At 40.2% G+C, this 121,929-nt stretch overlaps 7 protein-coding genes and 2 long non-coding RNA genes across 16 annotated transcripts; 5 read left to right on the forward strand and 4 right to left on the reverse strand.

Moving 5' to 3' along the window:
- The first annotated feature begins 9,709 nt into the window (after positions 1 to 9,709).
- LOC103713646 (IAA-amino acid hydrolase ILR1-like 3) lies at positions 9,710 to 28,416 on the forward strand. Its single transcript, XM_008800652.5, has 5 exons — positions 9,710 to 10,196; positions 12,360 to 12,485; positions 12,971 to 13,285; positions 27,452 to 27,580; positions 27,807 to 28,416. The coding sequence occupies exons 1-5, from the start codon at positions 9,822 to 9,824 to the stop codon at positions 28,179 to 28,181; spliced, it is 1,320 nt and encodes a 439-aa protein (XP_008798874.3). The 5' UTR covers positions 9,710 to 9,821; the 3' UTR covers positions 28,182 to 28,416.
- Positions 28,417 to 51,379: 22,963 nt separating this feature from the next.
- LOC103718894 (secoisolariciresinol dehydrogenase-like) lies at positions 51,380 to 53,193 on the forward strand. The gene is made up of 2 exons (XM_039115901.3): positions 51,380 to 52,149; positions 52,248 to 53,193. The coding sequence occupies exons 1-2, from the start codon at positions 52,112 to 52,114 to the stop codon at positions 53,035 to 53,037; spliced, it is 828 nt and encodes a 275-aa protein (XP_038971829.1). The 5' UTR covers positions 51,380 to 52,111; the 3' UTR covers positions 53,038 to 53,193.
- Positions 52,210 to 53,540, reverse strand: LOC148700380 (uncharacterized). The gene is made up of 2 exons (XR_015971920.2): positions 53,304 to 53,540; positions 52,210 to 53,171 (listed from the first exon to the last, which is right to left on the reverse strand). It is a non-coding gene; the product is annotated as an uncharacterized LOC148700380 (long non-coding RNA).
- Positions 53,541 to 60,932: 7,392 nt separating this feature from the next.
- On the forward strand, positions 60,933 to 64,788 carry LOC103699399 (uncharacterized). Its single transcript, XR_015971962.2, has 2 exons — positions 60,933 to 63,114; positions 63,219 to 64,788. It is a non-coding gene; the product is annotated as an uncharacterized LOC103699399 (long non-coding RNA).
- An 8,739-nt stretch (positions 64,789 to 73,527) lies between these two features.
- Positions 73,528 to 74,749, forward strand: LOC120104562 (momilactone A synthase-like). Its single transcript, XM_089926607.1, has 2 exons — positions 73,528 to 73,588; positions 73,956 to 74,749. Exons 1-2 carry the CDS (start codon positions 73,528 to 73,530, stop codon positions 74,747 to 74,749), a joined length of 855 nt encoding a protein of 284 aa, XP_089782733.1.
- On the reverse strand, positions 74,705 to 90,584 carry LOC103718889 (mRNA-decapping enzyme-like protein). 5 transcript variants are annotated; one of them, XM_088708227.2, is made up of 8 exons: positions 90,119 to 90,511; positions 89,982 to 90,022; positions 89,653 to 89,702; positions 87,903 to 88,047; positions 86,777 to 86,833; positions 81,142 to 81,271; positions 80,441 to 80,908; positions 74,705 to 74,866 (listed from the first exon to the last, which is right to left on the reverse strand). In XM_088708227.2, the coding sequence occupies exons 1-8, from the start codon at positions 90,275 to 90,277 to the stop codon at positions 74,825 to 74,827; spliced, it is 1,092 nt and encodes a 363-aa protein (XP_088564353.2). In that variant the 5' UTR covers positions 90,278 to 90,511; the 3' UTR covers positions 74,705 to 74,824. The 5 variants fall into 5 exon arrangements, with proteins under 5 accessions (XP_088564353.2, XP_088564350.2, XP_088564351.2 ...); XM_088708224.2 differs by lacking the exon at positions 74,705 to 74,866 and adding an exon at positions 75,410 to 75,650; XM_088708225.2 differs by lacking the exon at positions 74,705 to 74,866 and adding an exon at positions 75,410 to 75,650 and having other exon boundaries at positions 81,142 to 81,268; positions 90,119 to 90,487.
- Positions 90,585 to 93,536: 2,952 nt separating this feature from the next.
- LOC103718888 (casparian strip membrane protein 2) lies at positions 93,537 to 95,637 on the reverse strand. Its single transcript, XM_008807889.5, has 3 exons — positions 94,503 to 95,637; positions 94,148 to 94,271; positions 93,537 to 93,968 (listed from the first exon to the last, which is right to left on the reverse strand). The coding sequence occupies exons 1-3, from the start codon at positions 94,817 to 94,819 to the stop codon at positions 93,753 to 93,755; spliced, it is 657 nt and encodes a 218-aa protein (XP_008806111.3). The 5' UTR covers positions 94,820 to 95,637; the 3' UTR covers positions 93,537 to 93,752.
- Positions 95,638 to 95,774: 137 nt separating this feature from the next.
- On the reverse strand, positions 95,775 to 105,629 carry LOC103718887 (vesicle-associated membrane protein 714). Of its 4 annotated transcripts, XR_015971850.2 has the most exons (7): positions 105,251 to 105,629; positions 100,700 to 100,890; positions 99,211 to 99,374; positions 97,688 to 97,791; positions 97,494 to 97,585; positions 97,292 to 97,390; positions 95,874 to 96,260 (listed from the first exon to the last, which is right to left on the reverse strand). XR_015971850.2 is itself a non-coding variant. In XM_039115902.3 (4 exons), exons 1-4 carry the CDS (start codon positions 105,465 to 105,467, stop codon positions 96,170 to 96,172), a joined length of 663 nt encoding a protein of 220 aa, XP_038971830.1. In that variant the 5' UTR covers positions 105,468 to 105,629; the 3' UTR covers positions 96,027 to 96,169. The 4 variants fall into 4 exon arrangements, 1 of the variants encoding a protein (XP_038971830.1); XR_005506949.3 differs by having other exon boundaries at positions 95,775 to 96,260; positions 97,292 to 97,585; XR_005506948.3 differs by having other exon boundaries at positions 95,775 to 96,260; positions 97,292 to 97,585; positions 97,688 to 97,800.
- Positions 105,630 to 109,768: 4,139 nt separating this feature from the next.
- LOC103718886 (Cyclophilin-like peptidyl-prolyl cis-trans isomerase family protein) lies at positions 109,769 to 118,423 on the forward strand. The gene is made up of 7 exons (XM_008807887.5): positions 109,769 to 109,941; positions 110,035 to 110,130; positions 110,238 to 110,299; positions 110,707 to 110,840; positions 116,540 to 116,624; positions 117,956 to 118,025; positions 118,145 to 118,423. Exons 1-6 carry the CDS (start codon positions 109,870 to 109,872, stop codon positions 117,999 to 118,001), a joined length of 495 nt encoding a protein of 164 aa, XP_008806109.1. The 5' UTR covers positions 109,769 to 109,869; the 3' UTR covers positions 118,002 to 118,025; positions 118,145 to 118,423.
- Positions 118,424 to 121,929: the final 3,506 nt, after the last annotated feature.

Here is a 121,929-nt window from a genome sequence, read left to right on the forward strand (position 1 = left end):
CATGATAGTTACATGCCTTTACGCAAGCTAAGAAAGTGTTCTAGAACATGTAAGTGCACAGTAGTTGGGCAAAATTAACTCGGTACATCTCTTTTCCTGCTAGTCTAGAGGAAAGCACACTTGATGATGACGTTGCCAACATCTTAATTGAATGGACATTGGGTGAGTCTATTCACACGGCTATATGGCATATCAACCATCAAAGAAGGTGCCATCAAGTGACTAAAGTCTGAACATCAGGATGCATGAAATCTCTCACCTTGATTTTAAAAGCCATTGAAAGCAACCCCCATAATTTAGATCTGATCTGCTACCAGATTTATCCTTCATTTACTTTTTGATCCAAAATTTTCATTGTAATGGGTCTTTTTATCCATGTATCTTTTGCTTCCGTTTATCTAAGAACTGAAAAAAAAAAAGATGAGTCTTGTCAAATTAGGCTTATAGCTACTCACATGTCAATCCTTGTCCTTTAGACTATGATGCTTTCACTAGAAAATGTGAAGGGCCTACCTGTTCTTTCTTTGGTAAATCGGATGATTTAAATTAATTAAAAATAAATATATTTATGAGATTTAGATAATAAAATATTAAAGAACTAAACAGGAAAATTAGTTGAGAAAATTTATAATGTAGATCCTGTATGGTTCGTCGTGCAGGGAGTCATCCAATCAGCAGTACTGCAAAACTTCAAAAGATAGCAATCAATGCAGCATTCGTCAACAATCTTGAAAAAATAGATGGAGACTACCATCAGCACAAGGTGGATCAGAAAGCCATCTAATAACCATCACCGAGTCTCTCTCTCAATAAATTTGTGTAGCCCTTACTGTGTATATAGCAATTTCAATCCTTCCTAGCTACATGCAATTCCGTTATTGAAACTGTGGTATCAAAAATCCTAACCCCACTTGCTGCTATCAGTGCACCATTAGCAAAACCAGCTCCACCAAAAGCGCCTCTATCCAGTACACTCCCATCAAAATTGATTTTAAGGAAGCAGAGGAGTAGTGACTCCCAAAAAATAATATGTTATTTGACAGGATGCAGTAACTGCATAAAGAGAGCCAAAAATTTTCCTACTATTAAGAGTCTCTCCGCAATAGAAGAGTCTCTCCGCAATGGTCAGGTGAGGAAACTCAATAGCCTGAGTTGAGGCTTTGACAAAAATTAATCTAGTACTCTATCTCATACCTTAGAAGATGCAATCATTTTTTGCAAATCAGATATTATAAACAATGTAACAAATCAAACTTGCTTCCTCCTTTCTCTCATTGCTAAAAACAATGTAGCTGATACTATGCTATTTCCAGAGAAACAATGCAATCCTGAGATGCTCTCCAATCATTCAGATGCAATTAATATTCTAAACTAGTTGAGGCTTGAATAGAAAAAATCTATCGAGATTAGATACCTTGATAGTCAAGCCAAACGATGGACCCGAACTCAGCCTGTCACCACCTGATATAGGAATCGACAGAACTTTATCCATTAACTTATGTGAGACTAATATCAGAAATTATCAGATCTTTAACCATAATATTTTGTAATGCCAAAATATCAACAAATGTCGGTCATCTTGCTAAAGGTATAGATGATAACTATGGATCCTAGAGTATACTAATAGATACACTATCACCTACACTCAATTTAATGTTAGAATAAATAATTGGAGCATGGGAACAAATCTTCTTTCAAATCGGGAGGCAGTTCGTGGACAATTCAGGTAAGACGACAAGGACCAAGAACCATCTTTTGCCTACATAAAAGAACTCCAAAAATCATCCTATATTGATAGAAACCTCACATTTTCAGAGCTAAAATTCAACAAAACATCGTATTATGCCCATGAAGATATTAACTTTTGCATCCCTATGGTGTATAGTATAGAGACCTCAAAAAACAAAAAAAGTTTATAAGCATTTTTAGAGGCATGGATCAATATTAATGGTTTGTATCTATGATTAGATGGCTTGCCGTTGAATTTGAATTTATTAAATTGTTTTTAAAGTAATATTATACTCAAAACATAAATAGATGCAAGTACAATTCTAATTTGAATGAGATTCTATCAGTAAGAAAGTATGAGATTATGCCTTTGTAATATTAAAGTCAGCATTGCAAGATGTTCTTAAGTTCTCCAGGACTGGAAGGAATGGCGCCTCCTTATGAACTGGTATAACATGACGTCTCTGTCTTCTCTCCATTTCTGACTCCTCTTTGCTGCCACTTTCTATCAGGATGTTCATCAAACTCTCATTGTGGGAGATAGTATTGATACTTAAACCAACATAGCGACTGCCTGATGCTTCTCGATATATTTGAGATTTCCAAGGACAAATTAAGTAGCCCAACCATTTTTCCCCCACTATTCTCAGTGAATTTTTTTCCTCGTCAAGTTTCTTTATCCTTTTCTTAATTTTTTTGTACATGTTCTTAATGAAATTTTATTCTATCACCACTTCCTGACCATCGTTCTATATACTCTCCTCCTCCAAATCCATCCAAGACACTGGATGTGCCAAGTCTACACATTTTGATTCAGAAGACTCGTTACAGCACCATGAACCACACTCGTTATCCAACAATACAAGCTAAACATCATTTTCTTCATTGCCAAGTCCCCTTCAAAGCCTGGAACGGTGCATTGACTATGGAGAACCCACCATCCACCACCAGGTTGGGCCCCCTTACGTATCTCGAGCCATCACTCGCCAGGTAAAGCACAGCATTGGCGATATCCTCCTTCTTGAACGTGTCCCCCTTGAGTTTATTAAACTGCATGTAATTCTTTGGTCGCTAGAATGATGGCCATAAGTTCATTCTTTGGTGGTGGTTTGTAAAAGAAGTGAAATCACTAGGTGTTGAGAAAAAAATTCTGATAATATTTACACTGGATTAATGTATTTGGAGATCATGAACAACAGATTAACAAATCGTAAAACTATCTGTTGTATAATTTTTGTTTGATTCCACGCTTGAGTGTAATATGGGAAGTCATTTGTTCAACAAAGAAACTGTAAATAAATAAATAAATAAATAATCTTTTCAGCAAATTGAAGAATAGGCTCATTTGTAAGTCTTCAAATTGTGCATACTTCTGATTGTCAATACTTCTGATTGTGAATTAGTAGAAGAAAGCATTTACACTAAATGGCCATAAGTTCACTCTTTGGTAATAGTTTGTAAAAGAAGTGAAATCACTAGGTGTTGAGAAAAAATTCTGATAATATTTACACTGGATTAATTTATTTGGAGATCATGAACAACAAATATATTAACCAAAAGTAAAACTATCTGTGGTATAATTTTTGTTGATTCCACACTTGAGTGTAATATAGAAAGTCATTTGTTCAACAAAGAAACTGTAAATAAATAAATAAATAAATAAAATCTTTTCAGCAAATTGAAGAATAGGCTCATTTGTAAGTCTTCAAATTGTGAATACTGAAGAGGTGGATGGAGGAGAAGAATATTGTAGTATTTTTCACTAAAGAATGAAGAGGACTTTTCTCTATATTAGATTTCTTCAATTCTCTTCATTACAAAATGACTCAAATAACAACCCTTTATAAAGAGGATTTTACAACCCTTCAAGTAACCCTATACAAAATACTAAGAGTCATATTTATGAATGACACTTCGGTTTCATTCATGAAGAGGAATTCTAAGTAACTTTCATAGATAAGATAAAAGGTCTTTTTGGAAACACAAATGTCTTAAATAATATCTCTTGAATCAATGCACAATTAAGTTTATCTATTTCCAACACCCCCCTTTAAACTTAATTGTCTTCCATCCTTCATACCAAGCAAATCTTTGAATTTGTTGAAGAGATCAACTCCAAGTGGTTTAGTAAAAATGTCCGCAACTTGATCATGAGTCTTCACATAAATAAGCTCCACATCTTTGTTCTTCACATACTCCCGGATTGAGTGAAAATGAACATCTATATGTTTGCTTCTTTGATGATAAACTGGATTCTTCCCTAAAGCAATTGCCGACTTGCTATCAATGTAAATTTGTGTAGCTTCATTTTGATCAATATTAATCTCTTTTAGCAAGCTCCTTAGCCATATTGCATGACTAACACATGAAGATGCCGCAACATATTCTGCTTCACAAGTTGAGAGAGTAACAATTGCTTGCTTCTTAGACATCCATGAGAATGCCGTATTACCCATAAAAAATACAAATCCGGAAGTACTTTTTCGGTCATCCAAGTCTCCACCCCAATCACTATCAGAATAGCCTTCAAGTTGAAAATTATTAGAATAAAAATAGAATAAGCCAAGGCTTAGAGTACCTTGAACATAACGTAGGATTCTCTTTGCCGCCTTCCAATGAGATGATTTTGGTTCCTCCATGAACCGACTCACCAAACCAACGCCATATAGTATGTCCGGTCTTGTACATGTCAAGTATCTCAAACACCCTACCAAGCTTTTGTAGAGTGTAGGATCAATCACCTTGCCTTCATTATTCTTGGACAATTTTACACCACAATCCACTGGTGTGTTAATAGGATTGCAATCTTCCATCTTGAACCTTTTAATCACTTCCTTTGCATAGTGCTCTTGGGAAAGAAAAATTCCATCTTCTAATTGATTCACTTCCAAACTAAGAAAATAGGACATAAGTCCCATGTCGGTCATTTCGAACTCCTTTGCCATTGCTTGTTTGAATTCTTTGATCGATTGTATAGAATTGCCGGTGAAGATAAGATCATCAACATATAATGACACAAGTAATTTGTTCCCTTCCTTCTCGTTGATATAGAGAGCTTGTTCATAGGGGCATTGAACAAACCCATTTGCCTTGAAATAAGCATCAATTCTTGAATTCCAAGCTCTAGGTGCTTGCTTCAAACCGTAGAGCGCCCTTTTTAATTTCAACACTTTGTCTTCTTGTCCACTTCTGACATAACCTTTGGGTTGCTCAATGTACACTTCTTCATTCAAATAGCCATTAAGAAAGGCTGATTTGACATCAAGTTGAAAAATCTTCCATTTGTTTTGAGCCGTCAAAGAAATCACCAAGCGAATGGTCTCCATTCGAGCAACGGGAGCAAAAACCTCCTCATAGTTAATTCCGGCCTTTTGCTTGTAGCCTTTAGCCACAAGTCGTGCTTTGTATTTCTCCACTTCACCTTGTGGATTTCTTTTGACTTTGTAAACCCACTTTACTCCAATTGGTTCAAGCCCACTTGGTAGAGAAGTAAGCTCCCATGTCTCATTTTTTTCTATGGCTTCTATCTCTTCATTCATGGCTTTCCTCCACTTCTTATCTTTGATAGCATCTTCAAAAGAAATTATTTCTTCATTAGCAAAAAGACAAATAAGATTTAAGGGAGTTGTCACCTCATATAAATCTTGAATGCTTCTTGTCTTTAATGGTATTGAAACATCTTCAACCGATGAAGTAGGAGATGAAGGTGGTGTTGGAACTCTAATTTGCTCCTTGATCTGCTCTTCATCTTGTATCATCACCATGTTAGTGTTCCAATTTCAAACACCGTCTTCTTGAAACTCCACATCTCGGCTTACAATGACTTTCTTCTCCTTTGGTTCATAAAGTTTATAAGCTTTGGATCTTGCATTGTACCCGATGAAGATGCATGGTAAGCTTTTATCATCTAACTTGCTTCTCTTTTGATCCGGAATGTGTGCATAAGCTATGCACCCAAACACCTTCAAATGAGAGATATCAGGCTTGTATCCACTCCATGCTTCTTGTGGTGTTACTTCTTCCAAGTTCTTTGTGGGGCATCTATTAAGCAAATAGACCGCACAATTGACAGCCTCGCCCCAAAACTCCTTCGACAACTCCTTTGTTTTAAGCATGCTTCGGACCATGTCAAGTATAGTCTGATTTTTTCTTTCCGCGACGCCATTTTGTTGAGGTGAGTATGGAGCGGTCAAGGGCCTCCAAATGCCATGAATTTTGCAAAAAGCTTCAAACTCCTTGGATGTGAATTCTCCTCCACGATCTGACCGCAACGCCTTGATAGTATAGCCACTTTGATTCTCCACCAAAGTTTTAAACTCCTTGAAAGCTTGAAATGCTTCTGACTTCTCCTTCAAGAGATACACCCATGTTTTCCTGCTGAAATCATCAATAAAAGTTAGAAAATAGCGACGACCTCCAAATGAGCTTGGAGTGATTGGCCCGCAAATGTCGGTGTGGATAAGTTGAAGTGGTGTTTTTGCTTTGTTGTGAGACTTCTTTGGAAAGCTCCTCCTTGAGTGTTTGCCAAGAACACACCCCTCACATATATTATTAGGGACATCAATATAAGGCAGCCCCTTCACCATTCTTTTACTTGAGAGAAGCTTTAGAGCACCGAAGTTTACATGTCCGAACCGCAAATGCCAAAGCCAAGATACATCCTTCATACATGCACTTAGACATTTGGCAACAATATGATTTATGTTTAATACAAACATGCGGTTATTTGACATAGGAACATGAGCAATCAATTTATTTTGTTTCCTTAGATAGAAGCTTCCTTCCTTTAGTTGCATATCAAATCCTATCTCCAAGAGTTGCCCAATACTAAGAATATTGGTTTTCATATCAGGCACATAATAGACATTGAAAATAAATTGTTGGCTTCCATCTTTGAGTTGAATAAGTATCTTACCAATGCCCTTCACCTTTACCTTGGAAGCATCTCCAAATGAGACATGGCCATTCACCGATTCATCAAGCTCCATGAAAATTTCTTTGTGCCCCGACATGTGGTTACTTGCACCGGAGTCCAAGTACCACATATTTTGATTGATAGCATCTCCTCCTTTTCGTGCTAGTAGAAGCACGTCATCTCCATCATCTTCCTTTTTGACATAATTGGCTTTCTCATGAACTTGACTAGATTGATTAGAGTAGCACTCAAAAGAATAATGCCCAAATTTGTTGCAATTGTAACATTGAACTTGACCCTTGTCATACCTTCGGCCTCTACCTCTTTGTCCTCTTCCTCCACGATTTTGGTTGCCTTCCTCAATATTGTTGTGGTCATCACGGCCTCTACCACGACCATAAGATCCACCTCGACCTCTACCATGAACACGTCCTCGGCCACGACCACGGCCTCTTTGGCTACTTTCGCCTCTTGACTCCTCCTTTTTGTTATTGATGAAGAGCTTGCTTTGTAGAACTTGCTCCAATGGCTCTTGTCTTCTCTTTAGTATTCTTTGCTCATGGGCTTGAAGTGAACCCATAAGCTCATCTACCATCATAGTGTCCAAGTCTTTGGACTCTTCAATGGCCACCACAACATAATCAAATTTGTGGTCCAAGGATCGTAGGATTTTTTCCACAACCCGATTATCATCAAGTGTCTCACCGTTCCTCCTCAATTGGTTCACAACGGTCAACACCCTTGTGAAATAGTCCGACACAACTTCGGACTCCTTCATTTGCAAAGCTTCAAACTCGCCTCTCAAGCTTTGGAGGCGAACCTTCTTCACCTTTTCTACACCTTTGTAAGAATTTTGTAAAATCTCCCATGCTTGCTTGGAATTGGTAGCACTAGCAACCTTCTCAAAAGCGGCCTCATCTAGGCCTTGGTAGATGAAGTAGAGAGCCTTCTTGTCTTTCTTCAAAGTCTCTCGTTGTTGCGCCGTAAGAATATCTCTATCTTCGGCTTCTACATAGCCTCTTTCGACTATGTCCCAAATATCTTGAGATCCAAGCAACGCCTTCATTTGGATACTCCAATTCTCATAGTTGGTATTGGTAAGACGAGGAATGGGAAGCACTCCGGTAGCCATGATCTAGCTCTGATACCACTTTGAAGAGGTGGATGGAGGAGAAGAATATTGTAGTATTTTTCACTAAAGAATGAAGAGGACTTTTCTCTATATTAGATTTCTTCAATTCTCTTCATTACAAAATGACTCAAATAACAACCCTTTATAAAGAGGATTTTACAACCCTTCAAGTAACCCTATACAAAATACTAAGAGTCATATTTATGAATGACACTTCGGTTTCATTCATGAAGAGGAATTCTAAGTAACTTTCATAGATAAGATAAAAGGTCTTTTTGGAAACACAAATGTCTTAAATAATATCTCTTGAATCAATGCACAATTAAGTTTAATATCTCTTGAATCATTTGTAAGTCTTCAAATTGTGAATACTTCTGATTGTGAATTAGCAGAAGAAAGCATTTACATCCAGCATCATTACAATCAGCACTTGGTAAATGTGTAATGCACCGAAGGAAAGGGGAAGATAAAAATAGGAAACTTGCAGATGCTTAACCTGCCTTTCAGATAACATATCTGCTGCCTTAATTAATAGGAAACTTGATGCAGCCAATCCTCTAATTTGAATAACTAACTTTCCTTAATGAGGTAAGATAGGCACTCCAGGAAATTATTTCCAAATCCATATCAACATGTTCCTTGGTAGTTAGATGAGGTAACGAGTCAAATTTGCTATGTGCACATGTTAATGAATCATCAATTAGTAGGTCATGTTTAATGCTCCAAAATATCCTGAAAGTATCCTTTCTTCAACTTGAATTTTGTAGAATTATACATCGGCATCCATGGAAGCTAAGATCAAAGGGAATGCATATGTAACCTAATTTTTAATGGACATTAGCTCCAAATTATTCATTTCACTATTCTTTTGCTTACTCCTTCCCTCTCGTCTCGTCTACTCTGCCTCTACAATGGCGCTAACAGAGTATTATAAAATAATTCAGAATCTATGAAACCTTCAAGAGTTACTTATCACATGGATTATATCTTGCAATTTTGCCAATTATATGTCCTCCTCTCTTTGAAACAAGGGACGCTTCCGATTTTGTGCATGCTTCAAACAATATGGGTGCACATGAGTCAGATCGGATAGTTTTGGAACTAAATCTGAAACTGAACCTATTTAAACCGATTCTCTAAAACCGAAACCGAAGCTAAACTGACCATTCTTAGAGGAGATAGAAATAATAGTTTCTAGCGAGAACCGTTAACATGTTACCCGTTTTACGGGTAAAAAGATAATTTCATAATTTTAATTAATTTTTAATTAAAATAAATATAATTTTGGCTGATCACTATGTTATAGGTATTCAAATAAACCTAGTATTTTATGAGGGCATACATGCAAATATCAATATGGGAGGGTATTTAGGCAAATTTCAATATTTAGGAGAGTATTTATATAAAAATTTAAGACTTTTTTTTTTGTGTGTATACCCTTCTAAGTATATAAAATTGCATTAATATCCTCTCCAAATTTTTATTTACATATATACCTTTACAAACGTTTATTTTTGCATGTTTACTCATTAAGAATATTTCAATCATTTTAAATTTAAACTGCTAACAACTTAATGACGTTAGACGGTATGAGAGTATATGCGACGAGTCTTGAGTCGTGATCTCTGATTACAAAATCTACTCCTCTATCTTCATCCTCAGAAATACTATCATCAAAATTTATCTTAAGAGAATCAAGAGGCGAGGGCTCCATAAATACAAACCGCCGTAGTAGCGCTGGTAACTTTTGCGGCATGAAGTAATACTCCATCTACTATTATTCTTTGGTGCACTTTTGTATTCTCGAATACATGAGCATTTCTGTCAATCCATGTATAATAGGCTTGGTGAGAATATTTGATACCTCATTCCTGTGTTCTGGGCCCCGCATAGCGTACTCCCAAACTTTGAGCCGCCGGCGAAAAAAAAAAAAAGACGGATAATCCCGTCTACGTCAGAGTATCCCTCACATATTGAAGCGCCAGTACGCCCTTAGTCGGCCATGAGCAAATGAACATTCCACTCCACTAATCTATTTTGGTGTCGATGGCCTCTTCTCGCCGTCTCCCGCTAACGCCTCACCTCTGCCTCTTCTTCTCCCTTCTGACCTCCAATCTCCTCTCCTCATGCGCGTCGCAGAACCCCTCAAAGGAGATTGGGATCTCCCCTCGCGAGCTCTTGGAATCGGCTCGAGAGCCCGAGTTCTTCGACTGGATGACGAGCATCCGCCGGAGGATCCACCAGCACCCGGAGCTTGGCTTCGAGGAGTACAAGACCAGCGAGCTTATCCGGTCGGAGCTCGATGCCCTCGGGATTGAATACTCTTGGCCGGTCGCCAAGACCGGAATCGTAGCTTCCGTCGGATCCGGCGCTAGCCCTCTCTTCGCTCTCAGGGCAGACATGGATGCTCTCCCGTTGCAGGTATCTCTTATCTCTTTGATTTCGAAATTCTTTATATTCATGCGGGAATTCGTTATTTGGTTGGGTTTGGAGCTTGAGTGGATGAACAAATGAAGAAAAGTTGAGATTTTGATGCAAAATGAAGTAGTAGACTGAAATTACTGCGGATGAAGAGAACATGAAGTATTTCGATGTATCTATTTGATTTCGGAGCTTTTTATTTTGATGATTATTTGGTTATTTGGTGGAATTTTTTGATCTTATGTGGATGGTGTTTTGATCTTAGAAACACTGAAATTGTGCATATGGTTTCTGTCTTACACCGACAGATGATAAAACTAGGCTCGATGATTTCTGCAAGCAACTAATATGTAAGGCTAGGTTACATCAAGAACATATAATGTTTCACATTCCAAGGCATGGTCGTGTTGTTCTTAATAGGTTGTTTCAGTAAATGCCCTTGCAAATCTTGCCCAAACTAGTTATTGGTCGTTTCTTTTAAAGTTCAAAAATTCCTAATCAGGTATGAGATATTCAAAAAATGGTTGGCTAGAACTTTGAATTTCAACTTTGATTGTGGGTCCTCTCAATTTGTCCCTAAAAGAAACAAAATTGAAGATAATATGCAATTCATAATCTCACATGTGCTTCGAAGAAATGTGAAATTTTCAAATTATTTTTACAACTATCCCTCAACACATGGTTCAGCAGTTAGGTCACCCCATTTATCTTTAACTTGAAGTTTCTCATGAGTTAATTTTTTTTTTCGAATTGAATGTTTTTATCAACTTACTTTCAGAAAAACCAAAATTTGTATAAAGAAGCTCTTAAATTTTTTACAACAATACCTTATCTTGTTCTGACCTGCACTATACTCCACTTCAATTTTTGGTGTATTAATAACATTGTGTTCTTGCTGCTTTAGTACCATATGAACTCAATAAAAATTAATAAGATGTAATTAAAGAAGGTAAGGAATATATTCTAGAATTCACTCAGTTGTACAAAAAATACTGTTTAAAGTTAATCTAGTTTTTCTAGTCAATAATAAATCAACATTAAATCCTAGAATTTGTGATATATATAAATTGGAAACTCTTGAGAGAACTTTTTGATAACTTTCAATCTCAACAAAATTATTTAGAGGCTCATGCTTTAATGGAAGCTTGGAAGACTAGCTACAGCAAAGTACCTACTTTGCTTCTTTAGTGTTTTCTTAAAATAAATTAACAAGATTATTCAAAAAAACTTAGGAACCTCAATGGAATAAATTTAGTTAGTGAAATATATTAGACCTTTGGACTTCATTCTTAATTAATAATCCTTCTCAATTTAGACGTTACAGGAAGTTTGGATGCTTCCATGAATTATCCCTGGAATTAACCAACAATAGACCATTGAGAGAGGGGTGTAAACGGTAGGGGAGAATGAGCAATCCTGAAAAATGGGGATCCTGCAAATTTCCTTTCAAAAGGGATTCATAATTTCCATTTTTCCAGGATACTCTGATCGGAAGTACCATGAGTGGTTTTCTTTTTTCTGATCACTCGTGTATCTCTCAGTTTGGTAAAATTGGTTTTATCCATGGAATAAAATATCTGGGAAGTCAAGCAGGCCCTACAAGTCCAAGTTACACCATGACAGCAATGCTACCAGTTTTTTTATAAACACTTGCATGCAGATGGCTAATGAGGGCATGATGATCTACCAGGAGAAGTCTATTGATGGTGCTGTGAATTTTCCATTTTATGGATCTAAACTGTTTTAACTCTTAAGAGCAGCTGATTGATTAGTCTACTAATTGACAGCTTTTCAAATCCTCTTATAGGTTTCCATGACAAGGGTAGAATATGTTGGTTCAAGCACATATTTCCAAAATATTCCCTATGTACTACTGACATATAAAATATACAAGTTTTTGTCCATTGTAAAAGAATCTCTGATGTCTTGAATACCTTTGATTTCTTAACTAAGTAGACCTTCGTGATGACTTGATTTCAAGCAAGTTTTTTTGCACAGCAACACTAATGACTGAACGGATTGTTTATTTATACTCTTAGTATTAAACTGGGGTTTTATTTTTTTTTATTTTATTTTAAGTTTTGTTCAACCTTTTCCTAGCACCATTCTTCAAGAGTATACTAGTAACAAGTTTCTAATTACTTTATCTTGACCTTTTGGAAGGAGCTGGTAGACTGGGAGTACAGGAGCAAGCAAAGTGGAAAAATGCATGCCTGTGGTCATGATGCTCATGTGACAATGCTCCTAGGTGCTGCTAGGTTGCTTCAACATCGTAAAAACAAATTGAAGGTACAGTTGTAACTGGTAGTCTCTATAAGTTCCAAAAGTTAGTTCAATATAATAATGCTGTAATCCAGCTTAATACCTCTATGTTGTTTAGAGATTATGTTATACGGTTTGGTGAGTTTCACTCTTAAGCTTGAATTTAGTTCTGGAATGTTGTAATTGCTTGATGCTTACATGCTTAGTGGCAGGAAATTTCTACCTAGGGTATGGTACCCACTGTCTTTCCGAAATCTTCCCAAAATCTTGAAACTATGCTTGCTTCCTAAGCGCTTCCTTACTATGTCTTTTTTAAAATATTTGTTTCTCTGCACCTGTGCTGACTCCTGCTTCTGCACCTGCACTGACCCCCGATTCTGCACCCACTTCTGATTCTGGCAACTAAGATTTGATGGCATGCAGGGCTTGCATTTTTTTTTGTTCACATTCTCATCTTGTTGTTGTTTAGCTAGTTATTATTTATGTTGTTTTCTTTTTTCCCCCTTTCTAAGGGAACCGTGAAGCTCGTTTTCCAACCAGCCGAAGAGGGTCAAGCTGGTGCTTATCACATGTTGCAAGAGGGTGCTTTGGAGGATGTGCAGGCCATCTTTTGTATCCATGTTGAGCCTAGTCTTTCAACTGGAGCCATTGCGTCAAGACCTGGACCTCTGCTTGCAGCATCTGGTCGTTTTACAGCAACAATTAAAGGAAAAGGTGGGCATGCAGCTTTCCCGCACAAAACCATAGATCCAGTTCTTCCTGCATCCTTTGCAATCCTTAGCCTTCAACAACTCGTATCTCGAGAGTCAGATCCTCTTGAAAGTAGAGTAAGCCCTCTTTCTTTTGAGCTAATTATATTGGATCTCTTTTCTGTTGAATGAGGAATATCCTTTTTTTTTTCACATGTAACTGTTAATGGCTCATTGTATTTGGTGATTTTATGGTATGCAACGTTTAGAAGTCCGTTAGTGTTGTGGAAATCTTTTTGCAATAGCGCACTGCATTCCTATGATGAGTAGAGAGCTATCATTACCCAGGCATTTACAACCTTTTCTTTGCGCATTCCATTATCATATAAGAGAAAACCACCCAAGTGTTGCTCATACTCCTTTGAGTCTTATCTATTTGTTCAGGTTGAGAAATCACTGGTTCAGAAATGACTACGGTGATAAGAGACTGAATACCAGCATGCTCTGGAGCCCGTTACCGCTACCCCAAAGGTACACTAGAGAAATGTTGCACTAACGGCATAGAGAGGTTGCTAGATCTTGATTCTTCTGCGGGTTGATTCCTATGTCCAGGAGAGAAATTACTGATTGATGCATGGGGTCTAAAAACGATATATTGGTTTGGCTATCCCTCGGAATCTAAGTAACGATCGTCATGGAGAACTGGATAGCTGGCTTGTGAGCAAGTACAGTGCAACTTAGACCTTAATGGACGAGAGGCTCTTTCTTATTCTCGAATCCCCTGCTCTTAGAGGCTCGTACAAAGAAGAAAAGAAGTTCCATGCCATGGCACTTGCCTTCCCTTGCTCTTACTAATACTAACGTGCAATCATTCCCTCCCTCACATGCATTTGCAACAGATTCTAACTAAGACCGGTAATCCCTGGCCATTCTCGCCATCTTCACTAGTTTCCCCTCTTCTAGGTTCATCTATTTTTCACTCCTGAGTTGCTATCGGACATTACCTAAGGCAAGGGGATTAGTTCGTAATGGCCAGGCGGGTTTTATACGGATTCTTGGGCCTCTCCCATAGCCTCCAGATTTTCTGCCTTTGCAGCTTTCAAACTATCCTTATCTTGATTAATGATATCCAGGTTGAAGAATGCTTTTCGTCGGTGATATCACCAAACCATCTGGAATCTCCCTTTGCAGCTTCCAGCTCTGGAACCCGCTGTAGAGGAAGTTGAACAACTCTTGCAGCTGATTCAGCTCCAGTCCTTTCTCACGAATTTGAAGTGGGCTCAAATAGCCAAGATTCATCAAATGCAAAACAAAAGGGACATTCCTGTGATGATGACTCTTCCCCAGACATTACCTTTCTGCTCTCAGGTACTTTGTCCTAGAATGGGGTTTGTCTCCACTCAATATAAATTACTGGGCTAGGTCAGTGGAGAAAGAAATTACAGAATGGCTTTGACTTGTAGCAGAAAGATAGGCTGTTTTTGTTCCGGAGGCACATACCTAAAAAAGGGTGCCAGCCCTATAGCACAAGCTGGGGTATCTTACTCGGAATGGAAAGAAGTAGCCTACGATAGACGACAGTACTAATTATGAAGCAGACTTCAAAGCCTAGGATTGGGAATAGATAGTTTCTACTTGAAAGCCAGTGTACCGAAAGCAAGTGAGGGAACTAACAAAGTAAGTAGGAGCCATAGAATGAAACTCGTTACAACTCATCCGTTGATTCTTCAACATCAGTCGGTTCGGACCTCCACTTAGTTTCACCCAAAGCTTCATCCTGGTCATGGATAGATCACCCAGGTTTGGATCCATAAGCAGCGACAATCGTCGTGATTTTTAGATAGGAGAACTATAATGAGGAGGACGATAGACCCACTCACGATCTACTAAAAGGAAAGTTGCTTTATTGCTTCGAATCCAATTCGTGAGATGGCCTCACTTAGTGAAATTGGATACTAAGTTGTTTCTTCCTTAGCCAAATCTTGGCTCCTTTCCTATCGTATCACCCACTTCAATCAATCCGGCCTTCGTAACTTGGTAAATCTTAAACCAAGCCCGCGTTGTAGTGAACCTGGGGACTAATTCCCGTTTTGTCCGACATTCTATTTACTAAACTCAATAACCCCTTATTCTTTGATCGGAGATTATGTTGTTTTCACTTCTATCACTTCTAAGAATAGAATCATAGGTAATAATAGCGAATATTGTGTGATTGGTGTGAGGACAGATAGTTCGAACAAGAAGGTTTGTACTGGTCTAGTGGCAACAACAAGGTTTAGATGTCGGATTGTTGTTATAAGGAATGAACGTTCCAAGAGAGCGGAACCGGTGGAAAGGAGGATATGCAATTGTTTACACACGTCAAGATGTATATACTCAAAAAATTTTGAGGAATAGCAAGACCAGCCTTGCCATTGCTTATTAGGGCGGCCGTTTGGTCACCTATGATACTAGGAAAAAGGGTGGTCCCTATCAATCCTTTGACAGGAATAGCCTTTATCTTCTCTGCCCTTTTTGTCTTTGCTGCTTGTGAAGGAATCGGTTAGCCCTCGTAAAGCATTTATCCCTCATTACGCTGACAATAGGTGTGATTTGAAGGATATGCATCTCCTCGTTGCAGCCTCTAAAGCTAGTGAAAAAAAAGAGGTAGTGTTAACTAAGCATCAATCCTTAATCCGAAAATCGTAGATCTACGCCTTCTTTAGTCTAGGCCTATCTGTGCCCCCGGATGTAGGTACCCGCTTGGGTGCTGAACCGAGTGACCAAAGTGACGATAAATAAAAAAAGAAGGAAGTTTTGGGTTTATTCCAAAATGCAGGTTCGAATCCTGCTTGTAACTTGTGTATATCAATCCATTCATTTATTTTATATAATAATGAAGTCCACGTTTTTCTTGGGTCAAACTCTCCTCTATCTTAACATTGGGCACGCCCAAGGTGATCTTCAGTCCCTGGCTGCCATCCAACAAGTTTTTCAAGAGTTCGAAGCTCTAACTGGCCTCTTTATCAGCCAAGAAAAAAAAAGTAAGCTTGACTTTCACCGGGCCACCGTTTTTCTTTTTTCTATCTCGTTGTTAAAGTGCTCCTACCGAAGCTGCTGCGTCTACCTGTTTCCCTATTCCCGTCGTTGTTGCTGCTTGCGGGACTATTGTATATATTTATATAGTTATAATACTAAGCCCCTATGAATTAGGGCCGGAGAAATGGTTTTATACGCAATTTCTTAGTCCTAAAACGAATCTACGTATTAACAAGGTGTTTCCTCATCAAACGTGGAGAAAGTGCTTTCTATTTTCTTTAACAGGTCGAACCCTCTCTGAAGACCTTGAGGGAAGAACAAAATATGGGGAACAAGAACTCGGTAAAGGAGATTCTTTAGAAAAACGTTTGAGTATAGTATTTTTCATAGGACAGGACTTTGCTTCGACTTCAGTCAACACGCTTCAAATAGCTCTGGTCACTTTCAAGACCCATCTATTTCCTATCTTCAGATTGATACCCTCCGCTCTGGTACCCGGCTAAGGTCCTGCCCCGAATCTTATCAGCAAAGTCCACTTAGGGCCAGCCAGATGGATATACCCATTCTCATAGGTCTTGGCCAAAAAACAAGTAGCATCGGAGAAAGGTGAAAGAGGGGTTCTCAAACGGCGAAGCCTTACCTCTTATCCGGTATTGAATGCCCTCCCTTAGAGATGGCATCCGATACCTGACCTCCTCTTCTATTTATGGAACGTTCCCCCCCAGCCCCCTCGGGGGGAGTGGTCACAAGTATTAATAAAAAAATATTCATTTCGTTCGGCTTTGAAAGCCTCACTTTTGCCTACCACTCACGCCATCTTCCAAACAATTTGTTCTTCTCGGCCGCCTTTAAGGCCGCACCCCCCGATGGATCCTGGATAGCCCCAGCGCGGAAAGAACATGAACGCATCCATTTTCTTTCTGTTTGGATGGCTAGCGGCGTTTTTATATCTCTCTTGGCTTTACCTTTTTTTAAAGTATGTATGTGCGTAGTTCAAGTTTTCGCCCGATTCACCAAGGAGTATTTTGGTTGCTTTTGGCGGATCGCTTACTATTAGGTTGGATTGGATGTCAACCTGTGGAGGCACCATTTGGGACTATCGGACAAATTCTCTCGGCTTAACTTCACTTGCGTTCGGTTTCCCTTGTGACTATGGGAATGATGGAATAAGCTCTAATAATAATAAGTAATCATTGTAGGGATATGAGAAGAGCTGACCAAATTTCCTTGTGCATCCTCAAGCTCCTTGATAAAGGTGGATGATCGGTCAGCCTGGGTAGACGACACGTGGAAAGAATAAATAACAAAACAATGGGGTAAAGTATCGAGACGTCCAATCAAGGTTCTCATGCTTAAATGGCCAAAGGCGGGAGGCCGTTAAAGGAGATAATAACTCCTGGGCCTCTTTGCCGCAAATCCTGGTCTTTTATAAAGTAGCACGTTCTCGGATATCTTTGTAGAAGGTGCGTAGCATTTAGGCCACGGTAGCAAGTGTTCTGTAAGGAGCTGGGGACTAATTTCCGTTTTGTCGACCCTCATCAGCAACCCCATTGAGTGGTTTAACCTTAACTCTTCCTTACTCAATAGCAGGAGCAAAATAACATAAATAAAAAGAGGTGTCAGAGCTGGTTGACAGTTAACAATTCTGCGCAGACAGACAGCAAGGCATTTATCTCCTGGTTTATAACGTTGACAAAACCTCGCCTTTTTTTTATGCTTGTCTACTTTGCAAATGAGAATGAGTACATGCTGCTCAATGCCCTTGTCCTGGCCTTCCTTATCTATGAGTCCTGTGCCTTTCCTCGTCCCTCAAATCTGAGGTTATGATAGAACTTTTATCACCCGAGATGACGACTCCCTGTGGAACCTGGTCGCCCACAAAAGATAGCCGAGCATGGAAACTCTTCTTCTTTATCGAATACCTAATTGATTGAGAGACGAACGAGATAGATTCTATTAAGCACAAGCGCTTGCCTAGAGTAGGATTGGCTCCAACCGGATTAGAAAAAGCCTATCTCTGCAGCAGTTGCATGGCAAGGGCAAGGGCTGTTGTGATTCAACGGTTTAGAGCATTACCCAGATAGCTAGTAAGCTCCTAGTGCATATTACGGAATATAGCTGCTATGAACTAGTTGTAGGTAGGGATGCGTATATACCCTCACCCTCTATACCAGTAAATGACTATGTCCCCTGGGATCTTACCAAGGTTTGCCGTCTCGGTACCGAATCTCGTACCGGTACAATCCTAGTATAGTATGATACGAGATGGTGAGGCATACCGAATATTGGTACAGTATGAGACTGCATACCGATTCAGTACTAGTATAGTACGGTATGCCCAGTATGGCAAACCTTGTATCAAACCATTGTATAATTGTCAACAATCAAAATTTATTCTGCTCTTGGTCACAAGGATCTTAAAATAGTTTAGGCACAACTTTGAACACATGTTACGGATTTACTTCTATGGTACTCACACTTTAACATGAATCTTCTTGGTTGAATACATAGGGAATAAACATTACTAAGAAAAGCTATGGTAATTGTACATAAATTGGGAAATGCTAGAACCATTGTAATTCTTTACTGACATCAACCTCACCGAGATACCTTACCCTGACATTTGCAGCCTTTTATTTGTGCATTCCATTACCTTTGATCATATAATAGACAGCCACTCAAGTGTTGCTGATACTCCTTTGAGTAGTTTAGCTTATCTTACCATTGCATAATTGTAAACAATCGAAGTTCACTATGCTCTTGGTTGTAAGGATCTTAAATAGTTATGAGGCACTTGTACCCAAAAAAAAAAAAAAAGGTTATGATGCACAACTGTGCACACTTATTATGGATTTATTTCTGTGGTACTCAAAGTTTAACATGAATCTTATAGGTTGACACTCAGGGAAGACACATTACCAAGAAAGGCTAAAGTAGCTGTACATAAATTGGGAAATGCTGGAAACCTTGAAATTCTTTATAGACATCAAGCTCACTGAGATTTCAGCTATCAGTGCGATGCTTTCCTTGCAGCGTCTGCAAATGCAAATAAAAGTATACTTGATCATACCATATTCCTGCCAACTGAGAATTAAAATATTTTGTTACATGACAAGCCAGAGAACAGCTAAGGGATAAGATTTCTAATAATATTCTCTTGATGATGTCAATATGCTGTTCTGTCATACATGTCAAAATTATGATTAATGAAATATCTAGTAACATTTTCTTTATCTTCATGTTGATCTTCTTTTTGCTTGCATAACGGAAGATCAAGTAAAAAAAGCCTGTCTTCTAAGATACTTTATATGAAATTGAATAGTGCGTAGGATGCCTTTGAGGTCTATAGGAAGTGTAACAAATTTTCATTTGAAGCACAATGAATTCCTTATTCTGTAGCATCTACTTTCAGGATTATAATTAGGAAAAACTTTTTCTTTACTAAATTTTATTTTATAACCATGGCCTAACTTACAACATCCTAGTATGCCATAACCATATCTGTTTAGCTTGGTTTGATTATTTTTTGTTATGGCTACCTTTGTGTTATTGCAAGCTTTTTCAATATTGTCCATCCATGCTACTTTAAGTCTACCCCTTCTCTTTCTAAATCCTTCATCATAGCTTCCATTCTCTCTCCTTTCTAAGGCCTCCTATGATTTTAGTTATACATGTCCATTCTATGTAAATCAGTTCCTCCATTACCTAATCCTCAATTGATATAATTTCTCTGTCTCCGTAAATATTTATATGTTCTTCACTCTATTCTTCCCTTCTTTACCATATTCCATTTTAGGATAGCAATTCTAGTACATTCATCTTATGTTCACTATTAGCCAACATTTTTAGCCGTTCAACTTTTTGGGTCTAAGTAACAGCAACAATGAATCCATCGGACTACAAGAAAAGCTATATCATCTTCAAGATGGAGAGAGGTAGCGCGATTGAGAGACGCCGGGTTTGAGAGAGGCAAACATTGCAAATGCCTATCCATGCCTTTTAGTGGTTGGATAGGGTTCTTGAGAGTTGCCTTCGCCTTCTGGTTTCGATTAGCAATCTTCAAGGTCCTCAATGTGAAAGGTCTCTCTGTAAGTGGCAGACAATTTGGCCATAAGCAAAATCATGATTCCCACTAGAGGAAGCGGATGGATGGACCAAAGGTTCTAGAGGTAAGAAAGGCCCACCTAACCAGAGGCTCCCCTATAGTGACGTTTGCACCATCGTACCATAGGGGAGGCTAATTTCTGGCCACACTTCGATGGTAGCGCCCCAATGAGAAGCATGGTCAGGATCAAGATGATACTCCGTGGCTATACTAATACCATTCAAGGGATCTGCTGACACCACCAAGATCTCTTATGGAGATATGGTGCAACATGCCAAGCCACATGCTATAGATTTGTCTAGCCCTTGTGATCAGAACAGGGTAGAGAGCATTCTCACTTATTTAAGCTTCCTTGGAGAAGGTGAACTAGTGCAAAACACGTTGTTTTGGATGTGGTGAGATTTGTGGCAAAAAACTCTAGTCCCAGAACTTTGTTAGGTGCCTTCGTTGTGGTTTCCTTGGCCATAGCTGGTGTAGGTGCAAGTTAACCCTGGAAATGCCTAACTAGGACACTCTTGCCTAATTGGAGTGAAGCATTGCCCGCATTATCCCTGACGAGGGGATAAGGGACTGCTATGATATTCCGGAGAACAAGGCCAACATCTTGGTTATATGATCAAGATTAAAGGAGGTGGAATTCACCGGACTCCTGAACTAGGAGGGAGAGGGAAAATGGAATAGGAGCACCAAGGAGCTGGTATATGGATCCATACTAGTCTAGTTCCCCGATCAAAGGCTTATCTTCAAGATGATGGAGAGGGCCCCCATCAACCTTCCCCCCATCTTCAAGTTTCCCACTTGTGTGGAGGAGATATTCGGGTATCTTATCTGCACTAGCACCGAGCCAAGCTCATTCTTAAGGGAATCTTGCTCAAGTACTGGAATTATGAATCCATCTCAACCTCTGTCAGCAATTTCATTTTTCTAAAAAATACAGACAAAGGATGTGAGAAATGGAAGGAACTAAATAGCTACAGCATTATCGCCTCTCGTTGCTTACTAGCCATTTTCCCTAGGGTCGTGGACCTAGTCATGAGGACTTTAGATACACGGTGATGTTGACCATTTGCAATGCCTTCTAGCTGGGGGATGGATTAGCCGCCTTCACCCCTCATTGGAGGATGATCATGACCTTTGAAATTGGAGTTGGACATTGGCTCCGATCTTTGGACGAAACCTCACCCAATGGAGATGATCGGCTCTAGCAACAACGTAGGAGGTAACAAAGGCAAGCAACCGATATTGAATGGCGGTGTACACCAGTGCAGCTCTCTTTGTCCAATGAAGTAGGAACCCGAAAAGCAACACTCTTCAGCAAGGAACTACAACCAAGGAAGATGTTAGTGGTCTAGAAGCTAGAGTCGAGTTGGGCCCAATTTGGTTCTTGACTTAATAGGGTTAGATCGAACCAAAAATCGCTCTGTGCTTAGAGGTATGATGATCACTGCCCTACCAAGGCCCTCACTTCTATTGTTTGAACCTTGGTCCCAACTCCAATGATAAACGGATAGGACTGTGATGAGCTATTGATAAAAACAGACGAGGCCTCATCAACAATTGATTTGAAAGGGTTCCCGCCCTCAAGGGATCCCGTGGTGCAGCTGAGCCTAGCTTGTCATATTGTAGCCTAAGAAGAGGGGCATGAATGACCATTACCATCATAAGAGATAGAGGACAGTGTGGACTAGTTGACTTAGGCAAGAGTTGGATTGTCCTATCCAAGGTTCTAGAAAGTAAGGAATACCAATCTCTGGCAGGTTACAAATGCATGGCTGCTAGACAAGGTAGGTGCTGAGTGTGTCTCAGCTTTGTAGTTCGCCAAAAATTGTACAAAGACATGGGCCCTCTAGGAAGCATCTAAAGTGCCCATTCTCCAGAGAATGGATCAAGATTCATCTTAGTTTGCATTTGGACTATGGAAGCCCTGACAGAGGAAGATATCATCAACATTTGATGTAAGTGTAAGGTGACCTCACTAATTCAGCAACCCAAGTGAATTTAATGACTGAACCATCAATATCCATGGAGGTCCGTATGGATTGGAGCCTCAGATTGCCTAATGATTGATCAGGCTACCTCCCCATTTTGGAGCCCTACCCTTGAGGTGGGACGTTTTGCCAGGCCTTAGGAGTGGCTAAAAGGGTCTTTATGCTGGTTTTTTGTTTGACTTGTTTGGGAGTTAGTCTTGTTTATTTTGCTATTTTTTGAGAGTTTGATGGCGGGACATTTGCGTTGGCTTCGCCAGTGCCTTGTCTTAGATCTTTATGTTGTGGAGAGGGTCAACCTTGTAATGGGCTTTGTCTTCACTTAGTAGTGGTAATTGCTTTGGCATGTGTTTCTTATGTTTCTCTACCTAGAGAGTTCTAGGGGTATGTTTTTCTTTCCTTTCTCTATAGCATTAAAGATGACTGGCTCTGTTTTCCCTGTGGGGCATCTGAACGTAGCCTCGAAATAGCCTTAAGTCCTGAGTTTTCCCACTCCCATAGATGAGCTATCTATCATGGAACATTAGGGGTCTAGGGAGCACCACCACCAAGTTACCATTCAGGACTCCAGCTGCTCGATCATTGGCCTCCAAGACACTAAAGTGTTGAACCTATCCCCATGGTTCTTTAAAATTCCTTGGCTCAAAGAATGGTGGATGAATGGACCAAATTGCCAGCTTTTGGAGAATCAAGAGGTATCGTACTGGGTTGGGATTTTGCTGTGCTAAAGGCCTCAAGCACCACCATCGGTTGTTTCTCCATCATGGTCACCCTAGCTCACCACCTTGACAACTCCACTTCGGCTTTTATTGTAGTGGTTGGACCGGTTAATAGAGACTTGAAGGAGGCTCTATGGGATGAACTCAGATATGTGAGGAATCCTTTTGCAATCCCCTGGATTATCACTGACATCTTCAATGCCACCCTTTATGGATCTAACCAGAATAACAATCATAACTGTCGAGTAGACTAGGAACAATTTGGTAAGCTAGTGCAGGATCTTGAGCTCATGGACATATCTCTAGTCAGTGCATCTTTCACATGGTCTAGCAAGTAGGAAGGTGTACTACTTACAAGACTGGACAGATTTGTGGTTTCAACAGACTTTGAATCTGAATTCCGGCTCTGTAGCCAAGATGTTTTCTTCAATATAGCCTCCAACTATGCTTATATCAGGCTCACTGGAATATTAGCTCAAGCTTTACTAGGCTACCATCAACAATTCAAATTTGAATCCATATGCCTTCACAACCTAGACTTCCTGAAAGTGATCTTGACCTTATGATGCTGGTGTCTGGATGAGGACCCTATCAGAAGGTTTGCTAATAAATTGTAACGATTTTGATTTCTAAGGATTATCATTGGTAAAAAGGGGGAAATTTGAAAGAGCAAAAGAGGTGTTGGGCCGCAGAGATTCATAAATTGGATGTCCTGGAGGAATCCAGGCCAATCACAGAGGAACAGAGACTGGCTCGGGAAAGAGCTCAGATTGCACTCCATCAATTCACCAAAGCAGAAGTGTCTTATCGATGGCAAAGATCTTAGGTGCGGTGGCTTAAGGAGAGGGAATGCAACATGGCATCCATTAAACATTGTACGAACCTTGTAGCCCTAGATCGTGTGGTGAATTGTCATTTGAGATTCAGAATTACAAAGGACTTTCCACTCCCATTACAAGAATATCTTTGGATTTGGCTACACCCGGAAGCTCAGCCATTTGGGAGGAGCTTTATCCCCAACCACTGTCTTCAAAATCTCGACCAGTCCTTTGAAGCTGCAGAGATTTGGAAGGCTATATTCAAACTAGGAGACAAATTCCCAGGCCTGACGGGTTCCCTTTCTCTTTCTATGGAACTTTTGGTCAGTAATTGAGAAGGACATGATCTGATGCGAGCTATATCAGTAGATCCCTCAGGGTTTAGTGCTTCAATTCAACTTGGATGGTCTTGATACCAAGGAGGGATCAACTAGGGAGGGCGACCGTCGTCCAGTCATTCTACTTACTAGAGTGCATAAATCTTCACCTAAATCCTTACAAATAGGATGGCCTTGGTCATTAACTAGATAGTCGATGCCTTGACTACTATTCTGGCCAGAGCTGAAGAAAGAGAGCTGATTGTAGGTCTGGGACCAAGTGCTTTGTCCTCTTCTATTCGCTACCTTCAGTATGCACGGACACTATTCTGTTCCATCGGATGAGCTCAGACCAGATCATTGCATTGAAGTTGATATTGCTAGCTTTTTATCTCTGCTCTCCTCTTCAAATCAACTTCAACAAATCCAAGGTGGTGCGCACGATATTAGTTGTGAATGTGTGATGCAGCTTGCTGAAATTCTTGGATGCAGGATTGCCAGCTTCACTCTCCAATACCTTTGGCTCCCTTTAGGCTTTTGCAGTCTTACTAAAAGCCACTGGCTTCCCCTGATTCATAAGGTGCAGTAGGGGCTTTCAGGGTAGAAGGTCAAATTGTTGTCAGCTGGTGGCAGGTTAACCCTCAGTGTACTGGATAAGCATCTACTGGCTGCCTTAGTGTGTGGTGGACAAGCTTGAACCACACAAAGCATCATTCTTTTGGAAGTGGCCTGACCTTGGGCGTGGGATACACTGTATCAACTGGCGGGGAGTACGCAAGAGCCAAGCAGGAGGTTTAGGGGTCCTAGATGTGAAAAACTTTAATAAGGCACTATTATGCAAATGGTGGTGGAAAACAGTAAACCCAGGGAGAGGCCTTTATAAAGGCTTAATACTGGTCATATTCACCCTTTCTATTACCTAGGAACTTTCTTACCATGCTTCGAACACATGGATCATAGATGTGAAGCAGTCTTGAATGTGTGAAAGATTTACTTGTTGTGGGCTTGCACTGAGTTCTGGGTAATGGAAAGGATGTCTGCTTTTTGACTGACAGCTGAGTCTCCGAGATCAGCTTGCAGAGTCTTCTCACTCTATTAGCAGCAGCCTCTGTGGATATGAATGAACCTGTTAGCAATTACTCGGATGGACAAAGTTGGCATCTACATCTGCAACAACCGGTCATGGATGACATGGTGGTTAGATCTGATTGTTATACCAGCTACTCTGGGATAGACAGGTCTTAAACTGGGACCATCGTGCAATTTGGAAACACAAAGGCAAAGGTGCCTTCTTGATACACTCCACTTATGGAAACATCAGCATGGGAGGGCCAAGTTTTGCTCCGGCTAAGTGTCTCTGGAATGCTCGAGTATGATTGAAGGTCAGATTGCTCACTTGGGCCCTTACCCATAATCAGGTCCCAATGAAGGACAACCTTGTGGCAAGGACTGCCAATTGGACTTGATATGTGTGCTTTGTGGAGAACAGGAGACAGTGAACCACATGTTCTTCCAATGTCGTATTGTTACATGTAGTTGGAGCCATTTACTTCGAGGGATGCATGTGAGAAATATAGCACTAGACAGAGAAATGTGCTCCATGGAGAACAGGAGACAGTGAACCACATGTTCTTCCAATGCCATATTGCTACAGGCAGTTGGAGTCATTTACTTTGAGGGATGCATGCGAGAAATAAAGCACTAGACTGAAATGTTCTGGGTGAGATGGAGGACGAAAATTTTGCTGCCACACATCAGCTGGTCTGGGGCTTAATTGCTTCAGCGGTGGTCTCGATATTTGCAAACTCAAAATCACTTTATATTCTGAAATGAACCAGTAGTGCAGGCAAGCTATGGATGCTGATATATACCACTGTGTCTGACTAGTTCTCCATGTTGAAGGATGATGAGAAGGTTAGGGCAGTTCACGCGCTATAGCAGACCCACTTCCTCCCCCATGCCGGCTCAACCAATCTCCTCCTCCTCCTTAGGCCAGCTTAACAATTTTGCCCATTTATGGCTTTTTTCTTCTGTATCTCCTATATTTTCTTCCTAGTCTCAGCCCCTGTCATTGGCCATGTCTTGGCCACTGACTGGCTAAGTATTGTACCTCTTTCATTTTTTTATTGAAGGTTTTGATCATAATCTGCTGTATAGATATCGGGCATCGGACCGGTTGTCCGGCGGCACGGGTCGGTACGGGTTTGCGCCGTGTTGGGCCGGGCTGTACCGACACAGTAGAGGAGGCGGGGGAGAGGGCGAACGGGAGAGAAAAAATGAGGGAGAGAAGGGGAAGAGGGAGAGAGGTTGGCAGAGGGTGGCGGAGGCTGGCAGAGGGCCGTCGAAGGCCGGCTCCTAGGCAGTAGGCGGAAGCCGCGGCCTTTTTCCTGTTTTGTTCGAAATAGGGGATCAACTGCTAAAAAAATTCGCTATTTTTAAGTGAGGTCAGAAAATCGCTTGCAGACTTCACTTAAAAATCGCAAAATTAGCCGGCCTCCGCCACCCTTCGCCGACCTCCCTCCCTCTCTCCCTTTCTCCCTCCCCCGCTCGCTCTCTATTTTCCTCTCTTCCATCTCTTTCTCCCCCTCCAACAACAGGTTTCATTTCCGTTGCTGGAACTGCCCCGGTCCGCCGCCATGACGGCTCGATACTACCGAAACTGTCCGGTTCGGGACGGTTCCGCCGACCTTACTTTTGATTGTCTCCTAACGGTTGTCCGATCTTTTTTCCTAAAAAAGAAGAATTTATTGCTATTTATGAAATTTCCCCTTAAGTTGCCAATAAATACCTTGGTTAAATAACAACCTGAAAGATCCTGTTCACTTCATTGATTCATCACTAATTCTATTTACATATACTTTTTTTCCCATTCTTCTGCATAATAAATTGTAAATGATGAAGTCAATCATTCCGTAGCATCTCTTGTTCATCAATTTTTCTGAGTCTTCAACTTCATTGAAATTATATTGCATATAATTGATTTTGATTATCTTGATTTTGGCCCTTATTTTTTATATTGCTTTTCTCCTGATTTTATTTCAGCACATTACCTTGCCCTCTTCTTATTAATCAATGGTATCTGCCTGTGATAGGCATAGACCATGGAGCATTCTCCTAAACATTATCAGCACATCTATGATGTGTAAATGGATCTTTGGTTTAGTCCCATTATGAATAGAAACACACTTGTGACACAATTATTGCGAATGCTGGTTGCTCATACTTGTCACTACTCACCATATCTTAGTATTATGTATTCACTTTGCTAGAGAGCCAGGTTGAATCCACTTAATAAAGTTTTTTTGCAATTTATCATATCACTCTATTTCCTTCACATTGCAGGTTGTTTCAGTTGGGTTCATAAGAGCTGGCGAAGCACCCAACGTTATCCCAGATTCGGTAACTTTTGGCGGCACTTTTCGAAGCATGAAAACAGAAGGCTTCACATACCTCTCAGAAAGGATTAAAGAGGTACGACATGTACCTTATTCCAAGCACAGTTCTTGAGCTTCCCAATCCTACACTAAAATTTAAAACAACTTCTTGAGTTGCAGTACCTGCATTTATTATGAATTATAAGCATGGATTATTTTTGCGCCATCCATCAGATTCTTTTTTTTTCTGACATTGGAGATGAAACCCTTGAATAATTCAGTTAAAAGTTCAGTTGCTGATCTGCTTACACTTTGCTTAACAGGTTATAGAGACACAGGCTGCTGTCCACCGTTGCACTGCTATGGTAGAATTCATGGAGAACACAGGCATACCATATCCTGCAACTGTCAATGATGAAGGGATGTATGCCCATGCAAAGAGGGTGGGGGAGGATCTGGTCAGTGAAGCCAACGTCCGCCATTGCCCACCAACTATGGGAGCGGAGGACTTTAGCTTCTATTCACAAAGGATGCCTAGTGCTTTCTTCTGGCTTGGAATTAAAAACGAAACTCTGGGATCAACCTACCCATTGCACTCTCCTTACTTTTTCTTTGATGAGCAGGCACTACCAATTGGAGCTGCCCTGCATGCTGCTGTTGCCATGGCTTACTTGGATAATCATTCAACAGAAGTTTAAACTGTAATGAAAATTCGGATATACTTTCCATTCAGAATTCAATAGCTTGTAGAAATTAAAATTTGCTAATAGATGTTGTTACTAGTATCATGTGGTCATGGACTTAAATCAGTTGTTAGGTTTGGGCATAATTCCTTTGTGCTCATTATCTCCTGTGCTGCAACTGGAACTTTACAAAAATTGTGATTCTTGCTACTATAATACTCCGTCCATGATCCTTGGTGAGTTCTGATTAGATTGTTTGCTGCTCCCCATTATAATAATAATTCTGTACAGATATCAGATTTTTCCATTCCAATTGTTTAGCTTCTAATTTCCATAAAGAATTACTCTAGTGTTTGTAATCTCTAATTAATTGGAAAATGTCGCAATACAATTTAAGAATCAAGATGTGGTTCTGCATATTCCCTGTTTTATTTTGGAAATTATTAGTTTGGCATGGAAAGAACATGCATATTGGGTTTGTAGGTGGGAGAAGTCGTGTCCAGGAGACAGTTGCTAACCCTCTGAATCAAAATCAACCGCCCTTGTGTCCTCTCTGTTCCCTAATACGAGTTCTTTGTTATTTGACCAAGTCCAGCATGTATTTCTGTCAATTACTGGGGGCATTAGTTAACCTTCAGGCCTTACGTAGGTGAAGAAAGGTGTGGGTCACCATGACCTAAAACACACCCTTGCTGCATATTCTACAAACTGAAGCTATTATGTTTTCTTTGTAGTTTTTCCCCCTTTTTTCACTTCTTTTCTTTTTTTTCGGGGAAAAATGGGAGGGTTGGGATACCCAGCTTGATTTCATTCCCTCGATTTTGTTAAGAAATTAAAATCAAAGAGGATGTGGAAGGAGCAAAGAGAAAGAAGAATGGTAATAAGATTGAAGGGGTCAGAGAAGCTGATTTGCACCAGTTCGGCCCCCTACATTTTCAATATCTTAAAAAGCTTGATGGTCTGTTAAACTGGGTTCACCTCATACTAAACTGGTATCATACCGAACTGGTAGCTGACCGGCATGAGTCCTAGTACTAGTTCAACTAACCTTGGTTGAGATAACTGATAAAATCTTTCTTGGAAACAGAGCTAATCCGAAGCATGTTCCCTGATGCATGAAGTCCAATCCAGGAAGATAGTGATAACTTTGGTGAAGTTCTCTCTGCTGGAGTGACACTTATTATTGAATAGCTGGTTATTCTGCGCTGTCCATCTCTCCTTGATGATTTCATTAAGTAAATAAAATCATGAAAAAAAGTAGAAATGTGGAAATAAAAGAAATAAGAGATCATCAAAAAGAATAATGGAAGAGAAGATTAAGTCTAAGAGTTTGCCCCAGGAAGGCATGATATAGCATCTTCTATAAGTAGAAAAATATATCACGTGGCGAACTAATTCCTACTGTAAATACCGGGCCAAATGGACCGACCTGGATTATGGTCTGTGGTCCATTTAAAAACCCAAACCTGCAACCATGATCGCGTGTGAGGCCCAATAGTCCCACATCGGAGAGACTCGTTCCAAAGCCTGGGCATATGAGGCGGGTGTCTCCAAATCCTGCAGACGCGTTTTGGATGGAAAACAAAACCGGGGAGGGGTGAAGGACGCTTGCGTGAAGCCCCAGAACTGGACAATATCTGGCAGGGGAGCCCCGTGTTCCCCCCTCATGTGGCCCCCACGTGGGCACTAGGTGCCTCACGTGCCTCGCAGAGGCGGGGGCGTGACATTTGGTATCAGAGCCGAGGACGACTCTTGTTCGATGGTGGGAAGGGTGTGAAGCCCAATAGTCCAACATCGGAAAGACTCGTTCCAAAGTCTGGGCATATGAGGCGGGTGTCTCCAAATCCTGCAGACACGTTTTGGATGGAAAACAAAACCGGGGAGGGGTGAAGGACGCTTGCGTGAAGCCCCAGAACCGGACAATATCTGGCAGGGGAGCCCCGTGTTCCCCCCTCATGTGGCCCCCACGTGGGCACTAGGTGCCTCACGTGCCTCGCAAAGGCGGGGGCGTGACACCTACTGTCACGCCTCCGCCTCTGCGCGGAGCACGTGAGGCACCCAGTGCCCACGTGGGGGCCACATGAGGAGGGACCGCGGGGCTCTCCTGCCAGATATTGTCCGGTTCCGGGGCTTCACGCAAGCGTCCTTCACCCCTCCCCGGTTTTGTTTTCCACCCAAAACGCGTCTGCAGGATTTGGAGACACCCGCCTCATATGCCTAGGCTCTGGAACGAGTCTTTCCGATGTGGGACTATTGGGCCTCACACCCTTCCCACCATCGGATAAGAGCCGTCCTCGGCTCTGATACCAAATGTCACGCCTCCGCCTCTGCGCGGAGCACGTGAGGCACCCAGTGCCCACGTGGGGGCCACATGAGGAGGGACCGCGGGGCTCCCCTGCCAGATATTGTCCGGTTCCGGGGCTTCACGCAAGCGTCCTTCACCCCTCCCCGGTTTTGTTTTCCACCCAAAACGCGTCTGCAGGATTTGGAGACACCCGCCTCATATGCCTAGGCTCTGGAACGAGTCTTTCCGATGTGGGACTATTGGGCCTCACACCTACTATCAGTCTGAATATTCAATAACTTCAAGATGATCTGACCATTTGTACATAAACATGTAATATTTTGTGCCCGGTTGGTAAGGTTTGAATTTCTTTACAATTTTCCAATGTTTCATGTCTAATACCGTCCAAGCATTGATATAGCAAAAGTAATGTATGAATGTTTGGTTTCCTTAAGTAGACCAAAATTACTATTGGAAAGAAAAATATCATCCACATATAATCCCAAAATTATGAACTTGCCCCTACTAGCCTTCGAATATATACATTGATCAACAATACTTTGTTCAAACCTAATGGAAGTGATTATCTACATTAAATTTGAGAAGCTTGCTTAAGTCCATAGATAGATTTCTTTAATTTGCAAACCAGGTGCTCTTATCCACTAACGACAAAATTCTCAAGTTATTCCATATAAACCTCTTCCTCTAAATCACCATTGAGGAAGGATGTTCTCACATCCATTTGATGTAGCTCTGAAACAATATAAACCACTAAGGCCATGACGATCCCAAGAGAATTGATGAAACTGAAGAGTAGGTCTCTTAAAGTTAATGCCTTCCTTTTGTGTGAATTCCTTTGCCATAAATCTAGCTTTATAGCTTTCGAACTTACTGTTAGAGTTCTTCTTGATCTTATAGACCCATCTACAATCTACTAGTTGCACTCACTCAAGTAGGTCAACTGAATCTTAGACTTTGGTTATTATCCATAAAATGTAACTCTTCTTTCATAGTATCCAACCATTGCAAAAAGTTCTCACTTTTTTCTAGAAGGGTGTGCCTTTGATAGGCATTCTAGATGGCAGGGATGCTAGCCCTAGGTGCTAGCTCTCGTTTTAGATCCAACCTGAGTATAATTGAGTGTATTTGACCAAACTAAGCTAGGTCTTGCTTAATGTAACCTATCCTAACAACTATATTTGTGCTAATTTCATAGCCTAATTTCTTCTCTAATTTAATCCAGACCTTTCTTGGTCTAATCAATGAGAGAACCCTTGATTAGAATTCAGTCCCAATTAAATTGGAAACAGATTGCACATACTAGATACGTTATTGGGATAAGTCATCTTTGGTTCCCACTTACCAAAAACTTGATCCTTCAGGTCTGCTTAGTCACACATCAACTACATGATCCATATTGGAGATATAGAGCCTATATCGCATTACAGAGCCTTTTAATGAGTAGGATGAGCTAGTTGATCTCTCTATTCCTATACAGTTCTCCATCATTTCAATATCCCTATATGATTATTGAGCATGACACTATGATACTTTTAGTTATAGGGTTTCATAGACCATTAGATCCCTAGATCATGTCAAACATCCTTTCACAAAAAACATTCGTGCAAAAAATTTATTTTGAAAATAATTTAGTAATACATAATAATTTATAGAATAGTTATTTTCAAAAAAAAATCAACTTACTGCCTTCACCCAGGATTTATATGTCTGATCATGTCTTTGTTCTAACATGGACACTACGTCGTTATGTTGGTTTATAAGTTGGACAACCTAAACCTCATTCTATTAGAATCTAGTAAACTAATGTGCTCCCTATTAAGAACAAAGTCTAAGGTGTTACAGTTAACACTAGTTCCACAACAAATTTACTAGCCTCCAAATTACATCATGATATCCTTCCCATTGGGTTAAGTGACCATTTACAAGCTCCTACATTTGGTTCACTCATCTGACCTTAATAATACTTTGGAAGGTGGATTGCCAATATTGACGGTTCATTGTAATAGCACACCTAGGTATTAGACAAGAAACTCCATGCCATCACTATCCATCTTGATAGCCTTATTCTTGCGATCGCCAACTCACCCATAATTGTGAGCAAATTTTGAGTATCTAAGTCCTTCCAATCCTCCCTATAGATTCTATCCAACTAAATAAAACCCCGCAATAATTGTAGATTATTTTGTAGCTTAGTAGCTGATGCATGACACTGACCCTAAACTATATGTAACTATGGAAGAGGAAAAGTTTATGCATTAATCCTATAAGTGTTCATAAGCACATGCAAATGGCTTTTAGGGCATAAACTACTCTTAACATTTGGAGTGTTCTTCCCTTCAGGAGACTATATCTTCTTTTTCTCTCACCATGTGAGAATAGCTCTGCAGACAATTAATGCAGATGAGGTGGCAGTGAACCCCTTTCCTGCTCTTTCTTCATGATTGTCATTGTTTGGAATTGTAGGGGGTGAATATTTGTGTTTTTGTTAGGTCAAGATTATCTATTTTTTTGACAAAGTTCATCACGCATACATAGGCCCTAAGTGGAGCTATAAGAGTATCCTTTCACGAGGGCTATCTAGAGGCATCATAGCTATCTGGAAGAGGGACTTTGGTGAGGTTGACTTCTTCTTGAAATCTTCTCAAGTGCTGTATGGAATAATTACTACTAAGTAATCATCCAGTTAGCTATTGGCTGCTATCTATGCTAGCATTGATGGAGGGAAAGAAAATCACTTTGGATAGAACTTTCTAGTGTTCTTGACAAGGGATTTTCGATCTTTGTGGCAAGGGATTTCAATTGCAATATTTGCCAAGTTGAGAAAGGGGTGGTAGGAGCTCCATTCAAGATTAGGATGTTAAGGGGTTCAAAAGTTTTATTTATCAAAATAATCTCATTGATATGGAATTTAAGGGCCCTCAATTTGCTTGAAATGATGCCTTTAGAATATGGGAGAGGTTCAACTACGCCTTGTGCAATGGGAGCCGGCTAAATACTTTTCTTGATCACAAAAATATCTCTCTCGTGTGGCTTCAAGTCATTGTCTAGTTCTCATCATCACCTCTTATCCAAATGAGGTCTATTCTCCGATCAACTTTTGGATGTGCTATGAGAATTCTTGGAATGTTGCTACCTAGAGGCCCCATGTAAGCAGTGGCACACTAAACAGGCACTCCTACCTAGAACAATGGAATCCCTTGAGAAGGATGTTTATGACTTGTAGTTGAAAGTATCAAGAGGCAAGGTTCGCCATCTCGGTACCAAACTTTGTACCGATATCATCCTAGTACAGTATCAATATGGTACGATATAAACTTTTGTTAGCATACCGAGTGTCGGTACGCCACCTATACCAAGTATCGGCCTCATCAATCAATGATGGAGACAATGGGGTCGGTATCCATTGTCTCCATCATATCTTCCATGATTTGAATTAAAGAATCTTCCACAATCCAAATCCAATAAAATAATAGAAATGCCAGAAAAAATTATTCAAATCGATGGCATAGGGATGACGCTACTGGGACGTATCATAATGCATAGTTTATAAAGTAATCCAACTTTCGTAGTGCATAGTTGCCATGAAATGGAATAATTTATGTGGGAAACAAAACAACCTCATTAAAATAAGCCAAATGCATGTGAATCGCATAATAGAATATTCAGGACATCTTAAAATTGTCATGGTTGTTCTCTACGGTCATTGGACGAAAGTAGACAAACAAAGCATATTCTTGACTAAAGAAAATTCGGAGGAGAAGTAAACCTTTAAGAAATGGCAGTGAAGGAAGTCGGTGAAGAAGGAGAAGCTCAGTGGATCGAGAGGTAGTACGTCGGTGCTAGAGAGGTGGTGGAGCTGGGGGGAACTCGTCGGCGCTAGATGTTAGGTGTATGCCCTACAAGCCAATTTGGCAGACGCATTGTAATTGTTCTGGAGGTAATAAATTTATATTTGATATCTTATTAATAAATAAAATCAGGCATTTTGTTCATTCATGTTATTATGTGTCCATGAATTATCCTAAAAATTAATAAAATGATAACACATATTCTCAAGAGTTGAGAATTTAAGGCATATGTAATTAATAGTTAATTCCTGAATTGCTCCTGATCGATGGATCATCACGAAGGATGGTGATTGATCCGATGAGATTAGTGCACGTATCTCTTTTCTTGATGGACGAGTCTTAAGTCCATAGTATGGGGACACTGGGATGATTGTGCAAGTGCTTGTTAGAGAATAAGGGTACTGAGCGTGACTAAAGCAAGAAGTCACTTGAATGTCTATTCACTTTTCAGTGACTTACTTGATGCTGCAGTTGTATGACTAGTACATAGATCTGCGATGTCTCAGCTAATCACGGTGAGGTTACTGTAGTTTGACGAGCATGTAAACATGGACCCTAAGGATCCTTGTGGTGCAGATTGGCTGCAGTAGGTTCACTGTCGGATCAGGGCTGCATCTAGATGGGATCTATCGATTTTAATAGATTAGGAGTGATCCTATTTGATTTATGAGACTAAGTTCGAAAGACCTTGGCTAGGGCAGTTCTGAAAAAAGAGTTTTCTAATCTCGAACTTGAGTCAAATAAATTTATCATAAGACAGATGATGGAGTTTGACGAGTTATCCATAACCTTCGTCATATCGAAATCCACGATAGAGGTACTGTATCATACGCTAACTGCACCTAGAGGTTCATCCATTTCGTTTTGCTGGGTTGTCACTATATGCTGCTAGGTGTCACTAGTGGATTGTGAGACTCGAAGGCGTTCACTTGGTGATCAGTGAACCCTAAGAGTAGAGTTGAAATTGTTTCAACCCATTGAAATGAGTTTTAATGATATTATAATAGAGATCATAATATATCTCATTACCAATCAGAATAGAACCTACGGGATCACACACATTAGAGATTTTGGTCGTTCCGATGGTTAGATAGCTATTTAAAATCGCAATCGATCTTAATTGTCAATTTGATTGACAGTTGGTTTCACCCACTAAGAGATAGTGAATTAAAGAAGAAGAATTTGCAATTAGATTGCAATTTAATTGATTTAATTGGACTTAATTAAATTAGGCTTAACCTTATTGGATAAGAATGAGAAGGCCTAATTAATTAGAACTCCTTATTAGATTAAAAAATTTAATTTATAAAGTCCAATTTGGATCCTAATTAGATTAGGATTCGCATAAATCAATTTGGAGGGCACATTGGGTTCTAATTGGATTAGAATTCAATTGATTAAGTGGGACCATGTAAATCCTAATTGGATTAGAGGAACCATGCATGGAAGGAAGGGAAAGATCCCGTCCTCCATGTGTGTGAGGCAAAGAAGGAAAGAGGGAGGGGCGTCCGCCCCTCCTCCTTCTCACACGCACAAAGAAAGGAGGGGTGTCCACCCCTCCTTTCCTTTCATGGTCCACATGCCAAGAGGAGGGGCAGATGCCCCTCCTCCTCCTCCTTGTTCACACGGATGGCCACATGGCACAAGCACGTCCCTTGGATTCTCTCCAATCTCTTTTAAGTAAGGGTTGCGATAGAATTAAGTAAGGGGTGTAGCTGATTTTAGAGGGATGAATCAAGGAGTGATTGATTGTTGAAATTATTTTTTGTTTGTATAGGCATGAGATGCCTATTTAAAGAGACCTGGCATGATGCATAGATGTATTGAAGTCCCCTTGTAGCCGGCCACCCTTCCTCCCTTCTCCTTCCTAGCGTGAGCAAAGAAAGAAGAAGAGGCATCTTCTTCATCTTCTTCCTCCTCCTTTTTCCTCTCAAAGTAATCAAGGAGTTGATTAAAGGAAGAGAAATTCAGCCATCAAAAGTAATCTCTGCAAGGGAGCTAGCACTCCGGTGAGATCTTGGAGCGATCTATACCTCGTATGGATACCTGTAGAGGCTGGATGCTTGTGCGGCTACGAGCGAACCAAAGATCCTACAATCATGAGATGGCAGTGAAGTTCTACCCGCTCAAAGGTAAAAATTAAATCATTACAAATTCTATACAATTAGAAATTATAGTAGATCTGAAATTAATCTAGTCTTTTAATTTTAATCTTTCCTTTAGATTTCACAAATCTGAGTTAGAGAACTCTAGAAAATTTTTGAAATCTACGTTTCCTAGAATGTTCATGAGATGAACGAACCCTGGCGTGTCATTCTACTGCAATCGTCGCAACGCATGCGGTAACCCGACACTAGAGAGGCGGTGAAGCAAGGGGGAACTCATCGACACTAGAGAGGCAGCGGAGGCAAACAGAGCCTGCGGTGTGGGCAGCAGTGAGAATAAAGGGGCTGGGTCAGGCTAGGGATTTGGGATATTAATGGATCTCGACTATGCTTATTAGTGTCATGGTATTTTTGGCTTCCGATCATGGTTTAAAGCGTCATAACATAACGATGCTTTGCAAAAAGCTTCGAAAAAAACTCAATTCTGGTGCTACTAAAAAGCATCAGCATATTTTGGCGTGCTTTGTTAATTAACGACGCTTGCATCTAGCATCGACAAATTAGTATCGACGAGTTAGTATTATTTTTCTTTGTTAGCATGATTTTCTTAGAGTAATTTTAGGAATCATATTACAACTTGTATCAGTAAGTAATATTTTTTTAGTATAATTCTATACCAGCCTATATTATTTTTTTATGCAATCTATATACTAATATATGTAACTCTTGAGATGTACCGAATATGATGGAATAGATAAATAAAATCAATTTTCTCTCTCCTATTTTTTTCTTCTTTTATAAATATTTTAATATAGTGTTAGAGCCACCGATCACCTAATTTATTGTCGTCATCTCTTTCACCTTTGCTGTGGGCATCATTGCCATATCTAGAAGCTTTGACAATCTCTATTGTCGTATTATAGATCTCTATTTCTAGTGAATCAATACCCAAAGATTTTCTATTTTCTGATGGATTCGTAGATCCTCTGTTTCTTTGTAAATCCTTTATTTACTAATATCAACATTCTAAGATCCTATATTTTTTAGTAAATTTGCATACTTTTTATTTTTGGTAGATTAACATTTGAAGATCATTAATGTTCTAATGGATCCGCAGCTCCTCTCCGCCACTTTTTTCTCAGTTTCATATCTTCAGTCGTATCTCTTCACCATCGCTCGGCCTCTTTCTTTCTATCTTCAGTTTTATTTGCTTCCTTCGGCTCCTTCACCACCCAGTTCAGGGTCTCTTACTCCTCTTTTATTATACCTCCATCTACGAAGATTATCGACCTTTGATTGCCTTCTCTCTGAGCTCTATCCTTAGTGCAACTGTCATTTTTTATATCTCTTCTCGCTGCCGTATTATTAGATAAGTCAATCAGCTACATCGGCAAACACATTAGTTTGTCACGTCAGTCAGACATACATACCTATTTGTTATGTTGGTCAGCTATGTCAGTGGATACATTAGTCTACTGCATCAGTTAGCTACGTCATCATTGCCAAATATATTAGTTTGCTGCAAGGTCCGCCGTACCGCATCCAGTAGGCATATCGGTCGCCAACCGAACCGGTACGATTTTGGTTCATATTGAAACCAGACGGTACGAACCAACCAGCTCTCTCCCGCCGGAGCTGGAGAAAAAGAAGAGAACGAGAGAGAGCGCGGAGAAGAGAGGGAGGGAGAATACCTGGGGCCGCCATCGGAGTGCCGCAGAGGGGCGGTGGAGCCTAGCGGGGGGCGAGGGAACCCGCAAGGGTGCGGAGAAGGCCGAGGTTGCGGCTGCGTCTTCTGTTTTGAAAGAAGCAGGGGACGCGGCCGCGGGTTTTATTTTGGGGGTTTTAAGTGAAGTCGGCAAATCGATTGCCGACTTCACTTAAAAATCTTCAAATTAAAAAATTTGAGAATTTTTTTCCATAACTATTTTTTTATAGATATGGTCTTTGGTATCATCAATACAGTTCATAACATTCACTACAGGAAAAAAGAAAAAAACCGACGCTTAAATGCCGACGCTAGGGAGAAGCGTCGGTAAGTTTTGCTCCCGCGCCAAATTTGGCCGACGCTTTTAATGAGCGTCGGCAATTTGAAATAGTGGACGATGCTTAAAAGCATTGTTGTAGGCCACCAAGTAAACGACGCTTTGAAGCATCATTTTTGTCACCTAAGACGATGCTTATAAGCGTCGTTAAAGGTTAAGCCTAAAATGACGCTTATAAGCGTCGGCGAAGGTGAAGCCCCCTCCAAACCCAGCGGCCGACCTCGAGCTCGCATATTTGTCCTAGCTACTCCCTGAGCCCCCTCATTCTCCTCTCCGGTGCTGCCCTGGCCCTCGTCTTCCTCCTCTCCGGTGCCACCTTAGCCCCCATCTTCCTCCTCTCCGGCGCGGACCGTCCGACTCCTACATCCTTTCCTCCTCCCTCCTCTCCGGTGTCGACCGACCGACCCGAACCCCCTCTGCCTGAGGTATTTTTCTCCTCCTCCCTCCTCTCCCTCTTTCTCGCTTGTTCTCCTCCTTCTCCTCCTCCTCTTCTTCGTGTGTTCATTGCTTCGATCGAACTTCACAATAGCCCTCCTCTCCGGAGACCGGCATCGACCGACCGGCCCAAAACAATGATTGATCGAGGCCGCCTCTGCCCAAGGTAATGCAGTATCTTTCCTTTATTCTTCTGTGCTTAGTCATATACTCTAGGTTTTAAAGTATCTTTCCTTTATTCTTCTGTGCAGATATATCAATTGTTTGACATCTTTATTTTGTTATGAGACATTCTTATTTTTCTTTCTTTTTTTTTTGGAGAGGATTTGTCTTCCATTCGGAACATCTAGCATAGATTTCAAATTTTTAACAAAATTTCCCAGGTGTTGAACATGCCATTATGCCCTTAATAAGATCTATTTCCTTGATTACCTGTACTTTTAGCTATCTTTGTAAATACTGAATAGATGAGTTTTGCTATTAAGTGAGGTCTGACCCTTGCTTTCTAACAAGCTTAGACCCCCTTACACCTTTATCTGATCAGTTAAATGAATTCTGCATGGGTTTTCCTTTTCTTTTCCTAATAAGTTTTACCTTAAAAGTTACATGCAAGGAATAACTGAAGGGATCAAGAAGTCTCCTAATTTGCAGACTGATATACAAAATATCTTTGTGCCAGGTAACTTAAAGTTTTGATAGATCTAGTTCTTATTATCTAAATATGACCCATACAGCAGCCAGCACATGGATTTAAATGGATGTGTAGGAGACTAGCTGCATATGCAGTTCAATTGGTCAACTGGAAAATTCCATTCATGTCAGATTTATTTGATTATTTCAAGTAAAGAAGAAGCAAGCACGGAACAGTAAAAGATATTCAATAGACTCTTCAAGGTTCAGTAGTGCATTATCTGTGGTCTCACCCAGCCACAATTTACTGAGCAAAAAATTGGATGATCATAAATGTATATGCTTCAGGAAGCCAAGATCATCTAGCTATTGCAGGGAGCCACCACCTAGATCTTTTAATTTCCACTGAAGGGTGTATGCCCATTTGATCCATGTAAGGCACTACGATGGATTTGAATGACAATATAGATCTGCATTTGGTTGAAGTTTTATTTATAAAGCTCATCCATAGTTTTCCCATAACACACACACACACGCACACACAGAGAGAGAGAATTGTAGCTCCAAGAATTGCAGCTCTTATGGTAATGGATGGGGTTCTTAATGCTCCAAGAATTGTAGATATTCTCGGTTTGAAACTTAAGTTCCTGACTATGCTGCCAAAAATGTGCTGGTCAATGCAATGTAATTTTGACTATGCTGCCAAAAATTCCTGAGTCCAAATTATTTCACTCTTGGCTTTGGGGGATACTTTGAAGTCTGAATGAGTTTTGTGATTGGAGGGAGACAAGTGCAACTCCCAGATTTCATCTAGTTCAATCTGTGGGTGGTGATTAAAGATTAAAAAATAACTTAACAGCTCCTTAGCACTTCTTCAGTCTAATAAATTTTGCCACAGATCAAACTAGGGTTGTAAATATTTTGCTTCCGGAAATAGAATTACTTGACCTTGATGCAATGCATGACAAAATTTAAGATTTAATGAAATGAACCTGATATCAAGGGAGACTTGAGAAAACAATTTTTTGGGTGATGATGGCCATTTCTCTTTAGAGTAACTCCTTCAATTTCTTCTTCTTTTTCCATTAGGTAATAGAAGTTGGCTTGGCCCAGAACGTTATGGTCGCGTGAGGGGTTACGGTGTCGGAGTTACCCCCACTCAGCTGTCTGTAGTGAGCCGATATACCCAAGATGCCAGACAATGTACTAGCACTGCAGAGGTTTGTAGTTTGAAGACAGAGATGGCACAGATAAAGCAGTCATATGAGACAAGAATAGGAGATGAGGCAGAGTCATATGAAGATATGACGGAGTTGAAGCAGAGCCAAGAGTTGAAGATACAATCTTTGCAGGATCAGCTTAACCATATTTCATCTTTTTTGCAGAGATTTGCTCCTCCGGTACATAACTAAATCTATATGAATATTTTACGTAATTATAATGTACTCTTCTATGAGCGTGATGACTTTCATATTCTTAGTTTCTAAAGTATTTTTTTTTCTTGTAGGTTGCTGATACTTCATCTACTCGTAGAGATGATGATGTCGTCGACCCTTGATACATCGTGGATTGTTTACTTAGAAATTTGAGATGTATGTTTTTCTTGTGTTTTTGAAGTACAATGTAATCAAATATGATAATATGAATATTTTGAATGAAAAGTTCTTGTTTGTGACATGCATTTTGTTATCTGTGTGATTTAGTGTATTTGTTTTGTTGGAATTTAATGTATACAGAGTATTAAAAATTGCTTTTACGAAAAAAAATTTAAAAAAAATTCCTATTGCCGATGTTTTTAAGCATCGGCAATAGCAAATGGCACGGAATATGGCACGCTTTTAACGACGCTTCATAGCGTCGGGCAAGAACCCATAAGCCGACGCTTTTAAGCGTCGGCCTAGTCCGACAGAAACCTGCCGTTTAGAGCGTCAGTCCAAGTTGGCTGACGCTTTTCAGCGTTGATTACCTCGAAGATGAACGACGCTTAAAAGCGTCGGCATACACGGCCGATGCTTTCTTGAAGCGTCGGCGTAAACTGAGCCCACCCCCACATGCCCAACGTCGGCGTAAACTGAGCCCACCCCCACCTGCCCGACGTCTTACCCACGCTTTGGGGGGCGTTGGCCGGAAATCTACCGACGCTTAAAAGCGTCAGTAAAGACCAAACAAAGCGTCGGGACATATCCTTTCTTTTGTAGTGATTTGATCCACCATCAAGATATTGATTCCAAAAATACCAGGAAACTTCAAGCAAATATTCATCATCTATATATATATATATATATATATAGCTAGTCAAGGTCCATAATATCCAACTTAATATTATGCATAGATAAGAAAATAACGTCCCATCAAACCATAGACAAAATAAAGAAAAATAATACTTTGGGTTGTTGTTACAGAATAACAAATAAGAGTTACAGAATCACATTAGACTAGTTAGAAAAGGAATACATGAGTATGGATCACCATAGAGAGAATGTTGAATTTATTAAACAATAGTTTAAAAATAGTATATATGTTACTCAGACCTCACCTTGAATTGAAAGGGGCGGGTGCAGACAATGCCTGACTAGCCATAGATGCAAGTATGCGATCATACTCATCTTGGCGAGCCATTATAGTGGTCATCTACGTCGAGACAATGTTCAAGTAACGTTAAAGTACATGTTACGGTGAAGGAAAAGGGCGATGCTAGCAGGACCCAAATGGGAAGCTTTAGTAGGTGATAGTTGATGCAACTTACACTTATTCATTAATAAATTACCGACTTGTGCATCAAGCAGATGTCATGTTAAAGAAAATGTCAGTCTCACATTATTATTATTAATTTTTCATCAGCATAATATCAAATGGAATCACAACTTTATATCAAATTGATAAAGAAGTGGAAGGAATGTAGGTTAAACTTTTGCATCAATATCGCTTCAACATCTGCATCAAGTTGATATTATCCTAAAAAAAATGTCGATCAATCACAAGTCCAATATCTTTTGGAAATATGTGGGGACGTAGTTGTTATAATTAACATTTTCCATCATGTTATTACCTCGTCTCGCAATTTTATATTATATTGATGAACAGGTGTTGAGCAACACTAATTCACCTCTAAATCAATCCTAAATGAGCTAGGTTAGAGAATATCTGACCTGTTATGAATTTTAATCATCATGACATTAGATAGGCTCACTGTTAGATATAAGCCCTAGAAGTCAATCTGGCTGACACATTATTAATTCTGGGACATAGTTTTGTACTTGACTTTATTATTATTGTTTATGTATCTATGAATCGTCCAAAAAATTAATAAGATGATGATGCATATTCTCAAGAGTTGAGAATTTGAGCTATGCATCATTGGTGATTAATTTCTAAATGCTCCTGATCAATGGATCATCACGAGGATGGTAATTGATCCGATGAGATCAGTGCATAGATCGCTTTCCTTATGGATGAACGAGTCTCGAGTCCACAGTGTGGGGGCACTGAAGTGAAAGTGCAGGTGCTTGTTAGAGAACAAGGGTACTGAGCGTGACCAAGACAAGAAGTCACTTACACTACTAAAAAAGTGGGTTTTACTGACGCTTTTTTGCCGACGCTTGTGACCTAGCACCACAATTTGTCGATGGTTTAAAAAAGCGTCAGCAATAGACGACGCTTCGTGGGCTAAGACAACTCTAAATAGCGTCGTCGAAAAATAAAAAAAGGCCGATACTTTTGAAAGCATCATCGGAGGCTATTTTTGAAATGACGACGCTTTAAATAGCATCGTCAGAGGCCGCACCCCCCTCCCCTCCTCTCTTCATTGCTTTTTCTCGATCTCAGTTAAATAAAAATCAGTTGAATGATAAAAGACGCGTTGGACCCGTTGCCCTTCCTCCCTTCCTCTCCTCTCGGGATAATAGAACAAGAGCAGGAGAAAAGATCCCATCCTGACCTCCCCAAAAGGACCCAGAGATCAAGAGAAAGGTAGAACTAATTAGGTCCTCGATTTAGCCCCACATCGGCGGATCAACAAGTGGTGGTGGGGAATTAGGAGGGCGAAGGTGGAGATGCGATGATGGGGGACGGGGTGAGGCGGATCTTGGCAAAGCTGATCCAGCTGGCGGACCAGGTGATCAAGCTGGTAGGCGATGCATCCACGTCCCGGTAGGAGTGCCTGGAACTCAAGGCCAAGACCGAGAGGCCGGCCGCCCTCCTCCAGCAGGCCGTGCGGGCAGATCTCTACAAGCGTCCCGCCCACCGCATCATGCTGGACATCGAGCTGGTCTTGGAGAAGGCGCTGGGCTTGGCGTCCAAGTGCCGAGCCCACGGCCTGATGCGCCGCGTCTTCGCCATCATCCCCACCACCGCCTTCGCCAAGATGTCCACCCAGCTCGACAACTCCATCGCCGACATCTCGTGGCTCCTCTGCGTCTCCACAGCTGCGGCCGACGACGACCAGCTCAACGGGCTGCCGCCCATTGCCCAGAACGAGCCCATCCTCTTCCTCATCTGGAGCCACATCGCCACCCTCCACACGGGCTTTAAAGCATTGCTAACTAAAAAATACAGTTACACGCCGACGCTTTAAAGCGCCGCTAACTGCGTGACGTCGACGCTTTTGAAAAGCGTCGGCAAATATTTTTTCCACTCTTACATAGCCGACGCTTTGGCAATGCTTCGGAAAGCGTTAGGAAGAAATGTGCCGACACTTATAAGCATTGGCAAAGACCTTAAAAAGCATCGCCAAAGCTTCTTTTTCTTTTAGTGTTAGATGTCTATCCACTCGTCAGTGACTTATTTGATGTTATAGTAGTGTGACTGCTCCTTTGACCTGCGGTGCTTCGACTATTCACAATGAGATTGCTGTAATTTGACTGCACATATACATGGTCTCTAGCCATATGGATCCTTGTGGTGTAGATTGACTGCAGTAGGTTTACTGTAGGAGTAGCATATGCACCTACATGGAATCTATCGATCTTGATAGATAAGGAGTGTTCCTATGTGATTTATAAAACTGAGTTCGTAAGACCTTGGCCGGGGCAGTATGAACAGTAGAGAAAGAGTTTTCCACTCTCGAACTTAAGTCGAATAAATCTAGACAAATGACAGACGATGGGGTTTGACGAGTTATCCATGACCTTTGTTCTGTAGGGATCCATGATAGAATGATTGTATCATACGTTAACTGCACCTAGAGATTTATCATTCCATTCTGCTGGGTAGCCACTACATGCTGCTAGGTGTCACTGGTGGATGGTGAAACTCACAGGGACTATCTTGATGGTCGATGATCCCTGGTGAGTTGAGTTGGAATTGTTCCATTGAAAGAAGTTTTCAATGATATTATGATAGAGATCACAATATATCTCACTACCAGGCAGAATAGAACCTATGAGGTCACACATATTAGAGGTATTGACCGATCCGATAGTTGTATTGTGATTAGAAATCACAAATAATCAATTTTGATTGATAATTAGTTAACCCGCTAAGAGTTAGTGAGTTGAAGAAGGAATAATTGCAATTAGATTGTAATTTAATTTAATTAATTAGATTTAATCAATTGAACTTGATCATATTAAATACGAGTCCTACTTGGAGTAGGATTTTTAGAGTCCTAATTGGATTAGGACTGAAATTTTAATAAGTCCTAATTAGATTAGGATTTTTAAGTCCTAATTAATTTAATCTAATGACTCCTAATTGGATTAGGATTGAAGAGTTCAACTGAGACATGGTTCAATTAAATTTTAATTAGATTAGGATTTGAATTAAAGATAGATTGAGTTCACATAATCCTTTTTAGAAAAGGATTGGGCTTCCATCCCCCCCCCCCCACTTAATATGATTAAGTGGGGCGTGGGATTGGAGGGAATAAGAGGGAGGGGCGTAGTGTAAATAAGAGGGAGGGGCGTACGTAAATAAGAGGGAGGGGCATACGCCCCTCCCTTGCTTACGTGAAGAGGAAAGGAGGGGCGTACGCCCCTCCTCTCTTTGAAATAAAAGGGATAAGGATGAGCTCCTAAAGGAGGAGGGGTACGACCCTATCCACTAGGGGTTCAAAAGGAGGAGGGCTACGACCCCTCCTCTTATGTGTTCTCCCTTGGCTATCACAACAGCAAAGCCCCCTTTCTTCCTCCTTTCAGCCGCAAAAGAAAGAGGGAAAGAAAAGCTTGTGGCGTGGCCTCCTTCCTCCCTTTTCTTTGGTTCCAGTGCAAAAGAAAAACAAAAGGATGCAAAGGTTTTTTGTTCTTCTTCATTGAACCATCCTTCTTCTTCCTCCTCCCTTAGGCATTCAAGAGTTGATTCAAAGAAAGGTTATCAGCCATCAAAAGTATTCTCTGCAAGGGAGCTAGCACCCCGAGGAGATTCGAAAGCTTTGATCGGTCATTTGCCTCGTGTGGATACCCGTATAGGTCGGACGCGTGTGCGGCTTCAAGCGAACCTTCCAACAAATCCACGATCATCAGATTTACGGTGATCATCTACCTGCACAAGGTGAAGATCTGATCTTCTTAATCTTGTAAAAAGTTTTTAATCCTAATCTATTTACGAATATCGGTTTTAAAATATGTTCATGTGATGAACGGAATCTCGCACATGCCTTTCCGTTGCGTTTTGATTTTTTTACAGCATGCGAGGGATCCCAGTAGTGGTATCAGAGCCAGGTTGTGTAGACTAAGATTAGAATTAATCATTAAAGGCATATTAGATCTAAAAATTTAAAGATTACGCTTGCTGAATTTTTCTGCATGCAGAATTTTTAGGTTGCTGTTTTTCTGCATGCTGATTTTTATGTACTTAGATTAATGATTCTAATCCTTTGCTAATATGATTACAAATGTTTAGAATCATATCTTGCATGATCAGCAACTCATGAGATGACATAATCAGTTATATTACAAATCTGAAAATTATATTTATGTATGAGATGCGTATGGTGATGATCATGGATGAACCCTTTTGAATGTGCTGAAATGTTCTGCGATGTTCTATGATGTTATGTGATGGCACGTAATTCAGATTTTCAGATGCCTACATGCATCTTAAATTCATGTATTAGAGACCTGCATGTCTCATAAATATGGGTTGTAATTATTCTTTTATTTTTAAATTTATCTGAAATGTAATCTGTGATGTGTTTGCGCGTCAATGGTTGATCGATGCATGCCTCTACAAGCATGAATTGCACGGATCAAGATCAAGGGTTGATTGAAGATGGATCAAGAAGTTGATCGCAATTGGACCTAGGGGATCAAGATCGAGTTAAGAGTTGAAGACGATCTAACCAATTGACGTACATGTGCTTGTACTATGACCCCATCCTGGATCCATGATCATCACCAGTTAAATTTATTTTGTCATTATGCCTGGATGTTTATGTTTATGTTTATGCATAGCGGGTAGATATATATTTGCATGAGATGTGGTTAGTCAATCGAAAGAGACCTAAATTAAAACCTCATCAATCAGTTAAGAGTGAACCAACAATGAGCTAGTCATATTAGATTATTGATTTAATTAGCGTCTAAGAAAGCATGAAAGTGGTTACTTAATTAGGACCTTACTCTCTGAGTAAGGGAAGCCTCCCACCCGCTTACTTGGCCAATTGATCAATTATCTCCTATAAAGAGCTCAAGATTGCAAACACTAAGACATGATTACATAATATTAAATCCATAGGTCTTCCACCGTAATAGAGCTGCTAAGGTCTTTCCGATGTTGATTTGTCTCGATTGGACACAGTGGGCAAGTTGCATCGGGGGGGGGGGGAGGGTTGGACCTCTCTATAGACATAAGATGTTGTAGGAGTAAAGGTGGGGTTGGGCACCAATAATTGTTAGGTGAGAACCCAATACGACTTTATTTCTGCGGTTATACGGTGGGTCTCACTTAACTAAGGAATGAGGCCAATAACTGTTAGGTGAGATCTTCATGACTTAGAGACCAAGTAACACTGCAATTTGCTTGAGAAGCATTGTACAAGAGTTGTAAACTCATTCATTTATATGTCACCAATAACTGATAGGTGAGGCGGCATGTAAATCGCCGCAGTACCCACTAGAAATCCTAGTCGCGTAGGTTTTTCGTTTTTCTACCAGAGAAGTGTGAGGGATTCGAGAAAATAGTGGGAGGTGTATTTGTTTTAAAAGTTTCTAGAACAAATTAAGATCAAGTACAAAATCTAACTACAATATTTACTCTCTATAGATTACAATGTCAGCTTCGAACCCTTTGATCTGTATTCTTGAAACCAACCGACTGACCGGAACCAATTACAAAGACTGGCTTAGAAACCTGAAAATCATTCTGAGTTGTGAGAAAATAGGCTATGTACTCGAAAATGATATCCCAAGGTTGCCAGCACGTCCGACTGATGATCAGCGTGAGACGCATCAAAAGTGGACGGATGATGGCATTAGGGTCAAGTGCTACATTATAGCATCCATGACCAATGAACTCCAATGCCAGCATGAGAATATGAAGACTGCTAGGGAGATATTGGCACACCTGCAAGAGTTGTATGGTGAGCAGAGTCGCACAGCTCGTTTTGAAGTGTCCAAGAGGCTCTTCAAGCCAAAGATGCGCGAGGGGCAATCTGTCCATGATCACGGTCTTACTATGATCAAGGACCTAGAGGAGCTTGAGAAGCTCGGTATGACCATGCACAAGGAATTGCAAGTAGATTTGATCCTTCTGGGCAGTTTATAGTAAACTACCACATGAATAAGATTGAATGCACTAAGACTGAACTATTGAATGTATTGGTAACTACTGAGGGAGCCTTGAAAGATTCAAGGGGCACTGTCTTTGCTGCTGAGTTGACTTCTAATTCCAAGAGAAAGTCTAATTAGAAGAAAAAGAAGCCTGCGAAGAAGCCAAAGAAGAAAGTTCAAAAGAAAAAAGCTAATGACAAAGAAAAATATTTCTACTGCAATGTCGACGGCCACTGGAAGAAAAACTGTTCTTCATATCTCGAGAGCTTGAAGAATGAAAAGGCAGACACACCTTCAGAAGGTATGTTAGACTTGCTCGTAATTGAAACTAATCTTACAGTTTCTTCTACTTCTAGTTAGGTTATAGATTCTGGTTCTAGTGCTCACTTGTGCACTACTATGCAAGGTCTAAAGGAAAGTAGAAGGCTAGCGGAAGGTGCAGTAATCCTTTAGATTGGCAACGGGGCAAGAGTTGTTGCTGTGGCTGTAGGCACCTATTCTCTGCGACTACCGTCTGATTTTAGTTTATTGCTTAAAGAATGTTATTATGTACCTGCTGCTAGCAAGAATTTGATTTCTGTTTCGTGTTTAGCATAGGATGGTCATATTTTTACATTTAACAAAGACTGATGTTCTATTTATTTCAGAAATAAATTAGTTGCACGTGGTTTTATTATTGATAGTCTCTATCACTTACATATTGATGTGTTTGTGAATGTATCTGAGCAAGTAGTGAGTGTCATAGGATTCAAAAGATCCAGAGATGAGATAAACCAGAAATATTTGTGGCACCTCAGATTTGGCCATATTGGAGAGGACAGAATGAACAAAATGGAGAAAGATGGGCTTCTTGACTCATTGACTTTCGAGTTATATCCAGTTTGCGAATCCTATCTTCAAAAAAAAATGGCTAGATTACCCTTTGTAGGACATGGGGAGAGGACCACTGATATACTTATCCTGATACACACTGATGTGTGTGGTCCATTCGATGTGCTAGCCAGGGGTCGTTATTTGTACTTCATTATCTTTACCAATGATTTTTCACGATATGGGTATGTGTATCTTATGAGACACAAATATGAGTCTTTTGAAAAGTTAAAAGAATTCAGAAATGAAGTAGAAAAATAAACTGAAAAACCCCTTAAGGCTCTTCGATCATATCGAGGAGGAGAATACTTTAGTGAAAAATTTAGGGACTATCTCAAGGAGAATGGCATAGTCTCACAATGGACGCCTCCAGAAATGCCTCAACTCAACGGGATGTCAGAGAGGAGGAATCGGACTCTATTAGATATGGTTCGATCCATGATTAGCTTCACTAATTTACCTATGTTTCTTTGGGGAGATGCCTTACTTAATTTCCACGATTTACTTATTGAATAGAATTTTCTCTAAATCCGTTCCTACCACACCGTATGAGATATGGCATGGTAAGAAGCCGAGTCTTGGTCATCTCAAGATTTGGGGATGTCCGGCCTACGTCAAACGACTGCAGGAGGACAAGTTAGACATCAATTTCGAGAAATGGCTGCAAAGGAGGAGGGGTATGACCCCTCCTCTAATGTGTTCTCCCTTGGCTATCACGGCAGCAAAGCCCCCTTTCTTCCTTCTTTCAGCCGCAAAAGAAAGAGGGAAAGAAAAGCTTGTGGCATGGCCTCCTTCCTCCCTTTTCTTTGGTTCCAACGCAAAAGAAAAACAAAAGGCTGCAAAGGGTTTTTGTTCTTCTTCATTGAACCATCCTTCTTCTTCCTCCCTCCTTAGGCATTCAAGAGTTGATTCAAAGAGAAGTTATCAGCCATCAAAAGTATTCTCTGCAAGGGAGCTAGCACCTCGAGGAGATTCGAGAGCTTTGATCGGTCCTCTGCCTCGTGTGGATACCTGTAGAGGCCGGATGCGTGTGCGGCTTCAAGCGAACCTTCCAACAAATCCACGATTATCAGATTTGCGGTAATCATCTATCCACACAAGATAAAGATCTAATCTTTTTAATCTTGTAAAAAGTTTTTAATCCTAATCTATCTACGAACATCGGTTTTAAAATACGTTCATCCGATGATTTCCGCTGCGTTCTGATTTTTCTGCGGCTTGCGAGGGATCCCAGCACTCACAACTTGTAATGTTGATGAGAAAAAGCAAATCATATACGCGCACTATTTGGGAAAAAAAATCTCAATAAAATTAAAAAATTAAGTTGGTGGATGATACCTCTTTCTCTCTGTGATCCAATACAGAGATGTTTCTCTTTAGTTAGTACACTTCACCACTAAAATAATTTTATTGTGAGATAGAATAAGATCATAGAATACTATCTTAATTTCATTTGACTTCTTTCTCTGCATTATATCCTTTGTGAATGAGATGCATAAAAACAAAGTGCTTATTAGGGCTGCCAAATAAATATTTTCAGATGCAAGTCGCTCCTTTAGAAAATAATCCCATCATGATCCCAAATAAATATAGACATGCTCCTAGATAAACATCCTATATTATTTTCAATCCCCTTGAACATTTGCAGAGCACCAGTTCGCACTACAAGAAACTTGGACATTAGCAGTGTGGTTGGGTTTGGCTATATAAACAGTTCTTTCTTTTTCAGATCCGCTAATGTGGGACTAAAACGAGGTGGTTTTTGGCTTCCGACGACGCTTTTAACGACGCTTAAAAGCGTCGTTATTTAACAACGCTAAAAAGCGTCGTTAAAAGCATCGTCAATTACGTATTGACGACACTTTTAAGCGTCGTCATTAGCCGACGCTTTTAAAAAGCGTCGGCAAATGTTGACGGGGAAAAATTTTTGCCGATGCTTGGAATAAGCGTCGGCAAATAAGAGTCGGAAATTTTTTTTTTGGGTGTAGTGTCGGTGGAGTTGGCAAGAGGAGAAAAATAGCAAAAAAGAAATAAATTAGTCAAAGCGTAGATAGCAGCCATTCATGCAGTTCAACCCAAATATAATGAGAATCAAGCATAAATACTGAAAAACCAGGGTGTCAACCAAAGGAGGGATCATACATAAAACCAGAAATGGTGACATATCATTCAAGAACTAATTAAAGATTTTCTCTTCTCCCATTCCCGATCGGTTGAATGCAATGATGCTGCGAACCTGATGCAAACCTTTGTTAATAATTTAGAAAATTCAGAAATTATCAGAAGCGGACGCTTATTAGAGACAAGGATATCTTGACCCTCTCCCATACATATGCGAAGTCATCTCTATGCTGGCACCTAACCGGACATATTCATTTATTGCTCATGTGAGATGGCTTTGGATCATCCTTCTGCACATAGTTAATGTCCTCCATCACACAGTTAGTACCTACATGCAATTGGTTTCTTTTTACATTTCATTTCATATGAGCCCAGAAATAGAAATTCAGCTAAGTTTATGACAGTAACTATTTTACAATAACGAGAACATATAAAGAAGTGTCAAGTGCATTAATATATGTCCTTAAATCATAATAAATGATTGTAAACGCAAGCGGCAAACTTTTGCCAGAGGTGGGTAGAGGGAGGTAGGTGGCCGCTTGATGGTTGACTGAACTGGGGATCGAGATGGGCGTTGGGACGTTGGCCAAGGTCTGGTGGTTGGCTGAGATCAAAAGGGCCGTTGATCAAGTGAGGTTAGGGATTTTTTTTTTTTTTCGTAGGGAAGGGCGATTTGAGATTTTGAAGTGAGAAGGAATGAGATGGGAACCAGATGTTAAAGCAGCGTCAAGTAAACAACAATCAAGCAGGGCTTCCTGGTACAACTGGGTCCATAAAAAGACCGGTACTTGAATTACTCAATCAAAAACAGAGCCTGCACCTACGTGGAAGAAGCCTCTACCCTCGTCTCTCTCATCTCTACTCCTTCCACCAGGAGACCCGCGATGGGAAGCGCCGGCGTCCTCTCTTCAGTCGCAAGAAGGTAAAGGCATCGCGCAACTTGACCAATGCTTGTTCTTAAAATCATCATAGAAACCTATCATGCATTAAGCTGAGCTTTTATATATGGAATGCTCGCAGGCTCGAAGGCAAGGTGGCACTCATCACCGGCGGCGCAAGTGGCATCGGCAAAGCCACCGCCAAACTCTTTGCCCGCTACGGTGCCCGGGTGGTGATTGCCGACGTCCAAGATGACAAGGGCCATGAGCTCTGCCGCGACCTCGGCCCCAACGTCGTCTCCTACGTCCACTGCGATGTCACCGACGAATCTCATGTCCGAGAGGCGGTCGACTCCACCATGTCACGCCATGGAAAGCTCGACATCATGTTCAACAACGCCGGCATCATCGGCTCGCCAGGCATGCAGATCCTGGAGACCGACAAGGCCAACTTCGAGAAGGTGGTGGGGGTCAACTTGGTGGGTTGCTACCTGGGGACGAAGCAAGCGGCACGGGTGATGATCCCTGCACGCCAGGGCAGCATCGTGATGACCGCGAGCGTCGCGGGGGTGATAGGGGCCCTAACGCCGCATGCATACACTTGCTCGAAGCACGCCGTGGTGGGCCTGATGAGGGGCGCAGCGGTGGAGCTCGGGCAGTTCGGGATCCGTGTGAACTGCGTGTCGCCTTATCTGGTTGCCACGCCGCTGGCGTCCAAGGCGTTTTCTAGGGACGAGGAGAAGCTGGAGGAGTTCGCGGAAGAGCACGCCGTTCTCAAAGGGAAGACGCTCAAGGCGGAAGACGTGGCGGAGGCGGTGGCGTATCTCGGGAGCGATGAGGCCGGGTACGTGAGCGGGCTCAACCTTCCGGTGGATGGGGCCTTCACAAAGACCAATACGGCACTTGGGTTGCACTTGTACTCGGATCTGTGATGATCCAGGTCTGCTTGCTTTCCTGGGGTTGCTACTTGCCTGGCTACATGGATGGCGATCTTTGGCTCAATAAGGTCATCCGCTAGTCTGCTCTGTTTTGAGTCCAGTATGTTTGCTCCGTAGAGTGCGATCATCTAAATAATGTTGGATTTTAAAGATACCATGCAGAAGATTAAAACACAAAAAAACCATAGATCAACCCATAAAGATTGAAGCACATCTAATTACAAGCATTGAGCAGCTATTGATAATCGCTACAGCAATACCTGTGGAAGAAGAAAAATATAAAGATAGGATAGATTTTCCTCTCCATCTACTCCTTTATGCCTTTCTCCTCAATGGGATAGGTGTCCCTAAGGAAGATAGAGAACTTGATGCCCTAGAGTTTCTCTAGGGCAAATATATATGAGAGTAGGTTGGAGATTTAGCCCAATTAGTAATGTTAATGGGTCTACCCATTACAGAGCTCATTAACCAAATCAAGTTAAAATCAGTCCATAATCAATGGAAGCTCAGCTTTATGAGAAATTCCAGCATTCTCTCAATTGGTGGATATTGATGAAGACTTAAATTTTTTAAAAAATATATATTTATTATATATATATATATATGTAGTTTGAAAATGACTCTCGGGCTAAGTTTCTCCCGTGTAGCCACATATAAAGATGTCTTGAATGAACAACATCTTAAGTCAAAAAATCCGATTCAACAAAACAACAAACATCCAATCATAGTTGTCCTTTTATCATTTATTGATACAACACCCTTCTACGGTTACAAATGTTAGTAATCATATTGATGCAGGACAACTGCGAGAAGGAGAAGGAAGAGGGAAGAAGAGGAGGGGAAAGAAGAAGAGGAGAGGGAGGAAGAAGAACCAGACTTCTCACCTAGCTCCCTCTATTGCTTCACACCAGGGCTTCAGAAAGAAAAAGGCCTAATTTTCATTCATCATTCATCAAATCCTAAACATGAGTATGGACTTAGAGCTGATCACGGGCCTTCTGGCCCGTCCAGCCCGACCCGAAATTTTTCGGGCTTGGGCATTAAAAAAAGGCCCATGAGTCGGGCCTGGGCAAGAAAAGCGGCCCAACCAAAAAAATCGGGTCGGGCCTGGTCGGGCCATTCTGACCCATTTTCAGATTCCAAACAAAGAAAAAATCGAGCCTATCGGGTCGAGCCTGTCGGGTCGAGCCTATCGGGTCGGGCCGGGTTAGACGAGCCTAGAAGCAGATTTATAAAATCGGATCGGGCCTGGATAAAAATTTAAGCCCGACAGTCGGGCCGGGTCGGGCCTGGGCATAGCCATCGGGCCTAATTTCTGCTGTAGAGCCCGGCCCGATATATATGGGGTCACAAAATAACAAATAAACAATCCCAAAAAAGCCCTAAAATGACAATATGCAAATAAACCCAAATGACAATATGCAAATAAACCCAAATGACAATATGCAAATAAACCCAATCAACATAAAATTAACCCAACTAAAATAAATTAATCCAAAATAAAATCAAACTGGCTACTAAGACCCACTGAACTGGCTGGATCGTGTGGCGATCGGTTGACCTGGCACTAGTGTCCGCACCAACTCTTTCGAGGTGGAAAGAAGTCGACCTCGACGAAAGCGGCTCGGAAAAGCCCCGGTAATACTCCAACATGTCCGGGTCAATTGGTGGTATCTCCTCGTGATGGATCCAAGTGTAACCGGACTTTGGTCGTCCACGCCAACGAATCAAAATGTGTTGGATGCCTCCATCACTGTCAAAAACTATTTGTGTGGCTAAAATATAATCAATATACTTTCTTTGTGCTTGATGGAGGAAGATGGCATGGAATCAATAATAGGATAAACATCGGGCGCAGGAGAGTGTGCAGCAAAAGAGTCAACAGGGATTGCAACCAAATCTTTAATATTAAGAGTAAAGCTATGACCAAAATCAAATGGAAAGTCAATGGCATAGGCATCAATGCCATCCTTGTGCAACATCCCGAATGATCCAATACTAAGAGACTGCAATTTCTTAAGACGGATCATTACGTAACCCCAAATTTGAAATTCTTTAGCATGAAAATTAGCTTGCATCTTATATTGAGCAGTACATGCATGAATGCCTTTATGGATTTTCTGATGCAATTTATGAATGTGTTGTGCAAATGCATGCAGCTCAGAAATTCTAACATCAGTTTCGATGGGTTGTGCGAGGGCATATCTAACTACACGCAAGGTGGACTGGTCAGACTTGCTATCTGATTGTGCAAGCGAGCTAAGTGTAGTGTGGGTGCATCCTAATGTTTCAGGGTTGTCATCACACTCTTCCTCAATATTCTGAATTTCATCGAAGTTTGGTTCATAGATTTGCACCTCTAAGTCATCTGTGTCGCCTCCCAACTCTTGCTGAGCAATAACGAAAGATTTGTTAGCACATTAGGAGGCAACATGACTAAAATCTTGGCATTTGTAACACCGAATTTTGAAATGTGGTTTGGAAAGCTCACCAAGAATTCCCTTGTCGTTAGTGTCTCGGCTTGGGACATGGACAGTAGGAGGGGGCCTAGGAGTAGTGGACCCGACAGAAGGTTTGGGCCCTGAGGAATTAGGGCTCGTGGAAGTGCTCCATGTATTAGAGAGCCTTACAAATGTGGACTTAGTGTTCCATCGGTTAAGGAGGTCGTCCTGGTAGTTATGGGGTAGGTATTTTTCTTTAAGTCTCTCTTTCATTTCTACCCAATCAATAATTACATATTGATATCTCCTAGCTAACAGTTGTTCCGTGTTTTGCCAGAAAAGCTTAGCTCGACCAATAAACTTTATTCTGGCAAATCGGACCTTCTTGTTATCAAACAAATTATACCACTCAAAGAAATGGTCCATTTCGTGTAACCAGTCTGAGAAGACTTTCGGGTCAAGACGACCATCAAAAGTGGGGGTCTCAACCCTAATGCCTCTCATTACATCTTCATTAGGATCACGAGGTTCTCTGAGCTCGACATTATATCGGTAACCTCTATCAATATTAGAAAAGGGACCAGGTCCTCTAGGATGAGGGTAGGCATGAAATGATCTGGAACAGACCTATTACCAAAATTGCCATGCCGAACAGAGCCTTGTTATTCTAGGATTTGTTCTAGGGTTTCATCCCCTTCAAGATCCGGTAAATGGAAAGCACTAGCATCCTTGGAGTCAATAACCCTCTGAAGTGAAGCCTCAATTGAATCAAGTCGGGCATTATTAGCTTAGACTTGAATATTAGTGTCTTGGATAGCTTTTAATAGAGCTTCGATTTTGGAATCTATGTCTAATTGGGACTCAGAATAAGATGCGACACGACCACTACATAGATGCATAAAATGAATGAAGATATGTATGATCCTACCGACTATAGAGGTTCCTAAGTAGACCTAATGCATGAAAGTAAGTTGAAATTACAAAGTATATGCTCAATATAATCGGAAGCTAACTCTAGCAATAGAAATTGGCTTTGAATTACGTAATAAATTCAGGTATTAGTTGCAGTCAAATAGTACTAGTTTTCAGTATGTTGCAGAGCTGCACAGAGCCTCAAAGAACTGCCAAAGATTAGGTAGCCCTATGATTAATGACAAAGATAGGCCACTACTAAGGTTTTGGTGTTGTTTGGAGTAGGTGTTGTGAAATTTTCAAGGAGTAATATCAATAAAGCACTTAAGAGTTAATTGATACTAAATTTAGACAAACAAATAGAATTTTCAGTAAAAGAAGAAACTTGACCTAGGTTGGGGTGACGATCAACCTATGGTAAGTCGGCTCGTCAGATGGCACGAATCTGATCGAATCATAGCAACTGGTGTGGTCTGATTGGCCTGTGAACAAAAGAGGAGGAGGAGATGTTCTGGGTCATTGCAAAAGGGCTTGCTAGACCTGATGCCTGATGGAGGGGTCTGTTGGGCCTTTGATGTGAAGAAGGGGTGGAGAGGTGATGGATCGGGCCTGTACAGGGGAGGGTGAGCTTCTGAGAGCTGGATGGAGCGGAGGGAATGAAGAAGACAAGGGGGGAAAAACGACGGAGGGGAAGAAGAACGAGGGCGGCAGAATGGCGGTGGTGCTCGGCCCGGTGGTGGACTTCGGTGGTGACGGCTCGGACGAGGGCTCGGCAGAAAGAAGAAGAGGTTCGGGCGAAGGGAGGTGAGGGCTCGGCGGCGGGGAGGCACTGAGGCGGTGGAACTCAAGCGGTGGAGACGACGACGGCCATGGCTCGAGGAAGACGAAGAGGTAGCGGAGAAGGGAGGTGGCCGCAGTACTGCAGTCGGCCGCGGGGAAGGAGATGCTCGGCGACGGCAAAGGCGATGTGGCGGCAGGGCGGCGTGGAGCAGCGGCACTTGGGTGGCGACGGCGGACTAGAGCGGAGGCGATGATGGTAAAAGCAGCGGCAGCGACGACGTTCATGAAGGGTGGGCGACGCGGCGGAAGAAGAAGCGGCGGCCGATCGGGAAGATGAACAGAGGTAAGGGTTTTCCTTTTTTTTCGCGTGCCAGGCACGTGCTACATTTTTTTTGCGTGCATGGCACGTGCTACTTTTTTTTTGGATCCGGACTACCGGATTCGGGTTAACGAGTTTTGTGACTTATCCGTTAATCTTTTCTTCAACATCCCGATGGGTTCGAGAGGACAGGTTGATCCCTGCGGCGGTGGCTGCGGGCAGGGGTGGAGGTCGCAACGGCGGCTTCGGGGCTTGCGGCAACAGTCGGCGGCCGACCACGAAGTTCCACGGCATCGATCTCCTCTACGAACCCGACGCAGGCGGCCGGTAGTGGATGCAAAAAGTTCGGGGGCACGTGGCGACGCCCTCGGCAGCGGCCCTTGCAGCGGCGTCAAAGTCCTCAGACGAGGGGAATGGAGAGGAGGTGATTCGGGACTATGAGAGAGGAAGGAGAAAAGGAGCATAGAAGAAAAGGTTGTTTTCTCCCTCCTTTTTTTTGTGTTTTCCCGTAAAACCTGATGAGAGGGGTGAGTGGTGTGAGTCGGCTGAGAGGGGGAGGGATCGGGAGTTGCAAGCAAACGAAGGAAGCTGGGTGTGTGGTGAATCGATGAAGGTCCCCCTTTTCTGTTTTTTTTTCCGTGTGAGACCCGAGAGAGAGAGAGGAGAGGAGAACAGAAACTGGATCAACGCTTTAATAGCAGGGGCAAAGTCGGTCTGTTCTGATACCAAAGCTGATGCAGGACAACTGCAGGAAGGAGAGATAGGAGGAAAGAAGAGGAGGGGGAAGAAGAAGAAGAGAAGAAGAGGAGAGGAAGGAAGAAGAACCAAGCTTCTCACCTGGCTCTTACCATAACTTCACACCAGGGCTTCAAAAGAAAGAGGACTAATTTTCATTCATCATTCATCAAATCCTAAACATGAGCATGGACCCATATATATAGGGTCACAAAATAACAATTAAACCCCTACGAATAAAACAATCCCAAAAATACCCTAAAATGATAATATGCAAATAAACCAAAATGACAATATGCAAATAAACCCAATCAACATAAAATAAATCCAACTAAAATAAATCAATCCAAAATAAAATCAGATTGGCTGAATCGGCTGAGATCCATTAAGCTGGTTAGATCCTGTGGCGACCGGCTGACCTGGCACTGGTGTCCACACCACATATCGATATGGATTTCAGTGATGTAATGCATGTAGTGTGAACTTAATTAGATAAACTTATGGCATCTTTGATTGCTATATCCATTACTAAATTCCAATGGCTCTAGAGGAAAAGCTCCCTCAATCAAAATGCATACTGACCCCATTGTCACCATCTTATCTTCCATGATTTGAATTAAAGAATCTTCCACAATCCAAATCTAATAAAATAACAGAAATGCCAGAAAAAAAATATTCAAATCGATTGCGTAGGGATGACACTACCGGGACGTATAATAATGCATAGTTTATAAAGTAATCCAACTTTCGTAGTGCATAGTTGCTTTGAAATGGAATAATTTATGTGGGAAACAAAACAACCTCATTAAAATCAGCCAAATGCATGTGAATCGCATAATAGAATATTCAGGACATCTTAAAATTGTCATGGTTGTTCCCAACGATCATTTGACGAAAGTAGACAAACAAAGCATATTCTTGGCTTAAGAAAATTCACGGGAGGAGAAGTAAACATTTTAGAAATGGCGGCGAAGGAAGTCGATGAAGAAGGGGGAGCTCGGCAGATCGAGAGGTAGTACGTCGGTGCAAGAGAGGCAGTGGAGCAGGGAGAACTCGTCGACAATAGAGAGGCGGCAGAGCAGGGGGGAATTCGTCGACGCTAGAGAGGTAGTGAAAGCAGACAGAGCTTGCGGTGTGGTCATCAATAAGAAGAAGGGGCTCGGTCGGGCTAGGGATTTAAGATATTATCAGATCCCGACGATGTTTATTAGCATCGTGGTATTTTTGGCTTCCGATGATACTTTAAAGCATCATAACATAACAATGCTTTGCAAAAAGCTTCAGAAAAACCCCAATTCCGACACTACTAAAAAACATCAGCATATTTTGGCGTGCTTCGTTAATTAACAACGTTTGCATCTAGCATGGGGCAAATTAGTGTCGACAAATTAATATTATTTTTTTTTTGTTAGCATGATTTTGTTAGAGTACTTTTAGGGATCACATAACAACTTGTGTCTGTGAGTAATATTTTTTTTAGCATAATCCTATACCAACCTATATTATTTTTTTTTTATATGCAGTCTATTTACTAGTATATATAACTCTTAAGATATACCGAATGTGATGGAATAGATAAATAAAATTAATTTTCTCTTGTTTTTCTATTCTTTTACAAATATCTTAATATAATATTAGAGCCACTGATCGCCTAATCTGTTGTCGTTATCTCTTTCATCTTTGTTGTGGTCATCATTGCCATATCTAGAATCTTTGAAAACCTCTATTGTTGTTTTATAGATCTTTATTTTCTGGTGAATTAACGCCCAAAGATTCTCTGTTTTTTGATGGATTTGTAAATCCTCTGTTTTCTTGTAGATCCTCTATTTACTAGTGAATCGACATTCGAAGATCCTATATTTCTTATTAGATCTGCATATTTTATATTTTTTGTAGATTATTATTCGAAGATTATTAATTTTCAAATGGATCCGCAGCTTTTTTCCACCACTTTTTTTTTCAACTTGAAATCTTCAATCATATCTCTTCACCGTCGCTCGAACTATTTCTCTCTATCTCCAGTTTTATTTGCTTCCTTCGGCTCATTTACCATCTAGTTTGGAATCTCTTGCTCCTCTTTTATGATGCCTCTATCTACAAACATCGACTTTTGATTGCATTTTCCCTGAATGCTCTCCTCACTGCAGCTGCCATTTTTTATGTGCCTCCCCGCTGTCACATCATTAGGTTTTCGATAAAAAAAAAAAAAGTAAGAAGGAGGACAAATGGGTCCATGAAAAGACTGGTAGTTAAATTCCTCAAATCAAAAGCAGAGCCTGCACCTACGTGGAAGAAGCCTCTGCCCTTCGTCTCTCACATCTCTACTCCTTCCACCAAGAGACCCGCGATGGGCAGCGCCGCCGTGCTCTCTTCAGTCGCAAGAAGGTAAAGGCATCGCGCAACTTGACCAATGCTTGTTCTTAAAATCATCACAATACATAGAAACCTATCATGCATTAAGCTGAGCTTTGCATATGGAATGCTCGCAGGCTCGAAGGCAAGGTGGCACTCATCACCGGCGGCGTAAGTGGCCTCGGCAAAGCCACCGCCAAAACGCTCAAGGCGGAAGACGTGGCGGAGGCGGTGGCGTATCTCGGGAGCGATGAGGCCAGGTACGTGAGCGGGCTCAACCTTCTGGTGGATTGGGCCTTCACAACGACCATTACGGCACTTGGGTTGCACTTGTACTCGGATCTGTGATGATCCAGGTCTGCTTGCTTTCCTGGGGTTGCTGCTTGCCTGGCTACATGGATGGCGATCTCTGGTTCAATAAGGTCATCCGCCCGCTAGTCTGCTTTAGTATGTTTGCTCCGTAGAGTGCGATCATCTAAATAATGTTGGATTTTAAAGATACCATGCAGAAAATTAAACACAAAAAAACCATAGATCAACCCATAAAGATCGAAGCACATCTTACAAGCACTGAGCAGCTATTGATGATCGCTGCAGCAATACCTGCAGAAGAAGAAAACCATAAAGATAGGATAGATTTTCCTCTCCATCTACTCCTTTATTAATTACTTTCTCCTCAATGGATAGGTGTTCCTTAGGAAGGTAGAAATCTTGATGCCCTAGAGTTTCTCTAAGGCAAATATATGTAGGAGTGGAGTAGCCCAATTAGTAACGTTAATGGGTCTACCTATTACGGAGCCCATTAACCAAATCAAGCATGTATCGTTACACCACATGACTAAGACAATAAAGCCTAAAATAACTATACGGTTACAAATTAATTATGAGCTTCTTAATTATTGTTCAGATAACAACTTAGACCGTATTACGTAATAATCAAATTAAAATCAGTCCATAATCAATAGAAGCTCACCTTTATGAGAAATTCTAGCATTCTCCCCACTATAAAAGACCTAATATTTTTCGGTGCTTTTTAGAGTCCTTTCCGACGCTTTTAAGCGTCGGTAATTTTTCTGCCGATACTTCCAAAAGTGTTGAGAAAGCATCGGGCAGGTGGGGGTAGGAGTTTTTTTTTCCAACGCTTTTTCAAAGTGTCGGTATAAACTGGCTCTATACTGATGCTTTTAAGCATCGTATCGTTTGGGGTTGACGGATGCTTAAAAGTGTCGGCCAAAATAGGCTGACGCTTCCTTAGGTCGGCTTGCTTTGGACTCTGCCGACTCTAATTAGTCGCATCGGCCCAAGCTAGGGCCTTTGCCGACGCTTTAAAGTGTTGGGGTATGTGGCGACCATTGGTGATGAAGAGAATTGAAGGAGAATCAATTCTGCATAATTCTGTCTGACGGACTGTCGGAGTCGACTCGAGCTACAGTCGAGTCGACTCGGGAACAGTCGAGTCGACTCGGAAGGAGATTTTGTTAGCATTGGCAAATTAGTGTCGACAAATTAGTATTATTTTTTTTTTGTTAGCATGATTTTGTTAGAGTACTTTTAGGGATCACATAACAACTTGTATCCATGAGTAATTTTTTTTAGCATAATCCTATACCAACCTATATTATTTTTTTTTTATATGCAGTCTATTTACTAGTATATATAACTCTTAAGATATACCGAATGTGATGGAATAGATAAATAAAATCAATTTTCTCTTGTTTTTCTATTCTTTTACAAATATCTTAATATAATATTAAAGCCACTGATCGCCTAATATGTTGTCGTCATCTCTTTCATCTTTGTTGTGGTCATCATTACCATATCTAGAATCTTTGAAAACCTCTATTGTTGTTTTATAGATCTTTATTTTCTGGTGAATTAACACCCAAAGATTCTCTGTTTTTTGATGGATTTGTAAATCCTCTGTTTTCTTGTAGATCCTCTATTTACTAGTGAATCGACATTCGAAGATCCCATATTTCTTATTAGATCTGCATATTTTATATTTTTGGTAGATTATTATTCGAAGATCATTAATTTTCAAATGGATCCGCAGCTTTTCTCCACCACTTTTTTTTCAACTTGAGATCTTCAATCATATCTCTTCACCGTCGCTCGGACTATTTCTTTCTATCTCCAGTTTTATTTGCTTCCTTCGGCTCATTTACCACCCAGTTTGGAGTCTCTTGCTCCTCTTTTATGGTGCCTCTATCTATGAACATCATCGACTTTTGATTGCATTTTCCTGAACGCTATCCTCACTGCAGCTGCCATTTTTTAAGTGCCTTTTCGCTGTCACATCATTAGATTTTCGGTCAAAAAAAAAAAAAAAAAAAAAAAAGTAAGAAGGAATGAGATAGGGAACCGCTGGACAAATGGGTCCATGAAAAGACTGGTAGTTAAATTCCTCAAATCAAAAACAGAGCCTGCACCTACGTGGAAGAAGCCTCTGCCCTTCGTCTCTCACATCTCTACTCCTTCCACCAAGAGACCCGCGATGGGCAGCGCCGCCGTGCTCTCTTCAGTCGCAAGAAGGTAAAGGCATCGCGCAACTTGACCAATGCTTGTTCTTAAAATCATCACAATACATAGAAACCTATCATGCATTAAGCTGAGCTTTGCATATGGAATGCTCGCAGGCTCGAAGGCAAGGTGGCACTCATCACCGGCGGCGTAAGTGGCCTCGGCAAAGCCACCGCCAAAACGCTCAAGGCGGAAGACGTGGCGGAGGCGGTGGCGTATCTGGAGAGCGATGAGGCCGGGTGCGTGAGCGGGCTCAACCTTCTGGTGGATGGGGCCTTCACAGCGACCAATACGGCACTTGGGTTGCACTTGTACTCGGATCTGTGATGATCCAGGTCTGCTTGCTTTCCTGGGGTTGCTGCTTGCCTGGCTACATGGATGGCGATCTCTGGTTCAATAAGGTCATCCGCCCGCTAGTCTGCTTTCTGCTTTGAGTCCAGTATATTTGCTCCGTAGAGTGCGATCATCTAAATAATATTGGATTTTAAAGATACCATGCAGAAAATTAAACACAAAAAAACCATAGATCAACCCATAAAGATCGAAGCACATCTTACAAGCACTAAGCAGCTATTGATGATCGCTGCAGCAATACCTGCAGAAGAAGAAAAACATAAAGATAGGATAGATTATCCTCTCCATCTACTCCTTTATTAATTACTTTCTCCTCAATGGATAGGTGTTCCTTAGGAAGGTAGGGATCTTGATGCCCTAGAGTTTCTCTAAGGCAAATATATATAGGAGTGGAGTAGCCCAATTAGTAACGTTAATGGGTCTACCTATTACGGAGCCCATTAACCAAATCAAGCATGTATCGTTACACCACATGACTAACACAATAAAGCCTAAAATAACTATATGGTTACAAATTAATTATGAGTTTCTTAATTATGAGTTCAGATAACAACTTAGACCGTATTACGTAATAATCAAATTAAAATCAGTCCATAATCAATAGAAGCTCACCTTTATGAGAAATTCTAGCATTCTCCCCACTATAAAAGACCTAATATTTTTCGGTGCTTTTTAGAGTCCTTTTCGACGCTTTTAAGCGTCGGTAATTTTTCTGCCGATGCTTCCAAAAGTGTTGAGAAAGCATCGGGCAGGTGGGGGTAGGAGTTTTTTTTTTCCAACGCTTTTTCAAAGTGTCGGTATAAACTGGCTCTATACTGATGCTTTTAAGCATCGTATCGTTTGGGGTTGACCGATGCTTAAAAGTGTCGGCCAAAATAGGCTGACGCTTCCTTAGGTCGGCTTGCTTTGGACTCTGCCGACTCTAATTAGTCGCATCGGCCCAAGCTAGGGCCTTTGCCGACGCTTTAAAGCGTCGGCATCAGCAAGCCATGCCGGGCCAGTGTCCTATTGCCGACTCTTTAAAGCGTCGGCAAAGGCCAGCCGTGTTGTGCCAGTTTGCTTATTGTCGGCACTTAAAAACGTCGATAATAGTGATTATTTTTTAAAAAAAATAAAAAAGTAATTTTAAAACCTGGATACATTACTTTCCAATACAACAAATACACAACCTAAATCACCTAGATAACAAAAGTTACGTCACAAACAAGAACTTTTCATTCGAAGTATTAATATTATCATATTTGATTACATTATGCTTTGAAAATATTAAAAACATACATATCAAATTTCTAAATAAACAGTCTACAATGTATCAAGGGTCGATGGCATCATCATCTCTATGAATAAATGAAGTATCAGCAACCTACAAAAAAAAAAAAAATCTTTAGAAAGTAAGAATACGAAAGTCATTACACTCGTACAAAAATAAATTATAATTACGTAAAATATTTCAATATATTTAGTTATTTATCGGAGGGATAAATCTCTGCAATAAAGATGAAATCTAGTCTAGCTGATCCTGCAAAGATTTTATTCAACTTTTGTCCATTTTATTAGAATACCGATTGAACTGTAATTTATTTGAAAAAGTAGACAAGGATAATTTCTATATGAAAAATCAGAGAAAAAAAAAAGGATCATTTCAACTACTCCTTTCTATATGACCATTTCACACTAGTAATAACTTCTTCTAGTTACATGATCAAATAGTATCAGAGTTTTTCTAGGACCACAATCCATGACTTATCCAAGGCCCAAAATTATGGCTTGCATGAATATTCTAAATCGGGTGCATTACCCTAAGTAGAAGGTTCTGGCCACCAAAGTATAAGCACTCCTTACAGCAAACAACATATCTACCCATCAGCACAATGTCCCTAAGTTTCAATATTGCGATTTGGCATCATAGGACAGAAAGTAATAGACCAGTTTATTAATCAAGGAAACTAATTAACAATTTTAATTTTATATTTTTATTTAATTTGTTTCTATTTTCAGTTATTCATGCCTATAATATTATGTTTTCATTTATTTCTTATTTTGTCAATTTGCCATCTGATTTTATCTATTCGTATGTATGTATATCCGAAAATATTTGATAATTTCTGAACAAATTATCAAAAATTTTTTCGTTCCAGACATTATCTAGAGTGGGTGCACTTTAATTTAAACTCAAAAACGAACATATAGCTCTTTCTCTTTTTTTTTTTTTTTTTTTTTTTTTTGGTGGAAACGGCAATTTCATATTACTCTAACGTGAGTACACCTTGCCATATCAGAAGAAAGCAAAAAATATAGTGGGGGCGGGAGCCCTGTCGTGGAAGTCCAACAAAAGTCCCCTGAATGTCGTGCAACATAAGAGGCGACCCAGTCTGCCACACTGTTCGCCTCCCGGAACACATGTGCTGCCTCGAAGTCATCCATCTCCAGGGCCAACCTACGGGTCTCCCGAATGAGAGGATGTCCATCTCCATATCTGTCCGCACCCTGGATCCAGTCGATCACTATAGAGGAGTCCCCCTCGAGGTGCACCCGCCTAGCGCCAAGCACCCGCCTCGCATAGGACACCCCCTCCCAAGCTGCCCGTAGCTCAGCTCCCACTACTGTGAGCCCAGGCGTATATCGGCCACCCGCCACAACCAGCCGTCCAAGGTGATCTCTAATGACAAATCCAACCCCGCCGGACCTGCCCTCTAATGCAACACTACCATCAAAACTCACCTTGAGATAGCCGGGGGGTGGGGGCACCCAAGAAGCAAACACAAACCTGGGCGCTAGAACAGCACAATGAGTACCCCAGATGTCCCTGGCCGTCCCGGAAGGACACAAGTCGAGGCTGGAAGAAACCTCCCCAGCCTGAAGTACAGCTCTGTCCACCACCATCCTCGCCGTGAGCCTCCTGCCCTCAAACAAACGTGCATTCCGATCCAACCAAATATGGTAGGCCAGATATGCTCTAAGTATACCCACCTGGGCGAACCTAAGGCTCCGCATGGAAGCCCGCAGCAACTGTAACAGATCCTGTACCGACTCCACTGAACTAGGAAGAGGAACAGGTGACCTCGTCCATATCTCCCTAGCCCTGGGACACTGCAGGAGGACATGCTCAATAGTCTCCACAACATCAGTGCACAACGCACAAAACTGGGGAATCCGCACTCCCCGCCTGACTAGCACGCTTCTGGTAGGTAGGCAACCCCAGGCCACCTTCCAGATAAAAAGTGCCACCCGCGGATGGATACGCATCCTCCAAATCCACCCCCCCTCAATCTGCCTGACTGGCTCCCCACTGAAAAGTACCATAAGATCCCTAGCCCGCACCTGTGACCGCCCCGATGGTACCCAAATCAACCTATCAGACCCCCCTCTGGAGGGTACCGGAATAGCCAAGATCATCTCTGCCAGCTACTCCCCAAACACCTCTCGGACCAACCCCTCCCTCCACCTACCCTCATCTGGGAACATCAGGTCGCTGACCCTGCGTCCGGCTAAGCGTCCGGAGTCCACCATGGTAGGCAAGCGGCTGATCGGCTGCGCAGTCACCCAACAGTCCTCCAGCACATCAATCGAGCATCCATCGCCAACAGCCCATCTGATCTCCGACAGTACCGCCCCCGCTCTGGCACACATCTCCCTCCACACTGGAGAGTGGTGACGGGCTGCTCTCCCTCCAGGAATCAAAGCTCCATACTTAGCCCTCAACAGCGAGGACCACATGCAATCAGGCTCCATAACAAATCTAGCGACATGTCGCGCCGCTAAAGCCTCCCGCCTCACCAACAAAGACTGTACCCCTAAACCACCCCTCCTTGTCGACTGACACACCACCTCCCATGCCAGCAAATGAATGCCATCTCTACCATCCTGCCTCCCCCAGATAAAACTCCTGAAGAGCTGCTCAATGGTCCTCAGAACCGCCACCGGGATGAATGAAGTAGAAAGTAAATAGGTAGGGATCGAGGAAAGGACTGACCGAACCAGCGTGATCCTCCCCATCATGGATAGTGAGTGCCTCTGCCAACCCTCCACCCTCTGCCGGATGCTAGCCTCCAGAAAAGTACAATCCCTGCCGCGAAGCCGCCGACCAGACAGCGGAACCCCCAGATACCTCAATAAGCCATCCTGCTCTGTCACCCCCAAAATCTCCATGATAGGGTTCTTCTCCTCTATTCTGGTCAACGGGCTGAAGCAGACTGCAGATTTCGATAAATTAACCCGTTGACCTGAAATAGCACAGTAGTCTCGTAGAACCCTACCCAGCACTCGGGCGTCCTGTCGTGTCGACCGGGCCAGTAGCAAAAGATCATCCGCAAACAGCAGGTGAGAGATCGAGGGAGCATCCACTGCCGGTCTGTAAGCATCCAGCTCCTGAGAAGATACAGCCTGATGCAAGAATCTGGATAAGGCATCCGCGCAAATAATAAACAATAGGGGAGAAAGCGGGCATCCCTGTCGCAAACCTCCTGACGACACAAAGAAGCGGGAGGGTGTGCCATTCACCAAGATGGCGAAAGAAGGAGCCCTGACACAGCCCATAACCCACTGAATCCAAATCTCCGGGAAGCCAAACACCTGCAGAGACTGGTGGACAAAGTCCCACCGCATCCTATCATAGGCCCTCTCCATATCGAGCTTGACCCCCATCAAGCTCCTCCTCATCGGGGCCCTCCCCAGATCGAACATGAACTCCTGAGCTATCAATACATTATCGGAGATACTCCGACCACCTATGAAAGCACCCTGCTCCAAACTAATCAATCTCGGGAGTAAGTCCCTCATCCTGACAGCAAGAATCTTCGCCGTAGCCTTATACAAAGTGGAACATAAGCTGATCGGTCGAAAGTGGCCCGGCTCAGTAGCATCCTGCCGCTTCGGAATCAAGGTGACGAAGGTCCTCTGCCAGTCCGGTGACATCACAGCTGTGGTAAAGAACTGCTGTATGGCCGTCGTCACATCCTGTCCCACTACCATCCAGTACCTCCGGAAGAACAACGGTGGAAAACCATCTGGCCCTGGTGCCTTCTCCCCCTCAAGGGACCACACTACCGCCCTAATCTCCTCCTCTGATACCGGTCTAATCAGTGCCTCTGTCTCCTCCTCCGACACCCTCACAGTAGGCATCGGCATCTCCACTCGACACCCCCCATCCAACGGCTCCGTCCACCTCACTCTAAAGAAAGTCTCCATAATCCTTCGGATCGTGTCCGGGTCCTCCGACAGCTGCCCATCCTCACTCCTGATGACTCTGATCCTGTTCTGATTCCTTCTGATCACTGTCGCCTGATGAAAAAATCTAGTGTTCCGATCTCCCTCCAAGATCCACTGGACCCTGGACTTCTGTCTCCATAATGTATCCTGCTGCCTGAGTAAGGAATCATGCAAGGCCAAGTGCGATCTGAGCTCCCCCATCTCCTCCTCCGATAACCCTCCCATCTGAACCTCCTGAGACTGTAATCTGTCGATAGCCGCCTCCTCCTCCTCTGTTCTCCTGAAAATGTTCCCCACCTCCTCACGGTTCCACCTACGCAACCGTCTCCTGGTCAACTCCAACCTCCTGGACACCCGATACATAGCATCACCCCTCACTGGGGTACTCCATGCCTCCCGCACCATATCCCAGGACCGTGGGTAGCATAGCCAAAACTTCTCAAATCTAAAGGGGGATCGAACAGGGATGTGTACCTCCGTGCAAACCAACAGTGGACTATGATCCGAAGCTATCCTCGGCAGATGTCAGACATGATGATCAGGAAAACTCTGGATCCACCCAGCTGTTGCACATGCTCTGTCTAGTCTCTCCCACACACGTGCCCGTCCCTGCTGATTATTGCACCATGTGTACCTAGGGCCCGTGAATCCCAAATCTATCAGACCATTGGATGAAAGAAAGTCCTGAAACTCCTTAATCTTCTTTTCATGGGAGAAAGGTTTACCCCCCATCTTATCCTGAGGATCAACAATGCAATTGAAATCACCTGCCACCATCATAGGATAACCCTGACTAATCATCTATGAAACCTCCTCCCACAGAGTCCTCCTCACCCTATAATCCGTGCTTGCATATACCGCTGACAATACCCAAGGGCTACGATTGTCCTCTGAGATCACCATAATCACCTCCTGATTGCAGACATTGAAACAATCCAATCGACACCGTCCTTGTCCCCAAGTAACAATAATGCCTCCTGACAAACCTTGGGATTCCACAGCATAGAACCTCCAAGATCTCGGAATCGCCCTTCTGGCCTTCTGTAAACTGCCTCCCGAAAGCCGGGTCTCAAATAATACACAAATATCCGGATTGTGCTGCTGCACCATCCTGCGAAAAGCCGGGGCAAAGGATGGTTTCCCCGCACCACGACAATTCCACAAAAGATCTTCATAAATCATCGGATGAGACCGCACAGCCCGCATCCCCCGAGCTGTTGCTGCCACCTGTGTCCACAACCATACCCTCTTCAACACCTTGAGCTTCCCTATTCACTCCCTTCGCCACAGCCATCATTTGGAAGAGTATTTGCTGATGCTGCCCATCACTGTTCCCTTGTGCCATAGAGTCCACAGTGCTCATGGAACCCGTGCCACCAACCCCAGACTCCCCAAACTCCTTCCCACAAGCATCCGGCTTGATCCCTTCCATCAATTCAACCAACTTCCCCTTCCCCTTGTTTTGAACTGCGGAACAGGGACTGTTCAGCCGTGCCAAATGGCACGAAGTGGAAACAGGGGCTGAAGAGCTAACCTGCTTTCCCCGACCAGAGCCGAGACCACCATCCCCATCGGACCGCCGCCCCGTCGCCTCCGCCGAACACAGCCCGAGAGTCGCCGCCGGAACTTGCTCCGACAGTCCCGTCGTCACCGATAGGGCTCGGAACAACCGCCGTCCGTGGGGTTCCTCCACCCCTTGCCGTGAAACGCCTCCACCTGGCACGACCGGAGGTCGCCCGTGCGCCGGCGCGAGGGGCGGTGGCGAGCTCTTGCTCCGCCGACGAAGCACCGGACGTCCGCCCTTCACAAAGGGAGGCATCCTCCCTCCTTTCGGCTTCAGATGGCCATCAATCAAACCCTCCACAGTATGAATTCCGGTCATGCTCCTGGACCGCTTCAGCGGGCTCAGGCCCGGCCCACCACGGCGAAGCCCATCACTAGGACTGGGCCTCACCTCGCTCCGGCCCAGATCAGGAACGGACCGGCTTGAGTCAGACCCAGCCCCTGACTCGGTTTCCACCTCGGATCGCGGACCGAGTTGACTCGTTTCCCCCATCGTCCCGCCCGCGCTTGCCACCGAGACGTCCTTCTCCGGCGTTCTCCGGCGAGCCACCTTAGACGGCTTCTGCCAGCCCTCAAGGTCCATCGGGGAAGCCGCCGTTGCCTGAGTGTCTCCTGTCGTTCCAGGACTCGGAGGGGAGCTAACCGGCTTCTTCCTCACACCGCTGCCCGGTGCCTCCTTCTTCCGAGAAGCCCTCAAGGACGGACCAATGCGATTTGTCACTAGCCATGGTCCATAGAGGCCTTCCACCCCTGGTCGCTTACCATCCTCGGAAGGCTTCCCCCTAGCACCCCCATCAGATCCGGAAGCCTCCATCATCGAGTCCACACCCACCGCCGTCGAGGAAGAGGACTCACAAGCCGCCGCTGGGTGCCCTAGCCGCCCACATTTGGGACATGGAACTGGCAGGTTTTCATAAACGAAACCCTGCCAGAACTTTGTCTCTCTGCCCGCGGATCTTCCTAGCACCATCGTCCCCGGCTTGAGAGGAGCCGACGCATCCACCACCACCTTTACCCTCGCAAAACCAAACCGGCGCCTCTTCTCCGTGCATTCATCCAAAACCAGAGGATTTCCCGCCTGCGCCGCGATTCTGAATATCGTCTCCTTCTTCCAATAGTCGAGCGGCAGCCCCGGTAGCCGGATCCAAACTACCACCCGCCCGACGCCCTCAGTGCCCGGAATAAAATTAGGACGCCACCTCTCCATAGCGTGCAGTTGACCGGCCACCATCCATGGGCCGTTCGCCATTGCAGCCTCCCGGTCAGCTTCGTTGGCAAATCTGATGGCAATGACTCCATCAACCAACGAGAAGCATCCGACGTCGTAGTCCAGCTTTCCCACCCGTCGGACCTCCTTCGCCACCCAGTCCGCCGGAATGAACCTCCCCACGCTCCTTACCAGAACCGTGGAGCTGCGCCACTCCGACCGCATCTCCTCCAGCTCCTCTTCCGGAATCTCGACCGCCTCCGAAAACCTCTCCTGCAACGCCTCCAACTCCCGGGGAGAAATGCGATGATTGGTCCACGCTGTTGATTGCCCCGGAGCTCCTTTCGCCACCTCCGCCCACGACCGGGGCCTGACCGAACTCCTCGAAGCATCATTCCTCGGAACTCCGGCCACCCCCTGCACCGGCGACGACGACGTCCTAGCTCCAGGTTCGGCCATTTCACCTAGCCAGCACCCATTCGACGAAATTCTCCACTGATCTCCCCCCTCAGCCCGAATCTCAAAGCTCCCTCACTAACTCACCGATAGGGCACGAAAGCCGTATCTGCTGAGCTCGCTAGCTCTTTCTCTTTGGGACCAGTTGCACCATCACAATTTTGCCGATGCCTCCCATGCTCACTCCGACAAAAATACAAGAATTTTTTTTTTTTTTTCCATCCCCACCAATCTCCCATATCACAATACTCTCTTTAAAATCGACTCTTCTTCCACACACCTGGCATATGCTTAACAGTGAAGCAGATCCACCATCCCCTTGTCTCCATGGGGCTGAACTCTGTTGAGCAAATCTACCACTTCTCCCTCGCTCTTTTCTTGAGAAATACATAGATTGACCTCTCAAGATTTGTAAGAACACAGCTAGCACTCAAGATGATTTCAGTCCTCCATAACAAGTACTTGAACATTAAATCACTTCTCGAGATGCTTCAGCTATAGATTTTTGAGATCTATATGAAGTCCAATCCAATAATTGCCATTACGAAAGAGAAAAGACGGATCATCGTGGGAGCACCTCTCAAGTTCCCATCACACAACAGTCGATTCATGCCCTAATTGCATACAGAGATGTTTCTCTTTAGTTGGTACACTTTACCACTAAAATAAATTTATTGTGAGATAGAATAAGATCATAGAATACTATCTTAATTTCATTTGATTTCTTTCTCTGCATTATATCCTTTGTGAATGAGATGCATAAAAACAAAGTGCTTATTAGGGCTGCCAAATAAATATTTTCAGATGCAACCGGCTTCTTCAGCAAATAACCCCATCATGATCCCAAATAAATACAGACATGCTCCTACATCAACATCCTATATTATTTTCAAGCCCCTTGAACATTTGCAGAGCACCAGTTCGGTGGAGTTGGCAAGAGGATTAAAATAGCAAAGAAGAAATAAATTAGTGGAAGTGTAGATAGAAGCCATTCACGCAGTTCAACCCAAATATAATGAGAATCAAGCATAAATACTGAAAAACAGGGTGATAACCAAAAGAGGGATCATACATAAAACCAGAAATGGTGACATGTCACTCAAAAACTAATTAAATATTTTCTCTATTTCCATTCCCGAGCGATTGAATGCAACGATGCCTGAACCTGATGCAAACCTTCGTTAATAATTTAGAAGATTCAGAAATCATCAGAAGCGGACGCTCATTAGAGACAAGGATATCTTGACCCTCTCCCATATATATGCGAAGTCATCTCTATGCAGGCACACAGTCACTCTCTACCTGCTCACAGTTAGTATCCATATGCACACAGTCAGGGGCGGCTCAACCCTTAGGCAACTGAGGCGGTCGCCTAAGGCCCCAGCCCAAAGAAGGCCCACCGTAGAAAATGCCTCAAAGATAAAATGAAAAAAAAAAAGCCCCTTGTGAATTCGCCTTAGGCCGGCCCACTGTAGAAAAGGCCTCAAAGACAAAATGGCCTTAGGCCTCCAAATACATTGGGCCACTCCTGCACACAGTTACCATCCTCCATCACACAGTTAGTACCTACATGCAATTTGGTTCCAGGGGGTACTCTGCATTCGGCTCATCCCATGCTAATGATTCTGACCTTGGAAATGAGGAAGCCCCTATCATCCTGCGTACCAAGATCCGTGGACACGGAACGAGAGTTCGAAGGTCTTTTTCTTATCCTTTTTACATAACATTTCGTATGATAGAAATTCAGGTAAGTTTATGACAGTAGCTATTTTACAATAACGAGAACATATGAAGAAGTGTCAAGTGCATCCATATATGTCATTAAATCAAAATAAACAACCGTAAATGCAAGTGGCAAACTTTTGCCAGAGGTGGGTACGTAGAGGGAGGTGAATTCCTCAATCAAAAACAGAGCCAGCACCTACGTGGAAGAAGCCTCTACCCTCGTCTCTCTCATCTACTCCTTCCACCAAGAGACCCGCGATGGGAAGCGCCGGCGTCCTCTCTTCAGTCGCAAGAAGGTAAAGGCATCGCGCAACTTGACCAATGCTTATCATGCATTAAGCTGAGCTTGAAGGCAAGGTGGCAGTCATCACCGGCGGCGCAAGTGGCATCGGCAAAGCCACCGCCAAACTCTTTGCCCGCTGCGGTGCCCGGGTCGTGATTGCCGACGTCCAAGATGACAAGGGCCATGATCTCTGCCGCGACCTCGGCCCCAACGTCGTCTCCTACGTCCACTGCGATGTCATCGACGAATCTCATGTCCGAGAAGCGGTCGACTCCACCATGTCACGCCATGGCAAGCTCGACATCATGTTCAACAACGCCGGCATCTTCGGCTCGCCAGGCATGCAGATCCTGGAGACCGACAAGGCCAACTTCGAGAAGGTGGTGGGGGTCAACTTGGTGGGTTGCTACCTGGGGACGAAGCAAGCGGCACGGGTGATGATCCCTGCACGCCAGGGCAGCATCGTGATGACCGCGAGCGTCGCAGGGGTGATAGGGGCCATAACGCCGCATGCATACACTTGCTCGAAGCACGCCGTGGTGGTTCTGATGAGGGGCGCAGCGGTGGAGCTCGGGCAGTTCGGGATCCGTGTGAACTGCGTGTCGCCTGATTTGGTTGCCACGCCGCTGGCGTCCAAGGCGTTTTCTAGGGACGAGGAGAAGCTGGAGGAGTTCGCGGAAGAGCACGCCGTTCTCAAAGGGAAGACGCTCAAGGCGGAAGACGTGGCGGAGGCGGTGGCGTATCTGGGGAGCGATGAGGCCGGGTACGTGAGCGGGCTCAACCTTCTGGTGGATGGGGCCTTCACAAAGACCAATACGGCACTTGGGTTGCACTTGTACTCGGATCTGTGATGATCCAGGTCTGCTTGCTTTCCTGGGGTTGCTGCTTGCCTGGCTACATGGATGGCAATCTCTGGTTCAATAAGGTCATCCGCTAGTCTGCTTTCTGTTTTGAGTCCAGTATGTTTGCTCCGTAGAGTGCGACCATCTAAATAATGTTGGATTTTAAAGACACCATGCAGAAGATTAAAACACAAAAAATCATAGATCAACCCATAAAGATTGAAGCATACCTTACAAGCCCTGAGCAGCTATTGATGATCGTTGCTACCATGGATATGCCAAAACATAAATAGGACTGTGCCTATGCTAGCATGTCTTTAATCCCATATTAGATCGATCTTGCACATATTTATACAGAGCCAACAAGTCTAAATAACTCCATCTTAGCTAGGTTTTTTTTGGATGAGATCCCGCATCTGGGAGCTTTGGAAGGAGCGTGATGCTTGAATCCTCAACAATGAGTCCAATGATCATGCTAAGATCATTAAGCACATTGCGAACTTCCAACATCAAACCTCACAGCTCCAAGCAAAAAGTTCTCAAGATTTGCTGTTGTTTGAACTATGATAGTTTCCTAAAACATCTTAGCATCTTTGCGTGTTCCATTTGTTACTCTCTTATCTCGTTAAAATCGCCGTCTCCTCCAGCTCTGTGTATTATTCTCTTTCATCATCTCAATAAATCCAGGTGGGCCTGAAGCCATCCTATTTCCGAGGACAGGAAACGGCAGTGTAAATTGCCTGGCGGCAGTTAGGAGCCATCATTGAAGCAAGGTTTAGATGATCCATGCTACCTGTTTTATCACCTAGATATAATCGCATATCCATGGACACCCAGATATAATCGCATATCCATGGATGCAAGCAGCAGCAATTATTTGTTTTAATTTGAAGGTATGACAACGATTCCCCTGCACAACAAAGCAAAGCACTAAACCATTTATCCCAGCTTATGGATTGTCTTCCGCGAATATTCCAAAAACCCTTCGTTTTACAGAATCTATTCATGAATTTGTTGAATGAATGGCTGGTTCACATCTTACCCTCGGTAAAAGAGTGGAAAATAAGGATGATTTCTTAGCTTCATTTTCAGTATTGCAATTCACCAGTAAGTTCTCTAAATGCAAATGCTGGCAGAAACCAAGATCCAAAGCCAAAAGCATCCGAGCAGTCTTTTCTTCCCATGACAGTATAATTTTCTGTTGGCAACTTAGCAACTTATAAAGAATTTTCTGTCGATCATGTAAACTGCAAATCTCCATCAGTGCAAGAGATTGAGATGGACTTGTTATAAAGCATCACGCACTAAAATTATTTTTATTGCTACTAAATCTTTCTATGAACTACAAGAATTATGAAGTTAAAGTACCCCCATGCGAGCACGAGATTGGCTGCTGTTGAGTAAGAAACTATAGATGGCCGGTTCAGGACTCCATGATTTTTGAGGTTCCCATGTAGCAAACAAACTTGCCGTATTTTTACATTCAGAAAATTTCTTAAACTAAATCACACCTTTCAGTCCTACCATTGGCAAATAAGAAAAAGCTCACGTACAAAAGATTTCCATGACTAGCTACGATGATTTACAACCGCCCATTTTAAAAGCACATAACTAAAAGGCTGCATGATCAGAAGAGCACTCAACCACCTATCATGAATAATATGCATTCAGCATCTCCTGGTACACCATATCGATGAATTGGTTATTCTGTAACAAAAAAACATCCAGATTATCTTTACCGCTGCATCATGCAGATTATCTTTACTGCTTCATCATGCAGATTCAAAAAGGTGGTGTGGAAAAAAATAAACCAAAACTACCGCAAAAATAGTATCTAAATCACTGAGCTAGAATACACATGATTCACAAATCACCTAAGGAGGCAACATGAAACTCATTCAGTCAAGTATTACTAAAGGTGGAGGGAGGCCCAAAACACTGCACCCCAAGCCAATTACAAAACAGAAAATGTCAAGCAGGCGAATATCCTTTTTTTTTAATGAAGCCAGGCAGGTGAATCTCATCAGACAAGGCATTATGTAAATTAAAAATGATGAGCTGGGAGCATTATGATAACATACTAAATATCAAAATGAAGACTAGCTTTGATGAGAACAGAGATGCAGAAAGCATTAAGATGCGAGCGGACTGAAAGAAGGATCAGAGGAAATTAGATGATGGAGGAGACTCAAGGATTGAAAAGAGAAAAGTATAGTACCATCAGCAGGAAAAGAAAAAGATGCAGAAAGGAAGAAAAGAAGTATTAAATTTAAGGAGAACGAAGAAAGAAGCATATAAGAAGACAATGGAAAAAAAAAGGGGATTTTTTGCATGTATACCCTCTTCAATATACGAAATTGCATGAATGCCCTCGTAAAATTACTATTTGCACGTATATTCTTCTTTTTTTTCTTTTTTTATATGAACCCGTACCATCTAACACCGTTAAAAAAATAAACGGATTAAAACTAAAATGATTGAAATATGCTTATGAGTAGATATGCAAAAAAAGTTATAAGGGTATACATGCAAATAATAACTTTATGAGGGTATACATGCAATTTCTCATATTTAGAAAAGTATATATTCAAAAAATCTATTAAAAAAAGATCAAAACTCGGTTGGAACTTGCTCAGTCTTGTATGATTCGGTTGGATCGACAAGTCAAAAAAAGATTGAGCAATATTGTCAATTTTCTTTTTTAAAATCATGACTCGGTCAAATTAGAATATTAGGTGATCATTTTGGTAATGTTATTGTCCATTTGATTTTAATATAATTATCATTATTGAATCTATAATATCTATATATTCTTCATTATTTTTAAAAGATTAAAGCATATCAAATTTAATTAATTATAGATGCTTAGATTAGTAAAATATTTTTTTAGTGATTTGTAAATATTTAGTTATTGTTTGTTTTTTAGGTGATAATTTTGTAAAAGCAGCATAATTTATTCTATAAGAATTGATATTAACATGAGATCATGTGACATAATAATATTAATCATTTTTTGCCACCTTTTTTTAATTAAAAATAACTGAATTATCTTTACTAAATTTTGATCATTTTTTATTGAACTTTTTTAGGTGTATACCCTCCTAAATATGCGTAATTGCATGAATACCCTTGCAAAGTTGCTATTTGCATGTGTATCCTTATAAAATTTTCTTTTTGTGTGTCTACCTGTAAGGATATTTCAGTCATTTCAAATTTAAATCGTTTATTTTTTAACGATGTTAGATGGTATGGATATATATATAAAAAAAAAAGGAAAAAAGTGTATAGAAGCAAAATAAGTATTTTATGAGGGTAGATATACAAATAGCAATTTTACGAGGGTATTCATACAATTTTGTATATTTTGGAGGGTATAAATGCAAAAAACTCAAAAAAAACACCTCTGTTACTGAAGAATGAGAAAAAACAGGAGACGTAAAAAAGAAAACGACGAATTGAAGAGAAGGAACAGAGAAGAGGCAATTGGGTTCACAGGTTTAGAGTGTTGACTAGTATGAGCGAATGAAAGAGACAGACAGTAGGTGCCTAGGATTTATACATAAAAAAGGAAGAAAAAGAATGGGTGAAAAAGGAATTAAATAAGGGAAAGACCAATAGGATTGTAGGGTTTATAGGTCATATTAGTGGATGAACAAAGTTTTTGCTGGCAACCTAGGGTTTAGAAAAAACTGAGGGTCAAACAGAAAGTTGGCTGTATTTACTTGCATACGACCAACTAAGTTCCCAAAGCCGAGCCCTCTTAAGTGTTAAATCAGGTTTAAATGGCTAAATGGAGTAATGGACTGTTTAAAGAGTCTAAAAATTTCCGAGCTTGAAAAACTGGAAAGAAGCAATAACTTATTTTCATATATAAACAAAGAAAGCATCATTATCATTAAAATATGCATAAGAGTTATAACAGCAACAGTGCTCATCATTCAGTATATAGGAGAATGTATGAATGCACTCCTTATTTTCTAAATGTGCATTCTCTCCGTACTTCTATGCAATATGTTGTATATGAATGACTCCAAATTTCAGTCGACTGGAGCCTAATTACCTCTATATGAAATAGACTAAAATCTAGTCAACATAGGAGAATTTACAAATGCAATTGTTATTTTCTGTGAGTGCGTTTTCTACTATGTTATCTTATGAATAACTCCAAATCCGGTCAACCGGAGCCCAGTTCACCTCTATGAGGCAGACTAGGTCAACAGGATTAGGTCAGATCTAGTTAGGTGAAATCGAAATATGGGGTTTCAACATCAAGATCTGAGCAATCAAATGTGATCTACTATCTCCAAATTGCTTATACATCAAAAATTGCGTAATCTGGAGATCTCTAGCATGTGCAACTAGTAGTCAAAGTGGACATTATACTGTGTTAAGAAAAATTTTCATTTCTGACCATCTGTTGCCTAGGCTAGGGCTCTCTAAATTATATGATCTTTAGTTTGTAAGCAATTTAGAGATAGTAGATCACACTCAACAACTTGGATCATCGTTGTCGGACCCCTAACTTCTGATTTTACCTGACAAGATCTAACTACAAATCAGGTAAGCCGGAGCCTAGTTCATCTCTATATGAGGTAGAATATGATCTAGTCCACCAAATCTGAAGTCAGATCCAGTCATGTGAAATGGAGGATAAGTCTATGAGAAACATATAGAAGTATTTAAGTTGCAAATTTAAGAAGAAAGCAGTTTTATATAAAGATACAACACTTGTCAGGAACTAAGGACACAGAAGACGTGATGTGGCAAGAGATTCCTTCTTCCTCTCCTATTCTTCCTCCACCTTTTCTGATATTTTTTACCCTTGGAATGGCTGAACTCTAGATCAAGAAGTATCTCATTATCTCCTTCCTTCTCTCCAATTATAAATATAGCACTTTTATACAAGGGGAAGGAGATAACAGATCCAGTGATCTCAATCCCTTAATTATCATTAATAACTAATCCCTTGACTTGCATAAATATGCTATAGGAATCTCATCATAATGGAAATATTAGGTTCATTAATGGAAGAGGGACTAGCAGAATTCAAGGCCCTCTTCAGTTTGGCTAAAGCAGAATAAGAGGAATTAATTAAGTTCATTCTATTACTCTTCCAAACACACTCTTGTGGCCCACCTTTTACCAGGGGCATAATATGCATTTGAAAAGTTGATAGCCCCATATTTGTCCACACAATCTGAATAACCCAGAGTAAAGATATTCCACCAAAAAGGCAGAATGACTTTACTCGCTGTTAAAGCAGGTTACAAGTACATCTATTCCATGCTAACCTGTTTGTTTAGGGCTATATCCTTTCACTAGCAAACGGGGAGCTAGCAAAGAGAGGCTAAGAGAAGACAACATAATACGAATACATAATCAGATTTCTCATGCACATGCATATAAGTACACATCCAAACATTCAGATGCCTATTTTGAACAACCTTAGATGGTGGCCATGCTGTAAGTGCTTTTCCTGACTCCAGGACCTTTCCCGATTTAGGAACTCAAATTTCTAACAAGGTCATGTCCCAGTCATTTCCAGGAATAGGATAGCTCTACTTAAATTATGCTCACCTCCCATCCTCAAAAAATAGATCATTACAAGAAAAGCAATAAGCAGCAATACTAATGTGACTAGACTAACATTATCAGAATTGGATAAATAAATGGAGAAAGCATAGAACCAGGAAATATTACCTGCACAAGCCTCAGTAATGCATCATGGACTTTGTCTCTTGTAATAACTGGGTCATAGTTTGGAGATGGGGTGAGTGATGAAGGGGGAGCAGGGGGTGGAAAGGGTTGAAGTAATGGTGTACCATATGGCCGTTGCATGGTAACAGGAGGATGAAGTGGTGGGGCAGTTGGAATGGAAGATGAAATTGGTGGCATCATCAATGCAGAAGAAGATGGTGCAGGTGAAAAAAATGAAGGTTTAACAAGATTTGTAACATGAGTGCTACTGCCACTGCTAGATTCATGTGCTGCATCAAGAAGGGGCATCACAGGAGTGGATGAAGTTGGCAGAGTAGGGGTGGACTGAATTGTTGGCAATGGGGATGGAGTAACACTTGGTGTGTGAGAAGATACATGGATAGGTGCAGAAGGTTGGTGTGGTTGTGCAGGAATTGCTGCATTTGATACATTTCCAATATTCATAGCTGCCTGCAAAACATAACAATTCCATGTCAAGGATAATAAAAATCAAATTATAACTCAATGTGCACTGGTTCTGAAAATAATAACTACTGCAAGCAATAGAACTTTCTGGAATGAGTAAAATTGCCCTTACATTAAGACAAAAAGGGGATTTAAAAAGAGAAACAAAAAGAAAAAATAAAAATATGCAACGGCAGCACAAAACAAGACAAGGAACTGTTTACAAGAAGGGTACATACACTGAAGAAGTTCACAAACAAATCATCAGGAACATCCGGAACTGGTGTGGCGGCAGACGATGTTGGTGGCTCTAGAGGACCTTCAATGACAGACAAACTAGGAACAGCTTCCAGTTCCTCAAACTCACTACTGCAAATGCAGAGGAATAAAATCAAATCCCAAGAGAACTTATTTGCAGAAGTCAAAATCAGGGATTTACAAGAGATTAGATATAGCAATTATATGTGCTTTTATTTGTATATCTGCATGTGTGCACATGGTGTGGATGTGCCCATGCCTATGTGCATGCATAATTTGTATGGTTATGTGTAAGATAGGTTGCAACCAGTAAAAAATATTCTATACGATGCATGGGAACAAGAAGTGAACTTAGTGAAGGGTTGTTTCCAAGAAAGAAATTAGGCTTCATTACAAACATGAAAACTTAATTAGGTATTAAAAACTAATGAAACTGTCAGTCATCTCGCACCAGCTCTTTGTTTTCAGTAATGTGGCATTCAAAAGGCAACCCTCCCCAAAGTGATGGATCTCCTAAAAGTGAAGCTAGTATTACATGAAGTGTCACAAATATAGCAAAGTGAAATCAAGGGAAAGTCGGACAGACATGCAACACGCAAATCCCATCCTTCTCAAGCTCACCCTAGCAAGGAATTAGCCATTTCATTAGCATTTTTTTCACCAAACAGGAAATTCCACATATGAAAGACCACATTTATCATTATCAACCATCTGATTTTAAATATGGCAAGAAACTAACATTCTTACCAGCAAGAAACTAACATTCTTACCAGCATCTCTAGAAACATAAGGAAATAGATCCTGTATTTGAATTGTTTTTGGAAGCTACATTTCAACTTTCAAGGAATGCCTTTGCACCCCCACTCGTGCAACAACATCACAATCATCGTTCATGCAAGTTATTAAACATGATCACACCTGAAGGTTGGAGTTTGGTGGTCGTAACATTGGTATTAAACTGACAATTACCCATGCAGAACCTTTTTCTACAACTGTGCTTCATAAATATTGCCATCCTAAACCTTCATATTGTTGTACATGTGATTTGAAATTCTTGTAGAGAATTGTAGTTTTAAGTTCAGTGTATGATTTCTCATGCCAATAGAATAAACCAATACCAATGAAGCAACAAGTTGTTAACCTACTAATTTAAGAAACCTGTTTTTATCACATTAATGTTTAAAAAGTTTTTAAGGAGGGATCCATGCTGTCAATTTAAAAACATGAAGTTTCAAGCTTCTAGATGGCTAGAAGTGCATGAATTAGAAATTTGCTCAAAAAGTTGTAGATATCGCCGCAAGTTCTATGCATAAAACATCAGGATAATCCTCACCATCAGCTGCCTCCACAGGTTGCATGGGAGTTTTTCTTGTTTTTTTTTTTCGTTTTGGCGGGCGGGCGGCGCGGGGGGAGGGGGGGAGATAGAGAAGAAGAACCAAATCAATCAAGTTGATATCTTTGAAAAGAACAAGGTTGTTATTTTAACAAGATTTAGTTAATAATTTGTGTAAGCTATTACAAGAACCTAATGAGGGACATGGTTCTTCTCTGTTTAGAATTAGTCAGTGATGTATGCCACATTTTACAATAGCATAGGCTCCAACACAACAGATTCAAAGGATTTTCCCCCATGCCATGCATTAGATGCAGCTATAATATAGCTTAAGATGTTCCCTGGGAATTTACACAGTCAAGAAACATGTTACAAACATATTACAATTCATGGTCCATGATCGCAAGTGTAGACTTGCCCTAAGTTGCAAGAACCAATTCCCCTCATCTTCTCAATAATTTGCCAAACTAGCTTGATCATGTCCTCAAAATATTCCATCATATAATCCCCATCAAAGAAATGTTTTTTCCATCTTACTCATGCCTTCCAGGATTTAGAGTGAAATGTTATTAAAAGAAAAGAAGTGAGGAGGCCTCCAACTAAAATGGCATCTCTAGGCACCAAATTTTCCCCCAGTCATCAATGAAACCTCTAATTATTAAAGGCTTTTCTCGCATTCCAGCTATGGTATTCATTGAGCTATCAATGCCTGTGCTGCATAAGCATAACAACCTAGTGCCATCCCAACTATCCAATTGGTTTTATAATCTAGCCTTTAGCAGTTGAAACTGAAGGAGAAAACATAAAAAGAAGAGAGGATGGTGAAGAGCCAATTTTGGATTTTAACTTTGCCCACCACAAGCCTACCAGCTCGACTGAAATCTAAAATAATTTCCCAACCAATCTAAAATGCTGTCCATTACTTAGAAATGAGGAGAGGTCATCTTCTTCCACACTTAAGCCTTTCTCCAATCGTACAACAATAACATCTCAGTGAGGGAAGAGCACCTAAAGAGAGTAAAACATCTTCGCTGAATATTTCATCAATTTTTATCGGTATTAGAATTCAGGTTTATTTATCTAAGTTGATCCCAACACCTTGCTTATGATAAAATGCAGCCCCTTATTGTCTCAAAAGCACAAAAGACAAGGTGCATATTCATATGATTCCTCTTTACCATTGAAGAAAAGAATATCATCCACAAATTAGAGATGAGAGAAGAGAATCAGCCCAGACAATGCTCCTGCAGAAGAAAATAATATTGTTTCCTTGATCCACATGAGGTTATGTAGTAGCATTCTTTCTATCACTATCAGTTACTTTTGCCATGCATGAAGCAAGTCTAGTAATTGCAATTTACAAATGTATCAATTTTGTCAGATTACCATTTAGAATGATGATTTCTTCCTTACACCTCATTTAAATATATAATTTTGTTTGGAGCAGTTTTTACATGTATTCAATAGGTTCAACATGATGAAATTTACATCAACCAAAACTACCACCTTTCTCAAATTTTAAGATATCATCTTCTAAATTATATACAGGAAAGCCACTTGTGTACTATCTACCCCTATCACCGTGAATCTGAACCCTACACCAACTAGTTATGAACCTATTTCTCACACCTGGCATCAACATTTTTTTGTTCAATTTTTTTTACTTCTACATATAGACAATTAAACCAGAACAATTGCCACAATACCCACTTCCTCACTGCCATTTGAAGATCTTCTAGTTCTAGATTTGCACTAGACATGCATATAAGCTGCTCAGAAAAATATACTTGAAAAAGTTCAAGTCAAATAAGTCTTATCTTTCTCAAAACATGTCACTGAGTTTCATGATTAACCAAATGTAGTATAGGATCATAATGGTCACATTACTGTTCCATTCTATTAAATGCTGGTAGATTTCATGCTATAACTACAATAGGTAGTAATTTCAAAATAGGTAAGTATAATGTAAAAAAGCTGTGTTCACCTGAGACAATGAGCAAAAAACTATCCAATTAGTTGTTGATTATAGGTAATTAAATTATTGATCAGCAACAATACCAATTTCTCTCTGTATAGAAGAACAAAAGATGGACACATTAAATGTACAATATATTGCATAGCTACAGGTATATAGTATAAGACATGGTCCACATTACAAGTATCATTTCTTGCACCTCATAAAAACGGGAGAGGATAAAATGAGACCATATACTTAGGAATAAATTTTATGACTAAGAGAAAGCAAAGAGGAAGAAATATAGTAGAATTAATCTTAAAATTCAAGTGCTTATATAAGCCATGATATAGCTGTTGCAGAAATACAATCCATCAAGTTACTTAAAATTGATAGTATTAGCTATTAGAATTTTTACTCAAAAATAATTAGACCATGCTAAAAAAGATTCTAGTTTTGCCAATCCAAGTACCATTGCCGAAACAGTGCGAACCGGGCGGTTCAAAGCAGAACCAGTGCGAACCTGACGGTTCGGAGCAGAACGGGTGCGAACCTGACGGTTCGGAGCAGAACGGGTGCGAAGCGGGCAGTTCAGAGCAAAACCGGTGCGAACCGGGCGGTTCGGAGCAAAACCGGTGCGAACCGGACGGTTCGGAGCAGAACCGGTGCGAACGGGGTAGAGAAATTAGTTCAGTCAAATTCAGAGACCACGAAGAACAATGATCAAGGTATGCTGAACCGGTACCGGAAGCCATACCAGTCGGCGACCAGACCGGTACAGCATGATCGGTACCGTCTTGGTACCGGGCCCATACCGGAAGAGCCCAGCCGGAGCCGGAGAAGGAGAAGAAAAACAGCAAGCAAGCGTGGGAGGGAGGGAGAAGAAGAGGGCCCCCACCCCCCTCGCGGCCTCCGCCGGCCCCCCGCAGCGGCTGCTACTCCCTCCGTCCCCAGCTCGCTCGCTGTTTCTCCTTTTCTTCTCCGGCTCCGGCTCGAACCGGTTTTCACGACAAAACCGTACCAGTAAGCCACCAGACTGGTCCGGTATGGGCTGGTTTAGCATACCATGATTCTGATGGTCATGGATCTAGTGGCCAGAGAGGAAGTGGAGAATATGAAACCATCATTTATGAGACAGCTACATGATAGCCTTCGATTCACCGATGAGTTTCAGTTTACACATGCTATACAGGATAGGAACCACGGTGCATGATCCGATAGAACCTACGAGGATACGATTGCATATAGGAAACGGACTCCTCGAGGTTGTTCAGGAGGACACGATGCAGTTGCAGATGACCTTGCACGAAGAATAAGATCCATAAACATATCAGATTCTGAATCGTATGTTGGATCCTATTACCCACAGCCACAAGCAGCTTATGATCCATACAGATATGGATATAAATATGGTGTTTATGAGGCATCGTCTTTCAATGCTTACTAATCCTACGCAGCCTCAAGCATTTTACAAATCGTATTTTGCTGCCGGCATATTCGAATGGTCCCTCCACAGCCGTATTATCAGCAAAAAGACCTCTCAGAGCTAGAGCATCAGTGAGAAATCCGAGACTCATTATAACCTAAAGCATGTTCCTTACAGGATGAACGTAAATGACTACAATATCGCTTAATTAGAAAGATGGACTAATATGCCTCTTGATTATGTTAATGATCTAAATATCTACGAGAGACATCGCTACTCGATGAAATTTTAGATATTGGTATATTGTACTTTAAATATATGTAATTGATTGTACCATTTTATATCTTGTAGCTCACTAATTAATTTTAGAATATTTCATGTTGCTTCTTCTAGCATGCAATATCTTACTAATCATTTTATATTTTACATCATTCTAAAACATCAAGACACATCATTTAAGATGCATCGGAATCATAAAAACATCAAAAAACATTAAGAAGCATCAAATTATACTTAAAATTATTGAAAAAATTGAAAAAAATAGTTATCATTAATTCAAACTTAAAATATAATGAAAAAAAAAATTGGCATGCCAGTTTCGAACCGGCATGCCATTGCGTACCATGTCGAATGGTACCGTACCGAACCAATATCGTACCAAACCGGCCGCTAACCGATACGGATCCCAATACCGATTCGGTGGACCTTGCATAATTTACAACATAACAACTTGAACATAATTCAGCAAAGATGTTCTACTCCAAAAAATGATATACACGGTCCAAACCAGCAGATGGACAAGATATTTATGAACACAACATGGGAAAGCAAAAGTGAAGGATGGATGACAGAACAGTATTATGACCTATTGAGCATACCAAATTTAGGAATATTGCACATTACCTTTTCGTCACAGGTACTTTAGGCTTCGGAGGGACTTTGGAATATGCATTAAGTATCCTGGACGAAAGAGAATATTTCAGTATGACGCAATATAAATTCATCATAGCTCATTCTCGTACATAATGCTAAGTTTTTAGAATATAAGGAAAAAATAAACATTAAATGAAATATGCATTTAATACCCCAAATGGAAGAGAATACTTTAGTTTGCATGATAATTATAGTTATTACATTTACAGTTAATGTAATAAGTCTAAATAAAAAGCACAATCACACAATATAGGCAATACAAAGATGATTTCTAACATCATTATCACTTAATTATACAAAATTCTAAATAAACTAAAGACCATTTGAAAAAAATTATGATAATTATCCCTGATATTATATTACCTATCATGACTCACAAAGTAAATGTAAATCGAGGTTTTAAATCTCTGGTATATTGGTCATCTCGATGAATGGCTAAGAAAGAGATGAACCGAGATCCCGATTTATCTCATCAAATAGAAAAGTAGGAAATTTGGAGGATCTAAATATTGTTTGAGACGTCAACCAATATTTTTGCAATGACATATTGAAATCATGACCTATATGATAAATTCAAGATTAAATAGTATGTTTAAGCATTAATTTCAAGATCTATTAGTCAAGAAAGCTTCTTTAAAGAAGTAAAAAATAATAATAATAAATATTAGGCACTATGAATAATATCATATTGGCCAATATTTGGGATTTTATATTAGCCACATATATATACATACATACATACATACATACATACATACATACATATATACCTATATATATATGTGTGTGTGTGTGTGTGTGTATATATATATATTATATGTATGTATGTATATATTATATGTATGTATGTATTTATGTGTGTATATATGTATATATGTATATATCTATGTACCTATATATGTATATATGTCTATATGTATATATCTATATATGCATATATATATGTGTGTGTGTGTGTGTGTGCGTATGTATATATTAGGGGTGCCTGATATGATACAAACGAAGATGTCAGCTGAGATGAAAACCCTGATGTAAATATGATAAACCAAGAATGGTCAAAAGGAAAGTTAACTTGGAAGAATTCAAAATAAATTACCTGCTAAAAAGATTTGCAATTGCTTCACAGTCTTGCGAGTTATAAAACCATATTCCATTAACTTCCTGAGCTGCATTTCGATACAATAGATATGGAACCTGGACTTCATACTCAAAGTCTCCCAATAGATCCTCCACCAGGTTATCTATTCATAAGAGAGAGTTAAATTTATATAAAAAACCTACTTCTATAGAATGATCAAAGTAGATCGCTAAAATGGGATATGCCATCCAACTGGATTTTGAAATGTTCTTTCCTCAGTCAGTTTTAAATAGATGCTTGTAAGGTCAAACAGCAAAAAACCAAAGACCTCGACTAGCAGGCCATAGAGGAAATTTTCCAATTTGCTCATCTTGTCAAACAACCAAAGACCAGTCAGTTTGGACCATCAGAGTTATTCAGTTAAAATGCATTTGTCTAAAAATGTTCTGAAATTATTCCACATCAAGATCAGCAGCATGTTTAGACATTAATGTGCAAGAACCAAACATCATTCCATAGATCAAGATGACTAAAATTTCTAATAAGTTAATCACCTTATAATGAGCAAGGGTTGAAGCAATACATGCTGGTGGCATGCCGACCTGGCACTACCTTGGTACATGCTGTAGCATGCCATGCCAAGTCATGCCAATGCTTGGTAAAACAGCGTGCCAAATGCTGGCATGCAACTGATACCATGCTTTTCCCACGTGCTGGTAAGTTTCTGGTATGATATGTATATGATGCCATGTTGTGCCATGCAACTGGCACTTAAATCTATGCAAATTCATGACAAATGAATGATTCCAACTTTCTAAAACTAGAACACTAGTAAAGATCTTGTGTTTTATATATACATAAAACCAATTAATATTACAATATTTCTTCCATCACCAGGACAACCAGATTAACAAAGCGGACAAGACTAATCGTAAGGCGCACTGAACAGAACGGAATCAGAATCTGCAAGAAGGTATATGGAAGTTTGGGTCAACTAGTATAAACATGCCAAGAAAACTGAACCCCAAGTAGTTTTTTCTGAGAATATTCTATTTGGGCTAACATAAGTGCCTCAATGTGCACAATGCAGATAGCACATAATAACACAAGGAAGCAACACTACATAATACGAGTGCAAAACTGATATTGACACTGATTGAAACGAACTGTAAAGTATAGCAGAGAGTTTCCATGCTATTATCAAGCACAATGGGGCATAAACTACTTAAACCATCTACCCTATTGTTCAAGAAGATAACCAACGTTGCATGCTTGCTAAATATTTGAAAAGTTGAGATCAAAGGAGATGGTTGTCACAATTCCTTGTAATCAAGCTGTCAAATCAGAGTAATTGGAAGATTAGGAACAGTAATTAGTTTGACTCTAACAATGTTAGTTTGACTCTAACATTACTGTAACTTATAAGACTGCTTGAACGGCCTAATCAATCTAAACTTGATTCAACCCCTGCCACAAATTAGAGAACTGCAGCAAAGTTTAAAAGTCATCTATAATTTGTATAAAATGACAAGAATCAATGTGTATGCCGGCAACTTGAGAATATATCCAAATATCTAACCAACGGACTGAGCCACGAAGCGACGGGATTGAGCGCTTTAAGCCTTTGTTTAAAAAAAACTTTAATTTTGACATCCATCTAGTTCATTAATTAGTGCGATTAAGTCACCATGCAACAATAGGTTACAGGCAAGAACAACTATCTGTAAGAGTTAATAATGATACTGACATTGAAAGTCTAGTTCTATACCTGTGTTGCGTCGATTCATGACAATGAATTGAAATCTAGGCTGTGTATTCCTGCAAAAAAAAAATATATATGCCTTATAAAGTTGGGAAAAATAACAAAGCTATGAAAATCGCGACTAAGAAGAATGGCAGAACACATACAAAAATATAATTGTAGCAGAGGGAGATACCGAAACAGCATTGTTCTTATTCTAAAAAAACAAATAAAAAAAAAAATCCTTGCTTTCCATCCATATATTAGATAAAAGAAAGGACCGAAACAAGAAATCGAAATCCAAGTAGGGACTCAAAACAACAACATAGTCGAATGCACTGAGAGAATCAAATCACCTCTTGACGACAAAGAGCGATCCTTCCACATCCTTGCGGCTCTGCAACAAATGGAGAGAAAACCCCAACCAGATGGAGAAAGAGCGAACAAAATAAAATCAAGCCAGAAGGAATCGAAAAGGAAGATTGGGGCGTACCCATTGGTTGAGCTCGATGTTGAATTCGTAGAAGGTGACATGGGCGGCGGTCATCAGGATCTCCTCCACGTAGGGATCGATCCGCTGGAGGACGGTGAGGTTGAGCAGCTTGGTGCTGTGCTGATCGAGGTTGGGCATCAGCTTTCCGTTCTGCGACATCCTCGCAGGCTCAATCCCAAACCCTAACCCCAACCCCAACCCTAATTTTCAGAGGATTAAGGGGGGTTCATCGCCGGCGAGAGGGACTCGAAAGGTTTTGATTCGCTCGAATATATAAGGTATGGAGAGTTACAGAGAGAGACAGAGGGAGGGAGGGAGGGAGGCAGAAAGGAAGGTGGGAGCGAAAGCAAGAGTAAGAAGAGAAAAGCGAAGCCTTTTATTGATGGGAGCAATGAAAATGGCGGACTTCCGAGCTCCCACGACCAACTTTGGCCTCTTGGGTCCGGGTCACGGAAATTACCTCGGTACCAACTTTCGATAATGCTTTAATCCCATTATAGCAGCTCCGCCGTTATTAACCACCGTAGCTGCTGCAACTAAGAGTGCAAATAAGTCGGATTGGCCAGTAACCTACATTTGACCTAATTCAATCTATTTTAGAGGATCCATAGGATTGAGTTGGATTCTAAAATTAAATCCATTTTTTTTTTTAGATCGGATCTGAATTTACCAAATTCCAATCCGACTCGATCCAATTTAAATCTGTAAAATTATTTGGGCCCAGAAGGGGACAAATAAGTTCTGAAGCCATGAATGAGTTGACCTGCACCGGATTCGAATCAGATCCGAATATTTTGGATTGAATCCAGATTATACGTGAATCCAACCCAACCTAAATAATCTGTTGGGTCAAAAATTGTAGCAGTGGATCGACCCGATCTTCTATTGGGTTGGATTTAGGTCCAAAAGTATGATCTAAACAAGAAATGGGATTGGGTCGAGGTCACTTGTAATCCGACCCGTTCCAACCCACTGCCCTAGCTACGATAGCCAATTTTTTAACAGATATTTGAATTGACATAAAAAGTAATATTACCTAAAATTATGGTAAATTACAAAAAAAATTCTTTCAAAATGACATTTGGGATATTTTTCAATAGATAAGGTTCCTCCTTGCGGGGTGGGGGCTGCTACGCGGGGGTGGGCTTTTTCCTCCTCCCCTCTTTCTTTTTTCCTAAGCAAAAAAAAAAAAAAAAAAAAAATATATATATATATATATATATATATATATATATATATATATATATATATATATATATATATATATATATATATATATATATATATCATTGGCCATTGCAGTGTCGTATCTAAGGTGATAAATGATATCATATTTTGATAAAAATGTTATAACACATACTAAAGGTATGGCAAGCCACTCATGAGGCACCCTGTGGGCCAGAAAGAGGGAGTTACCTAGAGTACTTTGGAACTTGTTGTTTACTAATTCCATTAGGGCTCGTTTGGTTCGCAGGAAAAGAAGGAGAGAAAGTGTGGTCAACGGAAAAGTAATAAGATGCCTCTTGTTTGGTTAGAGCTTTCAAAAAAGAAAGATAAAAAAGTTGTATTCCCATGGGAATATGATTCCCATATTTTATAGGAAAGTCTTTTCCATGAGAAACATAGAAAAGTTAATTTCCCATGAGGCGGAAATCACTCTATCTTTATTTTTTCTCAAAAAGGCCCTTCAGCATTAAAGAGGTATTAAAGATCTAACTTTTATTAAGGGTATAATAGGAATTACACATAACTTTCCCAGAAAAATGGATGGTCAACCAAACATAAGCACTCTAAAAATCTGTTATTTTCCCATGTTAAACCAAACATGCCAAAAGTACATTCCCATGCATTCTTTTCCTAGGAATCTTCTTCTTAGGAATTATATTCCTAGGGAAAAAAATGCTTCCCGCGAACCAAACGAGCCCTAGGTATATCCATACTTGTAATGTATGAAATATCCTTTTCAGTAAAAAAAGAAAAAAAAGAAAGAAAAAAAAAGGGCTGGATGAGGTATCAGAAAGGGACCCTTCCCAAATGGTTATAGATAAATATGCAAGACTTGTCATGGGACAAATATTTCATGGGTAAAAACCTATGCATTGATGATTTTTGTAGTTTTATCAGCCTCAACCTATCCCAACTGCCCTGTCCTACTCTAGGCAGCAAATACAAGGTGGTTCGGGGTACCCCAAGGCAACGACGGGGGACGGGTATGTGATTCGCAGTGCAAGTGCAAGTAATGGCATACCGACCTTGGTTTCATCCATATGTGCATACTCACAAGCTTTCTATTCTAATTTCGAATTCCCTCAAAAGGTCATATCAGATGTTCATTTGCAAGCATATTTGGCTTTCCATCAAACACAAGTTTAAGGTGCGAAGGCTACCGTACTGGCAAAGTCTTGTAACTTTTTATAAAACTTACTGGTCCATAAAAAGCGATCAAATATAACTCGATTAGGATCTTATGATCATGGCGAGATGTTGGCAATTCGGCACAACCGAAACCTTAGTCTTCTATCAGAAGAACTCTGGATTACATATACTTCAACCTGCCATCTTCTTAGGGTCAGGCAACTACAGCAAAGGAGTCTATGAGAGAGAAGCTCCCTATTTGCTTTTCCTCCCTCCCATTAATTCGGCAGCTAATAGAGGGTTAAATTTACAAGAAGATCGATCCTACCACAGCTCAGGAGCAAGGATTGGCATGTGCACTGATGAAGGGGGGGCTGTTTGAGCTCAAACAAGGGAGAAGGCGAGGTGGAAGAACATCTTTCAAGCTGAAGCAAGGGAGTATTCAGCCCTCTGCATGAGGTTCGCTTGTACCTATCCTCTCCTCTTCTCATCTTCTCTCCTCTCTATTCATTGTTTTCCTTTCCTACTGTTGTCTCCTCACTCCTTCCCTTCCTCTCCCTTCTTTGTATCAGTTTCCCTAGCACCATTTTCCTTAAAAAAGATTTAGGAAATCTTTAGAATGCTTCCCTAGATTCTTGTGTTTTCAAGCACAATCATCAAGGTCATTAGTCGTTTTGGCACCCATCACTTGTGTCAAAATCATAATCATCACTGGATTTTTCAAAATTAGTGATTAAGGTGTATGACTGATTAGCTAGCATGACTATCATGGATCCATCTCGCTAAACCATGCACAGCAAGTCTCCTCAATATATAGAACCTAGTAATTTGGATCAAGCCTGATTAGCCTGACTGTAGAGTTAATGTTGCCAAGCCAATGAACCATTAAGAGAACTAGATCTTCATGATGCATGTGTTAAAACATTCTATATAGATGTTAAATATAGTGCCTACTTACTCAATGCAGACTGCTTTGTCCAGCCACAAAGACAATTCATGAGGGATTACCCCTTTATTTCCGTCTCTAGGAAAGTTTTCATCAAGCATCTAAGAGATACATTCATGAACAAGCACATAGATATAACTTCCAATCGTACTTTAAAGACTGCACAAGAGCAAATTACAAACTTCAACCTTCACAACAATCAAGAGGATATATATCCAGTTGGGGAATTTCTCTCCACAGTAGAGAGCTGGAATTTGGCTTTACACCACACAAATTTAAAGACCACGGACCTGAAGCCATGAAACATGCACACAAGGTAGACTGCAGACATCTCTAACGCTTTCGCATAGCAAGAGCAGATATCACAACCAGGACCATTAAGAGGACTACTGCCACAAAAGAGACCACAACAGCACCACTAATTTGTTGGCAAAAACCATCAAACCGTAGGCAGATGGCAACCCAGTTCGCTTTCTCACTACCACTGTGAGCCAAAGCCACTATTGCTGCAGCTGCTGAGGCTGCAGCGGCCGTCAGGGCTACCATTACCTGCATTTGTTAGGAACAAACAACACAACAATAAGCTACAAGCCTTATCAAATCTACGTAAATATTTCATCATTTGATTTATCCATTACTCGAGGGGCTAATACATATATAAGCAAAATTCTCAAGCACCTTGTAGAATGAGCTGTTTAAGAATTGATGACATGCAGGTTGAGACTTACAGTGTCAGAGATGAGGAGCAAAAGCCATGGACCTACTGCTTGTGGTCGACAAATGGTGATGATGGAGAGCGGAAGGGAGAATACAAGGTGGCCTGCTGCTATCGCATTCCCCACCACGAAGAACCTGAAACACACCCTTGTCAAGCAGCTGAGCTGTGTCTAATATTAATCATTTATTAGCTGAGCTCTATCTGTTAACATTGATAACCATTAGTTCATTACTCTGGGTAATCTTTTGTCTATGATACGGTCTAAATTCTGAGAGTTGTCAAAGTTTTCTTTATATTGTATGGCTTTAAACTCAAATGTAAGCATCTCGTTCAAGTGCGTCATACTAAATGAAATTGATACTAACAGTAAGGCTGGGAGATCGGAGAACTCAGCATGGAACTGATAGTAGTGAGTGAAGAAAGGAAGGGTCTCGTCAGTAGTTCCCATGACAATTGCGGCAGTAAGAGCAGCACCAAAAGCAAAGATCCTCAGAATGAAGCCGAAGAAAGCCAGGCCTCTCTTCCATCCTGCGCCATCCTTCGTCCTCCTAAAAATGGCAAAACGAGCTTTTTGTGCAGGTGCAGGGGGCGCAGAAGGGGCAGCAGGAGCTCTCGCCGCGGCATCGGCGCTCGGTTCCCCGATGGTGATCGCAGTCGAAGGGGCAGCTGCACTGCCGCTCATGCTGAGAATCTGCTTAGGTGGTAATGGATGAGAAATTGTGGGAGAAGGATGCTGCGTTGAGAACTGGCTCAGGCTGTGATTGAAGTGTCTGAATGGGTGGGTTATTTATAGAAGAGTATAAGAGGAACCAACAACTCATAAGTGTTGGTTCAGGGAATAGCTTACTTTAGAGTTTTGTGAAGAAGTTGGAGGTGGTGGTGCAGTTTAGGGGAGCAGGAATGAGTAGCAGTTGTCAACTACCATCCACTAATGAAGTTCCAAATTTTTTGTGTTCATGGCCACTTTACAGATATTTACCTGGACACTCACATAAAGGAAAGTGATTTTTCTTTCCACTTACTAATCTGATGCAAGGGAATGAACAGTTTTACCGTAGAAAGATGCTGCATGGACATAAGAAATCGTTGATTTCAATAATTTATAGGAAGCGTCAAGCCTCCAGCAGAATAACATTCCAACCTTTAACCTCGTTATTGGAGATGCAGGGAGGTTGGTAAGGAACAATTAAATGGTTGAACAAAAACACTGCAGCTATTTTGAACCTTTCTGCGAGGAAGAACAATGACCGGCCCTGTTGGCTTCAAAAGATGCTTTTGGTAAACAATCCAATGTCGGATTGACTACAACCAAAAGCAGCTTCCCTTCCATTAATCTAACTGCAGAACAATCAGGAAACTCAGCAAAATCCTCAACAGATATCACAGTCAAGACTCGAGACTGTTGTATCCACTAATGTCAACAGAGTTTGAAAGGCCCAGTAACAGGAACCACCCAGATATAACTTCATCTTTCAGCGATATGCATCTAAATGAAACCAAAGGAACAACTCCACTTACAACTATATATCAGATCCCAGAGTCTTTCGGCATTAGCAGGTAGGTGTCTGGAAATAGCTGGAAAAAGGGAGCTACGCAACCAGCAGAAATTTTCAACATACACAATTTGCACACCCATCTTCAGTAAAATCAGCAACAAAGAATACATAACAATAGTGACAATTGCGACCCAACACAACTTGCAACCTCAGTAAACCAACTGTTCGGTACAGAAGCAGTTATTCTAAAGTAAGAGATAAATAACCACGGAGAAAGATTATGTAATAGAATAATTACAACCATTATACAGAAAACCCAGCATCAACAGAACTAATTGAAGAGACAAAAATGTGTACCAGGCTATAGAAAACAATGGAGGAATTTTCAGCATGTAGAAATCCTTGGTTTGCAACTACCAGCCACATATGCTAACGTACCAAGAAGATTGTTTCCGAAGAGGGCCTCATTGCAAAGGCAAGAAAATTTATGAAGGTAGTAATATGTGCCTTCTGAAAGCCAAATATCCACGAGTCCATCATGATCTGCATGATGGAAGAGTAATGCCTCCACAGCATGCAGCAATTATAATATACAGCAATAGGACTATCGCAAATGTCAACAAGGCTCTGCAATGACAAAATACGGGGGGGAAGTATCAGCGCAGATGATAACTTGCAAGCATAAGGCTACGAGTAAACTTTATGGAGGAAAGGTTATAGAAGCAAATGCAAGTTTGTAAAAATAAATAAATGAATAAATAAATAAATAAATACAAGCATGCTCTTGCGCTGCCTCAGATATATCATCCAATGGTCTTGGGAGTTATCTCGGGGTCATACCAAGGTTCACAGTCTCGGCATTGGACTCTATACAAGTAGGAGAATGGTAAGGTATTGTACTATACACCAAAAAAATATTTTTTGTTCTCAAAGTTTTTAAGCTTCTTTTATTTGATTTTGAGTGGAAAAGAAGGTTTTGTGAATTCATTTTTGATGTTTAATTGCGATATACTTTAATTTTTGTTACATGCCTAGAGAATTGTGTGACTACATAATACATATTAACTAAGTATACTACAAAATTTGGTATGATTTGTTCGTATTTTTTAAATTTTTATCCATTTATGGGATGAATAGAAAAAAGAAAATGGAAGACGGAAAGACCTAGATAGGAGGAACAGCTCACCCTTCGACTCTCTTCCTTTCTCCTCTCCTCCTCTCTTTCTCCTCTCTTACCATGAAAAAGAGGAAGAAAGGGGTGGTGGACCCCTTTCTCCCCCAAGACCCTGAATGGGTATGGGGCCCTTATTGGACCGAACTGCTCTCGGTTTTGAGTGGTTCGGCCTGGTCAAGACTACTTCGCACCAATTCAGGTAAGATCCTGTACTAAGACCAAGAGCCATCCCAGTTTTGGTCAGTACGGTACAATACCAACCAAGTCAGATAGGTTTGGTAGATATTGCATTCCTTGCATCATACGCCTCCGCTCACAAGTTGGAGGTCATGTGTTTGAATCTTGAGTGATGTATCCTCTAGAATTCAGCTCATGTAATTATTCTATGAGGGGGATTTCTTCCCAAATGAAAATCATGGGTTTATGTTCTAATCATCTCACAAAACTGAAGCAAAAGAGGTGACAAGCAGACCATATTACTAACCTTGCTAGAGTGCAGAGTGGTGGATTATTTTTGGCATTCATGCTTCGCCATTTCCAGTTGGTAGTCAATGAAAAGTATGACACCTTAATTGAATGACACCTACCCATGGCAAAATCAACACTTGGGGTTGAAACAAAGAATAAATCATTTAAATTGATATGGCATTGCCAGTTGGTTCAGTGATAAAAAGCATCCCCAATACCCCTCACAAACAGAGACAGATCCAAACAACTGAAAGTGAATTGCAGCTAGGCTACTGCTTCAACACTTCTAAGACAGCAGCATGTTGAAGGCCTGTTACATAAATAAGCTTTCATCACTACCAGCATATGGCTGAAAGGGCAAAGTAGACAACCTAAAATACAGATCAGTAAAAAATGAGGGTTAAACCCTAACCTTAGTTTTAAGGATATGCTTAGCCAAACACCACTCTGTTTTAGGAGGTTGTGACTCTGAAGCTTGGAGTCCCCAGAGCCAAAATAGTGGTATCACCAATCACACTGCGAAAACTTCCTTGAAAGGAGCGATCAATCATGTAAACAAGTAAAACTGTGACTAGAGAACTCGAAAAGAAATCTTACTTATTTTTTTTTTTAATATATAAAAATAGTACAAAGAAATCCAGCCACAAGGAAGTGACATATTAAAGGAAGACAGAGAGCCCTTTGCTCCTCACAGTCTCACACAAAAGAAGACTGATTAGAGTCCCTAAGCAGCACCAAAAATCACTGTTCCAAACTACTTGCTAATCAGGTTATGCTCGGCTAAAGAAGCTTATAGTACTGAGAACTGCACATTTTGTCTGTGAGCAAAATCAAAACTAGATTGCCAGTAGACCCTTTCATTCCAGGTCTCTCCATGCTTTCTCCAACATCCATGTGGTAAAATGTTTCATGAGCAGCACCACTTCCAACCCTGTTCGCAAAACTATTGTTCCAAGCTATCTTCCAATCCCCCATGGTCCTATGGAAGTATCCCAAATAGGATACACTTCCAAGGTACAGCACAAAAACCAAAAGTGAAACAATTAGGACAGAAACCAAATGACCATCTAGTTTAATCATCTTGTCTAGTCCCAACACCAATCAAATTTTCTCTTCTTGTTTCCTTCCCTCTAATGGAAGGTCCCATGTCTTCTTCCTTGTTACATTTGCTGAGGGCTTTAATCCCTCACAGCCTCCCTTTTCCCTAATCAATTGAGAAAAGAAACTTGTTTTCATATCAATCTAACAGAAGAGCTGACATGCTGCCTATCTTCTGAAGCTAGGTTATTCAATCATGACCAATCAACCCATCTTTTCTCTCCAAATTCTCCTATCATTTGTCAGTGCCAACTTCTTGTCCAAAACTTTCTAGCAAAGATGAACATACAATAATACAGCTGATCACATCTATATCTATGTCTGCCATCACCCCTTAAGGACATTCATAGATTGGTTAAATCCTCTAATGTCATGTCCTCGGCAAGTTATCCTCCCCACCAACCAAAACATATTCATCCTTCCAGTTTAAAGTCCAGACACAAATAGCCAAGGGATCCCCTACCCTCTTTCACAATCTCTTTACATGATGCTAAAGACTCATCCTTCTTATAAGATAAAAAAAAAAGAAAAAGAAATACGTCAAGGTACGCCGTCTCGATACCGGGCTCCGTACCGGTGCCACTTAGTATTATGTTGGTACGCACAATACGAAGGCTGGTCAAGTGTACGGAGTATCGATACACTCCCCGTACCACGTACCGATACTGAACCAGTATGATACGGTACGTTCCGAACCATCCGGTTTGGTACAGTAAGGTATACCTTCATTATGATATAGGATTTGACAAGCAAAAACTCACTTTATCTATCCAACTATTTAATTAAACATCATAGAAATATAGGAGAGAATAATTTGACGTTAGACTATGCACTTACAAAAGCTTTGCATTTTTCATCCAAAGTGCTCGGCGAAGGCGCCTGGATTGCTTCCTAAAATGAAAGGAACTATCTTGCATTGTAGCAGTTTTGTCAACAAGGAGTGCAATTCGATCTCCTCTATCCAATATCTTCTCTATATTTTCGACCATGATAGTGTGTACCTGCAAAATTTTAACTATCATTAGTTGACAAACATAACCATGTTGCAGGACCAACTATAAATTTCCAATCAGCAGAATGATAAATGGCTATTATATAGTTATTTCTTAAAAAGATTCTACTCAGCAGAATGCATCTTAAGCATGATGAAGAGAGTACGGCTAATTAAGCAAGTTATTGCATACATATCAAACTGTAAGGATTGTTAGATAGTGGCAGCAAAGGCTTGACATGAGGAGGAAGGTAATATTAGTATCTAGATTAGACTTTCTGATGTTGCATTTTGGCCCCTGTTTTAAATGTAAAGGTTTAATTTTGATAAAGAACTACTACAATTTAATTATTAAATTCTACAACTTGAATTTTTAAATTTGGAACTTTGTAAGATGTATATAAAACAAAAAACTATTAAAAGAACATCTCTATCCTTCTATTGTTTCGGGCACAGACATCAGGCAAAACAACGGAAGGAGTTAAAACCACTAGACTTACATTAATGCATGTAGAACCTAAAGGGGCATCACAAGAAATCTAATCAGGGAACTCCACTTCAATAAAAGCCTTTCATCCCAATCATCCTGAAGAGTGACTAGCTTCTAAACATCCAAGTATATAAAACTTTAGGAAATATGAGAAAGTCAGGCAGGAAATACAGCTTCACCAAAAGAATTCCTTGGTCATTTGGTTGAAATTTAGCAGGAAAAATATAGTCAAGAAAGGAAGAGGGATCCAATATGATCCCTTCTTTAGCAACAATGAGATAAATAGATGCACTTCATGCCTTGAAAATCACACTATTAAGCAATCAGACAGTTTGATGAAGCAAAGGTGATTTCAAATAGGAAAGGAAGAGGGATCAAATATAATCCCTTCTTTAGCAACAATGAACTAGAGGCACTCCATGTCTTGAAAATCACACTATTAAACAATCAGACAGTTTGATGAAGCAAAGGTGATTTCAAATAGGAAGAAGTTCCAGAAAGTGAAAAAGTTTACCAGCAAGTGTCAAGGAGTAGTGATCGATAGAAACAAATGTTTTTTTGTTGATATTTTATATGCACTCTAGTGAACCACTTAACACATTTAGTAATTCTAGAAACATCCAAATTGCTCTGAATGAACAAGCATAAAAAGGCTATAAATGCTTTCAGTGTCAATCACAGAATCCTTGAGATAGTTATCAACTTGTTTGTTTTTGTTTTTTTTTTTTCTTTTTTTTTTTTTTGTGGGGGGGGGGGGGGGGGGTATATGTCAAACACCAAACACCAACTACATTTTGCTATCCTAAAGAAGAATTTTCTTTTTCAGCTAAATTAGCATAACTTGCCTCGCTGATTTCACCTCGTACACGGTTAAGCGTATCTGCGCTTGGGTTACTGGAAAAGAACTCCATCTGCTGGTGTAGCACTCTGGAGAACTCATCATTCATCGCATAAGCTAATGCAGAATGAGCAACTCGGCCATAATTTTTCATGAACCTCATGTGGATATCCTCCAAGTATAAAAATGGAACCCTCCCTACAAAAATAAAATAAAATTAGAGAAAGTGAAGCAGAATTTTCCTAACGAACCTGAACATATAAGAAGGTGAATTAGAAAAGACAGTGTATTTCCCTAGTCATTCAAATCATTTTTATGTGATAATTCATTCATAAATTGCATATTGATTTTAAAAGCAGCAGACTTGTTATTGATTTGCCCTTTTTGGCTTTCCATTAATTTTTCAATGAAGCAGACGCACAATGTGAGGAAAAAGGTAAAGGAGAAAAGTGAATAGAGATTACCCTTTGGTAGGAGAGGATGTGAAACATCAAGCAACATAGTAACCAGAAATAACTATTAAGTACTTAGCATAATAAACAATATGAAGTTGACATAGTTTCTAGGGGAAGACATCTTTCCTCCACATTATCACCTTTCCTCACAACCTCTGTTTCCAAAGAGTCCGTCAAGTAGGCCATCTTAGAGAATTCTATAAGATTCAAGAGATTTAAGAATGTATATTTATCAACACAAATGGTCGGATAATTTAAAAGAATGAAAAACAATTCTTCCTCAGCTTAACATTCTATTATCCTTTCTACATGGAAGTGGGGACAGAAGATGCATCATGAGAAAGCAAAAGCTCTCCATGATTCTCATTGGAATATACGACTTAATTAGAGGGCATAGCTGTTCCAACATACAGACAGAAATATAAATCTAACACCAACTTTTAAATTTACAAATAACCTAGAACTTACAATGAAATTTTATCCTCAAATCACAGGAATTCATAAACTTTCTATGAAGTATCTTTTAAAACCATAATAAAGATCAAATTGCATGAAGCATACTAATTGCTTAAATTAGTTGCAAAACAATTTCTTGCATGCCTCATCCTTGGGAAACCCACAACTCATTTTACCTACAAGCCATGCCCTGCCTGGCCTTTAGCCCAAAAAAGCAAAATGTCTGGATTCATCAAATATCAAGCAGCAGATCAGTTGATGTTGGTAGAAGTGTATGAGGTGGTACAGAAAGATATCAAATGTTGTCTTTTATTCATGATCTAGATCTCTAGTGATGTAATTTATTGATCATTGATGAGCCCTTTAATGCATTGGAAGATCATCTTTATATTTCAACTCATTTACTGAAAGAATGATAGCCAATTACCTTATATGGGACTTAAAAGCGATTCACCTAATACATGGGTATATATCGCTTTTAGAGAGAAGAAAGCAGGAAAATAAAGACTTGTCATGATTTTTTTTCCTTTAAAAAGGCAGCACAAAAATTATGAGCAGAAGATTGTTTATCCAAAGAGAAAGGAAGAAGGAGAAAGAAAAGGAAAAACAAATAGTCCATCCTTTTTTGAGGTCCACATAAGTGTCAACTAGCTTAGAGACAATCATTTTTATTTTTATTTTTATTACTTTATAGTTGGCTTGGTTGCTCATTTACTCTTGAAAATCATTTCTCTGGGTGTTTCTTTCAAGGAAAACTAAAATATTAAAAAGCATTGCTGAGTTTTCAGAAAACGACAATTTTCGTTTTCAAAAAAAAAACACTTTGTAAAATAGAAAGGAAACAAAAGTCTTCCGACACATATTTGCCCCAACCACATAAAAAACAGTTTTCTCATGCCTCGATTCTCAACATCCAATTCTTTCAACCCTATGAAAGAAGAAGACCCTACCCATCATCTCATTAGCCACCAGTCAATGATCATTAAGGCCCTGTTTAGGATTGCTATTGGTAGTAGATCTTTTGGAAAGTAGAGCTTTTAATAAAAAGTTGTTTGCTGTTTAGTAACTATATTTCTAAAGTACTATAGAACTTTAACATGTGTTTGGTAACTAAACTGAAAAAATGCTTTTAATATAAAAATAAAAATAAAGAACATTGCATAGTATTGTACAATAGAATATAATACAATATAAGATTATATATTATTGCATACTAAAATATTATTAGATAGTATAACATTATTATAATATAATACAATATGATATAATATTATATTGTAATATAATAGTATAATAATATAGGTGCAATATAACATTGCATAATATAGCATAATATAATAAAATGTAGTAATATAATATAATATATTAGCGTAATATAATATAATATAATATAATATAATATATAGTAATATAATATGATGTTATATGATATAATGCGATATGATATATTATATTTAGAATACAATAATATGATATGATATGATATAAGATGTAATTATGAGATTTATTCATGGGTATTTTGATCACCACAAAAATTTCATTAAAACCAAAACAGCTTTCTAACAAAGCCAAAACAGTTTCTAAATTTTTTACCGAACACCATTATACATCTAAAAGTATTTTTGGAGGGCCAAAAAGTGCTTTCTAGCTCTCCAAAAGCTTTGCCAAAAGGGCTTGAATTAGAGTCCACACCACCAAAATCTGGCTAGGTCTACTGCTAGATCTACCTATTAACTCTATCTTTCGGTCCCTCTCTCACTCTATCTATCTCTCTCTCTCCATCCCCTTCCCCAACAATCCCACAAACACTTCTCCGCATCCACCATGATTGCCATCGCTCCATCCACGCACCCTCAATATTAACCAAAGCGAACTCAAGAGGTAACCTCATCAATTTTGCCTACTCCCAATTGCAGACTTTGATTAAATTCGCTATCTATCTTCCATTTAAACTTAATCTGAGATTTAGGGATCAACAAGTTGTGGTGTTGAACCTGTTCCTATATCACATTCCTATAATTCATCATGCTCTGATTCCTTGTACCACTTTGAACAGTAACTAACATAAAACCTTTTATTCCCTGTAAGGACTAAAATACCCCATAGTAGCATTCCCCTAGATATTTTGTGGTTGTGATTAGAACCAATCATTAAAGCTTCTTTGAGATGAATAACCAATATAGATTGATTCTGATTACCAGAATCATAATTTAACACCAATCTCCATGTGAAACAATACATCTAGGGGCCAATTTGATACACTCAAAAATTTGCAACCATCAAATGCTTTTGATAGCCTCAGGGTTACCAGGAAAACTCTATTGGAGTTTGGTACGTTTTTCGAAGGAAGCATTTTGCACTTTCTCCACAATATGATTCCAAAAAATTGGATTCGCTGTATATATAAAATGATCCTTCCAAATACAAATCTAAGCTAATATGAAGTTTATGAAAGGATAACTTGGAGCCTAGTTCATGTGTTTAAGGAATTGAATTGGTATAAGAACTCTTTTCCATGCTCTTAGTGGAAGAACATAAGTTTGATACCCCATGAATCAAATACATTAAAGCATGCGGGTTTCATGAGATCACTGGTTCAAGTGTTTCTTCAACAGAAGCCCAAGCAATCTGGGCCCCTAAAAAATCAACACTCCAGTCAAAGTTACCCCTAAATACATGATGCACCCAAACTTGGATCAACCTATGGTAACTTTTTTCTGAGAGAGAAAATGGGAGGGAGAACCACCTGCACAATAATCACCTAGGACCCAAAAATCGGGGATGCACTACCCAAGATTCAAACTCAGAACTCATGGTTGATAAGTAGAGACTGTATGGCAATTGGGGCAAGCCCCAGCTCATCAACCTACAGTAACTTGGCATGAAGGGGAGAAAGACCCATCAGCACAATAAATACCTAGATCCCAATTATTGGAAATGCACTACCCAAGATTCAAACCCCAAACCTTTGGTTGCTAAGCAGGGGAGTAATGACAACTGGGGCAAGCCCCAGTTAATCAACCTTCAGTAACTTGGCACGAGGGCTCTATCATATGCAAATTCTGGACTGGCAGACCTCCCCCTCCCTTTTTGTATTTTTTTTTTAAATGGCACTATACGCTAAAAGAAATAATAATAACCACACCTACTCGCGTAATGACACCCTTACGACCACAACTTACCTGTGGATGCCACAAACATGCTCTGATCCCCACTAAGATTAAGCATAATAATGGATGCACCTGTGAAAATAAATTTTACATAAAGTGTCTCTACAAACCTATAAAAGTACACTTTTTTCTTGATTAAAAGAAGTTCCTGACACTTGAATGTATCTAGGATCAACTCACTGAGCTCACATAGTCATCTTTATGCCAACAAAATCTACTTCGGACGGCATCTTCTTCAAACAGAAAATTACTGCAAAATTCTTAGTATACACGAGCAAATCAAACAAGCTACAAAAACAACTCACAGGAATCCCTAAAAACTCCCATGTTTTTCTCAATAACCAAACAAAACCCTCGACCTCAGGCAAAATACGCCATCAATCAACACCACATCAAACTAAAATCCTTTAGAAGGACGAACCGAAGAAATAAGATCAACAATTGAAAGGAAATAGTGGAGAGGGGCATCGAACTTACTTCCGAAGGTATCGTTGGCCATGCAGAGGAAGGTGAGGCCATCGGATCGGAGGACGTGGAAGATGTAGCGGTCCTGGGAGAGGCAGAGCCTGGAGTCGGAGTCCGGGGGGAGCTTCTCGAGGATCCGCCGGGCCACGGCACCAGTATTGCCCGTCACGGCGGCGAATTCCGAAAGGATCACCGTCCCCCTCGCAACTACGGCGTAGAGGATCGCCATGGCGGGAGGAAGGGGCCTCTCCCTCTCTTTCTCGACCCTCTCTGGCCCAGTTCTTAGGGTTTTGGTGGCGAGGATGGCCTGCCGAAGAGAAAGGAAGCGTGATACCCGCCCTTCCCTTTCAACTAGGCAGTCAACACACAGAGGGGCCCTGCACTCGGTTTTTCACTTGAGGGCGAAATTGGAGGCCGATTAAATTGCTAATAGCAGCACCGAGTAGTGGTTCTTCTTTTTCTTCTTTTTCTTTTTTTTTTTCCCCTCTAGTATGGTCGGGTTGGCCCATGAATCGACCCGGCCCGATCCGACCTGGTTAGATCCGATCCGACCTATTTTAGAGAATCCATGGGTCTGAATTGGATTTTAAATTTAGACTCGTTCTGTTTTTCAGGTCAGATTTGGGTCAACCTAATCTCGACCCGATCCGGACCCGACCCGATTCTTTTTTTTTAATATCAATTTTGAATCGTTTACCCATCGACCCGATCCGATCCGATCCAACCCGAACTCAGATTACCTATTTACACATGCAGCCCACAGACCACAGCCACAGCCCGCAGGAAAAATCGCTCCGACAATCGATTTTTCGTAAGGAGTCCTCAAGCCCATAACCCATTCACTGCTTGAAGCCCTGGTTAGCCAAATCCATAAGCCCATTCACTCTCTTTCGGAGAGGATCCATTGCCACAACCGTAAATCACCATAGAGGATCCATCATCCCATTCGCTTCCGACTCCCGAGTCTCGATTCTCCATTTCTCTCTTAAGGGCTGAGGCAAAGGAACCCTAGAGAAAACATTTCCTTCCTGGATCGATCTCTCCCTTCGTGCTCGTGCAAAACCGTAGAGCCCCACTAATTGTTCTGGTGATCTACACACCCATCTTCCATGGAGTTGGGAATAGCGTAGTTAGGGTTTTATTACTTTCCCTTTCGCCCTCTTTCTTTGTTTGCGCACAGAAGCTTTTCCCCAACCAATAATTATTCCTTTAAAATAGAGATAGATTGATTGAGAGAGAGAGAATGATCTCCCCCAGCTAGAGTCATAAAGGAAAGCTCCCAAACTCTCTCTACATCTTAATATTAACTCGCAAACTCATATGATGCTTCCTTGGGGTTGCGAAGAAGAGAAGAGAATTCAATCGATACACTCCACACTCAACTACCAATCAAAACCTAATATTTTCATTTTTTTGGATTGCATTCATCATTGCATCTGCTTCCAAGAACTTGAGGTTTAACCCAAACTTCATACCCTTGATGTTCTTCGAATCCCAGCAGTGTGAAAGCCATCTCAATCCCAGAATCTCGAGTCTAATGAAGAGAGGAGGAGAAGATGGGATGGCAAAATTAAACTCTATGCCATTCCAATGATTACGACTTCAAAGCTTACTATACTTAGAGACCTAATTGCATTATATCTAAAATAACTATGATTGACAACTTGTGCCGATCTCCTTGATGATGCCTTTCTTGTTTCAGTTCAGCTTTTTCATATTCTAGATGAGATGTTCATCAAATAATTCTATTTTACTTATTAATTAGGAACTCTCTCTCCTGATTCGAAGTAATAATCAACTTATAGTGATCTTACATTAGAGATCTGCAAGTTTTCTAATTTGGTTTTGAGAGATGCACACCAGATTCCTTGATAACCCTACAATTGAGCGGTATTTGAAAAAAGAATTACTTTACCGTACTATTTGTCAAATATATTAATATTCGACAGTACTAGGTCTTGCCATCTTGCCCTTTCTTATTGATTTACGAATAATATGATTTAGCTTCTTTGCTTATTTCCTTGTTCCATAAACTTCTGCCAAATAGTCTTTATGGATATGTCATTTTCTATTTTAACTTGACTATCAACTCATAAGGTTGTTAGGCTTGTTAAGAAGTCTCTAGTTATTGAGAAAAACCATCAGGGAGGCAAAAATGAATTCATGGAAAATACTTCCCTAAAGCAGTGCCCAACTCTCTCTCTCTCTCTCTCTCTCAAATGCACACATAAATTCACACGCATATATACGCCCATTCATTCTTGGAGGCATGGTTATATGCATGCATATGCAAAATACACATTTATAATAGTTTGTATGGATGTTGGCTTGCTTCATATAAGCATTGATGCCTAGATGCTTGTGCAATATTTAATTATCATGAAAAAGCTTGCACTTTCTTTTCTCATGAAACTCTTTGTTTTATTGGTTCATATTTATAAACTGCTTGCCTTTGTTTTATTTTAGATATATGTAAAGAACCAAAAGACCATTATTTTCTTTTATATATATATTTTTTGAAGAAAAGGAAGGAGTGCGAAGACATGCTTCCATTATAGAAGATCATTATTTTTGTTCAAACAAAATGTGATGGCAATGAGGTACCCTTAGCCTTGACCGAGAGTGTAGCATATGAGGCAAAGGAGAAAATTGAATTGTTTTCATTCGAAAAAGTTTACCATGCTTGTTGCAGCTAATGCTGTTGTTCAAGATCTTGATGTTACCAAACATTGACCGTTAGTCATTAGACATGCTAAAATAGCCTCATTGATGTGTCGCCATATGCGTAGCATTAGTTATATTATTATAGCATATCTAAGGATTATTATTTTTTCCTCGTTGATATGCAATTCATTGGACTGTATTCACTTCTAAAAGCATGCATACCAATCCTATGCCATAAAAAAAGCATGCTTATCAATTCGATGTCTAATAGAATATTTTAATTACTTTTTATACAACTGGTGATTTGAAAACCTCCATTGGTTAGCTAGATTAGTTTTGTAATGTAATTAGCCCATTTTAAGGTTACATGTATCAAATTTTGAGCATTCAACAATAATTTGCAAGCGCAGTCCAACTTCCTTTTCCATTTTAGGATTTATTGACTTCTTTGGATGTTCATGTGGATATATACTGTAACTAGTAATTTATTTCATACATAAAAAATGATCATGGATCTCTATGTGCAAGGCATGTGTATTATACTAATTATATAAATAATGATTAAACGTAATATGACTATAGTTGTTGTGCTGGAAGGAGCATTTAGTATATATGAAGTTGCTAAATCCCTCTTAGCTTGAAATCTGAAGAAAGATTCATGATGGTATATCTATATACGAAGATAATACAACTTTTTTCATATGAAGATAATATTATTTTTTGACTATATCTGAAACTAGCTTTCAAGGGTATTTTAATCAAATGTCAACTTTATTTCAGAACTTTGATATTGTTAGAGTTCATTTGGTAGGGTATGTCAGATTACCGGATAACTGAAGATTTTTGAGAATCATTTATATGAAAAAATGATTCTAGGAGGAAATAAATTTTATCATGTATGATTGGTAAAAAATTACTTCGGATAATAATATCAAAAAAGATTGATATGTTTGTTTGAAGATAATCTTATATAAGAATATTATCAAATTTTCAACAATACTTTTGAATAAATAATTTAAATAATAACAATTTTTTTGTTCAGCTAATTTGTTGGCCATTTATAGCTCGCTTGCATAAAAATTGTTCATATAGGCCATTTTAAAATTTAAATATATTTACATAAGTTAATAAATATTTTAAAATTAATTATACATATTTAGAATTTTTTTAAAAAAGTTATTATTTTTAATTTCTTACTAAGTAAATATATTTAAACACAACCACATTATTAATTGATTAATTTCGAAAAAAATAAATTACTAGATAGAAAATTAGAAATTTGGATTTAGCATAATCATATGTTGAACTACCATATATTATAGTTTCTAATATAAATTGGTCTAATGTAGAAATTCTGGTGGCATAACAATTTCAAATTATCGTTAACAAAAAAAAGATGAATGCATTTCCATCAAGCAATGATAATTTTGGATGACCTCCACTCGTTAATCTGGCACGCAAAGAAATAGTACCAATTGATGGTTTTTATATTATATTCTCTCAGTAAAATAGGTGTGGAATCTAAAATTTAGTTTACAATCTCTCTCATCCTTTTTTTTGTACCAATTTGACATGGGATTTATTTTTTCATGCCAAAATACCTCCAACCAAATGAACTCTCGATTTATTGGATAACAATAGAAAGAAACCAGATTACGTTTTAAAAAATCCAGTTACTCTTGCATGCTGAATTCAAAAGATAATTCTATCAGAAAAATGCAGAGAGAAAGTAATTACGAGCATTTCTCGCTTGAAACCCCGTTACACGTGCGAGAACATTACGGAAGGCGTCTGAAACCGTTATAACGGCCGTCACTTAGCGTTGCTTTAGATTCCACACGTGTACCTCACTGGGGACTCCGATTCCTCCACTCTCTTTTTTTTTCCCCTCTCTCTTTAACCCCAACAACTATCCTCGAAGATTCGCCTGCTGCTGCGGCTCAGTCGCTTGCTCGGGACTGTTCGGGATGTGGGGAAGCGCCGATGGAGGCCCGCCGGAGGTGACTTTGGATACCTCCATGGGTCCCTTCACCGTCGAGGTATTACTCTTCTCCTCCTCCTCTTCTTCTCTTCTCTTCTCTTCTTTCTTTGTTCCCTCGCTGACGAGATTGGCCCCGTGCGATTCTCCGCAGATGTACTACAAGCACGCTCCCAAGACCTGCCGGAACTTCGTCGAGCTTTCCCGCAGGGGCTACTACGACAACGTCAAGTTCCACCGGATTATCAAAGTTTTCTCCTTTCTTACCCTTCCCTGATTATTTTTCTTTTTTTTTTTTTATCTTTTTTGCTAACTTTTGGGTTGTTTTGTAACTAATTAGTTGAATTCTGGGAGTAGGATTTTATGGTTCAGGGTGGGGATCCGACGGGCACCGGGAGGGGTGGTGAATCCATCTATGGGTGAGTAACATTCCTTCTTATTGATCGGTGTTAGTAAACTTTAGGGATTATGTGTTATTTTTATTGAGATTAATTATATCAGAGTTCGAAAAGAAATAGTAGATGTGGATGGAAGAGGTATCAATATTTGATCTTGAAATTAGGGTTTCCGTGCGTGTCAGTCAAAGTGGTAAAAGCCTATGTTGACCCGTTCTGATTTTTCTGAATTAAAAAAAATGTGATTTTTAGTTTGTTTTCTGATGAAACGTTAATTGGATTTGGGTTTATTTTTTTTATTTTTATTTTTATGGAGTCTGTTTGATTAGATAGAAAGGACCAGCTAAATTGTGTCATGCTCAAGATCAAATATGCTTCATTTCTTTTTTTTTTATTAGGTCATCTTAGGGTTTTATGTTGAATCTATGCAGCCCAAAGTTTGAGGATGAGATAAAGCCCGAGTTGAAGCATACAGGGGCAGGCGTTATATCAATGGCAAATGCTGGTCCTAACACGAATGGAAGCCAGTTCTTTATCACTCTAGCACCATGTCAGTCATTGGATGGTAAGCCTAGCTATAATCAGTTAAATGATTAGTACTCTTCATGGGTTTCTTTGCTAGCACAATATCAAAAATTTTCTTGACATGCTTGCTCATTCTCTAATGAGCAACAGTCAGGTTGTGTCTTCTTGCTGAATATGTTACATTGCGGAAGTTGTCATAATTTTTTCTCCATAGCAATTTACAATCATCCTTTTTAGATTTTCTGTTCTTTCTTTGGCCTGGTTTTTTGTAATTTGGAAGTAAAATAGGCAAATTACTTGGTTACAGCTAATACACTTACTGTTGATGAAGTAGACTTAGAGAAATAATGGTATAAGCTATTTGCAAGAACACATGATACAAATTACAGGTGAAGTTAACTGTTGTCTTGCTTGTGCTATTCATTGTTGCCTTTTTGGCCCCCCTTTTTGGGCCCTCTACCTCTGTTTGTCCTGCATAGTGTATGTATGTGCATGTAAGTAGGCTTGAGGACAATTTAAATATTGAGAAAACAATAATACAGAGTAATCATCTTAAAGAATTGCCTTTAATTGTTGAAAGATGTTTGGCAATAAGTTTCCATCAAAATACTTGACTCTGTAAGTTGTTTTGATTATGTTAGCCTGTTTCTCAAACTTGGTTCTGTGTTATTGTGTATATGCGGGCATTCTGGGGTTTTCTTTGTGATGTCCTATGTGATGAAGACATGAAATGCATGCGCATGCAAAATATCATGAGGCAAACAATTTACACCTCTCTTATATAAAAATGAAAACTTAATATAAACCAAATTTATAATGATAGAAGTTGTAACAGCAAGTTGGCAAATTCATCAACAAATTGTCCTTAGAAAATCTAAATGTAGGGGGTCCCATTTACCCCAAGTATATAATTCATCCAACGTAGAAAAACTAATGGATGTTTTCATTAATATTGTTTCTTCAGAAATGCTAAAAAGAGGTAAGTTCTCAAGGTGATATATTGAATTGATATAGAAATGCTAGGTGGAAAGATTTCTGAGTTTTTATTGTGCTTACTATATATTAAAGAGCTGTCCACCTTATCAGGATAAAAGTTCTTCAAAGGTTTTGAGCTACCATGTCACGATGTCAAATTTGCAGGAATAGAGGGGACAATGGGAAGTATGTAGAAAAAGAGAGTGAAGAAAGATGGAAGAGAATTTACAGGATGGTCGAGAAAGATGTAGGGGGAAAACATGCTCCTAAGCTACCCTAGATAACTTTTTGAACATGATTCTTAGTTGCTCCAAGGGTGTTTTGGTTGTAGGAGCCCCAAAGTGGAGTTTTTTTTTTTCCAAGAAGTGGCCATTTTCTATTGTTTGGTTGCTTGAAGTGACCATTGAAGTGCATTTCAGTTGGTTTGGGACTTCTGTCCAGTTCAGTAAATTATAACTATAATTCTACTTCCATGACTACAGAGGAGTGATGTAGGAAAAGTGAGGGAAGAGGCCTTATTAGGGTTTAGGGAGAGGATTGAAATCTACGGGTTGCTGGAATTTCAAGCTTAGATCTGAGTTTTCAACAAATCTGAATTATGGAAGTTGAACTTTCAGCACAAAATTGATAATGATGTAGTGATAAATCCAAAGAACATGAAACTAGGTTCAATTAGGAAACAAAGATTTAAAATATAAGAAATAAAAGGTCTAAAAGGATTGTCGAACCATACTGGGATGTAGTAGTGTTTCGATCAAGGTTCGCCGGGCGGTATGGTACAGTTCGTACCATACCATACTGGGATGTACTAGTTTTTTTTTGGTCAATGTCGAACTGAAGTCGACAGATGGTTTGCCGAGTTCACTTAAGAAGTCAGTAAACCATTTGTCGATTTTTTTTTCTTGTCTACTTAAAGTGAAGACGGTAAACCAGTTGCCGACTTTAGTTCGAAGTTGGAAAAATAAAAAAGGGTTCCTCTATTTTGAAATGAAATAGGGTTCCCTTATCTTGACAGGAGCTTTCGAGCTCTCCCTCCCTTTCTCTCAGCTGCTCAGCCTCCCTTCGTCTCCCTCCCCCCCTCCCCCCCTCCCCCCTCTTTCTCCTTCTCCCTCTCTATGTTGCGAACCAAGGTATAGGGTTTCGGCATGGGAGCGTTGACGTACCGAATCAAAGTCACGAGTTGTACCGATAGCCGACTGATCCGGTTCGGTATGTCCTGAATGGGCGAGTTCGACGAACCATGGTTTCGATTCAATGAAGGGCTAGTTAGGAATCGAAGTAGAACATCTCTACACTAAACATGTTTGTAATAGAAAGAAAACTTGATATAGAAAAAATAAATTACACTAAGAAGAAGATACAAAAAGTCAAGAAAGATACAGAGGATGGGACAGGATAGAGTCAGACTCACTTTAGGGTCCTAGGATTATACCTAGATGCTGGCCTCACACGAGATACTTGCCTCATGCACGATAGCAACTTCAGGATCCATTAACTTTGCAAAACTACCCCAACTAAGATGCTATTAGTAGCAAACACTAACTCAAATTTATTTCAAAATCCCAAAACTAACCCCACTAAGGAATGATTACTGTTCACAGTTATTGTAGCATGAACAATGCATTGAAAAGTATTGCTACAGTAATAGCTTTACCGAGTTATTAAATAGAAATTGAGAGCATCTATTCCCAATCATTGGTTCCAAAATAACCCACTAAAACTATAATCAACCAGAAATAAAAGAAAATAGAGGAAATTGATGACTAAAACTAAATCTAATAAAAATCCATGATTCGTAGGCGAAATTATATCCTACACTGGATGCACCATGCCAATCACCTTGTTTCCTTCTTGTGTGCCCCATTCATTATGTGCTTGTCTCAGTGATTGGCCCACAAGGAGAAGATGATCTGATTGGTGTGGCCATGTTGGTCCACAAAGTGTGGGGTATAATTTGCCGAGTTGTAGCCCTATGATATCATGGCATGATCTTGTGTGTCCATCATTTGCTTCTTTTGCACAGGAACTTCTCTCGAGTTCTTTTAAGTCAAAATTACATTGATTTATCTTCAGTTTGATGTTTAGTGGATGATCAATACCCAACATTGGACGCCTCACAATACTTTGAGTAACCTATGAAATCCAGTTGATGTAAAATTGCACTGAAGCTTGATTCAAATAAATCCTGACTTGCTGTGATTCAGTCTAGGTTTTTTTTTTTTCTAGTTTCAAGTTAGCTTTGTCCATAATGGTGTTGCCTTAACATATACACACATGATCAGCATACATCTGCTTTGGTGTTGGCAACTTTTTCACGCACCAGTGGATTTTGCAGAGCAGCTTGTTCCTTAAACTTTGGAAAATCTTGCGTAGAAACTTCAGCAGGAACTTTAGATCTCCTTCACCATTGGCACTTCTTCCACTTCTTGAAACACAATTCTCTCATCGTTGTCCTCAATTTGATTTTCACATTGAGAACTTATAGGCCACTGCACTTGATGTTGTTTTGTCCTTCTATCCTTGGTTATATGCTTGTTGAAGTCCTTGGGTTGTTGATGCTATGATATTTTGCATTTGATGTACACCTGCAAACTTCTTAACATGGAATCATGTGATTTAGTTCACTTACGATTCTTCCTCGAATCATGGTAATTAAAGGCTAGTAGGGAGTTCAACATTGCTTCAAGTTTGTTCTATTTGTTGTGCATTGCAATTAATAACTGATCATGTAGGTGTCGTATGAAAAGACTTGCTATCAGTATCAAGGTTTTAAATCTCGAGGATGGGGCTGTCCTAGTTTTCTCATGGAACGGGTCATGCTACTGTCCTACCTTATCCTGACACGTGGGATAGGGATGTCCTAGACATGCCGCAGGATGCTCGGACAATAGCGGCATGGTCTTCTCCTGGCACTGGGGATGCTACTTTGTCCCGGTGTCCTGCAGGGCATCCTGTCGGAACTTGAGCCCTTGATCACCATGGCACTGGGACTGTACTTGATGAGCAGACATGGTGGGTAACCTAGGCTTTGATACCAAATTGATGTGGGACAGTCAAGGGAAGAGGCCTTATTAGGGTTTAGGGAAATGACTAAAATATGTAGATTGCTGGAAAATTCAAGTTCTAATTTTGATTAAAAATGAACTATGAATGTTGGAATTTCCAAACAAAATGGATCATGGATGGTGGTGATTAATCCAACAATATGAAACTAGGGTGTAGTTGGGGAATAAGAGGGTCTGCAAATGCTTAGGAAAGATTTGATGTCCTGATGTCCATTCAAAAATCAACCAACAGTATACTGAAATAAAACCTACAACAAATGGGCTGTGGCAAAAAGGTTTGTGAGAATCTATCATATCAGTTGCAGTTAACTGCAACTTTTCCGATTTTGATTGGCTGTTGGTGGCTGCAGAGGAAATATAACAAAAAAAAAGGTAGAAAAAAATGCAAAGAACAAAAATAAAGAGACAAATATAGAGAGGAAGAAGATAGGAAGAAAAATAAAATGAAAGAAAAGAAAGGCTAAAGGGGAGGGAAACAATATTACCAAACTCGTTTCAGCACCCACGAGTGACACCTAGGGTTCAAGGGCCTTGCACTTCTATTGTGGAGTCACACTGCTAGAGTGAAAAGGAAGAAAAAACAAACACTCCATTTTTTCACTCATATTCGGTATAAAATTCCATTACAATATTTGACTCTCATATTGAAAGAAATAGAATATATAAAGAAATACAGATACCATGGTCTCCCTGAGGATGCAGTGGAGTCAAGTTGATATTTGAAATTTGATATATAATTGCATAATCCTAATTGCTCTTTCATGTAGAATAGCAATTCCAATAGCATCATTGGCCTATTGGCAATATAGCTGATTAAAATAAACAAATCACCTCTTAAGTCTATTTCTTTTGCAGCTAGTATTGGATCAACATGAGAGATTCTGGGGTTGGCCTAAAGTAATACACCAGACCTTAGAATTTTTTGAAACTGAAGGAGCAGCTACATGGACATCATTGAAGCTTTTTGCTGAACATTTAGAGAGAGATTCAAGAAAAGCAATTGCTTCTGAAAGAAGGCATTCAAATTTAATGGGTAGCAATGTTATGAACATAACTCGAAATATTGTTGATGGAGTGGGGTTTAAGAGCCTCCATGTTAGCAACAGTGATTTGTGGCTTGAAGGATTATCTTCTAAGAGGGAATATAATGCTTTTTATGTTCCATTGCAATCATAATTGGTAATATGTATTTGTTGTCTCTGCATAATATTATTTGTTATGGTGACTCCTCAATGCATGTCAAGGTCACCTTTTCAAGTCTGTAGGTGCGTATTCAGCAGTTGAAAGCTGCTTACTTATGGATATTGGATGCCGATATTTCTAATGATGATATATAAGTGCTGGAAACAAGTGAAAATACTTTCTCAAACATTGTTTCCTGAATGCTCTAGAGGCCATTCTTTTTTAAAAATAAAATAAAATTGGGTATTGTAATAAATTTGAGGGCATGGTCTGTGACCATACGATTTTTGTTCTTAATGCTTTTTTTTTACCACATTACCAACATTTTAACTAGAACCATCTCTTCGATAATTGTGCCTGGGACCTTAAGTTGTGTCCAAAGGACAAAATTCTATCATTATCTGTTGGTTTCTATCAAAAACTTCCTTTTTAGTTACTCTAAAAGATAAATATAAATATAAACTTGTGCTCAACCTTTATGAGTTAATTGTTTGATGGTACAATTAATTCTCTTCAGGAAAACATACAATTTTTGGGAGAGTTTGCAGAGGGATGGAAATCATCAAACGACTTGGAAGTGTGCAAACCGATAAGAATGATAGGTGAGCCTTGATAGCTAAGCTGCATAGTTCTTTCAATTGACATGTATAAGCATGATAAATTGATACAAGGTAACATGAATGAATTTCACGTAAAGCTATTGTTTTATTTTTATTGCTATTGCAAGTATTATAATTGTTGTCCTTGCTGCTGTTGTTGCATATTTCTCTTTCATGGTTGTATGGTCAGTAAAATTATGCATATCAAGTTGGATGATAAGGAGGACAATCTGTCTAGGGTGCCTTTGGTTCGCAACCGGACTTGGGATTGGAATTAGAATTATAATGGAAATGGATTAGAATGGGAATAGGAATGGCCATATCCCCAAAGCATTTGGTTTGTGACTGGTATCGGAATCGGAATTGGATTTGAATGCCAGGGGAGAGTAGGGATTGGATTTTTGAGGATTGGGGTATTCCCATTCCCCCCTGAAATCGGAATAGAAGTAAGACTACCCTAACCAAATGGCTGGAATGCGAGTCACTCGTTCCCGTTCCCGTTCCCGTTCCCATTCCCATTCCCATTCCCATTCCAGAGTCCGACTCCCCTCCAACCAAACATGCCCTTTCCAAAAGGGAATGACGTGGATCTTAGTGTTCACTTTTCCACTTTGTGTGTGTATGAAATGACAAAAGTAGTGTATTGGTTATCCTTATCGATAGACTAGTGTCGCTGCAACATCAAAATAGTTCCTTAATTTTTTTAATAAATCAATTTGAATGTATAAAATTGAATTGATATTTTACACCCTGCATATTCATCTATCTGAATAATTAGATTCTCATAAGATTGTCTCAACATGTAGATGCACTTGATTCCTTGTTCGAGCTTAATAATAGCTGATGAGATTTTTTTAATTTTTAAATGCCAGGAATGGCAGACATCCTAGAACTGGAGATCCCCTCTTCACATAACATATGCCTGAATTTAATGCTGTGTTTTTCTGAATTGCTATTATGAGATTTCATTCTATTTTCGCTATGTGTTTAAGTATGATGTAAGTTCATTATTCATTTATTAGTGTACTGTTTGGTGTCCTGTAATCATTTTATTGGAGTTTGGAAGGTTACTGTGTTCATGTTTTTGACAGACACAAACTGCACTCTGAATTTCACGAACGTTATTTTTATGAAAACAGATGAAACATCACTTTTCTGGGAGGGATCTCCCTACTTGCATGAAATATAAAACTATAATAAACAAAATGTATCCTTGGCATTAGTAGATTATGCATTGTATTTTAATTTATTACCAATGTTCTTAAGAGAAATCGAGGTTTCAGTAAATGATTTCTGTAAGTTATCACATTAGCATCTTTGTTTTACTGATTCAGGCCTATCCATGATGTGAAGATATTGCGAACTATAGTCAAAGATTGAGTTGATCTTTTTGCATTTATGAAGGTACCACTTACCCAGAACATTTCTTTTTCCTCTCTACTTCAAGGGCTTCTAATCATTATGCATATTAGAGCTTACCTATTTCTTACCATTTTTACTGTAAAATTTATCCTGCATGGCAGGGCAAATGAAAAAGCTAGTGCTGGCTAGATGGTGCTTCTGCTGATTGTGAACATGTACTACTCAACTGACGACAAACTATCAGATCTTGAAAGTTTAGCATACAGTATCTTTTGGAGGAAGATTTTACTATACAATATAATTTTGATATTCTTGGACCGACATTTATGATGGATCATAGTTTTGATTCTGTTGATTTCTAGTTCAGGATAACAAAGTGCAATAATTTAAAAATCAGTGCTAGCATGATACTTCTGTTCAGGTATAAAGAAACTTCAGAATGTGATGACCCTGAACTGCATGATGATGCTTTCTTTTCAAGCACAGATGATGTGCTGTACATATTTATCCTACTGTTTCAAGAAAAATATGGATGCAGGCACACTGGTGGCAGGAGTAAATGTGTGTATTAAATCAGCTGCGAGAATGATCCACAGATCAATCGCAGCTTTAGACTTGTCCTTTTCTGCTTGGTGGGCAAGGTCATCTCCTACTCCTGCCATGGTATTTTGGTGGCCCAGCAGCACCCAAAGGTGTTTTGCTTCACATCCAGCGAACTCAAGGGCAACTGAAATTAAATTCTCTGTGAGGATGTTATATCAATTGTATCATCGCCCAATGCAGACAAGTGGAAGGGTGGGTCGTTAAACCATTTTGTCCTCAGAGACTCCTGCTTCTGTTTAGAAAATAACCCTGTATTTGGTTGGGACTATGAGAGGAAGGATGGATGATCTTTGTTTATCATTTGGTTCAAAAAATTTTAGGATGAAAAGAAAGGATTGCTCATTCATTCTAGCCCAACAATTTGTATTCTGGCTTATAAATTTATATTCTCCCAATTTGGGAGGATGCAAGGAATTGGAAAGATGTGAGGAAGAATGGAGCATGTGCGGTGGGTTTTTATGCTGACAAAATTATGCTTTATTAGTTTTTTTGATAAAATTTTAATAATTCTTCATTTTCTATCTTCTATTTTTGTATTTATATTCACTATTTTTTAGTTAACTATTATATAAAGTAGTTAACTATTTGAATTAAATTATAAGTTAATAAGTTATTTATAATCAGTATATAAATATATTAATTCTTATGTAATTAATTTATAAAATTATTGATTTAATTAAACTAATCTAAATTAAATATTTTGGTATAATTTTTATATAATTATGAATTATAAAGATTATAAGATTATATATTGTATAATTTATAAAGATTAAAGTATATACAAATTGATAAGTTTATATAGTGTGTGTGTGTATATATATTGCATAAGCTTCTTCTTAAGTATAAATAAATAATATAAATTGATGATAATAATATTTTTAATCAAAGGTAATTTTGTAAAAATGTCATGTAAATATTATTTTTTTTCTTTCATTCTTTCTATATTAAATAGAGGAGAAAATTACTCTCATCTATCCCTTCATGTTTCACCAATCATGCTAATCTATTCTCTCCTTCATCTATCCTTCCTCCAATCCATCTTTCAATTCATTCTTTGTACCAAATAGAAGGTAAAGGACTTTTGTTCATTGGCAAGATATGGCTTTATGATTGTAAATAGAGTACATGCTCATGATTTTGTGGATATCATTTTGTACCGTTGTCAAAGAGGCTTTTGTCGGAACAGGAAAGGTATACAAATTTCAGCAAATAAATATATATTTATTTTTTTGGATTTATTATTTTGACCTTTTTATGGTATTTAAGGAAAAATGGAAATAAAAATTTGAAGTAGGCTGTGGAAGAAAAGAAAAAGAAGTCATATTAAAAGAGATTTTAAGTCTAATAAAAAAGAAGTTGAAATATCTGTTTTTATAGAAATCTAGAACGAGAAACATGGTGGCATAGGATTCAACTGCGCGCAGAGAACAAAGAGTTCCTAAATTCTCTCTCTTTTTGGGATGGTCCATAGGCTTGGTGCTTAAATACTGAACTAGTTTTATTATTATAACCCTTTTTTTGCAGATTTGTAAAAATTCCAACAATTGAAGCCACAGTCATTAGCAGATACGTAAATATACTTCTTATAAAAGAAGCGCACATAGGAAGTATTGTTGTCGAGATCTGTCTTTTTCTAAATATTTTTGTAATTCTTCTATTTACATTTTTATTTGAACAAGATGCAGCCAGGCAGAACCTATTTCTTGGATTATCAATAATACATAGTGCAATATAGAAAGATATGCATTATGTATATAATTATAGTAAAAAAATATATTAAAAAAATTGTATATAACGCATTTTTTTTTCTTCTCAGGATGAAATAGAAAGACAAACAAATCAATGGCTAGGTTGAATAACCGTGCAGGTATGCAGCCTATCTTCACGGGAAGAAAGGGGAGAACTAGATGGCTTTGATTGCCATGACCTTTCAAAAACGTTAACTATCAAAATTTTACCTGAGAGAGAGTGATAACTAAATTTGAAATTATTGAACATTAAAGATAGATAAAAGAAAATTTAATTAAAAGATAAAATTGACTTCATGATTTCATTCGATGGATCCTTCTTTTTTCTTTTCAATTTCACATTTATACGCCTATCACTTTCTCTCTACCGGCTCGGATGAGCGTTATCTCTTTCACTTTGACATGTGTCCCGCTTAGTTACCACTATTATCTCCATTCTCTTCTCTATCGGTTACCAATATTAGCTTTAAATTTTGGATCATCCTTTTTTACATCATACAGGTATATATCTTTAAACTAGGCTAGTATTTTTCGTCATCATTGCTCAATGCTGAGGCACCCATCTTCAGTCTATGAGTACGTATTTGGCCCTTCTAGTGCACTTTTGGCCCGTGCAATTGGTCAGCTTTTGAATCTTACCCTTAGCTGGAATCTCTTGGTGGTCAATAGCCTTCCATCCCAAGGTCACTCAGCTTGCTCTTGACAACTAAGTGGCGCTTACAAAGTTATTCTGGATTGGCCTGTGATGTTGCCACGTATCATTTTTACGATTCATTGGAAGACTCCAAGCATTGGTCAAGATGAGCTGTAAACACCTGAAGCCAAAAGAAACAAGGGTGTCCAATCAACACTTCTTTTAATCTTTTTCCTCTCCTTTTATGTCCTATTGATTTATGTTCACTTTATTTAAAAGAGAGTAAAAAATCCTTTATTTATACAACCAAATTACTCTTTTGACTTTTTAATAATTCTCTATCAATAAAATGATTCTTCTACAAATCCATCTCCAATCCATAATAAAGAATAATTAAGATAAATAATAATAGAATAGGCAAGAAAATTAGTCAAGATACAGGTAATGGACTCATGGTAGATCAAGCAAGTATCTTCTCACCTGGACTAACCTAGAGCCACTGGAATAAAATCGAAAGTGGGGGCTGGCAAACAAAGCTAGATGGGTCAACACTGTTGTCATCTTGAGCGCCACCTAGATGGCTCACTCTCACTAGGAGTGTTAGCCCAAGCTAGCTCCCATCTTCCTCTCAAAGACTGAGTGGGATCTGATGAGGGGGTGGCCAAGAAAGGTTGCTGCCCTCGCCATCTTTATTCACTCCAATTTGAGTCAAATTAGGACTCTCATAGGGTTCCACCCTCTATAAACGAGAGGCTGGGTATCCCATATATAGACCACATTATATAGAGATGGCAATCAGGTCAGATCAGACAAGACAAGATAGGTCAAAAATTTGTCAATTAAAACTCATGTGTTAAATGAATCAAAATTTCCAAATCTAAACTTGGTCATTTTATTAAATAGATAATTTAGATCAATTTACAATAGATTAAACAAGTTAAAACGGATTAAATGATTTAGC

The sequence above is a fragment of the Phoenix dactylifera genome, chromosome 12 (assembly GCF_051530095.1).
Source record: "Phoenix dactylifera cultivar Ajwa chromosome 12, Ajwa_hap1_PhDact_Kaust_v1.1, whole genome shotgun sequence".
NCBI lineage: Eukaryota > Viridiplantae > Streptophyta > Magnoliopsida > Arecales > Arecaceae > Phoenix > Phoenix dactylifera.

Bases quoted from the DNA above. Each gene is read 5' to 3' on its own strand.
- LOC103718888 (XM_008807889.5), bottom strand. From the start codon at position 94,819: ATGAGCGGCAGTGCAGCTGCCCCTTCGACTGCGATCACCATCGGGGAA. The intron at 94,272-94,502 runs GTTAGTATCAAT...GGTGTGTTTCAG, and splicing joins TCCGATCTCCCAGCCTTACT to GTTCTTCGTGGTGGGGAATG. The intron at 93,969-94,147 runs GTAAGTCTCAAC...TAACAAATGCAG, and splicing joins TGCTCCTCATCTCTGACACT to GTAATGGTAGCCCTGACGGC.
- LOC103713646 (XM_008800652.5), top strand. From the start codon at position 9,822: ATGGCCTCTTCTCGCCGTCTCCCGCTAACGCCTCACCTCTGCCTCTTC. The intron at 12,486-12,970 runs GTACAGTTGTAA...CCCCTTTCTAAG, and splicing joins ATCGTAAAAACAAATTGAAG to GGAACCGTGAAGCTCGTTTT. The intron at 13,286-27,451 runs GTAAGCCCTCTT...TTCACATTGCAG, and splicing joins CAGATCCTCTTGAAAGTAGA to GTTGTTTCAGTTGGGTTCAT.
- LOC120104562 (XM_089926607.1), top strand. From the start codon at position 73,528: ATGAGGAAGCCCCTATCATCCTGCGTACCAAGATCCGTGGACACGGAA. The intron at 73,589-73,955 runs GTCTTTTTCTTA...TCATGCATTAAG, and splicing joins CACGGAACGAGAGTTCGAAG to CTGAGCTTGAAGGCAAGGTG.
- LOC103718886 (XM_008807887.5), top strand. From the start codon at position 109,870: ATGTGGGGAAGCGCCGATGGAGGCCCGCCGGAGGTGACTTTGGATACC. The intron at 110,300-110,706 runs GTGAGTAACATT...GAATCTATGCAG, and splicing joins GGTGGTGAATCCATCTATGG to CCCAAAGTTTGAGGATGAGA. The intron at 110,841-116,539 runs GTAAGCCTAGCT...AATTCTCTTCAG, and splicing joins ACCATGTCAGTCATTGGATG to GAAAACATACAATTTTTGGG.
- LOC103718894 (XM_039115901.3), top strand. From the start codon at position 52,112: ATGGGAAGCGCCGGCGTCCTCTCTTCAGTCGCAAGAAG. The intron at 52,150-52,247 runs GTAAAGGCATCG...GAATGCTCGCAG, and splicing joins CTCTCTTCAGTCGCAAGAAG to GCTCGAAGGCAAGGTGGCAC.
- LOC103718889 (XM_088708224.2), bottom strand. From the start codon at position 90,277: ATGTCGCAGAACGGAAAGCTGATGCCCAACCTCGATCAGCACAGCACC. The intron at 88,048-89,652 runs GTATAGAACTAG...TCTTATGAATAG, and splicing joins CATGAATCGACGCAACACAG to ATAACCTGGTGGAGGATCTA. The intron at 81,272-86,776 runs GTAATGTGCAAT...CTGCATTTGCAG, and splicing joins AAAGTACCTGTGACGAAAAG to TAGTGAGTTTGAGGAACTGG.
- LOC103718887 (XM_039115902.3), bottom strand. From the start codon at position 105,467: ATGGCGATCCTCTACGCCGTAGTTGCGAGGGGGACGGTGATCCTTTCG. The intron at 100,891-105,250 runs GTAAGTTCGATG...TTATTTTTGTAG, and splicing joins GGCCAACGATACCTTCGGAA to GGAGGGTTCCATTTTTATAC. The intron at 99,375-100,699 runs GCAAGTTATGCT...AAAATTTTGCAG, and splicing joins TACGAGGTGAAATCAGCGAG to GTACACACTATCATGGTCGA.